The sequence below is a fragment of the Triturus cristatus genome, chromosome 1_1 (assembly GCF_964204655.1).
Source record: "Triturus cristatus chromosome 1_1, aTriCri1.1, whole genome shotgun sequence".
Classification (NCBI taxonomy): domain Eukaryota; kingdom Metazoa; phylum Chordata; class Amphibia; order Caudata; family Salamandridae; genus Triturus; species Triturus cristatus.
The window spans coordinates 21,973,463-22,115,618 of record NC_140579.1 but is presented as its reverse complement, the minus strand read 5'-3'; the positions used below and the strand labels follow the sequence as shown (position 1 = coordinate 22,115,618).

General features: G+C 48.0%; 1 protein-coding gene across 1 annotated transcript; it reads right to left on the bottom strand.

Moving 5' to 3' along the window:
* Window positions 1-20,945: 20,945 nt before the first annotated feature.
* On the bottom strand, window positions 20,946-105,916 carry LOC146869185 (E3 ubiquitin-protein ligase TRIM39-like). Its single transcript, XM_085643044.1, has 6 exons — window positions 105,468-105,916; window positions 94,866-94,961; window positions 78,785-79,015; window positions 48,102-48,124; window positions 37,787-37,839; window positions 20,946-21,705 (listed from the first exon to the last, which is right to left on the bottom strand). The coding sequence occupies exons 1-6, from the start codon at window positions 105,879-105,881 to the stop codon at window positions 21,194-21,196; spliced, it is 1,329 nt and encodes a 442-aa protein (XP_085499170.1). The 5' UTR covers window positions 105,882-105,916; the 3' UTR covers window positions 20,946-21,193.
* Between the last annotated feature and the right edge of the window lie 36,240 nt (window positions 105,917-142,156).

Here is a 142,156-nt window from a genome sequence, read left to right as displayed (position 1 = left end):
CCTATTGCATTGCAAATGCTTGTTTCTTTTCTCATCTGTGTCTTCTGCATTGCTTTCCATTTAATTTTCAAGCCATCAGTGCCCTAAACCGCGACATGTTGACCTGCCAGTGCTTGTATTTGCTCGTGCTTACCTGCCCGAACCCCAAGACAGACGCACTCTGTGATAAGCTTCCTCCACTGTACAAAATATCAACCCCTGTATCTTTATTTGTGTCTCAAATTCAGGTACTTAGCAACTGAGGGTGGATTATATAATTATACTTTACATTTCAGCATCAATGTACCGCATACTATGTGACAAACTCACTCTATCAATTCTAATATTGCCGGGTTTCACCATCAGAACTGATAATAGCTCGAGACTCCGAATATGTAAATTAAGCTATGACGTTCAGCCTATCACTTGTGCCTAACCTCAGACCCAATTATGGGCCACGGTGTGGAATGGCCATCGGCATGGTGGTACAGTTCATTCCTTCACATCTGTGTTCGTTTGCTGCACTCCGGTGCCAGTTTGGAAGATTGGTGATGTCTTGTTTGGTCTGGTTCATGAACATTGAACTACTCTGCTCTCTCGCCGACTCAGCAGAGAAGCTTGCACCCCCCCGTGATGCAATGGAGTCCATATGACCTGAAATACAGTTTCAAAGTAGGCAGGCATTTGGACACCTTATTTTCTACCAATATCAATTGAGCATTTGGCTGCAACATACGCTTCATGGCTCTGGATTGGATATGTGAGCTTGAGTTGTGGACAGCTACAATCGTGATCATCAGGTGAGTGGAGATGTGTACCCTTTCCAGAGTGTTGCTTTCAAGTTGGAAGTCCTTTATTCATTTATTCTGATTTTTAGGTTTCACTTGCACAGCGATTGCGCTGTGCTTATTAGGTTTCTTCTGCACATCGCTTGCGGAGTGCTTGTGAAATCTCATGTATTTAAAATTAGTTACCAGTGGCCAGTTTCCATGTCACTCACGTTTCCTTGCTTCCTATTGGTTAGGGCCTCCTCCTTGTCTTCATCTTCCTACTGGGCTTTGAGTCTTCATCCTGCTGCGGAGCATGGACCAAGTACTACGTCCGATGTCAGTGTCCTTCCACTGCAGGCTCCTTCACACTTTTAAAAAAACAAAAAACAAAAAACTTTTCAGCCTCTTTACCCCTGCCCACCTCCCTCTGTGCATGATCTCAATACTCCCCTCTCCTCCCTGTCATGTTAGCCTCACTCCCTATGATTTTTTTTACCTCGCAATCCTTCTGCCGCTTTTTGCTACTTCTTGTCTTAAATTACTGATGTATTTTAATCTAATTTGTATGACAATATTTAAATAAATACACCTATAAATTGAAATACATTTTTATATTACGATTATTTGTCAAACGAAGAGTTACTAAATTGATTCTAGAGTAAAGATTTTCATTAAATGCTCTGAAAATGATGATAGAACAAGATGCCCACTGTCTCGGCTTTCTTCCATTCAGATGTAGCCCTGCTGAAGCAACGCCTCTTTCTATGGCAATTGTGGGCCATCCTGTGTTGGGTGTGAAGGGTCAGCGGTGGTTATGGGGTAATCTTGTGGCTGAGAAAATAGAGTTCTTGTCAGTGCCAGTGGGATGAATGTTCGTCGGAGAGGCGACAGTGGCAGCCATGGAGGGCCCGAGGTACAGAATGGGGTCATAATGCTTGTAGGAGGGATACAACGCCCATCGGTGCAGCAGTCTTCCTGAGACACTGAACGCCTCCCGCATGCACAGCAGTAAAGTAGGTTTGCAGTTGAAGGACAGTTATATCTTATGTTGTACAGTCTTCACAGAAGAGCAACATATTCCTCTGCAGCACCGTCATACTCACCCACCCACCCTTCCAAGCAACGCACTATCGCCCTCACCAAGTCCTCTCTAGAACACACCAGAAAGCTGTTTTCAAAGCAATTCAAGGTGTTGTTGGTGGTGGTAGTATTGGTGGAGGTGGTATTGGTGGTGGTGGTATTGGCAGTGGTAGTGGTATTGGTGGTGGTATTGGTGGTGGTGGTATTGGTGGAGGTGGTGGTATTGGTGGTGGTGGTATTGGTGGTGGTGGTATTGGCAGTGGTAGTGGTATTGGTGGTGGTATTGGTGGAGGTGGTGGTATTGGTGGTGGTGGTATTGGTGGAGGTGGTGGTATTGGTGGTAGTGGTATTGGTGGTAGTATTGGTGGTAGTGGTGGTATTGGTGGTGGTAGTATTGGTGGTAGTGGTGGTATTGGTGGTGGTGGTATTGGTGGTGGTGGTGGTATTGGTGGTGGTGGTATTGGCAGTGGTAGTAGTATTGGTGGTGGTGGTGGTAGTGGTGGTGGTGGTGGTATTGGCAGTGGTAGTAGTATTGGTGGTGGTGGTGGTAGTGGTGGTGGTGGTATTGGTGGAGGTGGTGGTGGTGGTGGTATTGGTGGTGGTGGTGGTGGTGTTAATAAAACAGGCTTTTGAAAACAACCCGTCAGGTGGCTTTAGTACAGATGACATGTAACACACATGTGCTGTTGTCAGCTTCAGCCCATTAGCACAGGATTATGTGCTGCCTGGAATTCACATGACTTAATTCACTAATCATTTCTTAATCCATTTTACTTGGGGTGGGGGTTGAAACAGACACGAGATAATGCCGGGTTAAAGTGATTGGAAGCAGGGGCCCGTGTTACATATAGTGAGGTATCCCTGCCTCCCTAGCTAAGGCTAGTCTGGGATGGAGGGAGTGGACTGGACCTGGTAGACATATAGTGTGGTATCCCTGCCTCCCTAGCTAAGGCCAGTCTGGGATGGAGGGAGTGGACTGGACCTGGTAGACATATAGTGAGGTATCCCTGCCTCCCTAGCTAAGGCCAGTCTGGAATTGAGGGAGTGGACAGGACCTGGTAGACACATAGTGAGGTATCCCTGCCTCCCTAGCTAAGGCCAGTCTGGGATGGAGGGAGTGGACTGGACCTGGTAGACACATAGTGAGGTATCCCTGCCTCCCTAGCTGAGGCCAGTCTGGGATGGAGGGAGTGGACTGGACCTGGTAGACACATAGTGAGGTATCCCTGCCTCCCTAGCTGAGGCCAGTCTGGGATGGAGGGAGTGGACTGGACCTGGTAGACATATAGTGAGGTATCCCTTCCTCCCTGGCTAAGGCTAGTCTGGGATGGAGGGAGTGGACTGGACCTGGTAGACATATAGTGAGGTATCCCTGCCACCCTAGCTGAGGCCAGTCTGGGATGGAGGGAGTGGACTGGACCTGGTAGACATATAGTGAGGTATCCCTGCCTCCCTAGCTAAGGCCAGTCTGGGATGGAGGGAGTGGACTGGACCTCAGGCAGACATATAGTGAGGCCTCCCTGTCTCCCTAGCTAAGGCCAGTCTGGGATGGAGGGAGTGGACTGGACCTCAGGCAGATAAAGCCTCAGGGTTTGGTTATTGATCAGTACTTTGCTTAGTGTATCTGGACAGGTTCGTGATTCTCAGGATCCTATATGAATGTAAGATTGCCGCATTAGCAAGGGATCAGACAATTGGTAAATAAGCAAGTCACAGATCAGGGCTTCCAGCATCCCTTTAGGGAGAGCTTCACCCATCCACGTTGTGCCTCTTGGTGCTCAAGAGGGATGTTTCATACCTGCAGCAATTGACTCCAATCCTATCTCTACCACCATCAGCAAACCCCACAAAACACAAAGACAGATTTCTCTTATAGTGACAAACTTTATTGGCATTCACATCATTTGGAGGAGGCCATGAAAGTGCTGTCGCCAAATTGGGCTGTGATGGCAGTCATGACAGTGAAATTTAGAAAAATAATTTCATAATATTATGGTGCATTATTTTCGGGCAGATGTGGTCTTGAAGAATACTTGAAGTATTTCATCTACTGTTCTGTTTCCTATAAAGTGGGAGGTGTGTCAGCAAATAATCCCTGCGGTGCAAGTAAAGTGCTGACACCTGATCAGTAAGCTTCTTCCTCATCATAGTCCAAACACCTTGAGTCTGTACCTGTGAGGTAGGCAACAACTTGTGTCCTCTAGCCCAAACCTGTGGATAAGCTTCCTTCATTTACTCTACATTCTAAGCAAATTGGGCAGGCCCTTCCCTCAAACAGCATCCTTTGAATATTCCAATAGGATGACACTAGGGTACAGCAGCCGAATAGCAAGATCCAGTGAGGGCTTTAGCAGATCACAATGAATATGTATAAAGTACAATTGAATGGAATTCATTTCCTTGGAGATTTTTTTCATGTTTGTTGGTCATTATAAACCCCCTCTGGATTTTAATGTTTAACGGTGCAATGATCCCAGCTGTACAACAGAATGGATGAAAGGCAAGAAGGGAGGTGAGGAAAATGTGGAATTGTGGAATTATGATTAGCGGTAAATACACCGCATGTTACCACCTCCTCCCTTTTCCTCATCACAGGCTTTAAACATTGAGGAAAAGGCAAACCGCCGCCTGTTTCCCAAACACATCCTATGAAAGAAGAAGCCATAACCAAGTATTCTGCGATCCCCAAGTTTAATTAACATCAAAGTTCCTTCCATTTCTAAGTAAGACACCAACCATCAATCCGAATGTGACCCTCCAATGTGCCGCATGTGCAGCTTGGGGGCTACTCTTTTAGCAGCATTGCGCGTGAGCTCCCAATAGCAAAGCCTTTGCAGCGGCCTTCCTTTTCATTCAACGATCCAGGTTCAGACCAGAATCTTGATTCTGATTCGTCGTCAGAAGTGTACATTAATACAGCACCTCAGGGCGTAGTCGAGAGCGATAGGGAGGTGATAGAGGGTACCTCAGATTTCAGACCATCAAAGCTGGTACGGTAAAGGACCCCCAGCTCAGGAGGCCACCAGGCAGAAACCGAACTTAGCAACATCTGGCGCACTGTACAGTAGCCGAGACATTGAGTTGAGGGCCATCATTAGACTCCTTCATTGAAAGTCCAAAGCATCTGGATAAGGAGATCAAAGGTGGGAGGTAGAGGAGTGCGGGGCTTAAGGAAAAGGCTTGCAGAACCCTACATCTGGAAGGCTTGAAAGCTGACAGAGGAACAAAGATACTGCCGGCTCAGGATCATCTAGAAATGATTTGCACCGAGGAAGCACAAGGTCTCTACAGCCCAGTATGCGCAGGCGTCGACTCAGCCAATGATTTGAATCAGCATCAAAGGCTGCACTCAAGTGCTCTAGAATAAAAACAGCTCTGGTACCCTGATCCCAGATAGATGGAAGATCTTCTGAAACAGCCAACAGGCAGCTTCTGTGCTGCGGGAAGACGTTTGGAGATAAAACAAAGGAATGAGAAGATATATATTTGCTTAGTACCTGGGTATCTGCTTTGAGATGTTTTTAGCAAGAGAAAAACAAAGGGGGATATGTACAAGAAAGTGGTCTCCTTGGCTAAACGCCGCGCTCCGCCACTTCTGAAACTCAAGGCAGCACCATATTTAAAAGAGTGTGGTGCAGCCTTGTGTTTCCCCCTGCGATGGCGCTAAGTTTAGCAACTTAGCGCCAACGCAGGCACCCTTGCAGCATAGTGCAAGGGTGTCTGTGTGCAGGGTAGGTTTGTTTATGTGTAGGAAGGTGTTGTGAGAAAGTGGCTCTGTATATACTGTTCCCAAATAGGTACAGTGTGCACAGAGTCCACAGTCCCCTGAGGCTTGGCAGAGGCTAAAGTTAGATATAACCTTACTCTCTAAAGTGGTAGCTTGGTCGAGCAGAGGACAGTGTAAAGCATTTGTTGCACACACTCAGTCAGCAAATGGTCTCACACACTCAATAACTGAACTCTAGGCCAATGGTTTATATAAAAAATATATGGCTGTTTTATTTTAGAACCAGCAATAGGTATCAAAATATACTTTCTCAGAATGAGATGCTTTAGTTAAATACTTTTGCAATATGCAATTGACTTTTGTAGGTAATAGTTACAGGTTGTTGCAATAGGCAACACAATTTCAACCACAATAATACATTGAGCTCAATGGGAACTTTAAGTTATATGCAATTGATTACTTTCAGGATTTCTTTTCTAACTCCAGGACTGGATCCTAGATTCAGTCTTGGGACAGTTCTTGGAAACAAGTGAGTAAATTCGTTTTAGTTACTGTTGTGATTTTTAAACAACATTTTGCTATTTTAAAAGATGACAGAAACTTTTTCTGATCAAATTACCAATGTTATCCTACGGAAGGAAATTCACTTAGCAGGTAAGTGAGGTTATGGTTTCTAGGTCAGTGTGGGATCCTGGATCCAGCACTAGGGTACCACCTGTAAGCAGTTGAGAAACTGCGTTTTAAGTTATACAGGCAACTTTTAAGGAATATTTATAAGTTTGTAAAATCGACACGACATAGAAAAACAGTCAATGGTTCCCTATGGAAGAAAATTCAAGTTACGGGTAAAGTATGCTCTTGTTACTTTTGTAATCCAGGGCTGGGCTCCTATGCTCAGTACTGGGACCTCTATCTAAAACAGGTAAGTAATTACGTTTTCACAGTTGGTACGATTTTTAAAGAATATTTGTAGTTTGCAAAAATCGACACGGAAGAAATTTCACAGAAAAACAGTCAATGATTTCCTATGGAAGAAAATTGGGTTAGTGGTAAGTACTGTTGTGAGTACTTTTCAGGGTCAGTGCTGGGCACCAAGATCCAGCACTGCCATCTCTCCTAATAGCATGTGAGTATTTCCATTTTCGTTACTCGGTTGATTTTAGGTGAATATTGTAAGTTTTATAAACTCCACACATAGAAGAAATTTCAGAAGAAACCAGTCAATGTTACCCTATGGAAGAAAAAAGAGTTATCGGCTTTTGTTTAAGTACTCGACTGGCAGAGTTAAGGTTCTGGGCATAGACTCAGGGGTCTCCCAGGGTCAGGTTGGTACAGTTGTTACACCCTCAGCGGCATTGGGGCGTCCGGGTGCAGAGTGAGTTAGGCCCAATGTTATCCTATGGAGGCAGCGGGGCCTTGGTTGGTGGCTGCTGACTAGCAGGCCACGCGGCTGTGGGAGCTGGGCTCCTGGTCACTTGCTCAGGGCAAATGGGGAAGTAGGTAGGAGTAGAAGTTGCACTGCCAGGGCCACTCGGGCGGCTGGGTGCAGGGTGCTTTTGAGCCTTCGGGCGCTCAATGGATTTCAATGGGAAAGCTCAAGGACGAACAAAGGCTGCAAGCTCGGGGACGAAGATTCTTCGGGTGCCACCACCACTTCGAGAGGTAAGTTGGGTAGTTGGAGGATAGGTAGGTACCCAGGAGTCTGGCACAGGGGGCTGCAGGGCGCCGGGTACAGGGGTGCCTTTTGATGTCCGGAGATCTTACCCTCTGTGATCGCGGTGGGGGGTCCCTGGTTCGGCGGCTGCAGGCGTCATCAGGAGCGTCGCGGTGGGTCCTTGGGTGCCGGATTCGGGGTCACAGTCGCCGGGGGGACGTCCTCGGGGTCGTTGTCCACTCCGGCACAGGCCAGGCTTGGCAGGTGCAGAGTGTGCAGGGTTCGCGGTTCCGGGCTGATGCCAGGGGTCAGTTACTTGCTTTGAGCAGAGCCACTGCTCATGGGAGTCCCAGATGCTCAGAGTCACAAGGTAGCCAGGTCCTCCGGGGTTTGTGAGGTTGCTGGCCACAGGAGGTGCCGGGATTTAGCAGGAGCAGGTTCGAGGGTCGACAGGGCGGTTGGTGTCTTCCTCTTCTTAGCAGCTGCACGGCAGGTCTTCCTTCTTCTTGTTCTTCTTTGCTTTTTTGGAATCTGGAGAGGGAAGGATCAGGGTGCCCCTAAATACTACATTTAGGGGCTTTACAGGTAGGTAAAGGGCAGGGACTGGGGTGGGTACACCCCCTATCCTGCCACTCTCCTGTGGGAGGGGGGCAGTAGCCTAGTCCTGTTTGGGCAGGGCTTCCCATCTACAAGATGGCGATAGTGGAGATGTGCTTCACCTCGCCTCCCCCACCTGAGGGGTGGGGTTGGCAGAGGCTGGCACATACCCTGTTCTTACTTGGGGTTTCCGGCCAGTCTTCCCGCCAGAGTGGGGTGTCAGAACCGGTGGGGGCCAGTTGCTGGGTACAGCAAATGGCCTGGAGAAGCTCACAAAGGCGGCATGCCTTTGAAGCTTCCCCCTGCCCATCCTGGGGGAGGAGACCTAGCACCTCGCCCAGGATGTGCATTGTTGCAGGCCCAGGAGAGCAGGGGCTCTCCACCCAGGGGTCCAGCAAAAAATCTGCTGTGTGGCAGCCTAGGCAGCCCCTCAGGCAGAACGTGGATTGTAGGTTAGGTTTCAGGAGGCATCTCTAAGATGCCCTCGGTAGTGCTTTGTACATTAAATCCCACACTGGCATCAGTGCGGGTTTATGTCCTTGTGTGTTCAGAGGTTTTTAGGCAACAATAAAAATGTAAAGGTAGCCTCGGCAATTAATGTTTTAGTGGGAGAGAGATCAGAAGTTTTATCTAGTGGCTGTTTCCACTCATGCTAAAGTAGCGCAGAGGATTAAGATGCCTGCTGCAAAGAACATGTCCTTGTGTGTTCAGAGGTTTTCAGGCAAAAGTAAAAATGTAAAGGTAGTTATGGCGATTAATGTTCCTGCGGGAAAGAGATGGAAATTTTATCTAGCGGCTGTTTCCACTCATGCTGAAGTAGTGCAGAGGATTAAGATGCTTGCTGCAAAGAACATGTCCTTGAGTGTTCATAAGTTTTCAGGCGACAATAAAAATGTAAAGGTAACTTTGGCGATTAAAGTTGCTGTTGGAGAGAGATGGGAGTTTTATCTAGAGCCTGTTTCTTCCTGCTGCAAAGAACATGCTCTTGTGTGTTCAGAGGTTTTCAAGCAACAATAAAAATGTAAAGGTAACTTTGGCGATTAAAGTTCCTGCGCGAAAGAGATGGAAGTTTTATCTAGTGGCTGTTTCCACTCATTCTGAAGTAGCGCAGAGGATTAAGATACCTGCTGCAAAAAACATGCTCTTGTGTGTTCCGAGGTTAACAGGCAACAATAAAAATGTAAAGGTATCTTTAGCGATTAAGGTGCCTGCAGGACGGAAAAGGAAGATTTATCTCGTGGCTGTATCCACTGATGCTAAAGGATCACAGAGGATTAAGACGCCTGCTGCAAAGAACATGTCCTTGTGTATCAAAAGGTTTTCAGGCGCCAATAAAAATGTAAAGGTAACCTCGGCAATTAATGTTTCTGTGGGAGATAGATCGGAAGTTTATCTAGTGGCTGATTCCACTCATGCTAAAGTAGCGCAGAGGATTAAGATGCCTGCTGCAAAGAACATGTCCTTGTGTGTTCAGAGGTTTTCAGGCAATAATAAAAATGTAAAGGTAACTTTGGCGAATAAAGTTCCTGCGGGAACGAGATGGGAGTTTTATCTAGTGGCTGTTTCCACTGATGCTAAAGGATCACAGAGGATTAAGATGCCTGCTGCAAAGAACATGTCCTTGTGTATCAAGAAGTTTTCAGGCGACAATAAAAATGTAATGGTAGTTTTGGCGATTAATGGTCCTGCTCTTGAGTGATGGCAGGTTTATCTAGTGGCTGTTTCCACTCATGTTAAAGTACCGCAGAGGATTAAGGTGCCTGCTGCAAAGAACATGCTCTTGTGTGTTCATAAGTTTTCAGGCAATAATAAAAATGTAAAGGTAACTTTGGCGAATAAAGTTCCTGTGGGAAAGAGATGGAAGTTTTATCTAGTGGCTGTTTCCACTCATGCTGAAGTAGTTTAGAGGAATAAGATGCTTGCTGCAAAGCACATGTCCTTGAGTGTTCATACGTTTTCAGGCGACAATAAAAATGCAAAGGTAACTTGGGCGATTAATGTTCCTGCTGTAGAGAGATGGAAGTTTTATCTAGTGGCTGTTTCCACTCATGCTGAAGTAGCGCAGAGGATTAAAATGCCTGCTGCAAACAACATGCTCTTGTGTGTTCAGAGGTTTTCAGGCAATAGTAAAAATGTAAAGATAACATTGGCGATTAAGGTTCCTACAAGGACGGAAAAATTGAAGTTTTATCTCGTGGCTGTTTCCACTGATGCTAAAGGATCACGGAGGATTAAGATACCTACTGCAAAGAACATGCTCTTGTGTGCTCAGAGGTTTTCAGGCGACAATAAAAATGTAAAGGTAACTTCGGCAATTGATGATTCTGTGGGAGAGTGATCGGAAGTTTTATCTAGTGGCTGTTCCACTCATGCTAAAGTAACACAGAGGATTAAGATGCCTGCTGCAAAGAACATGTCCTTATGTGTTCAGAGGTTTTCAGGCAACAGTAAAAATGTAAAGGTAACTTTGGCGATGAAAGTTCCTGTTGGAGAGAGATGGGAGTTTTATCTGGAGCCTGTTTCCACTCATGCTGAAGTAGCGCAGGGGATTTAAATGCCTGCTGCAAAGAACATGTCCTTGTGTGTTCAGAGGTTTTCAGGCAACAATAAAAATGTAAAGGTAACTTTGGCGATTAAAGTTCCTGTTGGAGAGAGATGGGACTTTTATCTAAAGCCTGTTTCTACTCATGCTGAAGTAGCGCAGAGGATTAAGACACCTGCTGCAAAGAACATGCTCCTGTGTGCTCATACATTTTCAGGTGACAATAAAAATGTAAAGGGAACTTTGGCGATTAATGTTGCTGCTGGAGAGAGATGGGAGTTTAATTTAGTGTCTGTTTCCAGTGATGCTAAAGTAGCGCAGAGGATTAAGATGCATGTCTGCTGCAAAGAACATGTCCTTGTCTGTTCAGAGGTTTTCAGGCAACAATAAAAATGTAAAGGTAACTTTGGCAATTAAGGTTCCTGCAGGACGAAAATGGAAATTTTATCTAGTGGCATTTTCCACTCATGCTGATGTAGCGCAGAGGATTAAGATGCCTGCTGCAAAGAACATGCTCTTGTGTGTTCAGAGGTTTTCAGGCAACAGTAAAAACTGTAAAGGTAACTTTGGCGAATAAAGTTCCTGCAGGAAAGAGATGGAAGTTTTATCTAGTGGCTGTTTCCACTCATGCTGAAGTAGTGCAGAGGATTAAGATGCCTGCTGCAAAGAACATGTCCTTGTGTGTTCAGAGGTTTTCAGGCAACAGTAAAAATGTAATGATAACATTGGCGATTAAGGTTCCTGCAGGACGGAAATTAAAGTTTTATCTCGTGGCTGTTTGCACTGATGCTAAAGGATAACGGAGGATTAACATGCCTGCTGCAAAGAACATGCTCTTGTGTGTTCAGAGGTTTGCAGGCGACAATAAAAATGTAAAGGTAACCTCGGCAATTAATGTTTTTGTGGGAGAGAGATCAGAAGTTTTATCTAGTGGCTGTTTCCACTCATGCTAAAGTAGCGCAGACGATTAAAATGCCTGCTGCAAAGGACATGTCCTTGTGTGTTCAGAGGTTTTCACACAACAATAAAAATGTAAAGGTAACGTTTTCGATTAATGTTCCTGCTGGAGAAAGATGGGAGTTTTATCTAGTGGCTGTTTCCACTCACGTTAAAGTAGCGCAGAGGATTAAGGTGCCTGCTGCAAAGAAGCTTGTGTGTCTGCAAGTTTTTAGGCAACAATAAAAATGTAAAGGTAACTTTGGCGATTAATGTTCCTGCTGGAGAGAGATGGGAGTTTTATCCAGTGGTGGTTTCCACTCACGTTAAAGTAGCGCAGAGGATTAAGGTGCCTGCTGCAAAGAACATGCTCTTGTGTTTTCAGAGGTTTTCAGGCAACAATAAAAATATAAAGGTAACTTTGACGATTAAAGTTCCTGTTGGAGAGAGATGGAAGTTTTATCTAGTGGCTGTTTCCACTCATGCTGAGGTAGCACAGAGGATTAAGATGCCTGCTTCAAAGAACATGCTCTTGTGTGTTCAGAGGTTTTCAGGCAACAGTAAAAACTGTAAAGGTAACTTTGGCGAATAAAGTTCCTGCGGGAAAGAGATGGAAGTTTTATCTAGTGGCTGTTTCCACTCATACTGAAGTAGTGCAGAGGATTAAGATGCCTGCTGCAAAGAACATGCTCTTGTGTGTTCCGAGGTTAACAGGCAACAATAAAAATGTAAAGGTATCTTTAGCGATTAAGGTGCCTGCAGGACGGAAAAGGAAGATTTATCTCGTGGCTGTATCCACTGATGCTAAGGGATCACAGAGGATTAAGACGCCTGCTGCAAAGAACATGTCCTTGTGTATCAAGAGGTTTGCAGGCGACAATAAAAATGTAAAGGTAACCTCGGCAATTAATGTTTTTGTGGGAGAGAGATCAGAAGTTTTATCTAGTGGCTGTTTCCACTCATGCTAAAGTAGCGCAGACGATTAAAATGCCTGCTGCAAAGGACATGTCCTTGTGTGTTCAGAGGTTTTCACGCAACAATAAAAATGTAAAGGTAACGTTTTCGATTAATGTTCCTGCTGGAGAAAGATGGGAGTTTTATCTAGTGGCTGTTTCCACTCACGTTAAAGTAGCGCAGAGGATTAAGGTGCCTGCTGCAAAGAAGCTTGTGTGTCTGCAAGTTTTTAGGCAACAATAAAAATGTAAAGGTAACTTTGGCGATTAATGTTCCTGCTGGAGAGAGATGGGAGTTTTATCCAGTGGCTGTTTCCACTCACGTTAAAGTAGCGCAGAGGATTAAGGTGCCTGCTGCAAAGAACATGCTCTTGTGTTTTCAGAGGTTTTCAGGCAACAATAAAAATATAAAGGTAACTTTGGCGAATAAAGTTCCTGCGGGAAAGAGATGGAAGTTTTATCTAGTGGCTGTTTCCACTCATACTGAAGTAGTGCAGAGGATTAAGATGCCTGCTGCAAAGAACATGTCCTTGTGTATCAAGAGGTTTTCAGGCGACAATAAGAATGTCAAGGTAGTTTTGGCGATTAATGGTCCTGCTCTTGAGTGATTGCAGGTTTATCTAGTGGCTGTTTCCACTCATGTTAAAGTAGCGCAGAGGATTAAGGTGCCTGCTGCAAAGAACATGACCTTGTGTGTTCAGAGCTTTTCAGGCAACAGTAAAAATGTAAAGGTAACTTTGGCGATTAAAGTTCCTGTTGGAGAGAGATGGGAGTTTTATCTGGAGCCTGTTTCCACTCATGCTGAAGTAGCGCAGGGGATTTAAATGCCTGCTGCAAAGAACATGTCCTTGTGTGTTCAGAGGTTTTCAGGCAACAATAAAAATGTAAAGGTAACTTTGGCGATTAAAGTTCCTGTTGGAGAGATGGGAGTTTTATCTAAAGCCTGTTTCCACTCATGCTGATGTAGCGCAGAGGATTAAGATGCGTGCTGCAAAGAACATGCTCTTGTGTGTTCAGAGGTTTTCAGGTAATAATAAAAATGTAAAGGTAACTTTGACGATTAAAGTTCCTGTTGGAGAGAGATGGAAGTTTTATCTAGTGGCTGTTTCCACTCATGCTGAGGTAGCACAGAGGATTAAGATGCCTGCTTCAAAGAACATGCTCTTGTGTGTTCAGAGGTTTTCAGGCAACAGTAAAAACTGTAAAGGTAACTTTGGTGATTAAAGTTCCTGTTGGAGAGAGATGGGAGTTTTATCTAGTGGCTGTTTCCACTCACGTTAAAGTAGCGCAGAGGATTACGGTGCCTGCTGCAAAGAACCTTGTGTGTCTGTAAGTTTTTAGGCAACAATAAAGATGTAAAGGTAACTTTGGCGATTTATGTTCCTGTTGGAGAGAGATGGAAATTTTATCTAGTGGCTGTTTCCACTCATGCTGAAGTAGCGCAGAGGATTAAGATGCCTGCTGCAAAGAACATGCTCTTGTGTGTTCAGAGGTTTTCAGGCAACAGTAAAAATGTAAAGGTAACTTTGGCGATTAAGGTTCCGGCAGGACGGAAATGGAGGTTTTATCTTGTGGCTGTTTCCACTGATGCTAAAGGATCACAGAGGATTAAGATGCCTGCGGCAAAAAACATGTCCTTGTGTATAGAGAGGTTTTCAGACGACAAAGAAAATGTAAAGGTATCCTCTGCAATTAATGTTTTTGTGGGAGAGAGATCGTAAGTTTTATCTAGTGGCTGTTTCCACTCATGCTAAAGTAGCGCAGAGGATTAAGATGCCTGCTGCAAAGAACATGTCCTTGTGTGTTCAGAGGTTTTCAGGCAACAATAAAAATGTAAAGGTAACGTTTGCGATTAATGTTCCAGCTGGAGAAAGATGGGAGTTTTATCTAGTGGCTGTTTCCACTCATGCTGAAGTAGCGCAGAGGATTAAGATGCCTGCTGCAAAGAACATGTCCTTGTGTGTTCAGAGGTTTTCAGGCAACAATAAAAATGTAAAGGTAACGTTTGCGATTAATGTTCCTGCTGGAGAAAGATGGGAGTTTTATCTAGTGGCTGTTTCCACTCACGTTAAAGTAGCGCAGAGGATTAAGGTGCCTGCTGCAAAGAAGCTTGTGTGTCTTCAAGTTTTTAGGCAACAATAAAAATGTAAAGGTAACTTTGGCGATTAATGTTCCTGCTGGAGAGAGATGGCAGTTTTATCTAGTGGCTTTTACCACTCATGCTAAAGTAGTGCAGAGGATTAAGATGCCTGCTGCAAAGAACATGTCCTTCTGTGTTCATACGTTTTCAGGTGACAATAAAAATGTAAGAGGAACTTTGGCGATTAATGTTCCTGTTGGAGAGAGATAGAAGTTTTATCTAGTGGCTGTTTCCACTCATGCTGAAGTAGCGCAGAGGATTAAGGTGCCTGCTGCATAGAACATGAATTTGTGTGTTCAGAGTGTTTCAGGCAACAATAAAAATGTAAAGGTAACTGTGGCGATTAACGTTCCTGTTGGAGAGAGATAGAAGTTTTATCTAGTGGCTGTTTCCACTCATGCTGAAGTAGCGCAGAGGATTAAGAAGCCTGCTGTGAAGAACATGTCCTTGTGTGTCTCTAGGTTTTCAGGCAAAAATAAAAATGTAAAGGTAACTTTGGCAATTAAAGTTCCTGTCGGAGAGAGATGGGAGTTTTATCTAGAGCCTGTTTCCACTCATGCTGAAGTAGCGCAGAGGATTAAGATACCTGCTGCAAAGAACATGCGCTTGTGTGTTCAGAGGTTTTCAGGCAACAATAAAAATGTAGAGGTAACTTTGGCGATTAAAGTTCCTGCGCGAAAGAGATGGAAGTTTTATCAAGTGGCTGTTTCCACTCATGCTGATGTAGCGCAGAGGATTAAGATGCGTGCTGCAAAGAACATTTCTTAGTGTGTTCAGAGGTTTTCAGGCGACAAAAAAAATGTAAAGATATCTTAGGCGATTAATGTTCCTGCTGGAGAGAGATGGGAGTTTTATCTAGTGGCTGTTTCCACTCACGTTAAAGTAGCACAGAGGATTAAAATGCCTGCTGCAAAGAACATGCTCTTGTGTGTTCAGAGGTTTTCAGGCAACAATAAAAATGTAAAGGTAACTTTGGCGATAAAAGTTCCTGTTGGAGAGAGATGGAAGTTTTATCTAGTGACTAATTCCACTCATGCTGATGTAGAGCAGAGGATTAAAATGCCTGCTGCAATGAACATGCTCTTGTGTGTTCAGAGGTTTTCAGGTAATAATAAAAATGTAAAGGTAACTTTGGCGATTACAGTTCCAGCTGGAGAAAGATGGGAGTTTTATCTAGTGGCTGTTTCCACTCATGCTGAAGTAGCGCAGAGGATTAAGATGCCTGCTGCAAAGAACATGTCCTTGTGTGTTCAGAGGTTTTCAGGCAACAATAAAAATATAAAGGTAACGTTTGCGATTAATGTTCCTGCTGGAGAAAGATGGGAGTTTTATCTAGTGGCTGTTTCCACTCACGTTAAAGTAGCGCAGAGGATTAAGGTGCCTGCTGCAAAGAAGCTTGTGTGTCTTCAAGTTTTTAGGCAACAATAAAAATGTAAAGGTAACTTTGGCGATTAATGTTCCTGCTGGAGAGAGATGGCAGTTTTATCTAGTGGCTTTTACCACTCATGCTAAAGTAGTGCAGAGGATTAAGATGCCTGCTGCAAAGAACATGTCCTTCTGTGTTCATACGTTTTCAGGCAAAAATAAAAATGTAAAGGTAACTTTGGCAATTAAAGTTCCTGTCGGAGAGAGATGGAAGTTTTATCTAGTGGCTGTTTCCACTCATGCTGAGGTAGCACAGAGGATTAAGATGCCTGCTTCAAAGAACATGCTCTTGTGTGTTCAGAGGTTTTCAGGCAACAGTAAAAACTGTAAAGGTAACTTTGGCGAATAAAGTTCCTGCGGGAAAGAGATGGAAGTTTTATATAGTGGCTGTTTCCACTCATGCTGAAGTAGTGCAGAGGATTAAGATGCCTGCTACAAAGAACATGTCCTTTTGTGTTCAGAGGTTTTCAAGCAACAATAAAAATGTATAGGTAACTTTGGCGATTAAAGTTCCTGTTGGAGAGAGATGGGAGTTTTATCTAGAGCTTGTTTCCACTCATGCTGAAGTAGTGCAGAGGATTAAGATGCCTGCTGCAAAGAACATGTCCTTGTGTGTTCAGAGGTTTTCAGGCAAAAATAAAAATGTAAAGGTAACTTTGGCGATTAAAGTTCCTGGGGGAAAGAGATGGAAGTTTTGTCTAGTGGCTGTTTCCACTCATGCTGAAGTAGCGCAGAGGATTAAGATGCCTGCTGCAAAGAACATGCTCTTGTGTATAGAGAGGTTTTCAGGCCACAAAGAAAATGTAAAGGAACCTCGGCTATTAATGTTTCTGGGGGGAGAGATCGGAAGTTTTATCTAGTGGCTGTTTCCACTCATGCTAAAGTAGCGCAGAGGATTAAGGTGCCTGCTGCAAAGAACCTTGTGTGTCTGTAAGTTTTTAGGCAACAATAAAAATGTCAAGGTAACTTTGGCGATTAATGTTCCTGCTGGAGAGTAATGGGAGTTTTATCTATTGGCAGTTTCCTCTCACGTTAAAGTAGCGCAGAGGATTAAAATGCCTCCTGCAAAGAACATGCTCTTTTGTGTTCAGAGGTTTTCAGGCAACAGTAAAAATGTAAAGATAATATTGGCGATTAAGGTTCCTGCAGGACGGAAATTGAAGTGTTATCTCTTGACTGTTTCCACTGATGCTAAAGGATCACGAAGGATTAACATGCCTGCTGCAAAGAACATGCTCTGTGTGTTCAGAGGTTTTCAGGCGACAATAAAAATGTAAAGGTAACCTCGGCAATTAATGTTTTTGTGGGAGAGAGATCAGAAGTTTTATCTAGTGGCTGTTTCCACTCATGCTAAAGTAGCGCAGACGATTAAGATGCCTGCTGCAAAGAACATGTCCTTGTGTGTTCAGAGGTTTTCAGGCAACAGTAAAAATGTAAAGGTAACTTTGGCGATTAATGTTCCTGCTGGAGAGAGATGGGAGTTTAACTAGTGGCTGTTTCCACTCACGTTAAAGTAGCGCAGAGGATTAAGGTGCCTGCTGCAAAGAACATGCTCTTGTGTGTTCAGAGGTTTTCAGGCAACAATAAAAATATAAAGTTAGCTTTGGCGATTAAAGTTCCTGTTGGAGAGAGATAGAAGTTTTATGTAGTGGCTGTTTCTACTCATGCTGATGTAGCACAGAGGATTGAGATGCCTGCTGCAAAGAACATGTCCTTGTGTGTTCAGAGGTTTTCAGGCAACAATAAAAATATAAAGGTAACTTTGGCGATTAAAGTTCCTGTTGGAGAGAGATGGAAGTTTTATCTAGTGGCTGTTTCCACTCATGCTGATGTAGCGCAGAGGATTAAGATGCCTGCTGCAAAGAACATGCTCTTGTGTGTTCAGAGGTTTTCAGGTAATAATAAAAATGTAAAGGTAACTTTGGCGATTAAAGTTCCTGTTGGAGAGAGATGGAAGTTTTATCTAGTCTCTGTTTCCACTCATGCTGAGGTAGCACAGAGGATTAAGATGCCTGCTTCAAAGAACATGCTCTTGTGTGTTCAGAGGTTTTCAGGCAACAGTAAAAATGTAAAGGTAACTTTGGCAAATAAAGTTCCTGCGGGAAAGAGATGGAAGTTTAATCTAGTGGCTGTTTCCACTCATGCTGAAGTAGTGCAGAGGATCAAGATGCCTGCTGCAAAGAACATGCTCTTGTGTGTTCAGAGGTTTTCAGGCAACAGTAAAAATGTAAAGGTAACTTTGGCGATTAAAGTTCCTGGGAGAAAGAGATGGAAGTTTTGTCTAGTGGCTGTTTCCACTCATGCTGAAGTAGCGCAGAGGATTAAGATGCCTGCTGCAAAGAACATGTCCTTGTGAATAGAGAGGTTTTCAGGCGACAAAGAAAATGTAAAGGTAACCTCGGCTATTAATGTTTCTGTGGGGGAGAGATCGGAAGTTTTATCTAGTGGCTGTTTCCACTCATGCTAAAGTAGCGCAGAGGATTAAGATGCCTGCTGCAAAGAAGATAGTCTTGTGTGTTCAGAGGTTTTCAGGCAACAATAAAAATATAAAGGTAACTTTGGCGATTAAAGTTCCTGTTGGAGAGAGATGGAAGTTTTATCTAGTGGCTGTTTCCACTCATGCTGATGTAGCGCAGAGGATTAAGATGCCTGCTGCAAAGAACATGTCCTTGTGTGTTCAGAGGTTTTCAGGCAACAATAAAAATGTAAAGGTAACTTTGGCGATTAAAGTTCCTGTTGGAGACAGATGGGAGTTCTATCTAGTGGCTGCTTCCACTCATGCTAAAGTAGCGCAGAGGATTAAGGTGCCTGCTGCAAAGAACCTTGTGTGTCTGTAAGTTTTTAGGCAACAATAAAAATGCAAAGGTAGCTTTGGCGATTTATGTTCCATGCTGGAGAGAGATGGAAATGTTATCTAGTGGCTGTTTCCACTCATGCTGAAGTAGCGCAGAGGATTAAGATGCCTGCTGCAAAAAAACATGCTCTTGTGTGTTCAGAGGTTTTCAGGCAACAGTAAAAATGTAAAGGTAACTATGGCGATTAAGGTTCCTGCAGGACGAAAATGAAGGTTTTATCTTGTGGCTGTTTCCACTGATGCTAAAGGATCACAGAGGATTAAGATGCCTGCTGCAAAGAACATGTCCTTGTGTATAGAGAGGTTTTCAGGCGACAAAGAAAATGTTAAGGTAACCTCGGCTATTAATGTTTCTGTGGGAGAGAGATCGAAAGTTTTATCTAGTGGCTGTTTCCACTCATGATAAAGTAGCGTAGAGGATTAAGATGCCTGCTGCAAAGAAGATAGTCTTGTGTGTTCAGAGGTTTTCAGGCAACAATAAAAATGTAAAGGTAACTTTTGCGATTAATGTTCCTGCTGGAGAAAGATGGGAGTTTTATCTATTGGCTGTTTCCACTCATGCTGAAGTAGCGCAGAGGATTAAGGTGCCTGCTGCAAAGAAGCTTGTGTGTCTGCAAGTTTTTAGGCAACAATAAAAATGTAAAGGTAACTTTGGCGATTAATGTTCCTGCTGCAGAGAGATGGAAGTTTTATCTAGTGGCTGTTTCTACTCATGCTAAAGTAGTGCAGAGGATTAAGATGACTGCTGCAAAGAACATGTCCTTCTGTGTTCATACGTTTAGAGGTGACAATAAAAATGTAAGAGGAACTTTGGGGATTAATGTTCCTGTTAGAGAGAGATAGAAGTTTTATCTAGTGGCTGTTTCCACTCCTGCTGAAGCAGCGCAGAGGATTAAGATGCCTGCTGCATAGAACATGAATTTGTGTGTTCAGAGTTTTTCAGGCAACAATAAAAATGTAAAGGTAACTTTGGCGATTAAAGTTCCTGTTGGAGAGAGATAGAAGTTTTATCTAGTGGTTGTTTCCACTCATGCTGAAGCAGCGCAGAGGATTAAGATGCCTGCTGCGAAGAACATGTCCTTGTGTGTCTCTAGGTTTTCAGGCAAAAATAAAAATGTAAAGGTAACTTTGTAAATTAATGTTCCTGCAGGAGACAGATGGGAGTTTTATCTATTGGCTGTTTCCACTCATGTTAAAGTAGCGCAGAGAATTAAGATGTCTGCTGCAAAGAACATTTCTTAGTGTGTTCAGAGGTTTTCAGGCGACAATAAAAATGTAAAGATATCTTCGGCGATTAATGTTCCTGCTGGAGAGAGATGGGAGTTTTATCTAGTGGCTGTTTCCAGTCTTGTTAAAGTAGTGCAGAGGATTACGGTGCCTGCAGCAAAGAACATGTCCTTGTGTATCTGTAAGTTTTTAGGCAACAATAAAAATGTCAAGGTAACTTTGGCGATTAATGTTCCTGCAGGAGACAGATAAGAGTTTTATTCAGTGGCTGTTTCCACTTATGCTAAAGTTTCGCTGAGGATTAAGATGCCTGTTGCAAAGACCATTTCCTTGTGAGTTCAGAGGTTTTCAGGCGACAATAAAAATGTAAATGTAACTTTGGAGATTAAGGTTCCTGCGGGAGTGAGAAGGAAGTAGTGGCTTCATCCTTGAAGGAGTATGTGGGGATGTGTGGGGATGTGTGGGGTCTACAGCGGAACTAGATTTCACTTTACTAAAAAGTGTTGGAAGAGTTTATCTGGTAATGGGGAGGGGGCGTTTGTGATGCAGATGGTTGGTGAGTCCAGATTTTTTTGGGGGGGGGTAGAATTTGGTGCATTTATTGTACTTTATAGGGAACAGTAAATTTCGGAGATTTAAAGAAAAATGTTGCTAGATCATTGCAATGAGTGACTGTGTGTTCTGGGAAATTGCCGCCAATCGATGTGGTTAGGGATTTAAGAATTTGGAAACACAAACCGTAAACGTAAGAGTTAACGACAGACCGGTAGTTTCGTTGTTTTCAATCGATATTTTACTATTATAAACATGTTAGATTGGTCCATGGGGCCATGCATATTACATTTACCCTTATTGCCCTTCAATAGTTTGTAGACAAGCATTATTAATCTAATTCTAATTGGTGATTTTTGTTGTAAAGATGCATATGTCACCCACATGCATCCCACCAACACACACCTTATAACAGCACACCACACCATGCCACTGCCCCATGTCACTGCACTAGACACCAAGTTTGCAGTACGGAGCACAGTAGCCAGACTACAACATACAGGCGAGACCATAGCCAATGCTTGTTTAATTCTGCAGAGACTTTATCATATGTTACATGCGGTTTGGTGCATGACTCACACGGCAAACATTGTCTGCCCTTGTTTTAAAAATGTACAAGGAAAAGAGATACATAGTTTCACGTGAGGCTTCTGGTTATCATGGAAACAGGTGAGAGGGTCCTTGTGAAGAAGGTCCTTTGGAATGTTGGTGTTTGAACCGTGGATGGCAGTTGGGGGCAGGAGGGGGGGGGGGGGGCTCACACCAGCCTCAGCTCCGCTCCTCCCCAGAGATGGAAGATCGGGAAGAGCCTCTGCGTGAAGGGCGCCCGCGGGAAGGAGAAGAGAAGCTCCATGGAGTCCGCATTGTACAGGGACAGCCGCCCCCCCTCGTAGTCCAGATACACCCCCAGCTTCAGGGGCTTCTCACGAGGGGTCAGAGGGGTCGGAGGGGAGGTGAGAGCCCAGTACTGACCCTCACACCCCTGCACAGCCCAGACTCCCCCCTCAGGTGACCATGTGAACCCTCCCTTCCTGTTCACAGACTCTGCTGCGACCCCCACACGCCACCCTCCCCCCTCCTGCAGCAGCTGCACCTCCCAGTAATGTCTGCCGGAGGTGAACCCCTCGCTCCCCAGCACACAGGGCCAGGAGGTGAATCTCTTGGGGGTGTCCGGCAGGGTCTGAGCTGTGCACATCCATCTCACACGTCGCCCCCCCTCAGACAGGAGGAGCCGACGATGAGCCGTGTCAGGATCCAGAGTCACCATCACTGCAGAGAAGAGATTCACAATTAGAGATTTAATGACACAAAGAAAGGGTGTAATTACTGCTTCTGTTTTACATATGATTAATGTACACCACACCTGGAAGGATCACGCGGCACTAGAGAGCGCGGCACTAGACTGCTCACTACACTAAAGCGAGGGACACTAGACTGCTCACTACACTAAAGCGTGTGGCACTACACCGCTCACTACACTAAAGCGTGCAGCACTAGACTGCTCACTACACTAAAGCGTGTGGCACTAGACTGCTCACTACACTAAAGCGAGCGGCACTAGGCTGCTCACTACACTAAAGCGAGCGGCACTAGACTGCTGACTACACTAAAGTGTGCAGCACTAGACTGCTCACTACACTAAAGCGGGCTGCACTAGACTGCTCACTAAAGCGAGCAGCACTAGACTGCTGACTACACTAAAGCGTGCGGCACTAGATTACTCACTACACTAAAGCACACAGCACTATACTGCTCACTACACTAAAGCGAGCGGCACTAGACTGCTCACTACACTAAAGCGAGCGGCACTAGACTGCTGACTACACTAAAGCGTGCAGCACTAGACTGCTCACTACACTAAAGCGTGTGGCACTAGACTGCTCACTACACTAAAGCGAGCGGCACTAGGCTGCTCACTACACTAAAGCGAGCGGCACTAGACTGCTGACTACACTAAAGTGTGCAGCACTAGACTGCTCACTACACTAAAGCGGGCTGCACTAGACTGCTCACTAAAGCGAGCAGCACTAGACTGCTGACTACACTAAAGCGTGCGGCACTAGATTACTCACTACACTAAAGCACACAGCACTATACTGCTCACTACACTAAAGCGAGCGGCACTAGACTGCTCACTACACTAAAGCGAGCGGCACTAGACTGCTGACTACACTAAAGCCTGCAGCACTAGACTGCTCACTACACTAAAGCGCGCTGCACTAGACTGCTCACTAAAGCGAGCGGCACTAGACTGCTGACTACACTAAAGCGTGCAGCACTAGACTTCTCACTACACTAAAGCGCGCTGCACTATACTGCTCACTACACTAAAGCGTGCGGCACTAGACTGCTCACTACACTAAAGCGCGCTGCACTAGACTGCTCACTACACTAAAGCGAGCGGGACTAGGCTGCTGAATACACTAAAGCGTGCGGCACTAGACTGCTGACTACACTAAAGTGTGCAGCACTAGACTGCTCACTACACTAAAGCGGGCTGCACTAGACTGCTCACTAAAGCGAGCAGCACTAGACTGCTGACTACACTAAAGCGTGCGGCACTAGATTACTCACTACACTAAAGCACACAGCACTATACTGCTCACTACACTAAAGTGAGCGGCACTAGACTGCTCACTACACTAAAGCGAGCGGCACTAGACTGCTGACTACACTAAAGCCTGCAGCACTAGACTGCTCACTACACTAAAGCGCGCTGCACTAGACTGCTCACTAAAGCGAGCGGCACTAGACTGCTGACTACACTAAAGCGTGCAGCACTAGACTGCTCACTACACTAAAGCGCGCTGCACTATACTGCTCACTACACTAAAGCGTGCGGCACTAGACTGCTCACTACACTAAAGCGCGCTGCACTAGACTGCTCACTACACTAAAGCGAGCGGCACTAGGCTGCTGAATACACTAAAGCGTGCGGCACTAGACTGCTCACTACACTAAAGCGTGCGCCACTAGACTGCTCACTACACTAAAGCGCGCTGCACTAGACTGCTCACTACACTTAAGCGTGCTGCACTAGACTGCTCACTACACTAAAGCGTATGGCACTAGACTGCTCACTACACTAAAGCATGCGACACTAGACTGATCACTACACTAAAGCGAGCGGCACTAGACTGCTCACTACACTAAAGCACGCAACAGTAGACTGCTCACTGCACTAAAGCGCGCAGCACTAGACTGCTCACTACACTAAAGCGTGCAGCACTAGACTGCTCACTACACTAAAGCGCGCAGCACTAGACTGCTCACTACACTAAAGCGTGCGGCACTAGACTGCTCACTACACTAAAGCGCGCTGCACTAGACTGCTCACTACACTAAAGCGTGCTGCACTAGACTGCTCACTACACTAAAGCGTACGGCACTAGACTGCTCACTACACTAAAGCATGCGACACTAGACTGATCACTACACTAAAGCGAGCGGCACTAGACCGCTCACACACTAAAGCACGCAACAGTAGACTGCTCACTGCACTAAAGCGTGCAGCACTAGACTGCTCACTACACTAAAGCGTGCAGCACTAGACTGCTCACTACACTAAAGCGCGCAACACTAAACTGCTCACTACACTAAAGCGTGCGGCACTAGACTACTCACTACACTCGAGCGCGTATTCATCCAGAGCACACACTACACCGAACAGCACACTGCACTACATAGGACATTCTACTACACACTACACGCAGCATACTACATTGCTTTACCACACATGACGCACACTACAATAGCAGAGAGTAACAGTAACTTGATTAGATGGTACGGAGTGATAGCTACTCCAAGGTTTACTGTACTAATCAGTACTCTCTAATAGATAGTACAGAGTAACAGAGCTACTAGAAGGTATACAGTACTAGTCAGTACACTGCATTAGATGGCACAGAGTGACAGAGTTTTTACAAGATATATTGTACTAGTCAGTACTCTATATTAGATGGTACACAGTATGAGAGCTACTAGAAGGTATACAGTAGCAGTCAGCAAACTGCGTTAGATGTCAGAGAGTGAAAACGCTACTCCAAGGTATACAGTACTACTCAGTACATTGCATTAGATGGTAGAGTGACAGAAATACCAGAAGGTATACTGTATTTGTCACTGGACTTTATTGTATGTTACAGAGTGACAGAGCAACTTCAAGGCATACTGCACTAGTCCGTACACTGCATTGAATAGTACAGAATAACAGAGCAAGAGAGATACTAGAAGGTAAACAGTACTAGTCAGTACACTGCATTAGATGGTAGAGGGCGATAGAACTCCTAGGTGTACTGTACTAGTCAGTACACTGCATTAGATAGTACAGAGTAACAGAGCTACTAAAACATAAACTATACTAGTCAGTACACGGCATTAGATTGCACAGAGTGACAGAACTACACCAAGGTATATGCACTAGTTAGTACACTTCATTAGATAGGACAGAGTAACAGAGCTACTAGTCAGTAGACTGCATTAGATAGTACATTGTAAGATGGGTACTTCAAGGTATATTGTATTAGTCATAACCTCCTCGTAAGTCACCCTGGAAGTGTTGGCATTGCTTCGGGGTCGTTTCGCCCGGCTCTTTTTCCTTCTAGCCATTGGTGTGTTTCTGCCTATGGCCTTACCTCCCTGTACGCTCCTTTTCTTGGTGGCTCTCAGTTGTTCAGCTGGGTCGGGCCTGGTCAGTGGCTGGCTTGGTGGCCTCCTGAGTCCTCGCTTCGGCGGCTCGTTCACTACACGTGAACCATTACAGGGACAGGTTGCTTGGCCCCTGCGCTGGGATGTCACGCTCGTTCATCCAGCGTTCCCCATGCTGCTGGTGCTGTATGCTTCCTTGTGCATAGTGGCCCTGTGATGGGCCTTCGCTTTCCTTTCTGGTGGCTTAGCCACGGACCTGGTCCCTTCTGATTTTCGGGCTCCTTGGGCGGCCTTGCGGGCTTTCCGCTGTTGGCTGCTTTGGTGGCCGGGTTGCTTCGAGGTTGTTTCCTGTGGCTACCGGGGGCTGTTTTGCCCTGTGCCTTTGCTGATGTTGCGCTCCCTTACGGGGCGTCCTTTGAGCCAATGGGTCCATGGCCTGCCTGTTTTTCACTGTGTTGATGGTGTTTTGTTGGCATTCCGTTTTGCGGGTCGGAGGGGGTGCTGGGTTCCTTTTTGCGCTCTCCTTTGTTCTTGCGGCTCCTGCCGGTCTGCTTGGTTGCGTCTGGTTCCTCGGCTTCTGCCTTCGGTCTCCTCAGTTGACCGCCGGCCTGGTGGGTTTTGTTTCCTTCTTTCCCTTCGGTCACTGGACTTGGGGTGGTTTCTGTTCTCTCGGTGTGGTGGTCCAACGTGCTGTTTTGCTGTGTTTGCGTCAGACTGTGTCTTTTGGCTGCTGTGGCATCTTGTTGTCTCTGTGGTGGCGTTGCCCTCTTTCCTTCGATTCCAGAGCCTGGGGCTTTTGCTTCCCTCTCTCTTTTGACTGTCTGTCGGGCAGTCTTGGTGGTTTGGGCCAGCCGTCCTCTTGCTGTTGTGGTGCCGGTTTGTTTGTTGCTTTTGGCTCCGTATAGTCTGGTTCAGCTCCTTCTCTGTCCTCCTTCAGTCATTGGTTCGGGCGGATTTTCTGGCAGCCCTTCGGGTCTTAGGGGTTCTGGGTTTTCGGCCCTCCCCTCCCGGTGTCTCTCTGTCCCGGGCTGGCTCTCCCTGCTCATGGTTGCCTGTCTCTTGGGTGTTTTCTTCCACTCGTCTGTGTTTTTGGATTTGCCCTGCTTCTTTGGCATCCCCTTCTGGTCCATTAGTTTCTTGTGAGTCTCCATGAAGCCGCTTGGCTTTAGTTTGTGCTCACTTCGTTAATCAAGTGGCGAGGAAGACTTACGAGGAGATAATGCCCCGGTTACTTACCAGTAATCTTCATTACTCCGAGTATAGTCTTCCTCGCCACATGAGTTCCCATCCCTCCCTCCATGTGTTGCTATCGGCTTCATGTTTCTGCTTGGTAGTTCTCAGGCTGAGGGTTGGACCGACCCTCCTCTTATAGAAGTCAGGGGTGATAGGGGTCGGCCATGTTGGGAAGGGATGGGAGGCATGGGAGGCTAACTTTTGCTTTGGAGGGTTCTGATGTGGAGCTGAAGCTCACTTCGTTAATCATGTGGCGAGGAAGACTATACTCGGAGCAATGAAGATTACCGGTAAGTACGCTATATTATATAGTACAGAGTAAGAGAGCTACTAGAAGGTATACTGTAGTAGTCAGTATACTGCATTAGATGGCACAGAGTGACAGAGCTACTCCAAGGTATCCAGTACCAGTCAGTACACTGCATTGGACGGTGTAGAGTAGGAGAGCTACTAGAAGGTATACATTACTAGTCAGTACGCTACATTAGATGGTGCAGAGTAAGAGAGCTACTAGGAGGTACACTGTAGTAGTCCCCACACTGTATTAGATGGAACAGTGCGACAGAGCTACCAGAAGGTGTACTGTACTGGTCAGTACACTGAATTGTATGTTACAAAGAAACAGAGCAACTCCAAGGCATACTACACGAGTTAGTACACTGCAGTAGATGGAACAAAGTAACAGAGCGACTCCAAGGTATACTGCACTACTCAGTACTCTGCAATAAATAGTACACAGTAACAAAGTCAGTCTAAGGCATACTGTACAGGTCAGTACCCTACATTAGATGGTACACAGTACCAGAGCTACTAGAAGGTATAAAGTACTAGTCAATACACTACATTACAATTTTTATCCCAAAAGGGTGGACGATTGCAGCTAGAGGGGTCATATAAATGTTGAAGAGCGTTGGGCTCCATGAAGAGCCCTGCGGCACTCCACATTCTAGAGGTTTACAAGGGGAGGTGGCATTACTCTCGAAGACCTGCAAGGAGCGGTCGGACAAGAAGGAATTAAACCATTTGAGGACCTGCGTAGAGACTCCTAGATTGGAGAGTCTCTGGAGAAGGATGCTGTGGGTCACAGTGTCAAACGCAGCGCTGAGATCAAGGAGGAGAATGGCAGCGGTGCCTCCTTGATCGATGGTCCTCCTCGCCTCTTCCGTCACTGCAACCAGAGCAGTCTCGGTCCCATGCAAGGGCCGAAACCCAGTCTGGGAAGGATCGAACAGGCGGTGGGTCTCGAGAAACTCCGTCAATGACTTATTGACATGCTCCTCCAGAATCTTGCTGAGCCAAGGTAAGAGAGAGATTGGGCGATAGTTCGCCGGGTTGTTGCTATCTAGGTTAGGTTTTTAAGCAAGGCTTTTACCATAGCCTGTTTCCAAGGGAGCGGAACTATGCTGGTGGCTAAGGAGGCATTAAGTAGCTCCATGATAGTGGGGCGGATGAGTGGACTGACTGACATCAGAGATCGCGGGGGCGCGGGGTCATTGGGGGAACCGGATTTAATCTGGGACATCAAGGACTGTAAGATGGGGTGATTCAGAGGGGGGAGTGTATCAAGTGTTACAAGGAGCGACACCTCTGTCTTAACATCTTCGACAGTCATTGGGAGGATCTGGGTGATAGGGAAGGTGGTGTATATAGCCTGGATTTTTCCATGGAAAAATTCTGCCAGATCGTCGCAACGAAGTTGAGCATCATCAGGGTTGGGGATTTTTTCTGGAAGTTTAAGGAGAGTTTTTGCGATGTTGTAAATTTCTTTAGGCTTAGAGGCCGCTGCAGTGATCTTAGGTTCGAAAAAAGCAGCTCGTGCGTTTGTGATTTTGTTCTTATAAGATTTTATCGCTGCTCTGTAAGCAATTTTTCTGGAGGGTGAAAAGTCCAGACGCCATTTCCTCTCTAGTTTTTTACAAAGGCGCTTGCTTTCTCGCAGGTCTTGGGAATACCAGGGGGCAGTTTTGGTGCCACGCTTGGGTTTAATGCATTCTAAGGGGAGAGTAGCATCCAAGGAATTCAAAATCCAGTTATTAAAATTCCGATTGGCTAGGGGGGGGTCAGGATCGAGAGAAGGTCTTGATGACTCGAGGGCCAAGGCCCAGTCCGCTCGTGAAAGTTTAGACCAATTCCGTTCTTTCCGAGTGACTTTAAATGTGGGAGGAGGACTATGTATAATAGACAGACCAAAAGGGATCAGAAAGTGATCTGTCCAGGGTAGCGGGGCGGGGTTTTCCACCAGAAGGTCAGTACAGTTACTGAAGATGGAATCCAACAAATGACCCCTACAATGGGTGGGTTTTGTTACTAACTGCTGGAGTTGTAGTGCAGCGAGGTTCTCGGACAGATCTAAGGAATTATGGTCGGTAGTGTTATCAAGGTGGATGTTAAAATCTCCTAAAAGAGTATAGTTTGCTAAGCTACATACCGAGTCAGCCAATGAGGGGGATATGGCATGAAGAAATTGCCCCATAGGCCCCGGTGGGCGATAAATAAGCGTCCCTGAAAAGGTATTGGTAGCAGAGAGCTCAAGAGAGAAGGTTAAACTTTCACAATTGGGTAGAGAATTGGGCAGACTCCGACAGTTATAGCAGTCCTTAAAGATAATGGCAAGTCCACCTCCTCTGGTGGGGCGGTCTGCCCGTAGGATCAGAAAGCCCTTAGGTAATGCTTTGATAACGTCAGGGTCTGATGCGGGGTGGAGCCAGGTTTCTGTTAAAAATAAGGCATCTGGTTTAGTGTCCTCTAAAAACAGCGAGACCTCTGTGCTATGTTTGGGGAGTGACCTACAGTTCAATAGATACATGCGAACTAGAGTACTTTTATCCGTAAGGTCATGGAGGATTTGAAAGCCACAATGTGGACAGACTAATCCGCGGTCTATTGGATTGCAGGAAGGGACGCAAAGAGGAGAGTACTTCCTTCTAAGTTGAATGAGAGCCTGGGAACTGTAACTCCGTATGGTGGGGGAAAAAGGAGCAGGGGTCGTGGCCCCTGCCCCGGTCGGCCGCGGACGGGCGCAGACGGGCTTGCCTTTGGCGCGCCTACAGCGCGACGCCAGCACGCCCGCTGCGCGCGCCCGCTGCGCACTTGTACCATGAGCCTCTTTGTAGCGTGTGGGAAGCAGACACTAGACTGCTCCCTGCGCTACTTCCAAGATGGCGGGCGGGCGTGCAAAGTTGAATACTTCAAAGAGTTTGGGGAATGAGGTATTAAAGTGCCACAAGTGAATAAAATACAAGTTAAAATGACAATAATTGTTAAAACTGGTTAAAAAAGCTCCAGGTAAACGCTACCTTAAAACAGTGCTAGGATCGCTCCAGCCCCCGATACACAACGCTACAGCAACTGTCTCCCGGCTCAAGCCTCAAGAGATTTCACCGCTGCGCGCTTGTACCATGATCCTCTTTGTAGCGTGTGGGAAGCAGACACTAGACTGCTCCCCGTGCTACTTCCAAGATGGCGGGCGGGCGTGCAAAGTTGAATACTTCAAAGAGTTTGGGGAATGAGGTATTAAAGTGCCACAAGTGAATAAAATACAAGTTAAAATGACAATAATTGTTAAAACTGGTTAAAAAAGCTCCAGGTAAACGCTACCTTAAAACAGTGTCTGAGTTGAGCTTCAGGCAGCTGCTGCTCATCCAGGATGCGACATCGTTCATTCCTTCCTGGAAGTTGAGTCTGGTGGTGAAGGGGTCCTTGGTGAGGGAGAGGATGAGCTGGGTGTCGTTGGGGTAGGATACTCTGCTGAGTCCATGCTGTCGGACGATGGCGGCGAGGGGGCCATGTAGATGTTGAAGAGCGTGGGGCTAAGCGATGATCCTTGGGGTACTCCGCAGTTGATTTCCGTGGGTTCGGAGAGGAAGGGTGGTAGTCTGATTCTTTGGGTTCTGCTGGTGAGGAACGAGCGGATCCAGTCGAGGGCGGTTCCTTGTATACCAGCGTCGTGGAGTCTGGCGGTGAGTGCGCGGTGGGAGACGGTGTGGAATGCTGCCGAGAGGTCGAGTAGGATCAGGGCTGCGGTGTGTCCTTGGTCGAGGAGGGTGCAGATGTCATCTGTGGTGGCAAGTCAAGCTGTCTCGGTGCTGTGGTTGCTGCGGAATCCGGATTGGGAGGGGTCGAGGATGGAGTCTTCTCTGAGCTGCGGTCTGACTTCTGTGCATTTCCAGTCATCGGGGAAGATACCGGTCTTAAAGGTGGCGTTGATGGTGCGTCGTAGTTCTGGAGCAATGGTGGTGGTGGCTCCGTGGTAGATGTGTGGCGGGCAGGGTCCGGGGGGGCCCCTGAGTGGATGCCTTTCATGATCGAAGTGGTGTCTTCAGTGGTGACTGGGGTCCAGGAGGAGATGGTGGGCTGGCTGGCTTTGCTGGTCAGTACTCTATATTAGATACTACAGAGGAGGGTGTGGATGTCGTCTGTGGCGGTGAGTAGAGCGTTCTCGGGTCTGTGGTTGCTGTGGAATCCGGATTGGGAGGGGTCAAAGATGAAGTATTCTCCGATGAATCTCATTAGTTGTGCATTGACGGTCTTCTTGGTTTATACTAGAAGGTATAAAGTAAGGGCTGCTTCCTGCGAAGATGACGCAACGCGGCATCGGACCGCCGACGTTTTTTGGAACGAAGGAGGCAAGATGACGTCTGAGTGAGGTCACCACTCTCCTCTCTCCTCTCTCGCTGGATATTTCTCTGTGCTGTGAAACCGGAGTATGTGCTGGGGCGATAGTCTGACAGGAGATCTCTATGGGCCCACTTCAGCAGAACAACGAGGCGGGTGCTGGACACGCTTGTGCTGGGGAAGACCGGGCTCCTGCTTCGGCCGCTGGGAGGTTCTAACACGGATGCTGCTGACAGGCTGGATACAGCGACTCTCCACAGGCTGGAACGCAGACCGCAGAGTCAGTGGTGATGGCTGCTCGCGGAAACGGGAAACCACGGATGGCGGCCCCTGCTTCCACCTCCATACAATCACCCAGTAAAGGGACGGATGCCAAATTGGGGGGCAGGAAGGGAGACCCTTGTACTGGTAAAGGGGACGAACAGGAAAAGCAGGAAAAGGAAAAAATAGAGCCTCACATAACGATAATTCCCCGGTGCTTACAGGCATCCGGAGAGGTTGCAACCTTCCATCTCGAGCATGTTTCCACCCCTAGACATGAGCGAAAAGGAAAAGGCTGGGCAGGAAAGACAGCAAAATCAAGGAAATGGTGATGGTAATGGGGAAGTGTGTAACTTTGTGAACCGCCCTACACATACTGCAATACCCGGTATACAAGAGGAGGAAAATGAGAATCTCCTAGCTAAAAGGGCGACCCCTTGGCTGGCAAACTGTGATAATACTATTCTGGAAGCATCTTGACATACCTGCCTGGCAGATGAGACTGGAAGTAATGATAACTGCCCCCCGATATACCTACCGATAAATCAAATGATGAGAAGGGTGCTAGTACACCAGATATGACAAGCAAAAGTAAGCATGGTGCATTAGAGGGAGCGAATCCCAAAGAAAAACTATCGAGACTGGTTGTTTATCCTCGGATTCTTTGGAAAAGGTTTTTACTCTACTGAGGAATCAGAGGGATCGGACACCAGCCTATTTGCTATTAGCGATGGCGGAGGCTCTTCCTCAAGTAATAGTAGCCGACAAGAGAACGGCGCCATCTCTAAGAAACCCAAACGGACATCTGGGAAGAAAGTTCAAGAAAACCCAGGTGATAATGAGGTTGAGGAGGAATTGGGTTGGGATTATTCAGCTGCACAACTGCTACCCCCTGAAGATGTAAGTGGAAAAGAGAAACTATCAATTGGGAATCCAGGGGGTGAAATGGAGCAATCGAACAATAGAAAGGTGGAGGAACTCTCCCAAGCTTTAATCTTACCTTCCCTGCGACTATTCCAGGATGATGTCAAGTCTAATAACCATCAAGCACGGCTGGCCTCTAAAAAACTCCAAGGGTCCGTTCGCAAGACTGGGAAAATCTGTACTGATATCTCTGAGAGATTAAATATGGTAGAGACACGTACTGAGGCATTAGAAAATACAGTTGACACGCTGAAGGTTCAGGGTACATCGCAGGAGAGCACCCTGAAAGATGTTATGTGGAAACTTGAGGATAATGAGAATCGCCAGCGCCACAACAATCTAAGGATGCTAGGAATCCCCTAAAAGTACGAGGGCAATGACATAAGGAAATTTATAATTAATATGAGAGAGAGAGAGAAAAGTCTTTATTTATTTTCGGTCAGTATGACCATAAAAGCACAGATAAAAATACAATACATTTCATTCAACTCTCATTGCTCTAAATAAGGGTTAGAGTTACTCATAAATTGCATGTGTATTACATTGGTATTTCATAAAATACCAATAAAAATGGGTGTGCAATACAAGAGCAATATTAGGCCATAACAAATTTTCCAAGAAACCAAAGTTTGTGTTGCTAACATCACAGCCGTCACATGATCACAAATTTAAAAGAATATACAGATAAAAAAGGTACAAGATGCACATTTTGCACATTTTAAGCTTAAAAAAATGATATTAAAAGTACCAAACCCAGTTGATATGATAAAATAATCAGGCAGAACCTATGGGCTCATCTTTAGGATAGCTCGACGTGCACACCACATGGAGAATAAAAAACGTCATATTGAATGCACAATGGGCATGTGCGTGTCATATTTCAAAATCCTAAAAACCTCAGCACAGTGCTTAGGTCACAGATTTCTGAATAGCTGTAATAGCCATCGGTGTCTCGCCTTCTTATACCCTTGACAGAAAAATATTACATGATATTCCGTCTCCGCTGCATTGCTACATGCCGAACATCCCAAATTGGATGAACCCGTTCATTTATTTGTGAAAACACGCAACGGGAGCACCCCATGCCTAAACTGCAGGTATAACTTCTTGGCAAGAGCCAGCTGGATATCGTCCAGGCAGGATCTAATCTGTACTGTTTTTTTATCTCTAAAAACACTGCAATTAATGAGCCAGTCGCAGAACTCCCCTGTATCCGGGTAAGTTTGTGCTCCCTGTAGCTCTCTAACAGGTCCTTCCTAGATATTATCAGGCAGACAGGCAGATTTCTGCATTGTTCCACAAATTACCCCTTCCTATGGCCGCAAAAGTATTCTTGATGAAGGCCTGCCGTGGTAGTTTGCTTGCACCCTGTAAGCTCAACACTTCGCTCAGCTCTTCCCTGTATACAGCCAGTTCTGGGGTACTCCACAGACATCGCCAGAATACAAGTGGTCTAAGAGTGGCATCGTCTGCAATTGGACTAATCCCAAGGTCCATACGAAGCGGTGTAAGCGGGGAGCTTGGGGGAAGACCCAACAATTGCATGGCAAAGGAATTCTCAATTTTCCCTATAGAGCCAGATGGACGGTGACCCCATATAGCAGTCCCATACAGGGCAGGACCCCTAGCTTGTGCTTTGTAGGTTTCCACCACCGGCCCAACAGATTTATGGATACACCTTCTGCATACCTTTGTCAGTTCCCCCATTGTCTGGGCCAGCTTTAAGCTTGCTTTTTTGATTTGGGCACCCCAGTCCATTTTTTCGGTGAGCGTGATTCCAAGGTTATTCAAAGACAGTCACCCTCTCGAGGGGTTTCCCATCTAGGCAAGGATTTGACCGAACACTATTACCTGCATTAAATACCATGCATTTGGTTTTCTGCGAATTGAACTCCAAGCCCCTATTTTTGCAAAAAACATAAAGCTGTCTAAGGCCCTCTGACTTCCATAGGTGACTTTGAGAGCAGAAGGGTGTCGTCGGCGAACATCATGGCAGGTTCTTCACGGTTCGCCAGCTTAGGGGGCATCAATATCCTTCCCAGCAAACAAAGCCTCAACTAGGCCATTAATAAAAAGGCAAAAAAAAGGTCGGGCCAAGACGCAGCCTTTGCGTACACCTCCGTCTACAGGTATGGGGGCTGTAAGTTCACCATTTTTGCCGTACCTAATTTGGGCAAAATTGCCTTCATGCAGTCATTTCAGTTGGTGGCAACGTTAAGGTGGAGCCACAAGTCCAATAAAGCAGCCCACAGTTTGTCCCTCGGCACCAAGTCAGATGCAGATAGGTCCACAAAAATGAGTTAGAGGCTGCCACCCTCTATACACACTGTCTTCCAATGTAATAGTTGTAACCTAAAAACGTGATCTATTGTGGACATCTTCGCTCTGAACCCGGCTGAAAGGTTCCCTCCCCGATCTTTCTCACTGGGATTGGGACAAGGAAGTACAATGCGTCCATCGATTTCCCTTATCACCTGCAAGGCACTCGTCCAGTGAGCGGGCGCTGCCCCGTGCTTTATTGGTCTATTCTGGAAAGGTTTTGTTACGCCAGGCTGTGTATGACCTCGCCAGACCTAATGCTGAAAGAAGTTTTGAAGGTTTCTCCTTTTTTGCCAAACCAGATTTCGCTCACGCTACTGATGGCGGCTTAGACAGCTTATAACCCCTCTCCAGACAGCAGGGGCTGCAGTATTTTTGCAAAATCCAGCTAGGCTGAAAGTTGTCTTTCAGGGTCAGAATTTAAGCTTAAATTCTGAAATCCAAGCCCAGAAGCTACTGGACGATATCTTAGCAGGGGCCATCGGTGGTAAAAAATAACTGTAACATGCGAGGGAAAGCGCTGCATAGAGGCTGGAGATTCCTCTTTATGGGAGCGCTGTATTTCTATTATTGTATATTTGATCACTGGTGGGGAAGAGAGGTGGAGGGAGAAGAGGAGTGGTCCAGACGTCCTCGCGCAGGCTCACGGTTGAGCCTGATTGCCTAGGTTGTGGCGGTGGGTGGGGGGCGGGGAAAGGAGGGGGAATGGGATCCTCAGAGGGGTGATAAAAGGGGGCTGGTTCAATAGTGTTTTTGTCACATTTATCACATTTGTCACATTAGATGCAAAGAGTGCGGGATCGGTGTGGTGCGATTGCTGTACAGCGATGTGGTGCCAGAATCTGGTTAATGTTATAAGCCGACATGGGCAGACTTAGAATCGCAACTATCAACATCTGTGGTCTCAATGACATCAAGAAAAGGCCGAGGGTAGCGGTTGGGTTACAAGCGTTTGTGGCAAATATTATTTGCCTCCAAGAGACACATATCGAAGGATCACAATTGCATGTATTAAAAACACTGGGGTATAGGGTGGTTAGTGCAACAACGCGGGGGCCAGGGTTCAGGGCGTTGCTATACTGGCTCAAGGAGGCGGGATCCAATGCACACAATCATGCTCTGATAAGTTTGGCCGGGGGGCGATTACTGAATGTCAATATAGTATGGGTACGAAACTGACACTGTGTACAGTATATGGATGTAATAGCGACGATCCTAGTGTACTTGATACTATCTCCAGTGAACTCGCTCATTGGCCTCTTCCACTTATTCTGTGCGGGGGCTATAATATTAACTTACCCAGTGATTGGTCTCCAGAGGCCTGATGGAGATACACTGCAGTAGATGATACGGAGTAACAGAGCTCTTCCAAGGTATACAGTGCTACTCAGTACATTTTATTAGATGGTACAGACTGACAGGCCTACCCAAAGGTGTAATGTACTAGTCAGTACACTGAATCAGATGGCACAGAGTGACAGAGCTATTAGAAGGTATACTGTACTAATCAGCGCACTGCATTAGATGGTGCAGAGTGACACATCTACTCCAAGGTATACAGTGCTAGTCGGTACACTGCAGTGGATGGTACAGCGTGACAGAGCTACTAGAAGGTATACTGTACTCATGAGTATTAGAAGGTACTGAGTGACAGAGCTATTAGAAGGTCTACTGTACTACTCATTACACTGCATTATAAGGTACAGCGACAGAGCTACTCCAAGTTATACTGTACTAGCGAGTCATTGTAGGTGCATGCACTAGGTCAGTGTAGGTGCATGAGCTGGGTCAGTGTAGATACATGTGTTAGGTCAGTGTAGGTGCATGCACTAGGTCAGTGTAGATGCATGCTCTAGGTCAGTGTAGGTGCATTCTCTAGGTCAGTGTAGCTGCATGCACTAGGTCAGTGTAGGTGCATGCGCTAGGTCAGTGTAGGTGCATTCTCTAGGTCAGTGTAGCTGCATGCACTAGGTCAGTGTAGATGCATGCTCTAGGTCAGTGTAGGTGCATTCTCTAGGTCAGTGTAGGTGCATGCACTAGGTCAGTGTAGATGCATGCTCTAGGTCAGTGTAGGTGCATTCTCTAGGTCAGTGTAGGTGCATGCGCTAGGTCAGTGTAGGTGCATGCTCTAGGTCACTGTAGATGCATGCGCTAGGTCAGTGTAGGCGCATGTGCTAGGTCAGTGTAGGTGCATGCTCTAGGTCAGTGTAGGTGCATGTGCTAGGTCAGTGTAGGTGCATGCTCTAGGTCAGTGTAGGTGCATGCGCTAGGTCAGTGTAGGTGCATGCGCTAGGTCAGTGTAGGTGCATGCTCTAGGTCACTGTAGATGCATGCTCTAGGTCACTGTAGGTGCATGCTCTAGGTCAGTGTAGGTGCATGCTCTAGGTCAGTGTAGGTGCATGCTCTAGGTCAGTGTAGGTTTATGCACCAGGTCAGTGTAGGTGCATGCGCTAGGTCAGTGTAGGTGCATGCGCTAGGTCAGTGTAGGTGCATGCTCTAGGTCACTGTAGGTGCATGCGCTAGGTCAGTGTAGGTTTATGCACTAGGTCAGTGTAGGTGCATGCGCTAGGTCAGTGTAGGTGCATGAGCTGGGTCTGTGTAGATGCATGCACTAGGTCCCTGTTGGTGCTAAAACTCTGGAAAATAGAATGTGTTATGTGATAAATACCAAATTCTGAGGTAATTCCCCTTTCAAAAGTCCCAGAATACTGCAGGAACTGAGTTGCTCGCAGTAGTCAAGCCCAGCAGTATCATTAATGTGAGGTGTGAAATAACTGCATCTGAATTTCCGATAAACTTAGTATGAATGTCCAAGGGGAAGAATGATTTAAACAAAGGAAATGTGGCAGCACGTATACAGAATGGAGATGAGTAGAAATCTAGAAAAATCTGGAAAAGACCAAGTTTAGAGACACAAATCAAGTAACTGTACCCTGACGTGAGTGAATGTTACCAATAAATGCCACACAATACCATACCATACCACACCAAACCATACCATACCATACCACACCATACCATAGCACACCACACCACACCATACCATTCCGCCATCCCATTCCATCCATTACCACCATACCAAACCATCCCATACCATTATACCATATGATATCATGATCTCACCCTATAGTACACCACACGATCATAACATTCCATACCATACCATCCCAGAATATTCTATACATACCATACTATTCCGTATCACACCACACCATACCATAGCATACCACACCACACCATACCATAGCCCACCATACCACACCACACCATACCATAGCACACCACACCATAGCACACCATATCATTTTCATGACCAGTAATATTCAGAGCTAATCATCGCAATGGTATTTACCTTTATAACTCTTCACCACCTCCTCTGGCCTCTGAATCTTCACATTATTACACCTGTAATAACACACACATCATCTTTGTATTAAAGAGCAATGACAGCTACAGGAACAGCTGATGAACATCACATAGGACCTGTATTTGAAATAAGATTCAGTATTTGGAGCAGCGCCTACGGACTAGAGCTCAGTGCGAGTTACTGTTCATAAACTACAGTCAAAGCTCTAACGATATCCAAAAGTACCTTTAACATCTTACGACAGGATGTGGGTGTTCTATGGCAGATGGCTCAGTGAGACCAGTGTGCTTTATATGATGCTATGGAGTGCCTCAGCATGGGTCTTCTAGGAGCGGCCGTTGGCTGAGTGAGGGGGGGCAGAGACAGGTTACATCTGCTCCTGGTGGGGTCTCGTGTACATACTTAATAAATACCTTCCTCCCTGAGGTCCACGTGAATTCCTGACAGCGCCCACAACACAACATTGTCACATCCAATCCCTGCCAGTGTAAACTGTGTTACCATCCCTCTACAACCAAGATGTAGGGTAGCTTAAGTGGGATATACAAGAAAGATTTGAACCCAGATGTTAGTAATGAAAAACTGGCTGCAAAACAAAAACTCCCATGTCTTACGGAACAGCAGATTATAGGCCGTAGGGGAAGGATCACAGAGGGAGAGTAAGGGAACAGGTTCGGGGGCTCAGTAAAGGGAAAGCAGCAGGCCCAGAGTGGATCACAGAGGGAGAGATAAGGGAACAGGTTCGGAGGCTCAGTAAAGGGAAAGCAGCAGGCCCAGAGGGGATCACAGAGGGAGAGATAAGGGAACAGATTAGGAGGCTCAGTAAAGGGAAAGCAGCAGGCCCAGACGGGATCACAGAGGGAGAGATAAGGGAACAGATTAGGAGGCTCAGTAAAGGGAAAGCAGCAGGCCCAGAGGGGATCCCATCTCAATCCTCTTTCTGTTTCTGGGTATCTTATTTTAATGAGATCTCTCCGGAAGGCTGTTAAATTCCACCTTCCTAATATGAGGCATCTGTAGTTATGATCCTTAAGCAGGGTAAAGACGCTAGGTTAGCAGATTCCTACAGACCTATATCTTAATTGAACTGTGATTACAAAATGATTCCAGGAATTTTGGCTAAGAGATTGTCAGATGTCCTTCAAAAGTTGATCCATTTCGATCAAAAGTGGTTTGTGCCTGGAAGGAAGCTGTATGAATTAATGCATTGACTTGTCGATGCGTATGAAATGGCCGAGGCCTCTAATCTCCTGTTGACAATGGCAAGAAGAAAAACGTATCCCACTGTTAATTAGGAAAAAAAATCGATGCTGATATGACAAATGATACATTCATTTATGTGACCAAGATCTTGTCCTTATTAACAGATTCACCCGTTGTGAACGCCACATCAACCCCGACACGCAAATACGTAGTCCGGCAAGCACTGAGACCGAGGCCCAAGGTTACTGATTGACAGGCCACAGGTGGGGTGGCACGTAGCCGGCAGACAAATGCATGGACGGGAAACCCGAGATCAATCTTACGGATTAGTGAACCAACACTACAATGGTTAAGGGAGATTGGCCCCAATAAAGCACGCATGGCTGGAGGGGGAACGCGTGCTCCAAAAACAGCATAAAGTCAATTGCCACATGAATTAGGAACATAGAGCCAATCAGATCGCAGCACACGCAGTGATCACGTGCTCCCCGTGCCAGACATCTGGACACTTTAACCACTGGCCGCATTTTGTCCATGGAAGGTCGAGGCCCAACTGGATTATCCATGAAAATGTATTTATGACTCTAGAGGCAGCAACTTATATTCCTCTCCCTACAAGGATCACCAGAAACATTTTATAGCCTATAATGAATTGTAAATAAGAATGATACAGATCGATTGTAAATTGAGACAGTACTCAGACCCTGTGCCTGTAACTGTTCTCCCGGCCGCTATGTTTAATTAAACAAACTGTTCCTGTTTTGCCAAAGGTTTTTCAAAGGTATTTCATGTTCAAGCAACACCGTGATATAGATGCTCTCCTTACAAGATGGAGGGAAGATCTGCCCCTCGGTATCTATGGAGGGTGAACACCATTAAGAAGCTGGTTCTTCCGAAGGTGATCGTCTTGTTTAACACTAAACCACTTCCTTTTACCAAAAAACTTTTGCAGAAATTGCAAGGGAGGGTCAGCAGGTTTATATGGGCATCCAGGGGAACCAGGATCTCATGAAAGAAGCTCCGGAGGAGACTGAAGCAACGGAGGGTCGGCAGCTTCATATGGGTATCCAGGGGAACCAGGATCTCATGAAAGAAGCGCCGGAGGAGACTGAAGCAAGGGAGGGTCGGCAGCTTTATATGGGCACCCAGGGGAGCCAGGAGATTATGAAAGAAGCTCCAGAGGAGACTGAAGCAAGGAAGGGTCGGCAGCTTTATATAGGCATCCAGGGGAGCCAGGATCTCATGAAAGAAGCCCCGGAGGAGACTGAAGCAACGGAGGGTCGGCAGCTTCATATGGGCATCCAGGGGAACCAGGATCTCATGAAAGAAGCGCCGGAGGAGACTGAAGCAAGGGAGGGTCGGCAGCTTTATATGGGCACCCAGGGGAGCCAGGAGATTATGAAAGAAGCTCCAGAGGAGACTGAAGCAAGGAAGGGTCGGCAGCTTTATATGGGCATCGAGGGGAGCCAGGATCTCATGAGAGAAGCTCCGGAGGAGACTGAAGCAAGGGAGGGTCGGCAGCTTCATATGGGCATCCAGGGGAGACAGGATATCATGAAAGGAGCTCCGGAGGAGACTGAAGCAAGGGAGGGTCGGCAGCTTTATATGGGCATCCAGGGGAGACAGGATATCATGAAAGGAGCTCCGGAGGAGACTGAAGCAAGGGAGGGTCGGCAGCTTCATATGGGCATCCAGGGGAGACAGGATATCATGAAAGGAGGAGACTGAAGCAAGGGAGGGTCAAGCAGCTTTATATGGGCATCCACTGGAGCCAGGATCTCATGAGAGAAGGAGGAGACTGAAGCAAGGGATGGTCGGCAGCTTTATATGGGCATCCAGGGGAGCCAGGATATCATGAAAGAAGCTCTGAAAGAGACTGAAGCAAGGGAGGGTCGGCAGCTTCATATGGGCATCGAGGGGAGCCAGGATCTCATGAAAGAAGCTCCGGAGGAGACTGAAGCAAGGGAGGGTCGGCAGCTTCATATGGGCATCCAGGGGAGACAGGATATCATGAAAGGAGCTCCGGAGGAGACTGAAGCAAGGGAGGGTCGGCAGCTTTATATGGGCATCCAGGGGAGCCAGGATCTTATGAAAGAAGCTCCGGAGGAGGCCGAAGTAAGGGAGGGTCAGCAGCTTTATATGGGCGTCCAGGGGAGCCAGGATCTCATGAGAGAAGCTCTGGAGGAGACTGAAGCAAGGGAGGGTCGGCAGCTCTATATGGGCATCGAGGGGAGCCAGGATCTCATGAAAGAAGCTCCGGAGGAGACTGAAGCAAGGGAGGGTCAGCAGCTTTATATGGGCAGCGAGGGGAGCCAGGATCTCATGAAAGAAGTACCGGAGGAGACTGAAGCAAGGGAGGGTCGGCAGCTTTATATGGGCATCCAGGGGAGCCAGGATCTCATGAAAGAAGCCCCGGAGGAGACTGAAGCAAGGGAGGGTCGGCAGCTTATATGGGCATCCAGGGGAGCCAGGATCTCATGAAAGAAGCCCCGGAGGAGACTGAAGCAAGGGAGGGTCGGCAGCTTATATGGGCGTCCAGGGGAGCCAGGATCTCATGAAAGGAGGAGGAGACTGAAGCAACGGAGGGTCGGCAGCTTTATATGGGCATCCACAGGAGCCAGGATCTCATGAAAGAAGCCCCGGAGGAGACTGAAGCAAGGGAGGGTCGGCAGCTTTATATGGGCATCCAGGGGAGCCAGGAGATTATGAAAGAAGCTCCGGAGGTGACTGAAGCAAGGGAGGGTCGGCAGCTTCATATGGGCATCGAGGGGAGCCAGGATCTCATGAGAGAAGGAGGAGACTGAAGCAAGGGAGGGTCAGCAGCTTTATATGGGCGTCCAGGAGAGCCAGGATCTCATGAAAGAAGCTCCGGAGGAGACTGAAGCAAGGGAGGGTCGGCAGCTTCATATGGGCATCCAGGGGAGACAGGATATCATGAAAGGAGCTCCGGAGGAGACTGAAGCAAGGGAGGGTCGGCAGCTTTATATGGGCATCCAGGGGAGCCAGGATCTCATGAAAGAAGCTAAGGAGGAGACTGAAGCAAGGGAGGGTCGGCAGCTTTATATGGGCGTCCAGGGGAGCCAGGATCTCATGAAAGAAGCTAAGGAGGAGACTGAAGCAAGGGAGGGTCGGCAGCTTTATATGGGCGTCCAGGGGAGCCAGGATCTCACGAAAGAAGGAGGAGACAGAAGCCAGGGAGGGTCGGCAGCTTTTTACGGGCGTCCAGGGGAGCCAGGAGATTATGAAAGAAGCTCCAGAGGAGACTGAAGCAAGGAAGGGTCGGCAGCTTTATTTGGGCTTCCAGGGGAACCAGGATCTCATGAAAGAAGTTCCGGAGGAGACTGAAGCAAGGGAGGGTCGGCAGCTTTATATGGGCGTCCAGGGGAGCCAGGATCTCATGAAAGGAGGAGGAGACTGAAGCAAGGGAGGGTCGGCAGCTTTATACGGGCATCCAGGGGAGCCAGGAGATTATGAAAGAAGCTCCGGAGGTGACTGAAGCAAGGGAGGGTCGGCAGCTTCATATGGGCATTCAGGGGAGCCAGGATCTTACAAAAGAAGCTCAGGAGGAGACTGAAGCAAGGGAGGGTCGGCAGCTTTATATGGGCGTCCAGGGGAGCCAGGATCTTACAAAAGAAGCTCCGGAGGAGACTGAAGCAAGGGAGGGTCAAGCAGCTTTATATGGGCGTCCAGGGGAGCCAGGATCTTACAAAAGAAGCTCAGGAGGAGACTGAAGCAAGGGAGGGTCGGCAGATTTATATGGGCATCCAGGGGAGCCAGGATCTCATGAAAGAAGCTCCGGAGGAGACTGAAGCAAGGGAGGGTCGGCAGCTTCATATGGGCATCCAGGGGAGCCAGGATCTTACAAAAGAAGCTCAGGAGGAGACTGAAGCAAGGGAGGGTCGGCAGCTTTATATGGGCGTCCAGGGGAGCCAGGATCTTACAAAAGAAGCTTCGGAGGAGACCGAAGCAAGGGAGGGTTCGCAGCTTTATATGGGCATCGAGGGGAGCCAGGAGCGCACGAAAGAAGCCCCGGAGGAGACTGAAGCAAGGGAGGGTCGGCAGCTTTATATGGGCGTCCAGGGGAGCCAGGATCTTACAAAAGAAGCTCCGGAGGTGACTGAAGCAAGGGAGGGTCGGCAGCTTCATATGGGCATCCAGGGGAGCCAGGATCTTACAAAAGAAGCTCAGGAGGAGACTGAAGCAAGGGAGGGTCGGCAGCTTTATATGGGCGTCCAGGGGAGCCAGGATCTTACAAAAGAAGCTCCGGAGGAGACTGAAGCAAGGGAGGGTCAAGCAGCTTTATATGGGCGTCCAGGGGAGCCAGGATCTTACAAAAGAAGCTCAGGAGGAGACTGAAGCAAGGGAGGGTCGGCAGATTTATATGGGCATCCAGGGGAGCCAGGATCTCATGAAAGAAGCTCCGGAGGAGACTGAAGCAAGGGAGGGTCGGCAGCTTCATATGGGCATCCAGGGGAGCCAGGATCTTACAAAAGAAGCTCAGGAGGAGACTGAAGCAAGGGAGGGTCGGCAGCTTTATATGGGCGTCCAGGGGAGCCAGGATCTTACAAAAGAAGCTTCGGAGGAGACCGAAGCAAGGGAGGGTTGGCAGCTTTATATGGGCATCGAGGGGAGCCAGGAGCGCACGAAAGAAGCCCCGGAGGAGACTGAAGCAAGGGAGGGTCGGCAGCTTTATATGGGCGTCCAGGGGAGCCAGGATCTTACAAAAGAAGCTCAGGAGGAGACTGAAGCAAGGGAGGGTCGGCAGCTTTATATGGGCATCCAGGGGAACCAGGATCTCATGAAAGAAGCGCCGGAGGAGACTGAAGCAAGGGAGGGTCGGCAGCTTTATATGGGCATCCAGGGGAGCCAGGAGATTATGAAAGAAGCTCCGGAGGAGACTGAAGCAAGGGAGGGTCGGCAGCTTTATATGGGCATCCAGGGGAGCCAGGAGATTATGAAAGAAGCTCCAGAGGAGACTGAAGCAAGGGGGGGTCGGCAGCTTTATATGGGCGTCCAGGGGAGCCAGGATCTCATGAAAGAAGTTCCGGAGGAGACTGAAGCAAGGCAGGGTCAGCAGCTTTATATCAGTAGATCAAAGATGGCGTCCCTTTGTGATATGGCAAAGAAAATTATAACATCCTATTACTACACCTCTATTTTGCTAATAAATGGGCAGTTCTCCTTCCTACAAAAGGGCAAAACTATAAGAAATATTCAGCAAACACATACGTTAGACACTCCAGGTAGAGGCGTCTTGCTCACAGCTTACTTAGCTGGAAGGTGATATGAGTAACTTTTTCTCCATATAAAGTATCCATATCAAATTTGTGTCCTTTTCTTACAACATCCTGAGGATTCTAAAGGTACCCAAGGTTTGTGTATTCCCCTGGAGGGGACGCAGAAATTAGCCAAAATACAGTTAAATTTTGAGGGAAAAATAGGAAAAACGTACTGGAAGATGAAAGCGTCAGTTTTTTCCCTGCAAATGGTATCAACAAATGGTGTATGGTGCTGATATCACCATCTTCCCAGCTTTCAGGGACTGACAGACTTTTGTCAGAAAACCAAATTTATTTACAAAGTTTTGGCATTTTACTGGGACATAGCCCATTTTTGCTATTTTTTGTGCTTTCAACCTCCTTTCAGTTATTGGTACAAATGGGTATGAAAGCAATAATGATCCTGGAGAGCTATACATTTCTGAAAAGTAGACAAAACTCTGAGTTCAGTAAGGGGTCATTTGTGTAGATTCCTCAAGGTTTTCTTATAGAACCTAACAGTTAAAAATAGGGAAAACTGAAAATGAATTGAAAATTCAGCCATTTGTGCCAACGTTGTCACCGGTAACTTCTTTTAAGTATGACAGATTTTGTAAAGCAATATACAGTTACATCCACAGGACCCTTCTGGTTGTGGGGATATATAGGACTTGTAGGATCACCAAGAACCCAGAGCCAGTAACTGAGCTGCGCCTTAAGATGGTTTTTCATTGTGCACCGGGTGTACAGCAAATATAAAGAGTGAAAAATAGGTATCGAGGAAAACTATGTATTTCCGAAATGGGAACAACAAAAGGGTATTTTGAAGCAGTGGTTATTTGCACAAGTCCATATATCTGGGTACCTATACCAGCAAGTGAATTAGAGGGCTGAAAATTATACTTTTTTACACACTGTCCTACATTTGGAAGGGATAAATGCATAGAAAGTCAATTGGCAAAAACACTTCTTTTACTATTCTATGTTTCCCGAAGTCTCCCAGCAAAAATGGTGCCTCACTTGTGTGGGTAGGCCTAGTGCCAGCGACAGGAAACGTCCCGAAACACAACATGGACACACCATATTTTTACAGTGAAAACTGACCCTTTCTTTGTGAAGTGCATAGCTGTAGATTCTGAACCCAAGCTCTGCCGGCACCTAGGGAAACCTAGCCAACCTATACATTTTTGAAAACTAGACACCCAGTGGAATCCAGGATGGGGTGACTAGTGTCGCTTTTACCAGGTTCTCTTACCCAGAATTCCTTGCCAACCTCAAACTTTATAAAACAAACACATTTTCTTCACGTTTCTGTGATGGAAAGTTCTGGAATTTGCGTGGATCCACAAAATTCCACACACCCTGCATTCCCCAAAGTCTTCAGATAAAAAAGATACCTCACTTGTATGGGTAGGCCTGGTGCCCGTGACAGGAAACGGCGCAAAACACCACATTTTTACAGTGAAAACCTACCCTTTTTTTGCAAAGTGCCTAGCTGTAGACTTTGAACTCCTAGCTCTACTGGCACCCATGTAAACCTAGCAAACCTATAACATTTTGAAAATTAGACATCCAGGGGAATCCAGGATGGGGTGACTTGTGTGGCTTCCACCAGGTTCTCTTCCCAGAATCCCTTGCAAACCTAGGTGAGGTATCATTATTTGCTCGGGAGAACAAGGAGAATGTTGGGTGGTAGGACATTTGTGCCGGCATGGTGATCCCACGCAAAAAATTACAGAGAAAGTGATCATTTTTACTTACATTTGAGGTTTGCAGGGGATTCTGGGTAAGAAAACATTGAGGGATCTACGCATGCCATATCTCATTGGACTCCCCGAGTTGTCTAGTTTTCAGAAATGTGTGGGTTTGGTAGGTTCCCCTAGATGGCCTCGATCCCAGGGGCAAAAAATCCCCGGTGCCCCCTCCCTGCAAAACCAGGTCTTTTTATGATGGGTAATTTTGAAGTCTCCACAATATGTTTTTGGCCCATGGGTACTTGACCCACCCACACGAGTGAGGTATCATTTTTATCGGGAGACCTGGGGGAGCGCTGAGTGTCAGGAAACTTGTGTCAGTCCTGTGATCCTAGAACTTTCTTACACAGACATTTGAGAACATTTTGATTTTTTTCAGCAAAATTTGAGGTTTGCAGGGGATTCTGGCTAGGGAAACATTGGGGGATCCACGCAAGCCATACCTCCCTGGACTCTCCCGGGTCTCTATTTTTCAGAAATGTGTGGGTTTGGTAGGTTACCCTAGATGGCCTCTTTTGGTATTATACTGACCGATCACCACCAGTCAGTCATAAAATGCTTCTTGCTTATTTTCCACTCCACTAGGAAATTCACAAGACAAATATTCATACATTGGCCCTTTTAATTGTATTGCACTACACATGTAATCACTTCCCTCGTTTCACCTGGGTGATCAGTTTCCATTCTGAACTGGTCTACTTTTATATGTTGTTATTTGCACTTCCCTTTCTACTACTCAGGAGACTCCGCTCTCCTTGCGGTGTACTAATGTTTACTTTTCCGCACACTACTATTTTTCCCTCAGCATGGTCGAATATACATACAATTTTATATATATTTTAAATAGATTCTGACAAGATCTGCTCTGCATCTCTCGGACTACTTTTGGACATTGTCCTTACTACAGGGCGCTCAGGTATTCTATTTTCTTATTAAATCTCACTACTAAAGTTTCTTCTATCCTTGCATGCAAAATGGAACACTAAACATGCATATTTCTTCGTATCTTATAGAGAACAATGCATGCAAAATCTAGTTTGTCGCTTGTATTATAATATTTACTGGGATTCTCAATGGCCCCCTTCCTTGGGTTCTCATCTTTCATTCAACATCGCCGATCATGGGTAACACTTTTTATGGCTTTGGGTGAGCCGACGCTACAATGCATTTTTACACAATATCCTCATTGCGTTGTGACCCGCATATATAATCTCATGTCACTATTTTCCTTTGCCTCATCACTGCTATTTGAAGTTTTGACACGTAAGAATTTTACGTAAAAGATTTCATGAGAGATGATGTTCCATTCCAATGTATGTATTTTTTCTGCAGCCTTGACAAAGCCCAATGGACGAAACACGTGTCAGCTGCTTGTGCTCGTATAGACCAGATATTGGCCGTTCCTGCTTATATATAAATCGAACATTGTGGAAACCACAAATGGAATAAAATAACTTCACAAAAAAGAACAAAAAATTTGATGGACTTCATATTACGACTACTTTATTTATTAAATGGACTTTCTACGTGTGCTCTAGTACTTTTTATTTTGTATAATTGTTGCCAAGGACATTGTCCTAAGCAGGGGAACACCCTAGGTGGCAGGGTGTCTGCCGTCCCATGGTAGCACCTCTACCCCACATGAAGATATATGTGTATGATCTAACATCCCTAACAATTATGTCTTAGTTTATGCACAACTCTGAATTGAGGAAAGCCTGGGGGGACTTTTCCAGAATGGGCTTGCTTTTTCTGTATGTTCAGGGTACTTTTCGTACGACTTCAGTTAAGCTTTAAAGATACAAATATGTTTTGTGAGGACAGCAGCTCATTTCTGTAGCAATTATTTCAGGACTCAAAAGAGTTTGCTGAAAACTTGCAGGGATTTATGAAAATTTATGAGAGTTTCCTGATGACGCAGGGGAGGTTTCTGAGGACTTCAGATGTTTTTTGAGAATGTAAAGTGATTTTATGAGGATCCGAAAGTTTCCTAACACTTTGTGTGAGCTCATTAGTGCATTTACACACAGCAGCATTGAGACCTGCTCCTTACACACTGACAGGAGGATAATAAACCAACCTTACCTGCTTAGGGTGCTTCTGACATCCTGCAAAAGAGAGAAACAAACACAGTGAAATCAGCTTCCAGAGGAGATGTTAAAGTTATGGCAGTATTTTTAGGAGTGAAACACTGAACTATCTATGGTTAGAAAACAGTGACTGGGGTCACATGACACAGCACCTTCTGGGGTATCGCATAACTAAGCACAGAATGAGGGATTCTGAATGAGGTCACAAGATATAACAGAAACTGATATTCTGAATGGTAATGACATAGCACAGAGTCATTCTGAATGGAGTCACAAAACACAGCACATTCTGATATTCTGAATGAGGTCACTTGGCACATTGTATGAGGTTCTCAACAGGGTCACAAGCATGGGCATCATTTAGGGATTACCAGGGGTCGCAGCTGTGACTCCAGGCTTGCCCCTTGTGACCCCTGGCACTGCTTGCGTGACCTCTGGCTTCAGAGGTACCAAATGAGTACCAAGAACACACAGGCAGGTTATCCTGAAGGGAGTCGTGCTCCGCCTTTGTTTTCAGCCAATTTTATATTACACTAATAGTGAACAATAGATCACTATTCACTGTTAGTGTAATAAAAAATGGGGCACGAGGATCTAGAATGAGAACTTCTGTAGCAGATGTCTTAAATAAAAAAAATGCTTTTAAATGTATGTAGGGTACGTGCTTGGGGATCGGAGTGTGGTTGTCTGTGAGTGTGTTTGTACGTGTGAGCATGTGTGTGTGTAAGTAACAGTGAGTGTCAGTGACAGGTAGTGTGTGAGAGCCACTAAAAGGGACTGAGTGAGAATAAGTGAGGATGAGTGTCAGTGAGTATGAGGGAGTCAGAATGTGCAACAATAAGAGTGCACTAGTGAAAATGTATGAGTGAGTAAGAGTTGGAGTGAGTGTGAGTGTGAATGAAGGAGAGAGAATGAGTGATACAGAGTGTGTGAGAATGACACGAGTAAGAGCAAGTGAGTATGAGTAAGTATGTTGGAGTCAGAGTAAGAATGAGTGAGAGTGAGGTAGACTGAGTGAGAATGAATGAATGAGTGTGGTTGAGTAAATGTGAGTGAGAATATGATGTAATGCTTGCTAGTCTGCCATTGGCCCTTACATACTGAAGGTCATTTGTGGCTTATAGAGGGACCCATAGAAAACTTCTACTGCTGGAATACTGGAGGCAACTGGAGGCATGAACAGGCACCAGTGAAAACTACTGCTACTGGCACACTGGAGGCAACTGGAGGCATGAACAGGCAACTGTGAAAACCACTGCTACTGGCACACTGGAGGCAGTTGTTGGCATGGACAGGGACCTGTGAAAACCACTGCTACTGGCACACTGGAGGCAATTGTAGGCATGGACAGGCACCTGTCAAAACCACTGCTACTGGCACACTGGAGGCAATTGTCGGCATGGGCAGGCACCTGTGAAAACTACTGCCACTGGCACACTGGAGGCAATTGTTGGCATGGACCGGCACCTGTGAAAACTACTGCTACTGCCACACTGGAGGCAACTGGAGGCATGAACAGGCAACTGTGAAAACCACTGCTACTGGCAGACTGGAGGCAATGTTTGGCATAGGGGTAACTGTGGCAAGATACTGGCACTAGCTCATTGGAGATGCTTCTTGGCATAAGGGAGGAAAACCATGAAATACGGGGGCAACAATCACAAAATTCTAGTCCTGATGTACTAGATGTAATTCCACCCAGGTGCGATTTCACCATGGGGGCATTGCCCCCCTGTATTTGCTGCCCTCCTGGACCCTAGTATGCATTTAGACAGTTTATATTCCCGGTGCTTAAATTACAGGGGTGGGCAGGCTGCACATTGCAAGCAGCAGACTTTCAATTTATGAGTGGGCGGGGGCGTGGAATTGAAGGGTGTCGAGAGCTAAACAACAGATGAGTGAAAAATAAAATCACAACGGGAAGTCAGACGAGTGAGGCACAAAAATATACATTTTCTGATTGGTAAAATGTAGACTACATCACTTAAGTGAACCATGCAACCCCGGAGACGATCGAAGAAGGCCAAGCGGAACTAAAACGGTAATACAGTACGACTTCAGGATGATAAAATTTCAGGATAATAAGCAAGCGTCCCATAGCCGTATGTTGGTTCGTTACAGTAACACTTCAGGATGATAACATTTCAGAATAATAAGCAAGCGTCCCGTGGGCGTATGTTGGTTCATTACAGTAGGACTTCAGGATGATAAATATTTAATAATAAGCAAGCGTCCTGTGGTCGTACATTGGCTAATTTTCAATGAAATTACTGTCTAAAATTATGGGGAGAAAATCCAGAAACATTTGAAGCAGGGGTCTGCAACAAGGTAGCTCACTGACAACCTATCAGTAGCTCGTAGCCTGAACCCACTTTTGTAGCCTGTCATAGCAGTTTTGTTTATTTTCTGGCCTTTTGGTCTCTTATCCATTCCGGCCCGCTTTCGCACACACCAACTGCTCCCATTGGCTACTAAGCTTCGCTGGGGAGTGGTGGGGCAAAGCGAGTGACGTCAGTCCTGCATGAGCAGTGTTAGACTGCCCACCGTCAGTAACTGGTGCGCTTCCAGTCCAGACTGGACAACAACGCACACGACAGCAAAGAGCTCTTCAGCATCGTGAAGGAACTCTCCAACCCCAACGCCAGCGCCAGCGCCAACGATGTCCCGCCCTCACAAGAACTGTGCAACGCTCTGGCAACCTTCTTCCACCAGAAGATAGCAGACATCAACATCCCGATCAACCCGACCGTGCCAGACTCCTCCCCCGCGAACACCACCTGGACCAACCACCTGACCTCCTGGACCAACGTCAACGACGAAGAAACACACAAGGTCATGAACTCCATCCACTCTGGATCTCCGTCAGACCCTTGCCCTCACCACGTGTTCAACAAAGCCGACGCAACCATTGCACCCCAACTACGGAAGGTCATCAACGCCTCCTTCGAGACAGCCACATTCCCGGGTAGCTGGAAGCACGCCGAAATCAACGCCCTCCTCAAGAATCCCAAGGCGGACCCAAAGACCTCAAGAACTTCCGACCCATCTCCCTCCTCCCGTTCCCGATGAAGGTCATCGAGAAAATCATCAACGTACAACTAACCCGCCACCTCGAAGACAACAACATCCTGGACCCGTCCCAGTCCGGGTTCAGACAAAACCACAGCATGGAAACAGCTCTCATCGCCGCCACAGATGACATCAGGCGACAACTCGACAACGGCGAAACTTCAGCCCTCATCCTCCTGGACCTTTCGGCCGCCTTCGACACGGTCTGCCATCACACCCTAAAAACACACCTTCAAGAAGCCGGGATCCATGAGAAAGCCCTCAACTAGACCACATCCTTCCTCTCCGACAGAACCCAGAGAGTCCGACTCCCACCCTTCCTATCCGAAGCCACCAACATCATCTGCAGTGTACCCCAGGGATCATCACTCAGCCTGACGCTGTTCAACATCTACATGGCCCCCCTTGCACAAGTAACCCGCCAGCACAACCCACCCAGCTCATCCCCTCCCTCACCAAGGACCCGCACACCGCCAAAACGAACCTCCACGAGGGAATGAAGGCCGTCGCCAAATGGATGCAGAGCAGCCACCTGAAACTGAACTCGGACAAGACGGAGGTCCTCATCCTCGGTTCCACCCCCTCGGCCGGGGACGACTCGTGGTGGCCTACAACGCTGGGAACGGCACCCACACCTAGCGACCACGCACGCAACCTCGGATTCATCCTCGACTCCTCCATCTCCATGTCGAAGCAGATCAACGCCGTCTCCTCCTCCTGCTACAACACCCTCCACATGCTCCGCAGGATCTACAAGTGGATCCCGTCCGAAACAAGGAGAACTGTTACACAGGCCCTCGTCAGCAGCAGGCTGGACTACGGCAACGCACTCTACGCAGGAATCCCAGCCAAACTCCTGCATCGACTACAACGCATCCGAAACGCCTCTGCACATCTGATCCTCGACGTACCCCGACGCAGCCACATCACCCCCCACCTGAAAGACCTGCACTGGCTCCCCGTCGACAAGAGGATCACCTTCGAACTCCTCACCCATGCACACAAAGCACTCCACAACACCGGACCAGCCTACCTGAACGACAGACTCAACTTCTACACCTCCACCCGCCAGCTCCTCTCAGCAAACCTCGCCCTCGCTGCTGTCACCGCATCCAACGAAAGACCACCGGCAGCAGATCATTCTCCTACCTCGCCGCCAAGACATGGAACACCCTCCCCACCCACCTACGGCAGACCCAGGACCTGCTCACCTTCAGAAGACATCTCAAGACCAGGCTCTTCGAGCAGTAGCGGTTCCCCCCTCCCTTCAGCGCCTTGAGACCCTCACTGGTCAGTAGTGCGCTATACAAATTCCATTGATTGATTGATTGATTGATGTTGTCCGCTATCCATTGGCTGATATACAAGGCGGGATATGCGTACACTGCCTCTGCCAGCCCATGCGTGCAGCGACTCTGTCTTCAGCACTTGAATATTGTTGGTTTCGTAGTGAGGTGCCTGTGGATGTGAAGCTTTCTCTAGAAGCAGAAGTGCATCAGCTGCTTTGCTAGCGCGGCACCTGTGGATGTGAAGCTTTCTCTAGAAACAGAAGTGCATCAGCTACTTTGCTAGTGCAGCTCCTGTGGGTGTGAAGCTTTCTCTAGAAACAGAAGTGCATCATCTGCTCTGCTAATGCGGCGCCTGTGGATGAGAAGCTTTCTCTAGAAACAGAAGTGCATCAGCTGCTTTGCTAATGCGGCGCCTGTGGATGTGAAGCTTTCTCTAGAAACAGAAGTGCATCAGCTGCTTTACTAGTGCGGCGCCTGTGGATGTGAAGCTTTCTCTAGAAACAGATGTACATCAGCTGCTTTGCTATTGCGGCGCCTGTGGATGTGAAGCTTTCTCTAGAAACAGAAGTGCATCAGTTGCTTTGCTAGTGCGGTGCCTGTGGATGTGAAGCTTTCTCTTGAAACAGAAGTGCTTAGGCTGCTTTGCTAATGCGGTGCCTGTGGGTGTGAAGCTTTCTCAAGAAACAGAAGTGCATCAGCTGCTTTGCTAGTGCAGCGCCAGTGGATGTGAAGCTTTCTCTAGAAACAGAAGTGCATCAGCTACTTTGCTAGTGCAGCTCCTGTGGGTGTGAAGCTTTCTCTAGAAACAGAAGTGCATCATCTGCTCTGCTAATGCGGCGCCTGTGGATGAGAAGCTTTCTCTAGAAACAGAAGTGCATCAGCTGCTTTGCTAATGCGGCGCCTGTGGATGTGAAGCTTTCTCTAGAAACAGAAGTGCATCAGCTGCTTTACTAGTGCGGCGCCTGTGGATGTGAAGCTTTCTCTAGAAACAGATGTACATCAGCTGCTTTGCTATTGCGGCGCCTGTGGATGTGAAGCTTTCTCTAGAAACAGAAGTGCATCAGTTGCTTTGCTAGTGCGGTGCCTGTGGATGTGAAGCTTTCTCTTGAAACAGAAGTGCTTAGGCTGCTTTGCTAATGCGGTGCCTGTGGGTGTGAAGCTTTCTCTAGAAACAGAAGTGCATCAGCTGCTTTGCTAGTGCAGCGCCAGTGGATGTGAAGCTTTCTCTAGAAACAGAAGTGCATCAGCTGCTTTGCTAGTGCGGCGCGTGTGGATGTGAAGCTTTCTCTAGAAACAGAAGTGCATCAGCTGCTTTGCTAGTGCGGTGCCTGTGGATGTAAAGCTTTCTCTAGAAACAGAAGTGCATCAGCTGCTTTGCTAGTGCGGCGCCTGTGGATGTGAAGTTTTCTCTTGAAACAGAAGTGCATCAGCTGCATTGCTAGTGCGGCGCCTGTGGATGTGAAGCTTTCTCTTGAAACAGAAGTGCATCAGCTGCTTTGCTAGTGCGGCGCCTGTGGATTTGAAGCTTTCTCTGGAAACAGAAGTGCATCAGCTGCTTTGCTAGTGCGGCGCCTGTGGATGTGAAGCTTTCTCTGGAAACAGAAGTGCATCAGCTGCTTTGCTAGTGCGGCGCCTGTGGATGTGAAGCTTTCTCTGGAAACAGAAGTGCATCAGCTGCTTTGCTAGTGCGGCGCCTGTGGATGTGAAGCTTTCTCTAGAAACAGAAGTGCATCAGCTGCTTTGCTAGTGCGGCGCCTGTGGATGTGAAGCTTTCTCTAGAAACAGAAGTGCATCAGCTGCTTTGCTAGTGCGGTGCCTGTGGATGAGAAGCTTTCACTAGAAACAGAGGTGCATGAGCTGCATTGCTAGTGCGGCGCCTGAGGATGTGAAGCTTTCTCTTGAACCAGAAGTGCATCGGCTGCTTTGCTAGTGCGGCGCCTGTGGATGTGAAGCTTTCTCTAGAAACAGAAGTGCTTAGGCTGCTTTGCTAATGCGGTGCCTGTGGGTGTGAAGCTTTCTCTAGAAACAGAAGTGCATCAGCTGCTTTGCTAGTGCAGCGCCAGTGGATGTGAAGCTTTCTCTAGAAACAGAAGTGCATCAGCTGCTTTGCTAGTGCGGCGCGTGTGGATGTGAAGCTTTCTCTAGAAACAGAAGTGCATCAGCTGCTTTGCTAGTGCGGTGCCTGTGGATGTAAAGCTTTCTCTAGAAACAGAAGTGCATCAGCTGCTTTGCTAGTGCGGCGCCTGTGGATGTGAAGCTTTCTCTTGAAACAGAAGTGCATCAGCTGCATTGCTAGTGCGGCGCCTGTGGATGTGAAGCTTTCTCTTGAAACAGAAGTGCATCAGCTGCTTTGCTAGTGCGGCACCTGTGGATGTAAAGCTTTCTCTAGAAACAGAAGTGCTTAGGCTGCTTTGCTAATGCGGTGCCTGTGGGTGTGAAGCTTTCTCTAGAAACAGAAGTGCATCAGCTGCTTTGCTAGTGCAGCACCTGTGGATGTGAAGCTTTCTCTTGAAACAGAAGTGCATCGGCTGCTTTACTAGTGCGGCGCCTGTGGATGTGAAGCTTTCTCTAGAAACAGAAGTGCATCAGTTGCTTTGCTAGTGCGACGCCTGTGGATGTGAAGCTTTCTCTAGAAACAGAAGTGCTTCAGCTGCTTTGCTAATGCGGCGCCTGTGGGTGTGAAGCTTTCTCTAGAAACAGAAGTGCATCAGTTGCTTTGCTAGTGCGGCGCTAGTGGATGTGAAGCTTTCTCTAGAAACAGAAGTGCTTCAGCTGCTTTGCTAGCGCGGTGCTTGTGGATGTGAAGCTTTCTCTAGAAGCAGAAGTGCATCAGCTGTTTTGCTAGTGCGACGCCTGTGGATGTGAAGCTTTCTCTAGAAACAGAAGTGCTTCAGCTGCTCTGCTAGCGCGGTGCTTGTGGATGTGAAGCTTTCTCTAGAAACAGAAGTGCATCAGCTGTTTTGCTAGTGCGGCACCTGTGGATGTGAAGCTTTCTCTAGAAACAGAAGTGCATCAGCTGCTTTGCTAGTGCGGCGCCTGTGAATGTGAAGCTTTCTCTGGAAACAGAGGTGCATCATCTGCTCTGCTAGTGCGGCGCCTGTGGCTGTGAAGCTTTCTCTAGAAACAGAAGTGCATCATCTGCTTTGCTAGTGCGGCACCTGTGGATGTGAAGCTTTCTCTAGAAACAGAAGTGCATCAGCTGCATTGCTAGTGCGACGCCTGTGGATGTGAAGCTTTCTCTAGAAACAGAAGTGCATCAGCTGCTTTGCTAGTGCGGCGCCTGTGGATGTGAAGCTTTCTCTAGAAACAGAAGTGCATCAGCTGCTTTGCTAGTGCGGCGCCAGTGGATGTGAAGCTTTCTCTAGAAACAGAAGTGCATCAGCTGCTTTGCTAATGCGGTGCCTGTGGATGTGAAGCTTTCTCTGGAAACAGAAGTGCATCAGCTGCTTTGCTAGTGCGGCGCCTGTGGATGTGAAGCTTTCTCTAGAAACAGAAGTGCATCAGCTGCATTGCTAGTGCGGTGCCTGTGGATGGGAAGCTTTCTCTAGAAACAGAAGTGCATCAGCTGCTTTGCTAGCGCGGCGCCTGTGAATGTGAAGCTTTCTCTAGAAACAGAAGTGCATCAGCTGCATTGCTAGTGCGGCGCCTGTGGATGTGAAGCTTTCTCTGGAAACAGAAGTGCATCAGCTGTTTTGCTAGTGCGGCGCCTGTGGATGTGAAGCTTTCTCTAGAAACAGAAGCGCATCAGCTGCTTTGCTAGTGCGGCGCCTGTGGAGGTGAAGCTTTCTCTAGAAACAGAAGCGCATCAGCTGCTTTGCTAGTGCGGCGCCTGTGGATGTGAAGCTTTCTCTAGAAACAGAAGCGCATCAGCTGCTTTGCTAGTGCGGCGCCTGTGGATGTGAAGCTTTCTCTAGAAACAGAAGTGCATCAGCTGCTTTGCTAGTGCAGCACCTGTGGATGTGAAGCTTTCTCTTGAAACAGAAGTGCATCAGCTGCTTTTCTAGTGCGGCGCCTGTGGATGTGAAGCTTTCTCTAGAAACAGAAGTGCATCAGCTGCTTTGCTAGTGCGGCGCCTGTGGATGAGAAGCTTTCTCTAGAAACAGAAGTGCAACAGCTGCTTTGATAGTGCGGCGCCTGTGAATGTGAAGCTTTCTCTGGAACCAGAAGTGCATCAGCTGCTTTGCTAGTGCAGCGTCTGTGGATAAGAAGCTTTCTCTAGAAACAGAAGTGCATCAGCTGCATTGCTAGTGCGGCACCTGTGGATGTGAAGCTTTCTCTGGAAACAGAAGCGCATCAGCTGCTTTGCTAGTGCAGTGCCTGTGGATGAGAAGCTTTCTCTAGAAACAGAAGTGCATCAGCCGCTTTGCTAGTGCGACGCCTGTGGATGAGAAGCTTTCTCTAGAAACAGAAGTGCATCAGCTGCTTTGCTAGTGCAGCACCTGTGGATGTGAAGCTTTCTCTTGAAACAGAAGTGCATCAGCTGCTTTGCTAGTGCGGCACCTGTGGATGTGAAGCTTTCTCTTGAAACAGAAGTGCATCAGCTGCTTTTCTAGTGCGGCGCCTGTGGATGTGAAGCTTTCTCTAGAAACAGAAGTGCATCAGCTGCTTTGCTAGTGCGGCGCCTGTGGATGAGAAGCTTTCTCTAGAAACAGAAGTGCAACAGCTGCTTTGATAGTGCGGCGCCTGTGAATGTGAAGCTTTCTCTGGAACCAGAAGTGCATCAGCTGCTTTGCTAGTGCGGCGCCTGTGGATAAGAAGCTTTCTCTAGAAACAGAAGTGCATCAGCTGCTTTGCTAGTCCGGCGCCAGTGGATGTGAAGCTTTCTCTAGAAACAGAAGTGCATGAGCTGCTTTGCTAGTGCGGCGCCTGTGGATGTGAAGCTTTCTCTGGAAACAGAAGCGCATCAGCTGCTTTGCTAGTGCAGCGCCAGTGGATGTGAAGCTTTCTCTGGAAACAGAAGTGCATCAGCTGCTTTGCTAGTGCAGCGCCTGTGGATGAGAAGCTTTCTCTAGAAACAGAAGTGCATCAGCTGCTTTGCTAGTGCAGCGCCTGTGGATGAGAAGCTTTCTCTAGAAACAGAAGTGCATCAGTTGCTTTGCTAGTGCGACGCCTGTGGATGTGAAGCTTTCTCTAGAAACAGAAGTGCATCAGCTGCTTTGCTAGTGCGGCGCCTGTGGATGTGAAGCTTTCTCTAGAAACAGAAGTGCATCAGTTGCTTTGCTAGTGCGACGCCTGTGGATGTGAAGCTTTCTCTAGAAACAGATGTACATCAGCTGCTTTGCTAGTGTGGCGCCTGTGGATGTGAAGCTTTCTCTAGAAACAGAAGTGCATCAGCTGCTTTGCTAGTGCGGCGCCTGTGGGTGTGAAGCTTTCTCTAGAAACAGAAGTGCATCAGCTGCTTTGCTAGTGCGGCGCCTGTGGATGTGAAGCTTTCTCTAGAAACAGAAGTGCAACAGCTGCTTTGCTAGTGCGGCGCCTGTGGATGTGAAGCTTTCTCTAGAAACAGAAGTGCAACAGCTGATTTGCTAGTGCGGCGCCTGTGGATGTGAAGCTTTCTCTAGAAACAGAAGTGCATCAGCTGCTTTGTTAGTGCGGCGCCTGTGGATGTGAAGCTTTCTCTAGAAACAGAAGTGCATCAGCCGCTTTGATAGTGCAGCGCCTGTGGATGAGAAGCTTTCTCTAGAAACAGAAGTGCAACAGCTGATTTGCTAGTGCGGCGCCTGTGGATGTGAAGCTTTCTCTAGAAACAAAAGTGCATCAGCTGCTTTGCTAGTGCGGCGCCTGTGGATGTGAAGCCTTCTCTGGAAACTGAAGTGCATCAGCTGCTTTGTTAGTGCGGCGCCTGTGGATGAGAAGCTTTCTCTAGAAACAGAAGTGCATCAGCCGCTTTGATAGTGCAGCGCAAGTGGATGTGAAGCTTTCTCTAGAAACAGAAGTGCATCAGCTGCTTTGCTAGTGCAGCGCCTGTGAATGTGAAGCTTTCTCTGGAAACTGAAGTGCATCAGCTGCTTTGTTAGTGCGGCGCCTGTGGATGAGAAGCTTTCTCTAGAAACAGAAGTGCAACAGCTGATTTGCTAGTGCGGCGCCTGTGGATGTGAAGCTTTCTCTAGAAACAAAAGTGCATCAGCTGCTTTGCTAGTGCGGCGCCTGTGGATGTGAAGCTTTCTCTGGAAACAGAAGTGCATCAGCTGCTTTGCTAGTGCAGCGCCTGTGGATGAGAAGCTTTCTCTAGAAACAGAAGTGCACCAGCTGCTTTACTAGTGTGGCACCTGTGGATGTGAAGCTTTCTCTAGAAACAGAAGTGCATCAGCTGCTTTGCTAGTGCGGCACCTGTGGAGGTGTAGCTTTCTCTAGAAACAGAAGTGCATCAGCTGCTTTGCTAGTGCAACGCCTGTGGATGTGAAGCTTTCTCTAGAAACAGAAGTGCATCAGCTGCTTTGCTAGTGCAGCGCCTGTGAATGTGAAGCTTTCTCTGGAAACAGAAGTGCAACAGCTGCTTTGCTAGTGCGGCGCCTGTGGAGGTGAAGCTTTCTGTGGAAACAGAAGTGCATCAGCTGTTTTGCTAGTGCGGTGCCTGTGAAGCTTTCTCTAGAAACAGAAGTGCATCAGTTGCTTTGCTAGTGCGACGCCTGTGGATGTGAAGCTTTCTCTAGAAACAGAAGTGCATCAGCTGCTTTGCTAGTGCAACGCCTGTGGATGTGAAGCTTTCTCTAGAAACAGAAGTGCATCAGCTGCTTTGCTAGTGCAGCGCCTGTGAATGTGAAGCTTTCTCTGGAAACAGAAGTGCAACAGCTGCTTTGCTAGTGCGGCGCCTGTGGAGGTGAAGCTTTCTGTGGAAACAGAAGTGCATCAGCTGTTTTGCTAGTGCGGTGCCTGTGAAGCTTTCTCTAGAAACAGAAGTGCATCATCCGCTCTGCTAGTGCGGCGCCTGTGGATGAGAAGCTTTCTCTAGAAACAGAAGTGCATCAGCTGCTTTGCTAGTGCAGCGCCTGTGAATGTGAAGCTTTCTCTAGAAACAGAAGTGCATCAGCTGCTTTGCTAGTGCAGTGCCTGTGGATGTGAAGCTTTCTCTGGAAACAGAAGTGCAGCAGCTGCTTTGCTAGTGCGGCGCCTGTGGATGTGAAGCTTCTCTGGAAACAGAAGTGCATCAGCTGCTTTGCTAGTGTGGCGCCTGTGGATGTGAAGCTTTCTCTGGAAACAGAAGTGCACCAGCTGCTTTGCTAGTGCGGTGCCTGTGGATGTGAAGCTTTCTCTAGAAACAGAAGTGCATCATCCGCTCTGCTAGTGCGGCGCCTGTGGATGTGAAGCTTTCTCTGGTGTGGAAATATGGATTTTTCTGGTCAGTTATGTCCCCTATCTTGGACCCCAACGGTTCTATGTGCATGTTACAAGTACATGTATGTTCCCTCCAGTTCCAGTTATGAAGACGCAAATACATGTGCGTCCACCGTTAACATGTCCTCTGTTGATCCGCCATGAATGGGCCGGATATTCCATTCCTAAGTACGAAAGGCCACCGCCTTTATATGGTTCACTTATGCCATTTTACAGTCCAGGCAAGTAGGCCCTGATTCTGTCATCAAGCTTTTCTTGCTTTCTGTCTCTGAAGCTCCAGTCCGAGCCTGCATCTGTGACCATGAACTTTGTCTCATCCTCTGCGCGGCTCACGATGCCCGACATCAGCTTGCTGCCTGCCAAGAACTGTATTTCACCTTCGGAAATTATCTGCTCCGCTCCCTGCCCAATGCATTCCTGTCTAGTAGTTTAAGTAAACATTCTTCCAGCTACCGAGCAAAAGGCCCGGCTTCTCTGTCCTCATGCAAGTAATTCATAGCCCTGTTACCATGGAATATTCCTACCCCCTCGCATTTAGTGTAGACACTTAGACGCTTGTACACGCACTCACAGTCAGTATAGAATAGATTTTGTTCGAGAGACCTTTCTTTTTGGATAACACAGTTCTTTAAACATAGGATATTAGATATGATTTGGGATTAGGTTGACATAACCCCAGACTTTTGTCTCCACATGTAGAGCTAAATGTCAAGTCCCTTTCTCCCTCTAGTTGCACGTCTATCACACGTCATGCGACTGCGCACGCATCTCTGCCAAATATTTCTGCTGACATTGCAGGATTCTCCAGGTATCCACCCACACATGACAAATTACCCATTATCATCAAGTGGACGCCCACATGGACGCCCACCTTCACGCCTACTTACACGCCCACATGCTCTTATCTCATTCTCTCTTGCTCTTTTGCTTACGTACAATTGAGAAATGTATATATACTGTACTCTGTGAATAATGTTTTGAGAATATTGAGAATACTTTTCAGTCCCTTCCAGATCCTTTTTTGGTGATGGAAATATTCTCCCTTTGACTCGAGTTATTGGAATAAAGCCCTTTTAGAACCTGATACCACAGACTCAGCCTCTTGCTTTATGCATGATCTTATTGATATTATGAAATTATGAGAGCGTGATATTTTATTTACCACAGAATGGCGCCCGAACAGTTTAATCTCTTTCCCCACACGCCGGAGATGAAGGTCCAGTTTTGCCCCCTTCCACAGCCGTGATGGACTTCAAGCGCGCACGTCGCGGGTCTTCCCGCCAACTCCCTCAGGCCAACGAAGGGGACAGACTGCGACCAGGCATCCATACGAGGCGGTGAGGAACGCAGATTGTCCTACCCAGAGCCCACCTGCGAGAGAGCTGTGTCCGAGGTATACAGAGGCCCACCAGATTCCGAAGTTTCCGAAGTTTTCGAGTCGAGTCCAGTCCAGTTCAGTTCAGTTCCGTTCCGAGGCCTTCCGTTCCGAGCTACCCGGTGAGTACCATTACTGGGGAGGCGTTCTGGCGTGCACATAAGTTGTGCCGATCCAGACGGGTTTGGGTACACAAATCCGGTCTGCACTGTTTCAGCAGTGTATCTGTACTGTTTAGCAGTATATCTAGTATATCAAGTATATAAATTCAGAATAATTCCGTTAATGTCGAGGATTATGTCTTGTGATTAAGTTTTCTTAGATCGTCATTATCATTGTTGCTCATTTAAAAACGTTAAATGTTAAATGTGTTAATACGTCCTGCATATTGTGGTATGAATGACTGTTCATTATTGTGTTTTATTGTATTAAGTTTGTTCAAAACCAAGTATCAGATCAGTTCTCAATATGCCGCTCTTTTCGAAACTAAGACAGATCACAACTAGAAAAGGGGTACTCGAAGAAGCTGTTCCCATTCCTCCTAGGGACACTCCAGGGTACTTCATGTATCATAAACATGGCCTAGACGCCATATTATTTCTTGATCTAGGGGTAGACTACACTAAGGAATTACCAGAAAGTCAGAGGTGGCCCGCAGCTGGGACCTGGGATGCAGATTGCATCGTGAAAGTAGAGGAAGAATTTTGGAAAAGGAAAGCTAGACAATTAACAGAAAGACGCCATTGAATTATGGCGAAAAGAATCGTATAGACGTACGGAAAAAGCACGTAGACAGGAAGAGAAGAGTAAGGAGAATTCAAATAAAGCCCGAGAAAACGTGTTAGTTGAGGAAGGTATACGAGTAAAAGCAGAACAAGTAGATGGACAACGAAACACTCTTATGAAAGAGAAAATGTAGACCAGCTTGGAAGGATGCCATTGAGTTTTGGCGCAAGGAGTCACATAGTAGGTCAGAGTAAGTGTTTCACGAAGCAGAGAGGAGTAGACTGGAGTCTGGAAAAGCCAAGGAACAGATGTTACAGGAGTAATTGGAGTAGGTAAAATGAGCGCAGGCTGACAGAGAAAGAAATACTGACGTTGCTGGTATTTATCCCGTCCTTTCAGAGGACCTAGCAAGAGTGGCCCCAGTAGAAAGACCAGTTAGAGTGCCACCGCAAGTACCGCGATACATATAATAATGATATAGTAGCCCGAAGGTTCTTGAGCCACCCACCAAATGAACAGCGCATGGCTGGTGTTTACATGGTCCAACATTTGACTACGTTGTCAATAGGAAATTGAGAGGGGTGTAGCTAGAGAAGGAGCAACACCTGTGATTTGATGACACCCCTAATGTACAAAGTGCTAACGAAAAAGTAATTGTTGAAAAGGTTAGCTTGAAAAAAAAAAAAAAAAAAAAAAAGAATTGTGGGTATTTCGAATTTGCAAATTGTTCAAGAATACAGGTTTGTGTTCTTGGTGGTCCAGTGAGCCAATGTGCTGGGTCAAGTCGGTGAGATTATGACCCCCTGAGTGCAAATTGTATGTAAAAATAATTTTTCAATTGGGCGAATTATTGCAGTTTTTATGGAATTGAGTAGTCTTTTTGTCTTTGACAGCTTCAGAGTGAGGAGAAGGTGGGGGCTGTGTAGAGCAGTATGTGATACAGAAATCGGAGACAGATTCTGACCTTGTAGCCAGCGTAGGTGGGGGCCGGTGAGAGGAGCAGAACAGAGGCACTGCTTAGAAAGCTTCTCTGACATCGCATCTGTGTAATGCCTGCAGCCGGAACAACAAAAAAAAAGTTGGCTGGCAGCCCAGGCTCAGGCCGCGCTGAGGGGCTATTTTTAGCTTCTCTGATAAGACAGGGCAGCTGAGAAATGTAAGTCGAGAAAGATTCCCTTGGTCTATTCTGTGCTAAACCAGTGCCCCGAGGAAATGTCTATGGAGAAGATTTGTTTTATTTTTTAGCAATTGTTATATTGCTTCTGGCCAGAAAGTAAAATGTTGCTCTTGCTTGGAATTTTAAGGGCTATGTGCCTATATAAAAACGATTTTCAAATTCAGACATTTTTGAATTGTGGCCACAAGCTGCCACCAGTTGCATTGGATAAATGATCCAGTGGTTAAAAGTCTGTGAGGAGAGATGAGAGGTGCGTCTTCGTCTGGGACATTAGGGTACATTGTGTTGACGAAGATGCATAGCTCATTTTTATAAAAGAAAACAAACAGGTTCGTGTGTTCTTCGTTTTTGATTATTATTGCTGATTCTGTTTTTATAAAAGAAAACAAACAGGTTCGTGTGTTCTTCGTTTTTGATTATTATTGCTGATTCTGTGTGTCAGACTTGACACGGTGATTTCAGATGGGGGTGTATAGGGCAGGTAAATGAATTATTGATTATAAGCCTGACAAATTAAGCAGGCCAGAATGTTCGCCTCTGAGCTGTAGGTACTGTAATTGCGCATCGCTGCTCATTTATATATGTTAGTGCAATTGTCTATGCTTTCTGTGCTTGGTATACTGATGGCTTGGCATATGTATTTTATATATGTTTTGTTTTTGTGTTGTATTGACCAGTCTGTTTAGCGTTTAATACCAAGTTCTCCTGTGCAAGTACAGAGATAGTCGTGACGACGGCGATCTTTGCACAGCGCTTGGCTGGAACTTGTTCACAATTACTAAATTTCACAGACGTGATATTACCTTTATCATGCTGTCAAAATAGCAGACAACACGTTATCAGTGTATGTCTAATTGGTGTTGGAGATGAATGAAATAAAAGGAAAAATTATGCAAGACTAAAATATTTTTCACATGACTGCCTTTCTATTATAGACAGGCAGCCTCGGTCATATGTTTCCAGATTGGACATTAAGGAACAATTATGATCTGTGCACTCGCATCTTAACTCTTGAAAGGCCTGTTTTAAATAAGGACTGCCACCACAGAGTGACAAATAAGGCTCGGTATTTAGGGTAATGAGAAAATATCTGACAGGATTTCCTTTTTAAAGTTTGCTTTAGTAAGCTCATTCTTGTAAGTGGTGGCCCCAAAAGTTGACTTGTTTTTAAATTAGGCTATTTATTGTATAGGTGGAAATTATTGCAAAATGACTGATTTCTTTAGCAGATAAATTATTAATTATCAACATTAACAACTGTTCTTAAACTTGGTTTTCCGAATATTTAGGTAATTTAGCATTCCTATTAGGGCCTACTAGCATTAATATTGACTTCAGGTTGGTGTAGGTTCATGTAATAGGGACATTTGCATATGAGATGTCATTTGGCTAGCTTATGAGCTAACACAATGAGGTTTGTACATTAATTTGAAGGATTTCTCGCCGTTTCAAATACGCTGTGTATCTCCTATAATTTTGCTTACGCCCAGTAGCTACACACAGGGATTAATAGTGTTGACAAGACACAGGGTTTGATAGTGTTTGACAGCAGTGAAATCTGTTTCAGATTTCCTCCTGTCAAAAAGGGGGGGAAGGAGGAGAATATTGGCTTTCTGCTGGCCCCTGAGGAGGTTCGCTTCCCGCTAGCCCCTTAAGAAATTAGGCCCCTTAGAAATTAGCCCCCTTAGAAATTAAGCCGAGGAAATAGGTATGGTGCTTTCCCCTTTTTCTCATGTTTTATTGTGATCTTTCAGGGGAATTAGTTGTGGGCACCGGAACGTATTCAATTGATTTCTGGTTTTTTCCCAGCCCAAGACACAAAAAGACTAAAGTCCTCAAGAACACACTGTGGCATTTGAAGAATTAAAGAGAGCTTTATGTCAAGCACCAGTTTTAGCAAACCCTGATTACAACAAATCGTTTATGTTTTTGTGACAGAGCGGGATGGAACAGCACTATCTGTCCTAACACAAGATCATGCAGGAAAACACGAGCCCTGTGCTTATTTTTCTAGTACATTAGACCCAGTAGCACAGGCTTTGCCTGCGTGCCAAAAATCAGTTGCAGCAACGGCCTTAGCCATAAGACAAAGTGACTTGATAGTGCTGGGCCACCCTCTGACAGTACAAGTACCACACGCAGTAGAGGTTCTCTTGAACCGGACACAAACACAACACCTGACTGTAGCTAGACTGACAGGCTATGAGCCAACGTTATTTCAACCACACATAGAGATCAGACGATGCAACATACTGAATCCTGCTACCCTTTTGCCCTCCAGTACAGAAAGCGTTTCACCACACGACTGTGTTGAAGTAATACATACCGTGACTAAACCAAGACAAGACTTGACAGACGTTGCACTCCCAGACCCCGACCTAACACTATAAGTTGACGGCTCATGCATGAGGACAGGGGCGGGAGAATTAGTGGCAGCATATGCAGTGACTACTGATACTGTAATAATAGAGACTAAAAGAATAGACATATTGTCAGCACAAGCAGCAGAGCTCATCGCCCTGACACAAGCGTGCATAAGAGCTAAGCACCTGAGAGTAAACATTTACACCGATTCTGTGGAGAGAAAGAGGTTTCTTGACCTCTCATGGGGTCAAGATACAGCATGGCCCCATATTCAAGCCCTACTGGAAGCAATACATTTACCAACAGCCATAGCTATCCTAAAATGTAAAGCACATACTAGAGCCACAGATACCATTTCCCAAGGCAATGATCTGGCAGACCGAACAGCTAAACGGACAGCTCAGACCCCACTAGACATGACAAAGTTACAGGTTCAATAAGTGTCCAAAGCCATGACAGTTAGGGATCCTTCCAAGGATGTACAAGACATACAGACACATGCTACGATGGACGAATTAAAGAAATGGTCGGAACAAGGAGGGGTACTGACTGATCAGGGTTTCTTCCTGATTCTATGGTACAAGTGATTATAAATACCGCACATAGTCCTGCACACTTAGGAGAGAAAGCAATGATAGATAGCTTACAGAATATATGGTTCAACAAGCACCTGCGTGCAGCAGCGAAACAAAAGGTCAGAACATGTATGATCTGTTGCCAATTCAATGCAGGTAAAGGCATTCCGATGGAACAAGGTGGATTCCATCCACCTGACCACCCTTTTGAAGTGCTCCAAATGGATTATATCCAAATGAACAGATGTAGAGGTTACAAATATGTCCTGGTACTAATGAAGCAGGTGTCCCTTCTGTTAGGGTATACCTGGAAATTCCATTGTGTGCGACATCCTGAAGCAGCAGGCCTTGTAGAAAGACATAAACAGACATTAAAAATTTGCGCAGACAAAGGTGTAGATTGGATGGTAGCCCTGCCGGTTGCCCTCTTTTTCATGCGAATGGTAGCTCATTCTAGAACAGGCTTATCTCCCTATGAAGTGGTCTTTGGTAGACCACCAAATATGTGGGGCACTCCAATGCCTAAAAGATAATAACATGCTGACAGATTACCTGGCTTCCTTGATGTCTGCACTACTCTCTTGTTGTTCGCAGGTTGCTGCCGCCTTCCCTGACAACACCCAGGTCAAAGAATACTCCATCGCTCCTGGATGGAAGGCGCCAAAGTCAGTGCTCTGGACCACGGGGACGGCCGTTAAAGTCAAAGTGCACCTTCACCACTCTTTTACAAAGGAAAAAGACTTTAAACTTGGATTTTGGATTTTGAACACCATTTTCTAGAGGAGACTCCCCAGAAGTCTCCACAAAGCTAAACTGTGATCTAAGAAGTCAGAACCCGTTTGATCAATTAAGTCCACTAGGTGGTGAAGCGGTTGAACATGTATTCTGGCTTGCATAAGATCTTGGACAATAATATTGATAAGAAAAAGCAAGATGTGCATCACGATAATATGTATCAGCTTAATACTACATGCTATTTTTCCTCCTATTGCCTCACTCTTATACTCCTCCACTAATGATACCATAAAGCACACATTTAGTGATCTGCCATCCTATGAGCTATCATATCGACTTGCCTTACGCAACAATACCTTTATTCAGATGCTGCACCATTCACATCAGACTAGCAATGCTACAGACTGCTGGGTCTGTGGCCGACTCCCCCCCTATCAGAACTATAAGGGAGTTTTGCCCCTCTTTCTCTATCCGTTCACACACAATGGCTCCTGTGGAGCATGGTTTAGTTTGATTAATTCCCTAGATTCGAATTCCGCAGTTTATCAAGACAACTGGGTATGGGGAAACCTGAACTTAGTTTTTGCTTAAAGTCTGCTACCCTAACAAGGAGGGACTTCCCAAAAGAACAGGAACTGATCTAAGAAATGAAGTATATGGATTAGGTAATTTTACACTTAACCTCATGATCCTGAACGTTGAATCTGAAGCTACACCAATCTTGCCCGCCATGTCCGTATTCCCAGTAAAAGGGGAATTATGTATAAGAAAGAATGGCTCCATACACATGGGCCATAGTAAATGCACCACTGTAATAAAATTCAGTGATCAAGGCAAGTCTACATTTAGAGCTTCTCGTCATTCCTACTTTATATGTGGCCAGACCGCATATATACGCCTACCTCTAGATTGGGATGGTACCTGTTACATAGCATTCCTCCTACCACCTGTTTTCCTAGCTCCTCCTGATTATCATAGAAATACTCATTTAGTACACAATAGACAGCAGAGAGATCTCCCAATTGTCGATTACACTGAAACAGCATGGGAAAAATACACAGATTTCAATAAAGGTCTCTTTCCCTATATAGGTACAGTTACCAATAGTAAGCTGATACGTAGATTAACCAGAACCCTTGAAGCAGTAGTGAACGAAACTATTTCCGCCTTAGGCAATTTAACAGAAGAGCAGTCTGCTATGCGGATTGTTGTGCTTCAAAATAGTCTTGTCCTTGACGTTATCCTGGCCGATAGGGGCGGAGCTTGTAGGGTCATCGGATCAAGCTATTGCATTTTTCATACCAGAAAATTCGCCATCTGTATATAAAGCCATAACTCGCCTTCATAAGATTGTAAGCCAGATACACCAGAATCCAGGCACCTGGACTTGGTCCGGTTGGTTTTGGAGTGTATTATCTACCTTTGGATGGAGGGTCCTATCCTTCCTAGGTATTGGCCTTCTCATACTATTCAGTTGCTGCTTATGTCTACAATGTGGACCAGCGATCTGTGGTCTGTGTGCCACATCGTGCATTCCACATCAAGATTTTCATTCAAGATCCCGGAAGAAGAAAGAAGAACAAATGATGCTATATGAACAGATCAATGGATTAATGAAGATTGATATCTCTTGACGGGCAAGTAGGGGACAAGGAGGGAATGTGGAAATATGGATTTTTCTGGTCAGTTATGTCCCCTATCTTGGACCCCAACGGTTCTATGTGCATGTTACAAGTACATGTATGTTCCCTCCAGTTCCAGTTATGAAGACGCAAATACATGTGCGTCCACCGTTAACATGTCCTCTGTTGATCCGCCATGAATGGGCCGGATATTCCATTCCTAAGTACGAAAGGCCACCGCCTTTATATGGTTCACTTATGCCATTTTACAGTCCAGGCAAGTAGGCCCTGATTCTGTCATCAAGCTTTTCTTGCTTTCTGTCTCTGAAGCTCCAGTCCGAGCCTGCATCTGTGACCATGAACTTTGTCTCATCCTCTGCGCGGCTCACGATGCCCGACATCAGCTTGCTGCCTGCCAAGAACTGTATTTCACCTTCGGAAATTATCTGCTCCGCTCCCTGCCCAATGCATTCCTGTCTAGTAGTTTAAGTAAACATTCTTCCAGCTACCGAGCAAAAGGCCCGGCTTCTCTGTCCTCATGCAAGTAATTCATAGCCCTGTTACCATGGAATATTCCTACCCCCTCGCATTTAGTGTAGACACTTAGACGCTTGTACACGCACTCACAGTCAGTATAGAATAGATTTTGTTCGAGAGACCTTTCTTTTTGGATAACACAGTTCTTTAAACATAGGATATTAGATATGATTTGGGATTAGGTTGACATAACCCCAGACTTTTGTCTCCACATGTAGAGCTAAATGTCAAGTCCCTTTCTCCCTCTAGTTGCACGTCTATCACACGTCATGCGACTGCGCACGCATCTCTGCCAAATATTTCTGCTGACATTGCAGGATTCTCCAGGTATCCACCCACACATGACAAATTACCCATTATCATCAAGTGGACGCCCACATGGACGCCCACCTTCACGCCTACTTACACGCCCACATGCTCTTATCTCATTCTCTCTTGCTCTTTTGCTTACGTACAATTGAGAAATGTATATATACTGTACTCTGTGAATAATGTTTTGAGAATATTGAGAATACTTTTCAGTCCCTTCCAGATCCTTTTTTGGTGATGGAAATATTCTCCCTTTGACTCGAGTTATTGGAATAAAGCCCTTTTAGAACCTGATACCACAGACTCAGCCTCTTGCTTTATGCATGATCTTATTGATATTATGAAATTATGAGAGCGTGATATTTTATTTACCACACTGGAAACAGAAGTGCACCAGCTGCTTTGCTAGTGCGGTGCCTGTGGATGAGAAGCTTTCTCTAGAAACAGAAGTGCATCTGTTGCTTTGCTAGTGCGGTGCCTGTGGATGTGAAGCTTTCTCTAGAAACAGAAGTGCATCTGTTGCTTTGCTAGTGCGGTGCCTGTGGATGTGAAGCTTTCTCTAGAAACAGAAGTGCATCAGCTGTTTTGCTAGTGCGGTGCCTGTGAAGCTTTCTCTAGAAACAGAAGTGCATCAGCTGCTTTGCTAGTGCGGTGCCTGTGGATGTGAAGCTTTCTCTAGAAACAGAAGTGCATCAGCTGCTTTGCTAGTGCGGCACCTGTGGATGTGAAGCTTTCTCTTGAAACAGAAGTGCATCAGCTGCTTTTCTAGTGCGGCGCCTGTGGATGTGAAGCTTTCTCTAGAAACAGAAGTGCATCAGCTGCTTTGCTAGTGCGGCGCCTGTGGATGAGAAGCTTTCTCTAGAAACAGAAGTGCAACAGCTGCTTTGATAGTGCGGCGCCTGTGAATGTGAAGCTTTCTCTGGAACCAGAAGTGCATCAGCTGCTTTGCTAGTGCGGCGCCTGTGGATAAGAAGCTTTCTCTAGAAACAGAAGTGCATCAGCTGCTTTGCTAGTCCGGCGCCAGTGGATGTGAAGCTTTCTCTAGAAACAGAAGTGCATGAGCTGCTTTGCTAGTGCGGCGCCTGTGGATGTGAAGCTTTCTCTGGAAACAGAAGCGCATCAGCTGCTTTGCTAGTGCAGCGCCAGTGGATGTGAAGCTTTCTCTGGAAACAGAAGTGCATCAGCTGCTTTGCTAGTGCAGCGCCTGTGGATGAGAAGCTTTCTCTAGAAACAGAAGTGCATCAGCTGCTTTGCTAGTGCAGCGCCTGTGGATGAGAAGCTTTCTCTAGAAACAGAAGTGCATCAGTTGCTTTGCTAGTGCGACGCCTGTGGATGTGAAGCTTTCTCTAGAAACAGAAGTGCATCAGCTGCTTTGCTAGTGCGGCGCCTGTGGATGTGAAGCTTTCTCTAGAAACAGAAGTGCATCAGTTGCTTTGCTAGTGCGACGCCTGTGGATGTGAAGCTTTCTCTAGAAACAGATGTACATCAGCTGCTTTGCTAGTGTGGCGCCTGTGGATGTGAAGCTTTCTCTAGAAACAGAAGTGCATCAGCTGCTTTGCTAGTGCGGCGCCTGTGGGTGTGAAGCTTTCTCTAGAAACAGAAGTGCATCAGCTGCTTTGCTAGTGCGGCGCCTGTGGATGTGAAGCTTTCTCTAGAAACAGAAGTGCAACAGCTGCTTTGCTAGTGCGGCGCCTGTGGATGTGAAGCTTTCTCTAGAAACAGAAGTGCATCAGCCGCTTTGATAGTGCAGCGCCTGTGGATGAGAAGCTTTCTCTAGAAACAGAAGTGCAACAGCTGATTTGCTAGTGCGGCGCCTGTGGATGTGAAGCTTTCTCTAGAAACAAAAGTGCATCAGCTGCTTTGCTAGTGCGGCGCCTGTGGATGTGAAGCCTTCTCTGGAAACTGAAGTGCATCAGCTGCTTTGTTAGTGCGGCACCTGTGGATGAGAAGCTTTCTCTAGAAACAGAAGTGCATCAGCCGCTTTGATAGTGCAGCGCAAGTGGATGTGAAGCTTTCTCTAGAAACAGAAGTGCATCAGCTGCTTTGCTAGTGCAGCGCCTGTGAATGTGAAGCTTTCTCTGGAAACTGAAGTGCATCAGCTGCTTTGTTAGTGCGGCGCCTGTGGATGAGAAGCTTTCTCTAGAAACAGAAGTGCATCAGCTGCTTTGCTAGTGCAGCGCCTGTGAATGTGAAGCTTTCTCTAGAAACAGAAGTGCATCAGCTGCTTTGCTAGTGCGGTGCCTGTGGATGTGAAGCTTTCTCTGGAAACAGAAGTGCATCAGCTGCTTTGCTAGTGCGGCGCCTGTGGATGTGAAGCTTTATCTGGAAACAGAAGTGCATCAGCTGCTTTGCTAGTGTGGCGCCTGTGGATGTGAAGCTTTCTCTGGAAACAGAAGTGCACCAGCTGCTTTGCTAGTGCGGTGCCTGTGGATGTGAAGCTTTCTCTAGAAACAGAAGTGCATCATCTGCTCTGCTAGTGCGGCGCCTGTGGATGTGAAGCTTTCTCTGGAAACAGAAGTGCACCAGCTGCTTTGCTAGTGCGGTGCCTGTGGATGAGAAGCTTTCTCTAGAAACAGAAGTGCATCTGTTGCTTTGCTAGTGCGGTGCCTGTGGATGTGAAGCTTTCTCTAGAAACAGAAGTGCATCTGTTGCTTTGCTAGTGCGGTGCCTGTGGATGTGAAGCTTTCTCTAGAAACAGAAGTGCATCAGCTGTTTTGCTAGTGCGGTGCCTGTGAAGCTTTCTCTAGAAACAGAAGTGCATCAGCTGCTTTGCTAGTGCGGTGCCTGTGGATGTGAAGCTTTCTCTAGAAACAGAAGTGCATCAGCTGCTTTGCTAGTGCGGCGCCTGTGGATGTGGAGCTTTCTCTAGAAACAGAAGTGTATCAGCTGCTTTGCTAGTGCGGCGCCTGTGGATGTGAAGCTTTCTCTAGAAACAGAAGTGCATCAGTTGCTTTGCTAGTGCGGCGCCTGTGAATGTGAAGCTTTCTCTAGAAACAGAAATGCATCAGCTGCTTTGCTAGTGCGGCACCTGTAGATGTGAAGCTTTCTCTAGAAACTGAAGTGCATCGGCTGCTTTGCTAGTGCGGCGCCTGCGGATGTGAAGCTTTCTCTGGAAACAGAAGTGCATCAGCTGTTTTGCTAGTGCGGTGCCTGTGAAGCTTTCTCTAGAAACAGAAGTGCATCAGCTGCTTTGCTAGTGCGGTGCCTGTGGATGTGAAGCTTTCTCTAGAAACAGAAGTGCATCAGCTGCTTTGCTAGTGCGGCGCCTGTGGATGTGAAGCTTTCTCTAGAAACAGAAGTGCATCAGCTGTTTTGCTAGTGCGGTGCCTGTGAAGCTTTCTCTAGAAACAGAAGTGCATCAGCTGCTTTGCTAGTGCGGTGCCTGTGGATGTGAAGCTTTCTCTAGAAACAGAAGTGCATCAGCTGCTTTGCTAGTGCGGCGCCAGTGGATGTGAAGCTTTCTCTAGAAACAGAAGTGCATCAGCTGCTTTGCTAGGGCGGCGCCTGTGGATGTGAAGCTTTCTCTAGAAACAGAATTGCATCCGCTGCATTGCTAGTGCGGCGCCTGTGGATGTGAAGCTTTCTCTAGAAACAGAAGTGCACCAGCTGCTTTGCTAGTGCGGCGCCTGCGGATGTGAAGCTTTCTCTAGAAACAGAAGTGCATCAGCTGCTTTGCTAGTGCGGCGCCTGCGGATGTGAAGCTTTCTCTAGAAACAGAAGTGCATCAGCTGCTTTGCTAGTGCGGCGCCTGTGGGTGTGAAGCTTTCTCTGGAAACAGAAGTGCATCAGCTGCTTTGCTAGTGCGGCGCCTGTGGGTGTGAAGCTTTCTCTGGAAACAGAAGTGCATCAGCTGCTTTGCTAGTGCGGCGCCTGTGGGTGTGAAGCTTTCTCTGGAAACAGAAGTGCATCAGCTGCTTTGCTAGTGCGGCGCCTGTGGATGTGAAGCTTTCTCTAGAAACAGAAGTGCACCAGCTGCTTTGCTAGTGCGGCGCCTGCGGATGTGAAGCTTTCTCTAGAAACAGAAGTGCATCAGCTGCTTTGCTAGTGCGGCGCCTGCGGATGTGAAGCTTTCTCTAGAAACAGAAGTGCATCAGCTGCTTTGCTAGTGCGGCGCCTGCGGATGTGAAGCTTTCTCTAGAAACAGAAGTGCATCAGCTGCTTTGCTAGTGCGGCGCCTGTGGATGTGAAGCTTTCTCTAGAAACAGAAGTGCATCAGCTGCTTCAGAAGCTGGCTGAGCCCCCGCTCCACCAAGCCATTCTCTGGAAATGGTATAGCTTGACATGCATGCTGCCCCACCGCGTGTTGCTCATCGTTAAATTCAGGTAACTAAAAGTATAAAGTAAACATTAATACACTTAAAAAAGCCCTTTTGTCTGCATGTTTGTGCTGGTGAGTTTCCGTCAGTGCAGTGTGCCGTTCTCTTCAGAGTCAAGTGACATGATGTGGGGGTTTCTTTTCAGCACCCTGCAGCATGACCTTCTGGGTGCCGTCCAAAATGAATAACCAACAACAGCCCCCGTTAGCTAATAGCTTTTATATGAGATGGCACTTGCACGACCCTGGAATCCGCTCCAGATCCCACACCTTAAACAATAGTGGCAGGTTCACAATTCCGGAATGTGATATCATTAGGGGACGGGATGTGGCCTAACAGCTAGAGTGGTCAACCTCGAAGCTGGGGAACCAGGTTTGTGTCTCAACAGGGATGCTCAACATACTGTGAATCTGGGCAAGCCAGTTAATCTCTCCGTGCCTAACAAAATGAATGTGTCCGTCTGTAACGCACCTTGTGCTCATGTAAAGAGCTCTGATACCTTCGGGTTGAGTTTGCTCTATATAAAACTAAAAGAAAAATTATACTGTTATCTCAGTAAAGGTCACTTAAATACTTGCTCTTTTAGCAGTGCGGGCTGACTGGTGGGAAGCGGTGGTGCATGTTCACAACTCCGTGTCCAGAGATAACTGGAAACGTGAGCATACAGTGTTGTTTCGGGGGTTCGTTTCCCACCCCTCTCGCAAGATCCCATCTCGGAAACCCCCACGCGCCAGCTGCGGCGTGTGTGTGTTGTTGAATTATTAGCTGCACTCTAGATTCTCAGTAGAGTATTCAAGAAACTAGACTTGCATTTTTACAAATTTTCGAGGCCTGATCATGTAAATTAAATCAGCGTTTCACAGGGATCTTTTATTTTTAAATACATACAAGTATATTCAGAGCCATTCCTGGCCACAAACCGGAGCCAGGAACATTATTTTACATTTATTTTCAGTGAATTTAAATGACTGAGAGGGTATGGCGTAAAGGCCAGAGCTGCTGACGTCGAACCTGGGGATCCAGGTTTGCGTCTCGGCGTAGGCTCGACATCCTCCGATTCTGGGCAAATGACTTAATCTCCTATCGACTACGGTCTATGGGCAGCGCCTAAAGACTCTCATTGAAAGCATTATAAATTGTAATAAAATAATGAGAGAAATGTAAAATAGGTTCCTGGCTCCGGTTTGCGGTACTTTATTAGTGGGTACTAGGGGGGACTGCGGGAACAATCACCAGTTGCTCGGCCTTTAGTAGCTCCCAATGATTTTACTGATCAGAAGTAGCTCTCGCCACAGAAAAGGTTGGAGACCCCTGGTGTACACGGATTACTGGTAGCACCAACGGTTTCATGCAGTAAAAAGTAACCACTGTAGAACGAGCAGGATTTGCAAGAGGGACAGTCGTGCACCTATTCCGCACACGCCCGCTGCCTGTGTCACCCTCCTATAGAGAATTCCAATGCTCTGATGTTATTGTCCAACTTACGACATGCTGTGTAAACTGCGCATATTATTTACCAGCAGATAATAACAACAAATACGACGTATCCAATGTGAGCAAGTAGCGGCCTATAGGTGCATTGCATCAGGAGGAAGCGGGGACCACTTACCTATTTATTAGGAGAAGGTGAACCTGTCTCGGGCCAACAGCTATGGCACTCTGTAACAACTCTGTAACCTCAGCAACAGCAACAGCAAATCCTGCCGTACTTCCGCACCGTCTTCAGTGTTACTGGTGGAAGCAGAAGTTTTATATTGTGAATTCAGCTTTGTCGCCAGAATGAAAGGGGACGTTGAAGGACGTTAAAGGGTGTTGAAGGGCATAGTTTTCGGACTCTAACTGGAAAGTGTGGACACGGATGTGTGCAGGTATCTTACAGCTTTCGGGCGTTTCAGAGATGCACAAAGCCCACAATGCCCATGTAAGCAGCTAGTTTTCCCACTCGCATATTTGGGAGCAGATTGATGTCTGGGCAGTGTTGGTAGAGTGGGCACCAAACTGTGCTCTGCCGGCAGCAGGCAGAGTTTTTGCCAAACTCCGTGCTCCAAGCAGAGCACAGAATGTGGCAAAACTGTACCAAAGAAGCAGAGTTTGCCGCCCACTCCTAGAATCAACTTCCCTGGTCACATGACACAGCAGTGGGTGATATGAATGAGTTTACATGACACAGTCTGCTGGTCCAAAACAAGTCACATGACACAATCTGTGAAATTCTGAATGTTATCACATGAAGCAGTGCAGTGTAGGATTTACTGAATGAGGCCACATGACATACTCTATGATATTTTGAATGGGGTCACATGGCACTGCATTGTCTGTTATATTCTAATCTGTGTCACATGACTCAGCACATGGAGAACTTCACATAATAATATAAATCCTGAATGATTTCCACCCGTCAAGGAGACATTTTACAAGACCTACAGGTGATATCACACACACTGAGAGCACAGCTAGAGCGGCCAATGGAGACTGGTTCCTTCTCATGAACACTCTGTATGCCACGCTCTGAATACAGGTATTTGGACCTCTGCAGTGATGTGTGTCGTCCTAATGGGGTCTCACACACTATAATCTTTGTTACAGTTTAGCTACAGGCTGTAATCTATAGCGCCTAGACATCAACGGAGAGAGTGGATGTTACATTTGTGCTACATATGGGAGTTGGGTGAGGACAGAATGTGTCTATTGTGATTTAATGTATGGGGACAGGAGTCCATTTTGGATTCCCCTATGTGTGAATAGTACATATGATGGAGGATGGAGGGACCTGCCAGATAGGGAGGTAGATTGTGGAAACCTTCTGCAGGTCTTTGAAGTGGACCAGACATCTGTGAAAGGAAAGGAATGAGGGAGACAAACGATGCTCTGAAGGACATTCAGTGCCCACTTCCTGCATCCTTCATCCCCAGAAGAGTTAATGCAGTTCTGTGCAGCAGCCGGGAGGGAAGGCCTCTCTTCTGAGCCTGTGTTTCAGATTCCTCTGTCACGGCACACCCAGCTCCGCTCTCTCTTCCTGCCAATACAGTGACAAAGACTTTAGCCTGACCAGTCTGTGCTGAAAAATAAAATGTTAGAACTGCCTGAAACCAGCTCCAGAGATGGAGCTCTCGAATTTTCATCTACATCTAAAAAAACTAGGACAAATATTAGTGATAAACCCAGGTAACTGTGCCAGGAGTCTCTTTCACCAGTGTCAAGACCCACAACGCGCTGATGGAGATAAATATATCAGTTTCAGAGCCAGGATCCTTGATTGCCGCTTCCTTACAGGTGAGGGGAACCTGGAAAGGACCCCTGCAAGGAGAGCTGTGGCTGCCTATAGAATAGAGAAACTGTCGGCTGCCTATAGAATAGAGGAGCTGTCGGCTGCCTATAGAATAGAGGAGCTGTCGGCTGCCTATAGAATAGAGGAGCTGTGGCTGCCTATAGAATAGAGGAGCTGTGGCTGGCTTTGGAATAGAGGAGCTGTAGGCTGCCTATAGAATAGAGGAGCTGTCAGCTGCCTATAGAATAGAGGACCTGTCGGCTGGCCATAGAATAGAGGAGCCGTAGGCTGCCTATAGAATAGAGGAGCTGTCGACTGCCTATAGAATAGAGGAGCTGTCGACTGCCTATAGAATAGAGGAGCTGTAGGCTGCCTATAGAATAGAGGAGCTGTGGCTGCCAATAGAATAGAGGAGCTGTCAGCTGCCTACATAATAGAGGAGCTGTCGGCTGCCTATAGAATAGAGGAGCTGTGGCTGCCAATAGAATAGAGGAGCTGTCAGCTGCCTATTGAATAGAGGAGCTGTCGGCTGCCTATAGAATAGAGGAGCTGTTGACTGCCTATAGAATAGAGGAGCTGTCGGCTGGCTATAGAATAGAGGAGCTGTAGGCTGCCTATAGAATAGAGGAGCTGTCGGCTGCCTATAGAACAGAGGAGCTGTAGGCTGCCTATAGAATAGAGGAGCTGTGACTGCCAATAGAATAGAGGATCTGTAGGCTTCCTATAGAATAGAGGAGCTGTTGACTGCCTATATAATAGAGGAGCTGTCGGCTGCCTATAGAATAGAGGAGCTGTCGACTGCCTATAGAATAGAGGAGCTGTAGGCTGCCTATAGAATAGAGGAGCTGTAGGCTGCCTATAGAATAGAGGAGCTGTGGCTGTCAATAGAATAGAAGAGCTGTCGGCTGCCTATAGAATAGAGGAGCTGTGGCTGGCTATAGAATAGAGGAGCTGTCGACTGCCTATAGAATAGAGGAGCTGTGGCTGCCAATAGAACAGAGGAGCTGTCGGCTGCCTATCGAATAGAGGAGCTGTAGGCTGCCTATAGAATAGAGGAGCTGTTGACTGCCTATAGAATAGAGGAGCCGTCTGCTGTTGCCCTCATCCAATGTGCTTTACATGGAGCTACTTCTCTGGAAATTTCTTGGCTGTAAACTAATCAACATACTTGAGCCGAGCATCACTGTTAAAGTGACAGGGTACGACCACGATAAGGAGGTTTACACCTCTAGCCCCACCCTAAGCCATATTAGAGAGGAATTTGGTTGCTGTATATGGTGTCAAGAAAATCTAGTTTTAAATTAAATTTCTATGCTGCCGGGCAGCAATTTGCAGAGATTAATTTTGCACACTCTGTAATATGATCAAGGGTTACTCGTAATATAAAATTGTCATTATTCTACAAACTAAAGAGTTTCCTGTGGAAATCTCTACCTTTATCTGGGGCAACACGCCATCACCCAATCCAAATGCCTAGTTACATAGCTGGTCACCCTAACAAGAGGTCAGTGCACGTGAAAGTAGGTGACCACTTGCATCAGGAGAAAAGAAATCAATTTAAAACAGAAATGTTTTCAAACGTCTTAGAAAAGGAGAATTCGGTTTCTTTCCAAATTTCTAAGATGTTTTCTCACATTATGCTTTACATTTTTATCCAGCTTTTTTCACATTTTGCTCCTTCATATCCCTGTTAATTACTGTCATTAGAATTACTCGGTGCGTTGTATTAACTTGTATATGATAATGTAAGAGGTCACTGTACATTACACTGCTTGTATATTGAATCTGGCTCTCAGCCTCAAGTAGGACACTGTAAATAATCCATGACTGTATATTGTGTGCGGCTGTCAGAGTGCGTGGGGTCACTGTGCATTGACCCTGCCAGGAGATCATGTGTGTTCCACTCATACATTTATTAATGCACACAAAATATGAATATTTCACTTCCTTCTTTTGTTGTATTTGCCAAACAGTATCTCACCTTTAGGAGTTCCCATGCGGGCACCTCACACTTCTTTTCTATCTCTGTTATCAGGGCGTTGAGAGAGGTGATTTGATTGGACAGTTTGGTGATATTTGCATTTTCTACCATGGTAATTTTCTTCTCCATCTCCTCCAGTCTCCCGTGCAGTGTTTGCTCATTTTCTTTCAGGAGTTGCTGCAGTTTTTTAATCTCAGATTCAAGTTTCTTCTTCTCAGTTCTTAGCTTGTTCTGTCAGAAGCAAAGAAATGCTGGTTAGATCTTATAAAGCTTCCTATAGGCCGTCCTGAGAGTGGGGGGTCCAGGAGGAGGCTGGAGGGGCGGCCTATTGTGATTGTCATCACCTTGCACAAAGGGTTTGTCTGAGTGACATCCAAAAAATGACATTTGAAAGAGAATTTAGATTTTTCACAGCCTGGTGGGCCGAAAATCTGTATTTTATTAAAGACCCGAGGTCTAAGATTATGCAAATCTCCTCAATTGCCAGCTCACAGCAGCAACAATCGAAGAATATAGAACTTCAATAACATTCTAATAGGCTATAAAGTTAGATAGTTTCTAAGATCCATAACTTCCTAATGAAAAACTTCATCAGTGAAAACTGGCTACTCTGAAAAAAAACAACAATACAAAATTAAGGACTTTTCTCCATTAGGGAGGGTTCCAATGTGGAGGAATAATCTTAGCCTCCGTGTCTCTAATAAAATCCAGATTTTCTGCCCACCAGGCTGTGAAAAATCTAAATTTTATGGCATGACACAGAGGCCCATAAACACAAGAGAGCCCCACGTGATGCATGGTGAGGAGAACTAGAGGCGCAGGGTTCTAGGAGCTAGCAGCCTCCAACAACAAATGTTAACCACAACAATAGCTGCTCCTAGTGTAGAGACCACTATGAATTTATGGTTGAATTGGGGGCAGAGCTTGCTCGCGACCAAGATGGCCGCTTGAGCCGAGAGCTCCGTGAATACCGTCCTAAAATCCTCAAATTATCCTGCAGTTGGCACGTGTAGCAAATAAATATTAGTTCCCCCTGAGCTCTGGAACAACGCGGGAGCGGTAAATGACACTCCTGGCAGCTGAGTGACCAACTGCGCCGAAGATAGAGCGACGGCAGTGGTGTGCTGAGCTGGGCCTCAATCCCCGAGCTTGCCTGAGTGCGAAACGCAGAGAGCATCCGGACCTCCCCTACGAGCCACAGACGGGTGACGCGAGTGGAGATCAGCCGCGATCGGGAGCGGCGGAGATACCGGAGAGGCGGACCTGAGAGGTGAGCGCTCGGCGCGAGGCGACCCCTGTGTGAGGCCTGGGGCTGCCTCTGAGACGCACCTCGATCCCTGTGCGTGTGAGGAGGACACAGCGAATTCAATATCGCTGCGTGGCTGCCGCGTAATACAGACGGCAGCACTGAGACCCGTGACGAAAGATGCAGGCATAAAGTAAGGAAATACGGCGGGACAGCAGACCTTCCCCACGCTTGCTGGGGAAGCAGACACACCCTGTGGTTGAGCCCACTGCGAAGTTATACGGCATACTACATGCTGCAGCGCCACCATTTTGTGACAGGGTTGAGTGGAGCTAGGACACTACTGCTGAGACCCACAGGGAGCAAAACCAAGTAAAGGCCCCAGGGGGGCTCTTTGAGGAGGCTGCCCTACTCATTTGGAGCCAGGTGGAACACGAGAGACCGGTGGCTGCAGTACAAATTTTGGAGGCGCCAGGGAAGGTGACGCGATTTATTGCGGGCAGTTGGGTGCTGAGTCGCGACGGCAGACCATCGGAGGGGTTCATCTCCCAGACCCCCACGGAGATCGCGCAGCCAGGCCCGAGTTGCAGTGGACGAGTGGTTCCCAGGCAAGCCTGATGAGGTCATAGTGCGGCTGCATATGACATTGGAGTAGGAAGACTGTGGCGGACCTCGGCGCTTGATACTCCGAATACTCAGCGGTGCACTGAGGCCCTGGGCATAGAGGCAGGCGGCGGCTCTGAAGCCTGAGTACCGCGCACGAAGAACACTCACTGCAGGGGTTGCACCGGGTACAGTGGTAATAGGAAGCTGGCGCACCAGTTAGCGTGGAACAATCCTCCAGCAGGTTGTATTAACTGCGAGGGACAAAGATGGGTCGAGTGGATAGAGCGCAGCCAAAGCTGTCATTTTAGCAGAAGCGGTCCAAATCCAGCGACGTTTATGCTGAAACGGCCTCCAGAGAGCATGGCCAGCCCATAGAGGAACAAAGTCCGGATATCCGAGGCATGCTAGTTGCCATGGAAAAAAGTTTGCAGAGCGGCATTTCATCTCTCGGCACGAAAATGGATGCATTATCTTACCGCATGGACTGGATGGTGGAAAGATTAGACAAACATGCCGAGCGGCTGGACATGTCGCAGCGCAGACTGACTGAGGTGGAGGAAGCGCATACCACGCTTGAAACTGAGCACAAGAAACTGGGCAGGGTGCGGAGGGTCTTACAGGATAAGACCGAGGATTTAGAAGCTCGCTTGCGAATTACGGGACTTCCGGAGGCCACACCCATGGGCAATATGGAACAATTCATTGAAAACCTTCTGAAAGCCCTGCTGGGGGAGGATGCATTCTCCAATATGATCTGGATGAGAGAGCGCACCGCTCTCTGGGGCCCCGACCTTCCCCGGGGCGCCGCCTCGCCTAATCATAGCAAAGTTACTCAACTACCGAGACCGGGACGTCGCATTGAAGTTGGCCAGGGAAAAGCAGCCCTTGGGATATGAGGGGTCCGTGATATCGCTGTTTCCGGACTTCACGGCAAGAGTACAGGAGGCGTGCCGACAGTTCATCCCGATGAAAAAGCAGCTACGAGAACTGGGAGTGGATGATGCTATGCTGTATCCAGCCAAGTTGCGTGTTAACAGACAAGGCCGATCTCACATATTCACTGATTCGAAGGCACTGCAGAAGGCGCTGAAGGACTGGTCGAGAGATAAATGTCCAAGCCCGGAGCGGCTACTGCTCGACGAGGCGGCCGGTGGACAGCTGCATGAACAGGACTGAAATAAGTCTCGGGACTGAGAGCGATAAGTACGACAAATGCCCTGGGGTGATGGCGGATGTGATGGGAGAATATCAGAGCGGGGAGAGGGGTTCTAAACAAGCTAGGTGCCTCGGGCTGTTTAAACAACTTTGCGCAAGAATGCTGGCTACTAGGGGAAACGCAGATTGTAATGCAATACTGTGGATGCTAACTGTGTGGCAGGGTGGTGATACCATGGGCCACAGAACTCTAAGTTGGGAATGGACTGCCCGGCGGACAATTTACATCGCAGAGTAAATATAAGGTGCATAGGACTTGAATTTTGCGCTATTGCTGGGGAGCGGGAGGGGGGAACAAGGTATGATGGGTTTTTGCAAGAGCTGTTGATGACGGTATCTGGAGAGAGGCTCCGTGGGGGCCGGATAGCACGCTATATTAGATGAGCAACCCCTGCCCACGCGTGCAACACACCTGGGACTGTTCTTTGTTATTGAAGGTTGGGACGGGAGAGAGGAGGGTTGTGGGGGGTAATGGGGAATGATAGCGGCCATGCTGGGGGAGGTCTGCTGTGGGAGGGGGGCGAGGGGGGGATTTCGAAGCAAGTGTACGTTCTTCTCGAGAGAGAGAGCCTATTCGCGTGCACATCCAAACTGCAGACGAGCACGACAGAAAGCACGGATTGAAAGGTGATTTGAGACCACAGGAGTATGATGGGGTCACATAGCAATGACAATACTACTCCCCAGCCAGGAGCAACACTTAGGGCACTTACGTGGAATGTCAGGGGTCCGATTGATTATAGGAAATTACGCAAGGTCTTACACTATCTGCACAATCATGCCATTGACGTAGCCTTACTACAGGAGACGCATCTCCCAACGAGCAGCCCCCTTCTACGGAGTAGAGGTCTGAGAGGCAACATACACGCTTCCGGCTTCACCACGCACGCCAGGGGGGTGATTACATGACCCTAATTCAGCATATATTTTGACTCTCCTGGACACGGATAGAGACGGCAGGTACGCCATAACAAGATGGCGGGGGAGGGGACTTGACCTGATAATGGCCTCTTCCACCATGTTCTTGATTTTGTTCATAAGTGATCGTTCCGATGTATAGCATAGCTGACCGTATCTGACATTAATCTTTTGCATTCCCCGTCATATACAAGCCTTTGAGAAAGCTGTACTTAAGGAGGTTGAGGGAATCAACTTTCAAACCACCAAAGGGTTCCAGAATCTCACCAAGAAGGAACGAACAGCACTCCAGGGCTTGAAAAATAACCCTGATCTTGTCATCAAGCCTCCAGACACAGGGGGAGCCGTTGTCCTTATGGACCAGGACATGTACCAAGAGGAATGCAAAAGACTGCTCTCAGATACGGTCAGCTATGCTATACATCGGAACGATCATACAGGTCCAGGAACAAAATCAAGAACATGGCGGAAGAGGCCACAAATAACAAACGGATCACTGAACAGGAGGCGGAATTCCTAGTGAGGGAAAATCCCAGGATGCCCAGGTTCTACACACACACATAAATCCACAAAAATCTGATGCCTCCCCCTGGAAGACCCATTGTGTCGGGCATTGCATCAGCCCAGGAACCTCTTTCGCAGTTTTGCGACTCGTTCCTTAGATCAATTGTACAGAAATCAAACTCATACCTCAGGGATACAAAGGACGTCCTCTGCCTGCTACGAGACCTGGATGTGGACACAACTAGGTATTTGTTCATAACAATGGACATAGAGGCACTATACACGAGCATACCACAAAGACGGACACTGGAGGTCGTGGAACACATCATCCTGAACATGGACTGGGAATTCATCACTCCCCAACAATTTATGATGGAATGTGCCAAACTAGCCCTCACGGAGAACTTTTTTGAATTTGAAGATGTGATCTATCATCAAATTGCAGGAACATCCATGGGCAGCAATTTTGCCCCCAGCATGGCATGCCTCTATGTCCAACAATTTGAGGACGACCACATCCTCAACCAGACCAACCCATTCTTCAAACGTCTGAAAGTATGGAAGCGCTACATAGACAACGTGCTCATTGTGTGGAACGGGACAGAGGAAGAGGCAACAAGGTTTTGCAAATGGGTAAACACCAAGGACGAGCACCTCAGGTTCACACACGCCATTAGCAAGGATCACGCAGTATTTCTAGATCTGGATATCTCCCTCACCAGTGACGGTATCACACCTAAGGTACATAACAAAGTCACTGATACAAACCGTTTACTCCTCTATGAGAGCTACCACCTGAAGGCCTTGAGGCAAAATCTCCCGGTGGGTCAGTTTCTTCGAGTTCGAAGGAATTGGACGAATACTGAAACGTTTCAGGCACAAGCAGAACGACTGGAGGAAAAGTTCATGGAACGCCATTATCCAAAGAGGATGGTGAGAAAAGCAAGAAAAAGAGCAAGAAACAACAATGGGGAGTCATTACTAGAGGATGTCACAAAAGAGGACACAAAAAGACTGGTATGTGTTACCACATACACCCCTGTCTCCAACACAGTCCAGAAGATCATCAGAAAGAACTGGCACGTCCTAAACAGCGTAGGGAAACAACGGGAAGCACCTCTGTTTGCCTTCAAACGAAACAAAAGCTTACGCGACGAATTGGTACAGGCCAAGGCGACGGCCCCGGAGGGAGAAGAACAACAGACACTATGGAACCAACCACGACCAGTGGGCCACTACTCCTGTGGGGGATGCACGTCTTGCAACCTCACAACCAATACAAAGGAGGTAGACATAGGCACCAACAATCCCTGGCAATTACGCGATTTCAGTAACTGCAACACGGAGAATGGCGTGTACCTCTTAACGTACCCGTGTGGCCTTAAGTATGTAGGCATGACAACCAGGAAAATAAAGGTCCGCATCGATGAACACCGGCGCACCATTAGGTGCAAAAAGACCAATACCAAGCTGACACGTCACTTTGTTGAGACAAATCACAGAGACACAGACCTCAAGTGGGTTGTCCTGGAGGTCATGAAGAAACGCAAATCTGACCTGATAAAAGCCCTACACATCAGGGAGTAAAGATGGGTCTATCGCCTGCGATCCTGGGAGAACGAGCTCAACGATGAGATCCCATGGCCGCAAATGGGCCGTTAATCAACAACGGATGATACCTGGGTTTGACTACAGGGGTTTTCCTCTGCCCTCCTCCCATGGGGCAAGTAGTTTTGTTGTTTAGGGCTTGAATTTAGAAGCCATTTCCTTTAGTGGAGAGTGACACAGGTCCAACCCACATAGTGGTATCTTCCTATCATAAGTTGGTAAGAACGGAGCCCGATTTCTGTACTAAGGTCCTGATGAATGCCCTGGACACACTTGGGCGATTTTGGCAGAAACATGTCGACCGCTTACACTACGGTTAGGGGACAATCACTTCCCCATATACCGTGCACTGATTTTAATATCATATAGTTACCAGCCATATTAAAATTCATAATTTGATAACTAGAATGATTTTTACCCTCACTCATGTTCTCACGGGCCCCCACTTAGTTTAGAAGTGCATCCCTGTCGTCAGGTGTATGCCCGCCCTCTATCAAACCAAGGTTTTAGAGGGCAAGGACTGGTCAATGATGAAGCATGACACCTGGTGGTGTGTGAGACCAGTCCGTCACATTTTGTGAGATGCCTACACTCACAATTCAACCATAAATTCATAGTGGTCACTACAGTAGGAGCAGCTCTTGTTGTGGTTAACATGACACAGAGGCTATCATTACGCAAGTTTAATGTGCATTTAATACATTGTCAATAGCGCTTGTAACAGGTCTAAAGTAGCAACTTTTACACATACTTTCATTGGACCAATCCGCAGCACCGAGGATATCTCCCGGGAAGAGAGGTTTAGAGGCTGATGCACCCCTAAGGGAGTGTACACCAAGCATAGTAATGTCTACACCTGCTTCTTTCATTACTTAATACACCGATCTTGCTATGGTTGGGGAGGAAACTGCTCTATGAGGCGATTTATAGGATATTGGCAATTGTTCTGTACTTCCTCTCATACTCACAGTCCTTCTCTCATATTGCATCAAGCATTTCACTACACAAAGCCTTTCATTCTCTGTAAAGAAGGGGTAGAAAACAGAAGTTGACATGGTCTCTCTTCGTCTTTTAAATAAAAGCCAACCCTTCTGATTGGTAGGCCCTGCTGGTGATGTCTAAGGCTTTTAAATCTGAAGTTCATCTAAAAGATACCAGGCATAGCAAGACAGTGAGTTTATAAGAGATAAGTTTTGGGGATAACCCAAAATTCTCTCCTCAATTTATTAAGACCTGTAGGACATCTCTAATGTCCCATAATGCAGCATATTATACAGAAAGTGGGTTTAGTACCCACATATTTCGCAGGAATTTTGTAGTCAGTAAGTTTTGTCCCACAGAGACTCCGTCTACAAGGCAGTGACATGCTGAAAAAGCTGATGTGCAGACATTAACTGTTCTATAAGAGAGTCATGATGTGAATAAATCAGATAAGTAATTAACTACATGTACTAAATCAGTTGAAACAGGATTTTAGTTCCTTCAAAGGAACAAATCCATTTCTCCCAAGTGAGTCTATATGCTTTCCTTGTGCCAGGCACCCATGACTCCGATATGAGTCTACAAGCTTCTGCCAAAAGGCCTGGATCTGCCATTGTCTCCTGAAATCCTCCAGGGCATCAGCGTCAGATGTCCCTGCTCTAGAAGAGGATGTGACTCTCCGTCTGTCTGGGCCTCTAATTACTTCCCTGAAAGTTTGAATTAAGATTGGTAAGCCTATGCTCATTTCTAGTAGAATTGAGAACCATGCCTGTGACCTCCAGAGCGGTGTTATCACTACTGAGACCTCCTTGCTCCTGCGAACGTGCAACAATAGCTTAGGTAGTAGTAGTAGGTCTTGATAACATGACAAAAGGAGGGAAAGCATAAGGTGTTAGGCCCTGCCAATTCGGAAGGAAGGCATCCACCCCGAGGGTCTGGTATACAGCAGAAAAACGTCGACAGTTGAGTGTTCAATCTGTCCGCAAAGAGGTCCACCCGAAGGGTCCCCATATCGACTGGCAACTGAGGAAAATTTCCATGTTCAACTTCCTATTGATAGAGTCTCTGAAATTCTGGGAGAACCAATCCGCAACACTGTTTCTCTATCCTGGGATATGCTCCGCTGCTACTGACATGCCTGCCCCTGCTCAGACAGTAACCCCAGAAGACCTTGGCTAAATCTGCAAGACCCTTGGAGCGAGGGCCCCCCATTTTGTTGACGTATCTGACCGCAGATACGTTGTCCATGCACAACATTACTGAACACTTCATTAAGTCTTTGGTGAAGCAGCGAATTGTAAATGAGCCTGCCAGTAATTCCAAGCAGTTGATGAGTAACTCCCTCTCCTGATCGGTCCAGCGTCCCCCTGCTGATGAGTCGCCACATCTTGCACCCCATCCCTCTAAACTCACCTCTGATTCTATCACTATCTCCGGGTGTTCCCCAAAAATGGCTCTGCCATTCCAAGCTTCTTCATTCCTCAGCCACCAACGTAGTTCCTTCTTTCAATCCAGGTACAGAGACAGCATTTGAGAATAAGATTGACATGTTCTTGATGCTTTGGCTTTGAGTCTTTGGAGCACACAGTAGATTGCTCATCTTGTTGAGGACAGAAGGCCTAGGATCCTTGCTAGAGCCCACAAGGGGAGTTTCTTCCTCCCTAAGAGATTCCTCAATTCTTGTGAAGTTTCCTTAACTTTTTCCCTGGCAATTTCAATTCTGCCCTTATTATGTTCATGACAAAACCCAAGAACTGCATTTCCTGGTTTGGTACAATGCAAGATTTTTTCCTGTTTATGACAAAACCCAGGTGTTCTAGTAGGCTCATTGTAAGTTCTATGTGGCGTGAGACCACTTATGTGGACTGTGCCATTATCAGGATATTGTCTAAGTTAACTATTAGTCTCACCCCTCTCGCCCTTAGCCATCCCGCTATGGGACGAAGAGCCTTGGTGAAACACCAAGGGAATGAAGAAAGTCCGAAAGGGAGACTGCACAATTGCCATAGTCCACCCATTCAGGTGAATTGGAAAAACCTTTGGTGTGGAGTCCAAATTGGTATGGTCAGGTATGTATCCTTTAGATTAACCGAGTTAGCCAATCCCCTTTCCTTAGCACATCTCTGAGGAGGTGCATCCCTCCCATTTTGAAATTGTGGTAGACCACCCATTCGTTCAACTCTTTTAGATTTATCACTGGTCTCATCCCTTTGTCCTTCTTCTCCACTAGAAAGATATTGCGGATAAAACCTGACTCCGTAACCTCTTTGGTCAATAAATCCTCTATTTCTTGTGTTACTAAAATAGAATTTTCTTGTGAGAATATCAGTTTTGGGGGAATTTTCCTTTGTAATGGTGTATCTGTAAATTCGATCATGTATCCCTTCAGTGAATCTAGGACCAAAGGGTCCTGATTCACCAAATTCAAGTTTCCACAAAATTGGGCTGGTCTGCCTCCCACCTTTATGGGGTATCCGAAAGGTCTTTCATAGTTCACTTCTGAAGCCTCTCCCGTGAAGTATTTGTTTCTGGGGGTATAAATGACGAATGTGGAGCAAAGTGTGGGTGCGTAAATCTTGCGCCATGTCCCAGGTAGGGTCTTGAAGAGCTTTGGCCACGACTAAGGAACCGACCCCCTGTTCTCTCGGCCCTGCCAAAAACCCTTTCCTGGAAAACGTTCTTGATGGCTTTCTAGGACTTCTGATTTGAGCTAAATGCTCCGATGTACTTAGCTACGTCCCTAATAAAATTGTCCCCCAAAAAGTAGATCCTGGGAGGCAGCTACCCCTCCGCTAGTGGCCAGTTTGACCAATTTGAGATCCATTTTTTGCAATATGCTTTTTCTTCTCTCATTTGAGAGTGCAGTATTTGCGTTCCCCAGGAGGCAGATGGCTCTTTGTGCCCATTAGCGCAATTCCTTGGGGTCAATGAGGGTGTCTTTAAGATGAGCCACTTCAGCCATCTCAAACGTCTTTGTGAGTGGGTCAGTAATATCAAGTAGACAGTCTTGGCAGGACTTGAGGCCTTTATCGATACCTTTCCTAGGGCCTTTTCCTCCCTTGACGCTTAGAGCCACCACCTTTGCGTCTAACTCTGAGGTAGACCCAACTTTATACGTGAGGGTGGGGCGTGGGCATTCGGATCTAAGACGGGACCTGACCTCTTTGGTATTTCCTTCCTAAGCCAAAAGGAGAGGTACTCGGCAAAATGCCGCGATGGAGCCAACTCTGGAGACAAGGGTTGTTTGAGCGGGTCAAACATACTCTCTCCGAATGGGTCAACAATGCCCATTTTTGACCAGGAGGCCTTTGATGACTCGTCAGCTGTACCCATATTCCTCACCTCTATCTCCTCAATATCCATATCAAAAATGAAGGAACAGGATAGGTTAATTTCATCCTCCAATGTTTCATCGCAATGGATGGGAACAGGTACTTCTGGGCCTTTTTCTTGCCCATCTGCAGTGCGCGAGGCACCATCCTTGTCACCGCCAAAGTGTGAAGTCATTTGTTTTGAGGGTTTGGGCTTTTTTACACCCTTTGGCAGGATTTCCCCTGCAGCCCCTTTCCTCTGGACCTTAATCGCCCCATCTCCCCCTTCAGGGTGCCCTGGGACAGCAACTGGCCAACCCCTCTTGGAGAGAACCTAAACTTTTTTATTAATTGTGTCATCCAGTGTCCCATTACCTTATCCAGCGCCTTATTCAGAAGTTCTTCCAGTCTATGCTCCATAGTATTCTCCGAAGGTTCAAGGGACATGGCAGAAGGTAAATATTATTTAAGATTACTGGGCTCAGTGTAAGGAAACAGCTGCTCTGGCAGTTCATTGGACTGCGACTGCCAGAATTCAAGCAGTTGGCCCAATCAGTTGAAATGGCCCCTGTAGTGTCTTTGCTCAGGGGTCCCAATCTCCTAAAATGGCACAGGCGTGTACAGAGTGTGGCTGACCATCTCTTAAGGGTCTTTCCTCTAATTGTGTGGTTCTTTCTTTATTGTTGTGCCCCAGACTATCTCTTTTTTTCTGTTGTTATTTATTAAACTGTGCGATGATTGTGCATCGCACCGCTGCCTTTATTTACATGGGCCAGAAGTCGCTGAGGGGAAAGGAGGGCTGCCGGCATCTTTGTTAAGTAGACGGACTCTCTTCCGTGGCCTCGTCCGTGAGATGACTCCACTGGACTGCTGCTGATGGGTGAGTCACCGCGTGCGCAGTGCGACGGCCTCAGTGGGAGGTGTCCTTCGCAACCCCTTTTTTTTTTTTCTTTCAAGAAGCTCCCGCTATTATGGCAGCGGGATGCGGGCTCACACTTTTCAAAGAAAGCTGGCCTGCAGCAACAAGTGGCATGGAGTCGGACTTTTAAAGAAAAGACCAGTCCACAGCAAGGGCATATTTCTTGGCCTTAAGGAGCCGAGGGAAACGTCGAAAAGTTGTCGGGTACGGAGGTAGTAGGACCTCCGACCCGACGCTGTAAGAGAGGGGAAGTTAAATATAAAAAAACAACCACCCTCCTTCCTAGGGTTAGGAAAAGACATTGGGAGACATGGGAAGTTACACAATAGCCTGGTTGAGCGTGTTAGTGCCAGAGTAGGAGATGGATATTATTCTTATTTTCTATAGAGGAGGGTGGTATATTTCAAGGTAAAATAACTCAATAAGGCACCGATTATGATATGCCCTGTAAAGGCTCCGACCAAAGGGCCGCATCGTAATGGGCCATTCGGTTTACTTTCCTAATTAAGATGAAATATAAGATATAGGCAGTCGGAAAGTAAACTGGACGGTCATTCCGGCTTGCTTCCGACGGGCTCTGAGAGCCCGTCTGCCATTCAGCAGCGGGCCTGTAATCTCAAGGGCCGGTCTGCCCGACATGGAAACCATGTCAAAAACATCTTTGGGGCCCCCAGCAGGGCCCCCTTTGGTGCACAGCCTCCAGTTGGAGTCCAAGGGGTGCCTATGGTGCCCCCCTGATGATCCCTGCACCTTGTGGCTGGCACATTGAGGTGCCTGCCATTGGGTGCAGGGATGAACCGCATCTCCAATTTTACTATGGGAGCATGCATTACGGCCGGTTTACAGCTGGAATGCATGCTCCTATAGTGGAATATAGGTACACAAAAAACTGTCACAGTGGAAACACATTTAGAAATGTAAAAAAGCCATACATCTGTTAGCAATGCAAACAAATTTTACGACAGCACCTGTTACTTGCATGTATGCACATTATTTAATATCCAGTTTCTAAGTCCAACAAAGGATCAGTAATTCAACACAGCGCCAAAAAACATCACAATATCAACATATTCAAAAGTATCTTGGTGTAAGGTACGTGATAAGTGCAGGATTTTTGGGATTAGTGCAGGGCGTAGTGAGGGAGGGAGGTTGTGAAAGATTTACGAACATCCACAATTCAATTGAAGAACCTGACCTGCCAGTTAAATGGCCACAAAACTTAAATTAAATAACACAGACTAAGACAGCAGTTGTGCATTCACTGACAATCTCCTGTGTTGATTGAAGAAATGAAAAAGTCGACGTTTCGACCCCTGTTAGAGCCAGCAAATTGGTTTGCTTGGGGTTGGGGTCTTCATCAGGACCGGGGGAAGGGCTTACACCTGGGGGCAGAAGGTCAAAAATAAAGAGCCGTGAGGTGTGTCTATGGAGGACCATTACAGTTAAGAGAGAACAATTGTAAAAGATTATTTACCAGCAGCAGCGGCAATTGTCACGCTGGAAAAATTGGGAAGGGGCCAGTCAGTGCTCCTAGGAGGAAGGAAAAGAGACGAGGAATACTAAAACCATACTAAAAAGACGGGTGTCAGTAAAACCTAAGTAACCAAAAATACTCACCCAAGGTGTAGTATTCCAATGCTCGAAAAATGAGGCAAGGGAGGGCTGAATGTATCAGCATAAACACTCATCCAATGGTGTTAGAAGCTGGAAAGAAAGGGGGGAGATGGCGTTAATGGTCTCCCACACTCCAATCCCGTTGTAAAAACAAAGCGCATATAAGGTTGCTAACCCTAAATATATTGCGCGGGAAACTTGTGAAACAAAATTAAGTATCAGCGCATTCATGGTACGTCTGCAAATTATGGCAGGGCGTACAGAGGTGTAGGGAATCCCAAATACACTGAGAAAGTGGCAAGACTCACTTGTAAATTAGCATTGGGGAAAAGGACCACTGAGTACTTGGGCTGCAACATACCTCGAGGGCCGCGCCGCGGAAACTGACAGCTAACCCTGGGTGTCGTCACAGGACTAAACAAATACGGGCCAATCGCGCGCACAACCAAATGGTCGCGCCTTGATTGGTAGGCTTGGGGGTGTGTCAAGTCACGTGTTCATGTGCGAACCCATTCGGTTTACTTTCCTAAATAAGATTAAATAAGATGTAGGCAGTCGGAAAGTTAACTGGACGGTCATTCCGGCTTGCTTCCGACGGGCTCAGAGAGCCCGTCTGCCATTCAGCAGTCGGCCTGTAATCTCAAGGGCCGGTCTGCCCGACATGGAAACCATGTCAAAAACATGTTTGGGGCCCCCAGCAGGGCCCCCTTTGGTGCACAGCCTCGAGTTGGAGTCCTAGGGGTGCCTATGGTGCCCCCCTGATGATCCCTGCACCTTGTGGCTGGCACATTGAGGTGCCTGCCACTGGGTGCAGGGATGAACCGTACCTCCAATTTTACTATGGGAGCATGCATTACGGCCGGTTTACAGCTGGAATGCATGCTTCCATAGTGGAATATAGGCATGCGACAGAACAGTCTTCCGTCGCATCCTAATGAGGCGGTCGGGACCGGCGACATCGAAATCAGCCCTCAGTATTAGTATTATAAAGGCTGTACTTACCGTGTGAGCAGAAGCAACAACGAAAGGGAGAACACTGCATGCGGCGGGACTTTATAGTCTATTAAAATGTTATTGAAGTTTTATATTCTTCAATTGTTGCTGCCGTGAGCTGGCAATAAAGGAGATTTGCATGATGTTAGCCTCTGTGTCACGCCATAAAACTCAACTAAAGCAGTTTCAAAGCTTTAGAGGGTGGATCTGGTTCCTCTGTCTGCAAAATGAGTACAATAAAGTAGGACCCGATGCACCTTAGGAGAAACACTTCATAAAAACTGTGGGAGAGTTTATCAGATACCATGAAAGGTTTATGGCAGTGACGCCCTTGTTAAATGCATCTCTACAGACACCCCCTGTTGAATACTTAAATATCACGACTAATGGCAGTGTCAGAGTGGTGATAAATGTGCACCACTGCTGAAGGGGCTTCCACGTTACAGGCCCGCCCCTTCTCCCATCCTGAGGCAGGGCTAGGTGCACCAGTTATCCTGGGACATTCCCGTCAGCTGCGGCCTATCCCTGTAAGAAAGGTCTAATGAAGGCATAAAAACTGACGCGTCAAACTAAGGCCGATTAATAAGACTGTTGCAGGAAAATCTTGCAATGGGGATTTAGCAGAACAGAGAATGTCCAAGGTCAGAGGCTGAAGCTGAGCTCTGCCCATTTCATTCCTAGAATTAGAAATGCTTATGTCCTGAAGAAGGGAATCTAAATGTCCCGAAACGTGCTAAGATTAGAAGGCATTTGGTTTAGATGAACTATTCGTGGGTGAAAACTCATGTACACAATGTTAGAGCTTCCATTACTTCGGCGAACTCTGTTGGATGTTCTCTGATTTGACGTTGTATATACAATACCATAGCATGATTACATTGATAAAACCTTTGTTTAGGAAGGGGCTTACTCCAGGCTTGCTTTGTCTGTTGGATGTATAGATCACTACCGATCCACGCATACACAACCCACAGAGGTACACACTCATATAGATGCACACATTAATTTGAAACTCAAAGGTGGATATCTTTGGCCAATGCATGCAGACTCACAGAGGCACACATCCATGCATATATATACTCACACACAGATGCATATACAGTCCCACAGATGTATAACTCCAGATCCATGCATACACACACCCTGAGGTACACACCCATGCATATATATACTCACACACAGATGTATATGTAGTCCCACAGATGTATAACTCCAGATCCATGCATACACACACCCTGAGGTACACACCCATGCATATATATACTCACACACAGATGCATATACAGTCCCACGGATGTATAACTCCAGATCCATGCATACACACACCCAGAGGTACACACTCATGCAGATGCACACATTAATGTGCACACTCACACACAAACCTTGTAAAGACTCACATATGGATACCTTCAGGCCATGCATGCACAGACTCACACATCCATACATACATATACTCACACACAGATGCATATAAAATCTCACGGTTGTGTAACTCACCACTCATGCATATATCAGACCTTGCGATACACAAACCCATAGAGAGGCATCCACATACGTAAGTACAAACCCACAGCCAATAAATACAGACTAAAGCATACACAACCCTCAACCACGCATGTACATAGACACGCACATGTATTTGCATACTCTGTATCTTAAAACCTATATATGCACTAATTCAAGCTCAAAACACAGACGGATATGGAGATGCTCACACATGCATGCACTCCCACAGATAACTCCAGGGCCATCCATATTTGAACAAATACTTAGACATATACACCCAAGTGTGAACATGCATGCACACACTTATGCACGCGCACACACACGCACACACACACACACTGCTACGTGCTCGCAGCCAGATAATGCCACAACTTTGCACACATACTCTAACACACACCGTGTGAGTATGTAAGTACTACCTTAGGATCAGAAGAGTAATTCTTGATTTTATGATTTTTTTAGGATGAGCCCGTGGCCGGTTTCAGCCGCAATATCCAAGTGCAGTGACTCTCGTCAGTATATTTATTTGGTGGGGACCATGACCCAGTTTGTAGGGTGACTCATCAGCTTCTGTGTTCTTGAACTCTAAGAGGTCACAAAAAGACATGGGCATGGACACATACAGACAACAGAGACACAGCACTCACTGCGGCCACTCACCCTCATGGTTTTGAATTGTTCCTCTTCCTTGAATGTAGAATCCTGAATATTTTTTTCCTCTTTCTTCAGAAGACGCAGCCACTCTTGGAGTTTTACCTGCAGAGATGAGAGTGCAAGAAATAAGTGTAGATATATGGAGTGCAGTCTTTTTTTATTATTAACACATTTTATTGACTTTGACGGTACATAGCGGGCGGTGCTCGAAGCATATATTTCGGATACAGCTTATATGAGATGGTGCCAATTATATTCAAACAACAACATTGCCTGTGAACATACAGGCCCAATAACTAAACTTGGCACAGGTTACTGCATCTTTCACTATAAGTAAAATGTCCAGGTGTACATGTTTAGATGACAGAGCGACTCATCTTACCTAAATATGGTCAAGTGTGATTTGATTGCCTGGTTTAGGGAGGGTCTAATGGTAGCAGGGGAGGCAGGTCTATGCCGCGGTCTGTTGCCCAGCAAGACCATATTTTCCTATGTTTTTGTGGACAACCATGCGCCTGGTACACCACGATTTCAGCCTCCATGCATCTGTCCATGGCCTTTCTCCACCCACCCATTGATGGCGGGGAGGTACCCTTACACGTTTGGGCACTGCCCCTCTTGGCAAATGTGAGGCCCAAAAATAGAAGATGTTGTTTATAGTGATTTTCCCCTATCCCCTCGGTGCTGTGAAGTAAGAAAAGCTTGGGATCGAATGGAAGACACCAGGACAGGACCAGACCCAGACAAGAAGATATTTAATGCCAAAATGGTTGCAGTGCCCCACAGCTCCAGACCGTGTGTTGAAACGTCCCCGCTGATTCTCTGCATCTCACACATGTGGGGGACTGGATAACGCCTATCCTCCAGAGGCGGGAGCGGGTGTAGTATGCTCGGTGGAGGTATTTAAATGGAATTAGGCGGTATCGTGTGGCTATAGTGGCACCTCGGGACTAGCTAGAGCCTCAGTCCAGTCATCGTCTGTAAGGTCAGGAATGTCTGCTTCCCACGCATCCCGGGGTTTGTGTAGTGTGGTTTGGGTATCGGTAGTCAGTGTCTGGTAGATTTGCCGGATCTTATGCGTGCCAAGATCCCCCATTGGTAAACATCTCTCTAGTGGGGTGAAATACTGGTAGACCTCCCAGCGAGCAGATTAGGGGAGTCAGGGCGTGTCTCAGCTGCAGATATTTGTAAAACTGTGTCCGGTGCAAGTGGTATTCTATTTGCAGTAGCTGAAAAGATTTGAGGGTGGGTCCCAGCAGAATGTCGCTCAGGGTAGCGATTCCAATGAGGTCCCATGCTCGGAAGCCTGGAAGCTCGGCGACAGCCACAGTACGTCGACTGCATGCAGGTTCGTAGTGCAACACAGGCGTCACCCCCTCCCCATAGGCAATTATTAAGGAGTGCATTAACCTGGGCGAATCACATGCGTGGATTGATATTATGTGCCCAAGATATCGTGGGACAAGGCAAGATGAAGACCCACAGATATTTGAAGCTCTCGGTTGCGTGGGATAACTGCGAAACCCAGGAGCCGCGCCCATGGGCTCCGCATACTAGAAATAACACTGGCTTTGCTGGATTAGCTCCAAGGCCGGAGGTCTCCCCAAACACCCAAAGTATCTGGAGAATCCGGGGGCGGGAAAATCCAGGATCGCTTAAAAAGAATAATACGTCGTCTGCATATAGCGCAATTCTGTCAGACCGGTCATGTGACCATTCATACCCACGAATTAATGTGTCCCGCCGCACCCATGTAGCTAAGGGCTCTGTGGCGAGCGCAAATAGCAATGGATACAGGGGGCAACCCTGCCTCGTACCCCGACGAATTGGGAAGGGTGCTGACCAGAAACCTGCTACCCACACAGAGGCCGGGAGCTCTGTGAGTAATTATTATATGTGGGACAAAAAGCGGGGACCAAAGTTGAGAGATCAGAGGAGCTGAAATAAATAAGTCCAACTTAGGGACTCGAACGCCTTATCTATGTCAGCCAAAAGAATGGCCCGCAGGGCAGCCCAGCTCCGGGGCTTCGCAAGGGCATTGTGAACCCGTCTAATATTGTGCTGGGCAGACCGGTGCAGCATGAAGTAAGCCTGGTCTGGGTGGATCAGTTCTTGGACATATGTGCGGAGGCGGTCAGCAAGGACCTTACCCAACAGTTTGGGTTCAAAATTTAGGAGGAAGATGGGGCGGTAAGAAGATGGTTCTTTTAGGGGTGGCCTGGTTTAAGGAACTCCACTATCTCAGTACGGCGCCAATCAGGAAGTAAGATGTGCTGCTCCAGAGCCTCATGGAGTGCACCCAACAGCTGTGGCCGAGCTGCGCCTTGTGTGGTCGTAGAAAGTCACTAAGGAAGCCGTTGGGGCCAGGCGCGCGGCCGGCGTGCATGTTGGATAAAGCCGCATCGAGTTCCTCTGTGGTTATGGGGGCATCTAGCTGGTCGCGCAGGTGGTCTGGGAGCTTTTTGGGAGATATGCCTGTTAGAAAAACCCCTATCGTCACGCTCGATATGTGTTCCTTCTGCTCGTATAAGGAGGCACAGTAGGCCGCGAACGCTTGTACGACTAAAGGTCTCCACCTACGTGATGCGATCCACAGCCTTTCTAAGATCTTGACACAAAAAGGAGACCTCCAAACCCACAGCACTAATCTTTGTTTCTAGGGTAACGCGGACCTGAGTGCTCGCGGCCAGCAAAGTGGTATTGTTGGTGACAGAGCTCCCGGTGTCTGTGTTGCTCGTGCCACCAGGGGCTGAGGCAAACTGGTCCAGGGTGCTTTGCTTGGAGGTGGGGACCACTGGTTTATCCTTGGCCATGATGGAAAAGGGAGGTGGTGAGGGGGAGCCATAGCGCAGTGTCTACCCCGCTTCTGATTGTATTTCCTTCTGCTAAAGATTCTGGCACGTATCTCCGATAGGCAACCTGCCACCTAGGTGCCCCGTTGGGGACACTCGGGTATACTACAGCGGGCCATGCCTCACGGAATCTGGCCGCCCTGGGCCACAAGCCGCACTAAGCCTAGCTCAGCTGCCTCCGCAGCCCAGGGTCAGCCAGCCAAGTAGACCGCCTACCGGGATCAGACTCACCGGAACCCTAGCCCACAGGTCTTCTCGCACCAGCTCAGTCCCACGGGGCCCCAGGCTGCAGTCCCTCCAGGATGTTGCAAAACGGCTGGAGCTGGACCCACAACCTTCAAGTGTGGGTGGTCCACTCCACCAGCCCTCGATGGGGCGGCTTCAGTATCTACTCTGGGGCGGGGGAATAGTGGCATGTCTCCTCACAGGCCCTTTATGTGAAGAGCCACCTCTGCTGTATCCCCAGCCGAGCCGTGACACCCTCAGCACGGGTCCCAAGGTCGTCGATCAGCTGCAGCGTCGACTTCCGGCCGTCGCGGACCCCAGCCAGCGGGGCCCAGTGCCTGCCTCCACTGCTGTGTCTTGGTACTTTTGGGCCCCACGAGTGCCCCTAGTAGGATGGGAGGCGCAGGCGGGCCGGAGTACCCCCGTGGGCGCAGCCCTGGCCACAAGCAGGTCTCCTCTCTGGGCCCTCAGGCCCATCCAGCCACGAAGGTTGGTCAACAGGATCGACCCGGGCACAGTCAGTGTCTGCCCCGGTGCTCCTGGGTCGAAGGGAATCCCTGGGGTGGCACCCGGTCCTGCGGGGCACACCCGTGGCTCAAGGCGCCTGCCGGACCCCTTCGAGCTGCACAGGGTCGACCTTGAGGATGCCGCACTACCTCTCGCGCCTGAGCCGTCCGATGTGGGTGAGTCTTCTGTGTGGGGGCCGATGGCTATGCCCCAGCTGCCAGGGGCCACGACTGCCCAAGGCGCTGCTACACAACACACACGAGGGCCTCCACGAGCCCCGCGTGGCTTCCAGGATCTCCTGGGCACCCGCAACCAGGTCCCAGATCTGGCACCGGCCGCGCAGGCCCCGGCGCGTGACAGCGTGTGCCACACCCTGCATTACTGCACCTCTTCGTCTGCACCTGTTCTGCTGTGTACCATGACCATGTGACAGCGCGTGCCACACCCTGCATTACTGCACCTCTTCGTCTGCACCTGTTCTGCTGTGTACCATTACCATGTGACAGCGCGTGCCACACCCTGCATTACTGCACCTCTTCGTCTGCACCTGTTCTGCTGTGTACCATGACCATGTGACAGCGTGTGCCACACCCTGCATTACTGCACCTCTTCGTCTGCACCTGTTCTGCTGTGTACCATGACCATGTGACAGCGTGTGCCACACCCTGCATTAATGCACCTCTTCGTCTGCGCCTGTTCTGCTGTGTACCATGACCATGTGATAGCGTGTACCACACCCTGCATTACTGCACCTCTTCGTCTGCACCTGTTCTGCTGTGTACCATGACCATGTGACAGCGTGTGCCACACCCTGCATTACTGCACCTCTTTGTCTGCACCTGTTCTGCTGTGTACAATGACCATGAGACTGTTTGTGCCACATCCTGCGTTACTGCACCTCTTCTGCCATGTTCCATAACCATGTGCGACACCCTGCATTACTGGACCGCTTCTTCTGTGTACCATAACCACATGAGCTCCTAATATAACCCTTGCCACATCATGGGGCATATTTACAAGAAATGTTCAGAGCTAGATCTAACGCCACGCTCCAACAGTTTCAAAACACAGGGATGTGCCGTATTTGCAAGAATGCGGCGCACTCCTGCATTTTCCCTAGTGATGGCACTAAATTTAGCTGCCTAGCGCCGCAAGGGTGCCTGCGTTGCAGGGAATGATTGTTCATTTGCGCATAAACAAGCACTAATGGCGATTTGTAATCTCTATGTGTGCTTAAGAATGCAGCACATATAGAAGTTGGAAAACGTCATTTTTTGAATGATTGTTTATGTGCCGGAAGGGACCCCTTTCTGCACATGAGCAATCGCTTATGGCGAATTGCGCACACATAGAAACAGCAAAAACAGAGAGAAATTAATCATTTCTCCTCGTTGCACCTGTTTAAGACCAGGTTTTCCTGGTCTTATTTTTGGTGCTGCCCCATATTTACACCACCCTTGTAAATAAGGGGCAGCCTAGAAAAGCACTGGGATTTGTGGTGAAACGCACACAGCAACACCCATAGCCCCTCCCTTTACTGCAGCGGACTGCTGCCATAAGGGTCATATTTACAAGGTGACGCTACTATCTTCATATGAAAGAGGGGGTGTGAGAACAAAGGGGCAAATTTACAAGGTCTGGCGCATCTCTGCAAATCGGCAGGGATGCGCCAGAACACTTGCGACCCGCATAACCACACGTGCGCCGCCACGGCGCGCCACATTGTTAATGCGGCGCATCACTGCCTAACATGCTGCATCAATCCTTACGCCTGCTTCAAGCAGGCGCAGGGTTTTAAAGCAGCATGGCCGTAAAAGTGACTCAGTGAATTCTTGTAGATTTCACTGCGTCACTTTTACGAGGCGTACCTGTGAGGGAACGCCCACTCTGCGCTGGAACGCCCACATGAAACCTGACGCAGGTTTCATGTGGCGCAGGGGTTTATAACGTGACGCATCTCCCTAGATGCGTCACGTTGTAAATACGGCGCAACATGGCGCATGATTTACATGGGTGCTGCGTCACAGAAGTGACGCAACGGCGGCGTAAATGTGTTGCAAGGGGCTTGTAAATCTGCCCCAAAGTGAGCCAGGCAAAGTGTGTGTTTTCGTAGCACTAAAACAAGGCACTGTGAAAGGTCAGAGCAGGGTCGCGCTGGAGTTGGCTGCCTGGGGTGTTCTGCAGAGGCGCAACTAGAGCCAAATTTCGGGGGAGGCTAATTCTTCCAGCAATAGGCAGAGTGGGGATGCAGGGGCTGTAAAAAGGGGTGAAAAACAACAGAGCCTCATTTACAAGCAAATGGTCTTTTAAAGACCTGTGAAGTACTGGGTGCGTGTGGAAGCTGTCTCAGCGCGGGGCAATGGGCGTTGCACGCTCTTCTCTCTCCTAATCATCCCACGATGATGTTGCTCCTGCACTGTGTAGGAGAGTAGGATCTGCTTCCTATGGTTACCCCGACTTTTTGCTGATGTTTCACTGTTTTTCGACTTTAGTCTGGCGGGGGCCCTGTAATCCAGGACCCCAGCCTAGCTGCTTCCTCTCTAAAATTATTTCATATACTTTAGATACACTCCAGATTGGATTCTGGGGTACCCTTATGAGTCCCTAGTATATGGTATACTATGTACCAAGGGCATAGGTACCCCAGAGGCCTACCAGGGGCTGAAGCATGTATTGTGCCACCCCTGGAAAGCCATCCAAAATGACACCCTAGGACTGCTACTGCAGCCTGGGTAAGGTGGTGCATGCACCCCATACAGAGATGTAGGTTCACTATATCTCACCTATCACTGCACATAGAAACCTATCAGTCACCCCTATGGCAGGCCTTATCAATCCTGAAGGCAGGGTGCTTGGTTATATGTGAGAGGGTGCCCATGCATGATCAGAGCACCCCTGCAGCCTTCGGAATCTATCCTCCGGGGTTGTCAGTGGTGCAGCCTGACCATATACTCTTAAGTACATTATAACCAAACGGTAAATGCTAACTTTGGACTGGCTGCACGGACACATGTCGTATTTGGTGTCAAACATCTTGGAATCATACCTCCACACCAGAAACTGGTGTGGGAGTATGATCCCACCCTTCTAGAGCGAGAGACATGGCAGTACTGGTATACCCAGTAGAAACTTAATACAGCCTTAGCATCACAAAATGGATGCTGCAGCCACAGACACAAGTCTGGCCTCCTACTGCTGACCGAAACTCCAGCAGGGGAGGCCTGGACAATAGATTTCCTGTCAAAGGGAGGTGTAACCACCTCCCAGACAGGCTGATGTGTATTGGGGCTGGGTGGGAGCACCCCAAGAGTGCTTTGAAGTCCTGCACACGGGGCACATTTGGTGTCCCTGTGCATAGCCCAGTTCAAACCGGTTGCAGGGGCTACCAGCCCCTGCTCTGGTGCGAAACTGGACAAAGGAAATGGGTGTAGCCACCCCTCTTTCCAAACACCCCCATAGGTGGGTCCCCAGAGTAAGTCCAACCCCTTCCTTGGGTATAAAGAAGGAACCCCTGTAACCAGAACTTTAGATATTCCTGGACGAAACTCTGCAACTGAATCCTGGACCTTCGACGATCTGTTCAACGCCAGATGACTGAAGAATCTCCCTTGGAGTAAAGGAGTTACTCCCCTGATTGGCAGGCACCAAAGAAGCATCTGTCCGGTCTGCATCTCCCCAGTTCCCACCAGACGCCGAAGACTTTGCAATGCCAGAGGTGGATTTCCAGACTTCCCAGAGGCTGACCCGAGTCCCCAGCAAGGCTGAGACCCGTAGACCTCGTGGGTACCGTGGAACCTGAATCCCTGGACATTGATCACATTTGCTAGTGCATCAGCTTCTCGATGCTCCTTGAGGCTGTGCATTGGGTTACTCGTAGCCCATAAACTGAGCAGTAACCTCACCGAAGATTGTCGGCCTAACCACTCCGAGTGACCCACCATTGATTCTTCTCGACGCATCCTTGAGATCAATTGTCTGTCGACTTGTGGGTCCCTGAGAAAGTAACTCTGGCTTTCCTTGGGCTTTCCTGGTTGCTCCAGACGTGCCCTCACTCCTCCTTGCTGGGGGAGTCCCCAGGACCTTACTGGTCCGCACTGAAGCATTTCTTCTATTTCTGCGTGGGTTGCTGTTGCCAAGGCTTATTGGGTCCAATCCGGATACCGACACCGCAGCACTCGACAACCTTCGTGGGCAGCTCGAATCCAGCTCCTGGTCATCGTCGACACCTCCTGGTCCTCGTGGCTGAAGAGTCAAACTTCACCTTCTTCAACAGAAACCCCCGACATCGGTGTTCATTCGACTTCCATGCTCCTGGTCACCGGCAAGTGACCCAGACTCTGTCCCCTCTGCTTTCAGGTCTTCTACATCTTCGATCCAGGCTTGGATCGCTTCGGACACTTCTCCTCGTCCCGGCAGCAGCACTTTGCAGCAGTTAGCCATTGAAAACGACGACGCGACCCGACACCATTTGACACCTATGCACCCGGCTTCCCTGGGGGAGGTAACACGAGTACTCCGATGCTTCCGTGGGTGTGGGCCCTAGAACCCCTTAAGTCTAAAAGGGTTAGCTCCAAGTCCTCTCCTAAGTGTCCTTTATCTTTAAAAATCTAACCGCGACTTTCTCCATAGAAGCTAACGGGAGGTCGCGGCTGTGTTCTCACACTGCACACGGCCCCGTGGGTCCCCTGTGTCACTACCTTGGGTGGTTCCTTGGGGTCGCAGCAATTCTAGAGGCTCTAGGCCTGCGTCTAGTTCAGTCGTGGTTCTTATACCACTATTTTAGTATATGGTTCGGTCGCCCCTAGGGCTAACTGTATATTGTGCTTATTCACTGTTGATATTTGCCTTGTAACTCATAAAGAGACTAGGGGGGTGTGTTTTAGAATAAATACATATATTTTATATATACACCTGGTGTGGATCTCTTTTCATTTGGTCATTTCAGAGATTATAGACTGGTAAAACAAGCTGCTTTACAATCCTTCAAGACTTAGCCTGAAGGCTGCTCTCCATAGCTACCACTAGGATAGCTTTCAATAAAGGTTGTCTTTAACTTATCATCAATAAGGGTTGTTTGGACTGGTACAAGGTGCCCACTAGAACTAGTGGACAGCATATATCAGGCCAACTTCTCACACACTGCAAAAAGAGAAGGGAAATCCTGAGAGAAAATGGCTCTCTTTAAAGGATTTCCCTTCCCCTATAACGTGGCTCACCTGGCATGATGTCTCCACTTCTCAGTAATGAGCGATGTGCTTGCTCTCACTGCAGTCCAATTAAAAAAAAAGAAAACAGACTACCTTTGTGAGGCCCGAAAATACAGCCCGATAGAGATCAGTTTCGAGGCCCCCTAAAAATAACTGCTGGTGCTCAGACCCGGCCCACTTAAAGCCCTGCTTGGTATCACAAAACACCCACATGCATATGACTTCTGATTATCTGCAGCTGCTTATGTGGTGCGAGGTGAAAACCTCGGGGCTCTGACAGACGCCCAGTGCGATCTTCTGCAGTTTCTTACATGGGTCACACACTGAAACGCACTTACAACTAACAAACTTACCTAATGGGTATGGGTAGCCTTCTCTAGTGACCTGCGGAGACTCGCAGAGTGAACGGTGATCCCTGAATGATCACAGCTATCCCTTCTCCAGGGACCCATGGAGACCCACAGAGTGAACTGTGATCCCTGAATGATCACAGATGTCCCTTCTCCAGGGACCCATGGAGACCCACAGGGTGAATGGTGATCCCTGAATGACCACAGATGTCCCTTCTCCAGGGACCCGCGGAGACCCACAGAGTGAACTGTGCTCCCTGAATGATCACAGATGTCCCTTCTCCAGGGACCCATGGAGGCCCACAGAGTGAACTGTGATCCCTGAATGATCACAAAGGTCCCTTCTCCAGGGACCTGCAGAGACCCACAGAGTGAACTGTGATCCCTGAATGATCACAGATTTCCCTTCTCCAGGGACCCATGGAGGCCCACAGAGTGAACTGTGATCCCTGAATGATCACAGATGTCCCTTCTCCAGGGACCCATGGAGGCCCACAGAGTGAACTGTGATCCCTGAATGACTGCAGATGTCCCTCCTCCAGGGACCCGTGGAGACCCACATAGTGAACGGTGATCCCTGAATGATCACAGATGTCTAGGAGGCGCAACTAACCTGTGAGCCCTAAAATCTGATTTAAATGCCGTGTATTCCTTTGTTGGAATCATTGTGGAGTGGTGTGGCTCACTGGTTAGAGGCAGCAGACCCGGAAGCAGAGGACGGCCCAGGACCAGGGTTCAATTCCCGACGCGGCAGGGTCGTGGACCAGGGCCAGCGGACTCGATAATTCTCGCCTTGGTGCCTACTCTAACCAGGGATCACACTCGGCAACTCTGGGCATTAGCTTGCCTCATCTCCACAACGGCCCCTCACATTCGCTGGGGATGCCTGGTTTCACCTTGGAGATACCCAGGAGGGACCATCTCACAGGGATAGCCAGGATGGGTTCCCCAGCGGTCTACAGCGTCAGGACGCCTCAGGGCAGCAGTGTGCTTTACAAGACTTACACATTTACATTTACACATTTATTGTGTGTCTTCGTTAGTGAACTCTGAACATCCACTCACATACCTTGTGCTCTTGGACAACCATTTATGTGGGACCCGCAGGGTGCCTTTGATCCCTCCACACCCAATGACACTGCATCTTCTATTAGACTCCAGTAGTGTATACACTTGTGAATCCTGAACACCCACACACATACCTTGTGCTCTTCTGCAGCTTCCTGTATGGGGTACACTGAATGACATGTCACCTCTGAACACTTGCACACATAGCTCTGCTCTCAGGCTGCCTCCCTGATGGGGCTCACAGAGGGACTTTGTGATCCCTGAATTTCCAGACATACCCTGTGACCTTCACTTGTCGTTCCAGAACACCCACACACACACACACCTTGTGCTCCTTAGCAGGTTCCTCAATGGGGCTCACACTGAGTCTATGCAATCCATGAATATCCACAGACGTACCTTGTACTCCTCTGCAGCCTCCTCTACAGGACTTGCTGAGTGAGTTTTATGGTCCTTGGACTCCCGGCACACCAAACATATCATCCTCTGATCCTCTGCACAGAACAGCAGCAGTGCCTGGTTATGCTTCTCACACAGATTCTCCTCCGGGGGCTTCACTGGGGGCAGATGAAGCTGTTTTGCAATTTCCACCATGTTCTTCAGTTGCCTGTTGGGTCGGAGGCTTTTCCCAGAAGATATTTCCCTGCACTGTGGACAGGGGAAGTTTCCATCTCTTCCCTCCCAGCTCTGAGTGATGCAGGAGCGGCAGAAGTTGTGTCCACAATCGATAGTCACCGGATCAGTAAAATACTCCAAACAGATGGAACAAGTGGCCTCTTCCTGGAGCTTCCCGAGCTGAGCTGCTGCCGCCATGATGCAGAAATGCAGGAAGTAAAGTTAAGTTTCATTTCTCTCTGTGTGAAGTGGGTGTGTCTGTGCGTCTGCCCCTCTCTGGCTGCGCTGGGACTTCCGGGTTCATGTTACAGTCACAGAGCAGAGAACTGACTCTTCTGCTGCTAGTGATTAACTCTGGGGTGACACCATTTACGCGTCATGTGGTTTTATTTCGAGGATCTGTAAGTGCAGAACTGGAGCTTGTAGATGGGTTTCTGTAAAATCCTCTGTGTTATTTTTTACAGGCCAATTCTGCAAGTTCGTTTTTTTAAATCTTTTAGGAATCTCATAAACATTTCTAAAATACTTTCTAAAGTGATTTCTTCCTGTATTTGTATTTTAATTTTTGTTTGAAAGGCTGAAAAAGACCAACTTTTGCTCGTTTATCAATGTTTTTACTGGCCTTACCATAACATTGCTGGTCAGGCCGGTAAAATAGTAGTTTTGTGTGTAAGGGAAGAATATATTGCTGCCTCTTATTGTCTGTTCTGTATGTAAAGGATGCTTACACTGCTGATGCCCTGATCTACCTATTCTGTGAGTGAGGGAAGTTTGCACTGCTGATGCCATGATCTACCTATTCTGTGAGTGAGGGAAGCTTGCACTGCTAATGCCATGATCTACCTATTCTGTTAGTGAGGGAAGCTTGCACTGCTGATGTACTCATGTACCTATTCTGTGAGTGAGGGAAGTTTGCCTGCTGATGCCCTGATCTACCTATTCTGTGAGTGAGGGAAGCTTGCACTGCTAATGCACTGATCTACCCAATCTGTGAGTGAGGGAAGCTTGCAATGCTGCTACCATGATATGCCTGTTCGCTTCTACCATGATATGCCTGTTCTGTTAGAGGGATGCTTGACCTGCTGTTTTTATGATATACCTGCTCTGTGACAAGGAAGCTTGCACTGCTCCCGCCCTGCTGTACCTATTCTGTGAGTGAGGAAAGCTTGCACTGCTCCCGCCCCGCTATACCTATTCTGTGAGTGAGGGAAGTTTGCACTGCTGATGCACTGATGTACCTATTCTGTGAGTGAGGGAAGTTTGCACTGCTGCTACCATGATATACCTGTTCGCTGTTACCATGATATACCTGTTCTGTTAGAGGGATGCTTGCACTGCTGTTCTCATGATATACCTGTTCTGTGAGAAGGAAGCGTGCACTGCTCCTGCCTGCTGTACCTGTTCATTGAGTTAGGGAAGCTTGCACTGCTGACACCCCGAAGTACCTATTCTGTGAGTGGAGGAAGCTTGCACTGCTGATGCCCTGCTGTACCTGTTCTGAGAGAGGAAACTTGTACTACTGCTACCATGATGCAACTTGTCTGTGAGAGAGAAGCTTGTACAGTAGATGCCCTGATGTACCTGTTCTGTGTTTGAGGGACGCTTGCACTGTTGACGCCCTTATGTACCTGTTCTGAGAGAGGAAAGCTTCTACTGCTGCCAATTGTGATTTACCTGCTCCGTAAGAGGCAAGCTTAGACTGCTAATGCCCTGATGTACCTATTCTGTGAGTGAGGGAAGCTCGCACTGTTGATGCCCTGATGTACCTGCTCTGCATATGAAGAAAGGTTGCAGTGCGGATACCCTGATGTACCTATTCTCTGAGTAAGGGAAGCCTGCCCTGTTGATGCCCAAATGTACCTCCTCTGTAAGAGGCATGTATCTGTTCTGTGAGTGAGGAAAGCTTGCACTGCTGATACCTTGATGCCCCTGTTCTTTGTTTGAGGAAAGCTTGCGCTGCTGATGCCCTGATGTAACTATTCTGTGAGTGAGGAAAGCTTGCACTGCTGATGACATGCTATACCTGTACTGAGAGAGGGAAGCTTCTACTGCTGCTAACTTGATTTACTTGTTCTGTGAGAGGGAAGCTTGCAATGCTGATGCCCTGATGTACCTGTTCTGTAAGTGAGGTAAGCTTCCGCTGATGATGACATGATGTATCTGTTCTATGAGAAACAAGCTTAGATGATGATCACCAGATGTACCTACTTTGTGAGTGAGTGAAGCCTGCACTGCTGATGTCCTAATGTGCGTGCTCTGTGAGAGGCAAGGTCAGACTGCTGACAGCCTGATGTATCTATTCTGTGAGTGAGGGGAGCTTGCAATGCTGATGGCTTGATGCCCTGATGTAACTGTTCTGAGAGAGGGAAGCTTTTACTACTGCTACGATGATATACCTGTTCTGTTAGAGGGAAGCCTGCACTGTTTATGCCCTGGTGTACCTGTTCAGTGAGTGAGGGAAGCTTGCCTTGCTGATGTCCTGATGTACTTGCTCTGTGAGTGGGAGAAGCTAGCACTGATGATGCCCTGATCTACCTGTTCAGTGAGTGACGGAAGCTTGCACTGCTGATGACCTGGTGTACCTGTTCTCTCAGTGAGGGAAGCTTGAACTGCTGATGCCTTGATTCCCTGATGTAATTGTTCTGAGAGAGGGAAGCTTGAACTGCTGTTACCATGATATAACTCTTCTGTGAGAGGGAAGCTTGCACTGTTTATGCCATGATATGCCTGTTCATTGAGTGAGGGAAGCTTGCATAGCTGATGTACTGATGTGCCTGTTCTGTGACAGGGAAGCTTTCACTGCTGCTCACGTGATATACATGTTCTGTGAGAGGCAAGCTTAGACTGCTGATGCCTGATGTACCTGTTCTGTGACTGAGGGAAGCTTGCATTGCTGATGACTTGACCTCCCTATTCTGTCAGGAAGAAAGCTTGCACTGCTGATACCCTGATGTACCTACACTATGAGTGAGGGAAGCTGTACTATTCATGCCGTGAGGTACCTGTTCTTTGAGAGGTAAGCTTAGACTGCTGATGCCCTGATGTATACATTTTTTTTGTGCGGGAAGCCTGCACTGCTGATGTCCTGGTGTACCTGCTCTGTGCGAGGGAAGCTTATACAGCATCTACCATGATGTACCTGTTCTCCGAAAGGGAAGCTTGCACTACTGATGCCCTGATGCACCTGTTTTGTGAGTGAGGGAAGCTTGCACTGCTGATGTACCTGTTCTATGTGTGAGGAAAGATTGCGCTGCTAATGTCGTGATGTACCTACTCTATGAGGTACGCTTGCACTGATGATGCTCTGATCCACCTGTTATGTGAATGAGGGAAGCTTGTACTGCTGATGCCCTGATTTAACTATTCTGAGAGAGGAAAGCTTGCACTACTGATGCCTTGGGGTACCTGTTCTGTACATGAAGGAAGCCTGCAATGCTGATGCCCTGCTGTACCTATTCTTAGTGAGGGAAGCTTGCACTGCTGATGCCCCAATGCACCTGTTCTGCGTATGAGGAGAGCTTGCAGTGTTTGATGCCCTGATGTACCTGTTCTGTGTATGAGGGAACCCTGCACTGCTGATGCCCTGATATACCTGCTCTATAATAAGCAAATTCAGACTGCTGACACCCTGATGTACCTATTTTGTTAGTAAGAGAAGCATGCACTTCTGATGCCCTGCTGTACCTGTTCCGAAAGAGGAAAGCATGTACTGCTGCTACCATGATAGACTTGTTCTGTGAGAGGGAAGCTTGCACTGCTGATCCCCTGATGTACCTGTTCTGTAAGTGAGGGAAGTTTGCACTGCTGATGCCATGAATTCCCTGTCCTGTGTTTGAGGGGAAGCTTGCTCTGCTGATGCCCTGATGTCCCTGTTCTGTGTTTGAGGGAAGCTTGCACTGCTGACGTCCTGATGTACCTGTACTAAGAGAAGGAAGCTTCTACTGGTGCAACTGTGATTTATCTGTCCTCTGAGAGGGAAGCTTACTCTGCTGGTGCCCTGATGTACCTGGTCTTTGAGTGAGGAAAGCTTGCATTGATGATGATATTATGTACCTGTTCCATAAGTGAGAAAAACTTGGTCTGCTGATGACTGGATGCACCTCTTCTGTGAGTGAGGGAAGCTTGCACTGCTGATGCCCTGATGTACCTGTTCTGCTTGTGATGGAACTCTGCACTGCTGATAACCCAATGAACCTCTTCCATGAGGGAGGGAAGCCTGCACTGTTAATGCCCTAAGTTACCTGTTTTTGAAAGACAAGCTAAGATGCTGATCCCCAGATGTACCTGTTCTGTGAGTGAGAGAGGCTTGCACTGCTGATGCCCTGATGTAACTGCTGTGTGAGGGACAAGTTTAGACTGCTGATGTCTTGATGTACATGTTCTGTGAGTGAGTGATGCTTGCACTGCTGATGCCCTGATGTACCTGTTCTATGTGTGAGAGAAGCCTGCAATGCTGAAGCCCTGATGTACCTGCTCTTTGAGTCATAAAAGCCTGAACTGCTGATGCCCTGATGTACCTGTTCTGTCTGTGATGGAAGCCTGCACTGCTTAAGCCCTGATGTACCTGCTCTGTGAGTGAGGACAGCTTGCACTGTTGATGCCCTGATGTACCTATTCTGCGCATGAGTGAAGCTTGCACTGCTGGTACCTTGATGTACCAATTCTATGAGTGAGGGAAGCTTGCATTGTTGATGCTCTGATTTACCTGTTCTGTGTATGAAGGAAGTGTGCACTTCTGATGCCCTGATGTACTTGCTCTATGAGAAGCAAACTCAGACTGCTGACGCTCTGATGTACCTATTTTGTGAGTAAGGGAAGTGTGCACTTCTGATGCCCTGCTGCACCTGTTCCGAAAGAGAGAAGCTTGTACTGCTGCTACCATGATGGACCTGTTCTGTGAGAGGGAAGCATGCACTGCTGATGCCCTCATGTACCGCTTCTATGAGTGAGGGAAGCTCGCATTGCTGATGCCCTGAAGGCCCTGTCCTTTTTTTGAGGGAAGCTTGCACTGCTGAAGCCCTTATGTCCCTATGCTGTGTTTGAGGGAAGCTTGCATTGCTGATGCCCTTATGTGCTTGTTCTGTGAGAGGGAAGCTTGCACTGCTGGGGCCCTGATGTACCTGGTCTTTGAGTGAGTACAGCTTTCCCTGATGATGGTGATATGTACCTGTTCTGTGAGTGAGGGAAGTTTGCTCTGCTGATGACCGGACGTACCTGTTCTGTGAGTGAGGGAAGCTTGCACGGCTGATGCCCTGATGTACCTGTTTTGCGTGTGAGGGAACCTTGCACTGCTAATATCCTGATGTACCTATTCTGTAAGTGAGAGAAACCTGCACTGTAGATGCCCTAATGTACCTGCTCTGTGAGGGGCAATATTAGATTGCTGATGTCGTGATTTACCTGTTCTTTGATTAGTGAAGCTTGCACTGCTGATGCTCTGATATACCTGCTCTGTGAGTCATGAAAGCTTGCACTGCTGGTGCCCTGATGTACCTGTTCTGTGTATGGGAGAAGCTTGCACCGCTGACACCCTGATGTATGTATTGTATGAGTGAGGGAATCCTGCATTATTGATGCCCAGTTGTACCTGTTCTGTGAGAGGGAAGTTTGCACTGCTGATGCCCTAATGTAACTGTTCTGTGGGTGAGGGACGCTTGCACTTCTGATGCCCTGAGGTACTGGTCTGTGAGTTAAGGAAGCTTGCACTGATGATGCCCTGGTGTACCTGTTCTGTGTGTGAGGTAAGCTTACACTGCTGATGCCCTGATATACCTGTTCTGTGAGTGAAGGACCCTTGCACTGCTGATGCCCTTATGTACCTGCTCTGTCCGTGAGGGAAGCTAGCATTAAAGATGCCCTGATGTACCTGTTCTGTGAGTGAAGGAAGCTTGCACTGCTGATGACCTGATGTACCCGTTCCGTCACTGATGGAAGCTTGCACTGCTGATGCCCAGATGTGCCTGTTCTGCATATGAGGAAGCTTGCACTACTGATTGTGCATGCAATTTCAAGGGTGCAAGGGTGTCAAAAGGACACCCTGTTGCACCCCTGAAATTGAACTGTGCACAAATGTTGCGCACACACATGCACCAAGGGCATGTGTATGTGTAACCTACAACTTTGAATAATGCACTTTAGTGCATTTTCCAACATTTTTGCAAATTACCATCAAAAATGGTTGATGCACGTGCCTGCAAGTGTATTATCCAGTCACCATAGTATGAATAAGCTGATATGACCTTGTTGCGGAGAAGAGTCACAAGGGATGCCGGCATTTTGGTGGAGACTTGAGACCAAATGCCAGAACTTGGTGTTGAAAATTTGTATTCCCTACAATAAATCTAAGTTACTGATAGTGGTCATGGTGGACAGATGCATGGAAATAAAGCCTTCCACATCCAATGAAATCATGTATTCTCCCAGAAGTCCTAGGGGTATGATGCATCGCAGCGCGTCCACCTTGGAGTGGATTATGGACACTCATAGGTTGACGACAGATCGATGATCACCCTGAATCCCTCGGTCTTCTTTTCTACAAAAAAGACACAAGAACAGAATCCCTGTCCTTGTCATGACTCAGGTGTTTGGAGGAACATCTTCTTGGTGTGAATCTCTTGTAGGTTGTCCCAAGGAGCAGCTCGATGGACAGAGTTCACCAGAAGTGTGAAGGATCACTGCAAACTCCAGCCTGTAGCCTTGTGTGATCCCCTTGAACAGCCAGTGACCTCATAGGGAATGCTGCCGGGCTTCCGAAGACACTAAAGGCGACCGCAGACCAGCATGTGGCTAGCAGTGCTGAGGAAACTGAGGAGGGAAACAGAGCATTGTTTATCTCAACCATTCGAACATGAACATTGATCGGAGTTGTATCAGTTCCAGCCTGATTGTGTTCATTGAAAGTGTTCGTGTCCAAGAAACGGAACACTTGAAGGATTAATATCTGAAGACCTATCCTTGCCTAAGAAACAAACCCATTTTGTGCAAATTGAATGCTGTAGAAAGGTGCCCCTTTTTGCATGGTTACTCACCACCTCACCCCGACCCCCCAACACACACTTTTTGGCTGACTTCTGATGTACTTTTTAGGTCTCGCCTGATTCAGCGCTTGCGCTGATCTGGCCGAGACATTTTGTAAACAGGCTTTTTCAAAGTGCTGCCGTGGCCTAAAGCTACAGTGCACGTGAACGTGCACGCGCGCCACCCGTTGCACGCGATCGCAATCGCGATCACTTTCACTTTCGCGGCCGCGGCCGTGTGGCGAAAGCTTGTTATCATCATGACATTATATACAATGACAGACATAATGCACCCGGTGAGGTTGTTTATGTGTAAATGCATGTATAACCTTATTCAATACCAGGGTATGTTATATAAGATTTTGCTCACATGAATGTTAGTAATCTCACTCACATTCTTGCAAGGTAGCGGTTTCACTAATGCAGGCAAACTGATTATGACACCATGACATCGGAACTACTGTTTTCCGTTCCGTTAATTTTTACCTATTAACAGCATACACACGAGATTGTGGCTATTATTTATATCTTTTCTGAGTGCTCAGATACGCTCATTACATATTTTGGTTTCAACCATTTGTGTGTGTTAAACTCAGATACTTCTTTGGTATAGTTTTAAATACGATATAACTTTATTGAGAGGTCACACATTCCTGAATCTCCCTGTCAGCCCATCCAGACACGTCATTATGTTTTTAAACATCACAATGGAGCATCTCGCTGCGCTGTGTTTAATTATTCCATGGAGCCTTTGGGAACACGTGGTTTGTTTAGACTCGTCTCCTTTACATCTAGACTCTCACGGAGGTATTTAGATACACGTCAGCAGGCTTTGTGCACACCAGGAAGTGTTAGCGCGTGCAGCGCTTTAGAACCACGGATACAGGTCCCTTCAGGAACTTTGGCTGAACAAGTAAGTTCATACGACTTACGTAACACTGCTGAAGCCAATGCATACAGGCTAAATGACAACACCGATGTGCTGGTGTTGTCCAGAACCACGGGTTCACTTTTACCACCTGCTAAGGGAATGCTGCTAGAAAGGCCAGTACTAGCAGAACATCTTTAACATACTATTTAAAGTGACACGGAGGCCAAAAGTCATTTCCCTTGGAGTGGCACTCTTAGGAGCCACAGAATGGATTAGTGACAATTGGAGACAAAACGCTGGTGGGGATTGCTACCGTACTTGCCTCGCAAGACACTAATGTCTGGAGGGTGGCATCTCCCCCGCCTTTGGTTTCCACGAAACAAGCAATGGACTGGTGTGTCAAACAGGAATTAAGAGTTTCTCGCTCTCACAGGGTTGCCCCAGGGAATACAAAAAGATATGGGGGTAAATGGTTGGCATTACATGGGACGCTCTAAATTGTAATCATCCTGCATTGTACCATATTCTTTCTCTCCATGATCCTTACTAGACTATTATGCATGGGTATGTAACACTGTGGCTATTGACTCAAAACAATGCAATTCAGTCTGTATATAAATTATTTTAAAAATACAAATAAAAATAAAACTTTACCTAGAAGCTGGCACCAACCCAAACTCTACGGCCCTTCTAGAAAACCTCAGAAACCTTGGCCTAACTCAGCACACCACCAGACATCTACTGAACCCGATTTACTCATCCATCAGCAGAATCACAGTCGACAAGCCAGCAACCATGACCTGGACAGACCACGCCCTCATCAGTTTCAGAATACTCATCCCACACCATCTGACCTTCCACCATGGAGCTGCCCTCGACAACTGAAAAGCAGCTCAGAAGAGGAGTGGGCTTCCACTCTTTCCAAACTTTGGCCTGAGCACACAAGTGAATTGCTGAAAGCCATCAAAAACCTCAACAGCTGGATCACAGCATGCACCAACACTTTGGCTCCTCCCTAGAGCAACCCAATGGCAAGAGCCTGACCTCAGGCCAGCTGGTACACAGAGGAACTCAATCTAACAAAACACCACTGCAAGCAACTGGAGTGCAAATGGAGAAAAATTCAAGATACCAGAGATAAAGATATCTTCAAATCAGCCTTAAGACACTACCACCAACAGATCGGGAACACCAATCGCACAGCGTTAGCAGATCGCATCAACACCAGCACTAACAGCAGCAAGTAAATTTCAACTCACCTCCTGTCACCTCCAGCACCATCATCACCTCACAAGACCTCTACACCAAGCTCTCAGTGCTCTTCTGTAAGAAAATCTACTCCATATACAGCAAATTCAACACTCAAACTGACCCTGTCACCGTCAAAACTCAACTCACTATCACAAGTGATGAACAAACCAATGCCTCTCCAATCACCTCAGCAACCATCAGCTCTATGGTTGCCATGTAGTCCCTCTCCTCTGCACGAGAGATTACTTTTTGGAGGCATATCTTGAATTGATGCCATTTTTTTTCGACTTGTTCAGTGTTCTTAGATCCAGTATTGGTCTAAACATCTTGTCCGCTTTTGATACCAGAAAGTAATTCAAGTAGACCCCTTTGTCTCTCTCTCCATGGTACAACTTATATGGCTCGTTTTCTTACCTTTACTTTTTGTCGTAGGCAATGTTGTACTCCTTTTACTCACATCTTTTTCAGTGGTATAGTCAGAGGTGTCTCTGTTAACTCTATGCAATACCTATATTTTATAATATTTAGTATTCATTTGTTGGAGGTGATCTGCAGCCAACTGGTAACCTGTGTACAAGGGTGTCCTGTGTAAGTCACTTACATGTATGCATTCTTCCTTTGGAGGTTCTTCCTCATCCACAAAGGAGCGGTTTGTTATGTACGCAGCACTGTCATTGTGGCGGTGTCGTTATCTCGCTCCAGTGCTGCCTGAAGACTGCGTGTGTGATGTGTGGCTGCAAGTCTCCCCTTCTGGGTGCTCTTTTTCTTTGAGCCATTCCTTCTCTGAATGGTCCCTTGTACTGTAGGGCTCCAACGGCCTTGGAAGTTCAATTATCCTTCTTCATGCGTTGCTGTGTTTTGTCCACTGACTCTTAAAACAAGCATTTGCAATGCAATAGGTCTCGCATTTGCGAGACTTTGAGCTACAGGCATTGTAAATGACGAACCTTTTATGTATGTGCTGGTTTTGAAAACATCTAAATAAAAGGCATTGACATTTACAATACCAATAGCTTAAAATTTTGCAAATGCGAGACCTATTGCATTGCAAATGCTTGTTTTTGTTGTTGTTAATTTTTGCTTTATTAGGGTGAATAAGCAATACAGGTCATGCATTTGGGTTCTCAATAATTACAAAGCATCATAGTCATGGATGAGAAAGCATCGCATGTTAGCGATGTCACGCGTGTCAATATGTACAAATACTGAGCGCTGATTGATCGATCAGAATTCACTGTTTCACACCGGCATAAAGGCTCGTATCTTCGTTATCCACATTAGCGGGATTGGTCGCAAATGAGTGTGTTTTAGGGGTGTCCGGGGTTCGGCTATCTTCGTCAGCCGCTGTAGATATATTACAAGGGGAGTCAATATGTCATGTGGCCTGCTCGCGGGGGGCATTAGGTTCCAGGATTCACTTAAGTGAGTCTGACAGGGTGCTGCGTCCACCAGCCAGGCTTTAGAAGATGGTGCTGGCTTCCGGCCCCAGTGGATCGCGACCCTGCGTCGGGCCAGTATCAGCAGCATCGCGACTAGTCGTCGGCTAGAATCGGGAATCCCCTGGACATACCCCAAGAGACACATCATGGGATCTAATGCCAGCGTGTCTGTGGCGATGTCGCTTGTGATGCGGCATAGATCACACAAGAAAGATGCGATTCTGGGACCCATCCAGGCTAGGTGTATAAATGATGCATTTGGAGCAGAGAAGCTTGCGTAGTGACCGTCTGCAGTCAGTCCCATTCTGTAGAGAGCTGTAGGCGTGCAGTACAGTCTGTGTAGATATTTGGAATCTATAAGGCATAAGCGATAGTCGGGAGAGAGTTTTTGAGACGGATTGCAGCAATATCGCCACTGTGCAGGCGTGGGTCCGTCTCCCAGATCGGATGTCCAGGCGAGACGCGCCCATTCAGTGTCAACTGGGGAGGCTGCGAGAGTCAATGTGTATAGCCTGGTAACCAGTTTGCGCGCAGAAGTAGAGAAAGCTGCCCTGAGCCGAGTATGCGGGAGAAGGGTAATATTAGTGTATTGTAGGCTCTACGTGTTTGGTGGCCCGCCCAGAAAAGCGCGATCATATTAGAACGCAGTCGCTGAAAAAAGTGAGATGTGAGCGGCATCGGAATGTCTAAAAACAGGTTCAGGAATTTGGGTAGGATAACCATTTTGGCGATTGCAATTCTGCCCGCAAGGGAGAGTGGGAGGGTTTTCCAGGTAGAAATTTTGGACTCAAGCCAGTTTATTGCTTTACTGTAGCTAGCACAACACAGCCCTCTTTATTCCTCGTGAGCCCGATGCCCAGATATCTGGTCGTGCCAGCTGCCCACTGTATCGTGTATTCCATGGGGAAGGGGTGGGTTGCGCCCGTTAAGGGAAACAGGATTGACTTTGCCCAATTGATCTGTACCCATAACCTCTCTGGTCATGGGGGCTAAGTTTTCTGGAAGTTCACACATAAAAAGTGCCGCATCCTCCGCATACATAGATGTTACCAGACCGCGGGTTGAGAACCCAATACCCCTCTGCGTGTGATGTTGCCGCAGCCGCGCCGCGCATGGTTCCATGGCAATGGCGAAAAGCATAGGAGACAGAGGACAACCTTGTCTGGTGCCCCGGTGATGCATATAGGTTCAGTGAGTTGACCATTTATACGGATTTGTGCCGCTGGCAACGTGTATAACAGCTGCATTTTTCTAATGAAAGACAAACTAAGCCCCATTTGGTCAAGCATGGCACAGAGCAAAGGCCATTCTAAAGAGTTGAATGACTTAGTGGCATCTAACAAGGCGGCAACTAATGGCACGCTGTGATTAATCAGGTGTATAATAGAAAAAATGGTCCGCAGATTGTGCATAGTGACACGACCAGGGATAAAACCGTTATTGATCTGGGAAGCAATAAGAGACATGAGGGGGAGAAGGCCGTTGGCGAGCAGTTGTGCCTGAATCTTATTATCCGTATTGATTAATGAGAGTGGGCGGTACAAGTCGCAAGATTCAGGAGGTTTATCAGGCAGAAGCAAGAGGGTGATTAATGCCTCGCGGAGAGTAGTCAGGGAAGTGTCCCACCTCAACGTATTCGTTATACATTGCGGTGTGGGATGAGGATAGACCCGTATTCTTTATAAAAGGCTGCCGTCAGTCCGTATGCACCAGGCACCTTGTCGCCGGGGAGGCCAGCGATCACCCGTGCATCCTCCTTGGTAGTGAAGGGTTCGTCCAGGTATTCCCGATGCACGTTACAGAGCCATAACAGCTCAATAGTGTTGAAATATTGTGTGAGGGCATCAGGAGGAGTCTCGGCACCGGCGGTGTATAAATTAGAATAAAAGGAAGAGATTTTGTCAAGTATGCCTTGAGGGTTGAGGATTCTGCCCCCGCTGTCGTCATGTAGTTCTGTGATATAGGAGGAAGCATGGGGCAAATGTGCGAGGGTCCTTCCTGGGCGGTCTCCCTCACCATACCTGCGCACTTGCGTTTCGCGGCCACGGCGTGTAACCTCGCGTTCGGCTTCCGACTGGTATTCAGTCATTTTTAGGCGTATGTCAGCTAATAGAGGAGGGGGTTGCTGCTATAATTTAAATCAAGTTGTTTGAGTTCCGCCTCTAGCTTCTCCAGAGTACCCCTAAGGGATCTGAGGACCCCCGATTGCCTCGCTATACACGAACCTCTGATCACGACTTTAAATGTTTCCCAGTGGGTAGAAGGGGAATCCACAGAGCTGACAATAATTAAAAAAATTCAACTATAGGCCCACGGAGCTCCTCTCTGAACGCTGTATTGCGAAGCGCGTGTGGGGAAGGCACCATGCAATTATTCGTTTTGGCGCGTCCGGGATTTGGATAGTCAGGAGCATGGGTGAGTGATCTGATAATATTCGCGCAAGGTGTGAAGTGAAAGTGAACCAGCCCAGCACATCGCGGGTGAGGAGCCACAGATAAATGCGAGACCAGGAATTGTGAGTGGTGGAAATGTAAGTACCTTTGCGCCTCTCAGGGTGGTGGCGTCTTCAGCCGTCAGTCAGGCAGTTGTCCTGTATTATGGAGCGCAGACCGGCCGCAGCTTGTGGGTGGAGTGTGGGTGGGCCAAATTGGTGAAGAATGTTGTGTGGGGCAATGTTGAAGTCTCCACCTCATAGTAATGGGGGCTGATGAGCTTCCAAACATGGGTTTGGAATTAAGGACTGTCTGTGTTTGGGCCATAGACAACTGCAAGGATCACAGGTTGGGCATATAGAGGGCCAGTAATATCACATAGCGACCTTCAGTATATGTAATGGTGTGAACAGGACCCCATGGTAGACCCTTCCTGATCAAATTTGCAGCGCCCCTGGGGTAGTTGGAATAAAAGGAAGGATCGGTGTCACCCCAGTGTCTCGACTTGAGCCTAGCAGCATTTTGGACTGTTAGGTGGGTCTCCTGGAGAAAGCAAATATTGTTTTTATGTCTGGTAAGATAAGCATGTATGAGACGGGCTTTTCGAAAGTTGTTCATACCTCTGATATTCAACGTCATGAGTGTTAGCTCAGTCATTAGGTCGGTGCAAGGCTGTCATGTGCAAATTACCATAAACATTCGTACATGGAAAGGTATGCATTTATAAAACATATCATTAAACAATAGTGCGATTGTGGCATACATTTCCGCAAAAAGCCTCCTGCCCCCCCACACATTCCAACCCCCCAACATGGTTGAGTCATCACCCTCCCACCGCCCAGGGAACCCCAACTTGGTGAACACACAATTGTGACGGGAGTCATCCCAAAGGGGTACGTGGACTCAGCCAGGCAGGCATCCCCAAACCGGCTGGGTGGCCGAGCGTGGCTAAGTCGAGCAAGGGGAGAAGATAAGGGTAACTTGAGCATAGAGAAGGGAGCGGGCTATGCCACAGCAATTAATTTCTCCCTGGTCGTTTGCCCTTTTTGGCTCCTTTTCTCCGTTGGTTTTGGCCCCTCTGGTTGCTCCATTGGGGGCTTGGCTCTGTGTGCCCGCTTCGATGGGGGCGTGCTTGGTTGGGTGCCCCTTCCTGCGTTCCTCTCCTTCTTGTGGGCTCCTTTTGCTCCTGTGGGGTGCCGTTTTTCGGTCTGGTGCCCTTGGCGTTGGTGGAGTTCCGAAAGACCGGGTTCTCTGCTTTGGTATTCTCCAATTAGTGAGGAATGGGACGAGGGCAGGAGGGACCTGGGGGTAAGGTCCTATTACTTACCGGTAATCTTCATTACTCCGGGTCCCGTAGTCCTCGACCCATTCCTTACGCCCCTCCCTCCCTCCCTGGCGGCCGGCCGGCCTTCAGGTTGTTGGCTTGGTGTTTTCAGGCTGCGTGCTGGGCTAGTACCGCTTACGTACTCCCGGCGGGAGGGCGTGGGTAGGGTATCCCAGCACGCTCCTTTTCTTTTTTTCTGTTGTGGAGATGATCATCTCCAATTAGTGAGGAATGGGACGAGGACGACGGGACCAGGAGTAATGAAGATTACCGGTAAGTAATAGGACATTCTCTCCTTTCTCATGATCATTTTCTTCTCTTTTTCACGCTCTCTAGCAGTGCTACTGCCCGTGAACTCCACGTCTATGTTCAGTAATAGAGTGATGAGTCTGGCACTATCATTCTTGGTAGGGGGTTAGAATTGTGAAATCTGCCTCCTATGTCGGCTGTCAATAAATGAACTTTGGTTTAACCAGAACGAAAATTGGTAACTTTGTTACCCCACAACGCTGTGCGCATAGAGGGACACCACCCTGGATGGGATAGTGCAACTCTTGTTATTTCTTCGACCTTGGTTTAGGGGTCGCTCCTCTAGCAGCACGCCACTACTTGTTAAAATTCAACATACTCAGAGATTAAACGGGAGTGCGCGATATTGCAACACTTGGCTGTCAAATTCTGCCTGGAGTTTATATGTTTGCTCATTTTTTTTTCATCTTTAATTCTGTCCAGCTATTTGAGAAAGTTTGCCCAATACTCCAATGTGTTACACAATTTAAAGAAGATAAGCCGGCTAAATAGAATATTGAAACTGTGCTGGAGGAGTGTGAATTGTTATTTTTGTAGACTACGATTGTTGACTATTATGGTTGGAACACTTTTGAGCTTAGTGATGCTCAACTATATAGTGCATCTGAAGTGTGAGGGATGTGTGCTCAGCGGTGTGTCAAATGTATTGTGTGTTCACCAAGTTGGGGTTCCCTGGGCGGTGGGAGGGAGAAACCCCCATGGAGGAAGCCCCCGGACCCAGGCACCACCAGGCAGCCACCCACCCAGGGACCAAACAGGCCAACCCAGCCCAACGGCCAAGAGCGGAGAAGAACAGACCGCACAGGGCAGCAGGGCCGAAGGCCCAGGAAGAAAGAAAGCAGAAGCAAAACACGACCAACCACTGGACCACCCCAATGCACCGGGGGAAGCCACCAGCAGAGCCGCAAAGAGGGCAGAACCGGATAAGCAAACAGGCACACACCCAGAGGAACAGCCAGAAAGAGAAGGGTCCGGGAACCCAAGCAAGGCCCCCCCCCCCCCACAGACAACAGCAGCAACAGGGAAACCGGAGGCCAGAAGCCCACAGAAATACCAGGCCAAAGGCCAAGACCGACCAACGGCCAATCCCAGCCGAGACACCGAAGAGCTGCAGCAACCAAAAGGCCGCCCCACCGGGAGAAGAACCCGGGGAACAAGAAACGGCCAGGCCCGAGGCACACCCCCAAAGCAGGACACAACGCGACAAGACGTCCAGCAACCCGCCCAACAGAAGCCAGGGAGTGCAAAGAAGCGCAACCCAAAACAGACCCGGCAAAAACCAGGGCTCAAAGAGGCCCCACACGGAACCGGGGAAACCAAAACCCCAGAACCGGAAAGGAGGAAACCACACCAACCAAGAGCCGAACAACCGCCAGGAGGAGAAAGGAGGACACCAAGAACCACTGAAGGTGAACCCCAAAAGGCAGAAGGACAAAACAGGAAAGACCAACAAGGAGGCCAACAGCCCCACCCCAAGAAGCCAGCCGGAGAACCGGCAGGCAAGCCAGCCAGGAGGCACACAACACAGCACCACCAGGACCCGGAAGGAGAGACTAAAAGAAGCCCCAACTATAAAGGGGCACAGGGAAAGGCACAGCAGGCAACCATAGCCAGGCCACCCAGAGAGCGGAGAAGCAGAGGAAGGGAGCACAGAGCCCACTCAACGGACCCAGCGCCACAGCCAGCCGAAGGGAGCGGCACCGGAAACGACAGAAGACCATACCAGGACCGTGACCAGGCACACGAGAACGAGCAGCCAGGAAAGGACCCAAGCAGGGACCGAAAGAGGACCCCAAGCAAACCAGGGCCCCACAGCACAAAGCCCAACACAACCAAGCCAAGAGGCGCACGAGCAACCCAAACGCACAAGCGAACAGGAGACCAAACACAGGGACCGCAAGGGCAAAACCAACAGAGGCAAAGTCCAGGCCCCCAGAGCACACCGGAACAACCCAGGCACCAAAAGCAAAGGAGAGGAGCCCGAAGAAGCCAAAGGCGCACCACCCAACAGGGGAGCGGGAGCAGACCCAAACAAGGGGAGAAGGAACACCCCAGAGTAAACAAAAGAGCAAGGGTCACAGACACCACATGCCGTAAACAGCCCACGCGGGAGCACAGGACCAACGACAGGCCCCCAAAAGGAAAAAGACCAGAGCCCCAGACCTGAGGCAAAGCCAACCGCAACCCAAAGGGTAGCAAGAGGGGCGGGAAGCAGGAAAGCGGCCCACACAAAAGGGGAAGCCGCCACCCAACACCCCCAAGCAGGGAAAGGGCACAGCAAACAGGGCAGGGCACAAGAGTCGGGCACCCGAAGAACAAGAGGCCACCCAAGGCAGAGGTCCAGGAAGACCAATGAACCCCAGCCACCAGAGGAGGGAAACGGAGTGACAGGCGAGAAGGCAAGCCCAAACCTCAACAAGCCAGCAAGGAAAACACAAGAGGGGGGAAGGAAACCACAAGCAGAAACCAAACCCCAGCAACCCCGGCAGCAGGCGAGAATTTGCAAACCCAACACCGGGCAGAACCCACCAGGGCCACCACCAGCACTCCACCGGAGCCAACAGCCCAACAAGGCCAAGGCCCACCGGGACAGAGGAAGGCCCCAACAGCCCCTCCATGCAAAACAAGGGGGAGAACCCAGCGGAAGGCAGACACCCCGAGCACGGGCAAACAAAAGCACCCGGACGAAGCAAGAAGCGCCCGACAGAGAAAACCGCAGGCAGGCAGGCACCCAGACACGCACGCACCCAGCCCGAACCCACAGAAGGGTTGGAACCAAGGGGCTGAAGAGCGCAGGCAGCCAAAGGAAGCCCAAGAACCGCAAGGCAACAGGGACAAGCATCCATGGCCGACCAGAACAGGGAAGAGCAACCAGCAAACCCAGGCGCACCCCAAACCAGGAACCAGCAGGGCCAACCAGGGACAGCAGAAGCCAGCAGGGCAGGATGACCAGAGGCCCAGAGGACAGAGAAAAGAGGCCACAAGAAGAAGCCAAAAAACCCCAGGAGAGATCGCTCAGAGCGAGCCACGGCCCATCAGTCCAAACCACAGGGCGGGCAGCAGGCGCAACAGAAGCCAAGGCCGCAGGCCAGCAGACGGAAGGAAGAAAGCTCCATTTAAGCAAGCACCAAAGGTACAGGCCAACAGCAGACCCACAGGAACCGACCCACAGCCCAGACGCCAACCAACAACAAGCGCCGAGCAAGCGGGAAGCCAGAAGGCCAGGGGATACACATACCACGGAGGAAGGCCCGAAGGAACCCCCCCAGGCAGAACCCCCCCAACAAAAGGGCAGCGACCCAGGGGAAACCAGGGCCCAAAAGAGGACAGCGAAGGTAGGGGAGCCAACGGTGCAGCCGGCAGAGGACCCGAAGGACGGCCAGGAGCCCGGGATCGGAGACACCAAGGACTACGGACCGAGGCTGCAAACGGACCAAACGCAACCACCCAAGCACAGAGGGCCCGTACGCAGGAACAGGAGCCAGCAAAGAAGCCGCAAGAAGGAGGCCCCGGAATCAAACCCCAACCATCCCAGGGGACCAGGCGCAGAGGGTGGCAGCAACCAGAAGCAAAGGGTAAGACCCACCAGCCAGGGCCGCAAGCGAACTCCCAACCAGGAAAAAACCAGTCAGGAACACAGCCCATCAGCGAAAGCAGACAAGACCAGGGGCACACAGGGAGGCCAGGCAGGAGCCAAGACAGCCCGACAACCATGGAAGCACCCAGACAACCACAGCACCAGGTACCCCAAAGCAGACCCCCAGCCAGGCACCACCCAGGCCCGACGCTCCACAACCACGGAGACCAGACGAGAGCAAGTGCGCAGTGGCCAGGAATTCGAACCACGGAACCTGCAGAGGAAGAGGCAGAAACAGCAACCAGCAGGCCACAACAGAATGGACAAGCGAGCAAGCGCTGGGGCAGAGGGCCGTGGGAAGCCAGGCAGCCCCCAGAACACGCAAATCACCGCCGGCGGAACACCCAGCAACACAGGAGCACAACCCAGAAGTAACATGAGCCCCCATCAACTGGTAGCAGCACGCCGGCTCCCATCCAGGCAGAAACCAGGGCTGATGCACCACAACATGAGAGAGCAGACGAGAGCAGGCGCCGAAGGTCGGCATGGCCGCAGGCCAAAAGAACAGCCCATGAGAAAAGGGGGAAGCCGCACCCAACCCCAACAGGATGCCGGCAATGCAAGAGCCGTAAATGGGCCCATGTGAGTCCTCAGGGCCAGAACATGTGGTGCCTTATCGGCAATCCTTGAAAAAACTGTGCAATTCTTGTGCACATGCGCATATCTTGCGAGAAATGCGCGCAAGAAATGCGCAGTTTCTTCAAGGATTACCGATACGGCGAGGAAGAGGAGGAGAGCAACTCGGGGGTGCCGCGGTACAGGTAAGTGGTATTAAATTTACTTTTCATTAATGTTTAATTACTTGTTAATAGGGGGGTGGAGACGGGTGTGCGTAGCAAAGTGGAACGGAGTTTGTTTGTAACTCCGTGTACCTCCGCGTAGCCCCACTACGCACACTACGCCCAGGGTTACAGACAGAATGTCTTGTATAAGTGTCTAGTCAATGTATTGAAAATGTTACTTGAGACCAAGGCCACTGGAATTGACCAGCTGCTGCAATTTTCGCATTATTATAGATTTACTGCATTTGCCACATAATCCATCCTCTGCCGCATATTCTGGAGGTTTTAGCTCAAATGATTCAAAAGTTACTCAAAACTAAGCAACATGTTTCTGCGTAAGGAAGGCCCTTTGCAAAGGGTGACTGGTCACCTTTCTGTTGCTTATTTCAATATTTGGGTGTTAAACTGGTACTAATGAGGTGTAATCTATGACAAGACAGTGTTAACAAGTTTGACAAGCATTTGCAATGCAAATAGGTCTCGCATTTGTGAGTTAGAGCTATTGACATTGTAAATGGTTTTTTACCTATACATTTTATTTTTGGAGTGAATGTATGTAATGTGCAAAATCCCTTGGAAAGGTCCTGCACTTAGTAATAAATATATTGAAAAAGACGCGAAGTGTGGATTGTATCAACACTTGCTTGGCACGTACCTCATGGGTGAAGTGTCGCCACACATGCACACCGTGGTGCTTTACTAATGCAAAACTCATTAATAAAAATAGTGCTGACAGACTAACCAGCGCAATCGGGATCGGAGCACGTGAATCCAAATCCCGGCTTCTCTTTCATTTTCTACACTATGTGACTCACTCTCCTGCGTCTTGGTTATCCCCCAAACACTGGGAGGCAATGAAGTCTGCCAAGGGGGCAGGGGGGCTTCGGGGGTACATGAAAATGTATTCATTGCCTAGTTGTCAAAGGTCGCCCGGTGCTATTAGTTAAAAGTGTGCAGATTTCAATAAGATATTAAGAGTACTTTACTCGCATCTATGAGGTTAGGTGCCCGCCCGGAGAGGCAGTGGATACACAAAAATTGTTTTGGCATCCTGTTCTCTCCCTTTCATTTGTGTCTGAGGGTTACATGTGGCTCAACAGACCTGTCAAGCAGGAGTTGACAATGTAGTGTCACAGGATGCCCACAGACCCCACTCTGAATATTCTGTGGAGTTTAGAGGAGGCATCTGTGCCAACTCAGCTCAGTCTATTGTTTGCTCCTGGGATGAATTTTGCACTGTGTTCATACCTATTAAAGGCTGAGCACAGGCAAAGGCTTATGCTAATTTGCCTTCTGACAGTTCAGGCAGATAAAGGATAACTTCCTAAAAGTTACTTTTTCTTAATATTTATTAAACATCAGGGACTTCACCATTGAATTGTATTTTTGTTAACTATTAAAATAGTGGTTACATTATTTTTCTAGCTGCCGCCTTTCCCGAGATATAGTATTACTATTTTAATGTATACTCTGGTTTTCTACATAGGAATGCATACTACCTTGTGGGCTACACAGCTTACATAGAGGTGACTTACTAACATTTAGAAGGGAGGTTTTTATCTGTCAAAAGGGTTGTCCTAGCACTTCACACTGTAGCAGTCAGGCTGCAAAGGGTAGGCCTGAAGCTTTACAAAGGTTGCTGGAGTCCACTAATGGCATTTTAACATCCAGGACCTGGGTTCACTTTCTACGCCATATAATAGGGCCTTGTAGGCAAGTTAAATGTGCCACTTAGTTATAAGTCAGTTTAACCATGTTTTAGTTGTCGGAGCACATACACTGAGCACTGGACAGCAGTGCCCCAGTGTGCAAAGACTAAAAAACAGCAATAAATTAGAGTTCAGCAAAAGGCAAACAATTGGGGGTGTCAATAAAGAAAAGGCTGATTTTGTAAAACTATCATTTAGTTTTCATCTCTCTTTCTCTCCTTTTTGCAAAAATCCAAGAAAAAGGTGCAGTGTCAAAACATAATACAAGTCCAGCTTGATTCTTATACACAAAATTAAAACCAAACCCAAAAAGGCCACATGGCAGACTCACACTGCGAAGGCTTAATTTGTAATTGCATTTATATAGCGCTTACTATTCCTGACGAGGCGTCAAAACGCTTTTTGGTGAATAGCACGCTACTCTGGAACCCAAAAATGGATTAGTGGTGAATTAATATAGGGAAATATGTAATTAATTTGAGTCTGTTAGTTGGATTGAAAAGGATAGTGGAGGGATAGAAGACTGAAGGGGGAGATTTGGGATGAGTAAAGGAAAGATGGAGTGGGGAAGAGTATCTAGAAGTGGATTAGGGAGAAAGATGAGGTATCGGATGAGTCTAGGAGGGATACATGAGGGGAGGGTTTAGAAAGGCTTGTTTGAGAGATCTGAATAGCAAAAGAGGTTTGAGATGATGCACGGAGCAGCCGAGAGAGGTATAGGGTGGGAAATAGGGTCGTGCATTAGAGAGAGTAGTAGAATGAGGTTCAGGAGGAGTCAGAGAGTGGAGGTAGAGGATATATTGAGAGAGGTATAGAGTGAGACATAGGGTGGTGTATTGAAGATGCTGAATCGGGAATAAAGTAATAAATATAAAGATCCATAAGTATATGTATAATGAATGCAATATATCTAGATTTAAGTTGTTTTTAATAAACTCAGACTTTCAAGTGTGCTATACTTTAAGTTAATGTATTTGTTTTTATAATTTCTTTTTTTTCTTTTAATTATTTAAAAGTGAAGCAAGTGTATATAAATATATCTGTGTTTCTTAGGGCACCCTATCATTCTTCTGCTCAGCCAGAAACACAGAGGTCACTTTATTTATCATTTGGACAGTTTCAAAATCAGGCAAAACTAAAACAAAGCAAGGTGGCAGACTGAGTGGACAGCACCATCACTGTATCGCTGCTGCCGTATAAGGGCGATCGTGCACAATACTCCGGCACCTGTCACCTTTTGGCGCCACTGGCTACAGATTCCCAAAGTACATTAAACAAAAGGAGGTGCACCGAACACAAAACATGTCCTCTGTTGTTGCTGCATTAATCTCTTCTTTTATGTCAAAAGAGTTCATAAAAACAGCCAACGTGTTTCCTTCCCCAAAGCTAGAGCCTTTTGGAACTTCATCGGGGCTTCTGCGGCATAATGCGAATTCGCAATATGGTGGTAAAATAGAATTATTCTTGTGATTGAGAGGTGCTCCCAAATATTTTGGCAATAATTGACACCTTTTATACCGAAATATGTTCAGAACATCAACAAATGGAACGGAATAGTCCTTCTGAAGAACTCGTTTTCCAAATGAGATTTTTATGTCGCCACCTTTTATATCAGGATGCAAATACGCTTTCAGGAAATGGCTCAGACAAAGTAGTCCATGCAGAGAAGTTGATCTCCAAAGAGTGAAAATTCAACCACCGTGCTAAGCGGCTGTGCCTCCTTCCAGAAACGCCATTAGGGGAACGAAACGCATTGGCTGTTTTTATGAACGAGTTTCGAAATGAGGCTCTGTGGCTAAGGTAAAGATTTCATCCCCTTGTAGGTCAAACCCTGTTTCCCCCACTTGAGCAAATTGGGTGAACCTGAGCAAAACAGTTTCCCCTTACTCAGTGCTTAATTTGAGCCGGAGCTTTCCGGTGCTGAGCACCGGCACTTAATTGGTTTCCGGTGCTCGGCACCGGCACCTAATTGTCAACACCACACTTAAGGCAATCTGCCACAAGGTGGCGCTGCTCATGTTATTTAGAGATGAGCAGTATAACAGTTGTTTAGGGAAACAATGTACATAAACAAAATTATTAATCCCTGCCTCCCCAGCCATTTCTTTAGCTTTGGGGACCTGGAATGATCTGAACTGTCGCATTTACATGCGCGAGAGATGGTTAGTAGTTGTTTTGGCAGCGGTGGCATGGGCGAGGGGTGGTGCAAGCTGCAGTGGCCTTCTGGTCAGAGCCCTGGCACTTAATATTTTACAAATTAAGCACTGCCCTTACTGGAAGCACCTGCATGCATTTTGCAGTGTGCTCTGTACCATAAAGTTAATTAGCAAGGCATTTTTAAAAGTAAGAATGATGCCGGAAAAATATTATCTTGTCCTCTTGTCACTCCAAACATAAATAAACAATGCTAAAACCAGTAGGTCTGATCTTGGAAAGATGCTGTGAGGGTCATTATTTGTATTTATTTTTTTGCCACTATATGCTACAAAAAAGATAGACGGAATACCTCCCAAATAAGGCAGCCACATGCTTGCTAGTAAAATGCTGCATTAGAAAATAATTATTTAAATATAATAATATGGGCGATTCCTAGCAGGCAGGTATATTTAGAACAAGCATAGAAACCCATTTTAATTTAAATGTACATCACAGGAATATATGATCCATATTGTAACAAACAAAATGTGCCACTGACTTTGAATTACTGTAACATGAAGATATCGTTTAAACATAGACGGATGACTAAAAATAAAACATGCTAAAGAAAGGAAAGGAAAAAGTGCTGGCCCAGGAGTAATGGCCCTTTAGTGCACTTGTGTTTAGGTTGATGTGTGCATGTCATCAGGTGCAGTGCCATCGCTGTAAGCGCAAGAGACATGGAGCATTACAAGGTCTGGCCTGCGAACCCACATTTTATGCTGTGGTAGGCACAAGCAAAAACTGTCTTGAGGTCTGACTTAAAATGATGAAAAAAGTGTCCAAAACGTGTGGCAACTCTATATAGAATTGCCCTGCAATAACCCCAAAGTATAAACAAGAACTGGCAAAGCCAACAGGCCCTGAACAGGCAGCCAGCCATTTGGTTTTGTCCATGTTTATTTTGTTTTGTAAACCTTTCTTTTTGAGGAGATGGTGCACTCCTGCTAAATCAAATAATTAACATTGGCCGAAAGCATAAACATTTATTTTCCTCACGAAGTACGCTTTGCCAAAGCAGTCCCTGGCGGTGAAGAGCTCTATTTTGATGACTCTGTGTGGACGAGCTCTTTGCGACAGAGTTGAATGCCATTGCTCATGGTGAAGTTAGACAGCGGCTGAAGTGGGCCGACCCGCCTGCATGCGTTATGCGGCAGTGGGTGGAAAACCTATGTCAATGACACAACAATGGACCAATGGATGAAGAGGACGAGCTGAAAACCCTGATAGGCTACTAACCTCTTGGAAGCTGGCACCCCACACTGGACATGTCAATACTTGGAGGAGTAAGAAACATAAAACCGAGTTGGAACCCTCTGCTTCCTGAAAATATACTCACATACACCATTAAGGAGGGTTCCCCTTGGTCTGCGAATTGAGTTAATGTCCGCCAGATTGTTGCATGGCCCAGTGTACAGCGCTACTGCACATAAGATCTACACCCAGGTACACCGGTGGGATCTGTACCTCTTGTAGGATATTTGGTTGGATCCTCACCCACAGGTACCATCTGTGGCTTCCTTCATCATCGGACCCACGTCCCAAACTCCTAGTGTGAATGGGCGGGCTCAACGCATTTGTAAGCAGAGCACTTACTATAGATGTTCAGGGATTGAAGTCTAAAATTGCCTGCCGGATCTTATTAAAATTCTTTAATGTGTTGGTCATTTGGCAAGGATAAAAACAGAGCGATGTTATAAGGGTATATTGACTCTCGACATCTGTGGTCGACATGTTTCAGCCGTATCAAATGCCCTGTAGGTCAGTCTGCTTTCTTCACGATCAGTGGTTGTTATTATCCCTATATCTCAAGGTAGCCGATTGCGCCTTCAATTTTCATACAGTGATAAGGCAAGAAAAACATGCACGCCCCTAAAACAGAGCATGTTTTAGGACTTTTTCCTTTGTTATTGTCTTTAATGGCCTATGTTTTGTTAAGGCTACATAGGATTATCAGGAAGGATCGTCCTTTTAGCCATGCTTTAATCAAAGGCCTGCATCCGCGTCCTCACCATGGGCCATATGTAGGTAATTTCTATTTACCGATTCCTAAATACCGAATTATACCGATTCGGTATTTAAGAATCGGTAAATAGAATGTAGGTAAAAAAATCTGTAAATTTTACCGATTCGGTAATATTCGTTATTACCGATTCGGTATTTACCGAATCGGTAATTAGTCATACCTTCCCATTCATTCCTATGGGCCTGGAGGCCCATAGGAATGAATGGAAAGCCATTCACTATTACCGATTCGGTAAATACCGAATCGGTAATAGGGGGAGCATATTCAAGGGTGGCAGGGTGTCACATTGACACCCTGTTGCACCCCTGAATCGTGCATGTGTGCACATGTGGCGCACATACATGCCCTAAGGGCATGTATGTCTGCCACATGGCACTTTTAAAAAAGCACAAAATTGCTTTTGAATAGGTATTCGGTATTTACCATCAACTTGTAGTTGGTGGTAAATAACGAACCCTTAAACCAAAAATGCACTCACTTGAGTGCTCCCTACATAGGATTTAAGGATTCGGTAATTTACCAAATCGGTATTTTACTGATTTCTTAAAACCTGCCTCCTACATTAGAAAGGGCTAAATACCGGTCGGTAACGGGAAAATTACTGATTTTCGGCCGTTACCGACCGGTATTTAGCTATCTACATATGGCCCCATATCTTCACCTAACATGTGGCCCGATACCCTGGCCCGTGGCCCGATACCCTGCTTATCACTGTATGAAAATTGAAGGAGCAATAAACCACCGTGATATATAGGGATAATAACAACCACTTGTTTTGAAGAAAACCGACTGACCTAAAGGGAATTTGATACGGCTGAAACATGTCGACCACAGATGTAGGAGGTCAATACGCCCTCATGACAACTTTCTTTTGGGTCTCAAGAGAAGAGATGTGGCTTAACCACCAGAGTTGCCCACTTTAGAACTAGGAAACCGGGCTTGACCCCCAGCCTTATCTCAACATCCTTTGATTCCGGGTAAACTACTTAATCATCCGATGCCTAAAAAAAACTAGGAACGAAATAGGGTTCTCATAGACAGCATTCTCATGGCAAGTTTGCACTATATAAAATTCATTTTAAAAATATCACAAATGCTGTTCAAGTTTGCAACAGTGGCTTTTTTTAAAATACTAATGACTTTGGGAAAATAAAGTGCAGTGCTTCAGATGGGCAGTGCTTTTTAGGTCTCGCTTACGCAGCTCGCATGCGCTGCATAGGAAAAAGACCTTTAGCCATCGGCACAGCTTTGCGAGCAAAAACGTGCACGCGATGCAATGCTTCCAATGGCAACGCATGCACGTCTGGCGATTCCCTTGCGGGAGCTAGATTTCAAACCATATGTTTGTAATTAACTCGCTCGCTCCCGTAAGGGAAACTGGTGCAGGCCCCCTCCTCTCTCCCCTCCCCCTGCTGCCTCCTTTCAGCGCGAGGCGCGCCCGCTTGTTAACAAAATGTAACTGACAAACCTATTCTGATTGTGCCCCCTTTTCTTTCTATTGGCTCACTCTGTTGCCTCCTATCGCTGTATTTGTGAATCTGTCAGACCATCCGTCCGTCTGTTCACACACATACACGCGCACGCATTCTGTTCACGTGCACCATTTATCTGTCTAAATGCGCATCCATGTCTGTACCTCAGAGTCTCTGACAATATGCTGCCCGTGTTTCCCTCTCTCTGCCTCTGTTCATTTCTTACTGTTACATGTTTCTGTGACCACGTCATCCATCGGGCTCCTTCGCTATCACTAGATCAGATCATTGTATCAAGCTAATGTATTGCGCTTTTTATATCCTACCCTCTGCCCCCACATATTTCCTTCCAGTTACGACTATCTTATGAAACTCTTTACAGTGAACTATTGCGCACATTAACACAAGCCCCCTTAATGTTAGCAGATACCTTTCTTTTCATTGGCACATGTGTGATGTTACAGCTACATTTCAAGTGTATTATCCTTCATACCTTTTCAGGTTGGGTTAAAGGCATACACACGGGACAGGCAGGCATTTACAGGCATACAAACCGTGTATGCACGCGACGCAGGCAGCCAGTGCCTCAGGCATAACCGGCAGATATTCCACGAAGGCAGGCAGGCTGGCACAGCAAGCGGAGCTCTATAGAACACAGTTGGGTTGCCAGAAATGAGAGGCGTGTGGCACACATTTGCTGCAGACGTGGCAGGCAGCTACCATGCCAGACATTGAATGGGCACAATCCCTGCTTCTACACATAGAAGGAAGGAAGCAATCGCTGGTCAGCTTTGTAGGCTGGAGTCGTCAGTATGTCTGTTGGTGGCTTTTACCTGCAGGCAGATGTTGTGGAAGACGAGTGTTGAAGGCAGGCACGCCTGGCAGGCATGGTCTGTGAGTAGGCATTGCCTGCAGGCAGACAAGCATTGTAGACAGGTAACCAGACAGGAAGAACATGTATCACAACAATGCGGGCTGCAGAGCTGGCTTCAACTTCCACCCAATCACCACCCTGGAATTGATCATAACAGATATTAAAACGACACCTTGATGAAATGATCGCATTACCTGGGGCAGGAGGAATTACAGTCAGTTCCCACACTGTGTATCTCAAGTTTAAGGGTATTCTCCAGGCAGGAATTACCGCCTCAAAGGGAACCGAAAGACGTATTCTTTTAGATGGTATATAAAAAAAATGTGCAGTTTTGCAGATAACATTTTTATACCTTCGTCTTTTGTTTACGCCATTTCATTTCCACTCCCACAACAGCTTCAGGTACCACTGGTGGTTGGGAGGCCTCGGCACTCCGCATATTATTGAGTGAAGGACATAGGTGAGCAGTTAGTAGCAAACAGTTTCCAGCGAGTCTTCCCTCTGTAAGGCTGCCCGGGGGCGGTTGCGCAGCGGCCCGCCCCTTGGAGGGCGGCCGCCTTAGTGCCACAGGAAGGCACAGGGGTGGGAGGTCGAGTCCCTGGGATAGTCCGGGGGAGACCCCAACAGATAGCTGTTTCCGGCGGGGTGGAGACAGGGGTACATATACTGTCTCCGCCCCCTCCTCGTCCTCTTGTCCGCTCGTTCGCCTTGCCCGCCCCTCCGCTTACCCGGCGTCCGGAGGGACAAAGGGGGGGGGGCAGGTTTTTCCAACAATTTTACTTTGTGTTGCAGGAGGAGTTACAGGGCGATCCAGGGTCTGCACATACCAAGGGGTACATCATGCAGCAGCACCGCGGGGTGCTAAGCCAGGATACCCAGGGATGTTTTAGCGTGTCCCCTGGAAGAACGACGGCGCCCCGTTAACCGAAAGGCGGTTGTGGGTCTGAGCAACCGGGGGCTGCCATGTATGCTCCGCCCACCCATCACGGGGGGGCGTGTGAAGCAAGTGGATTGGCGGTCCACGGATGGGAGGGGTGGACCCTCCCAATATTTGGTATACACCAGTTGGCGTTGCCATGGTGACTCTAGGCTTATCAGACGGGCAGGCGGCATAGGGCTGGCCTGCCCTGGGATCGCCCGTAAGATAACCCACCTTGTTTGCATATTGGTTATGCTAATAAACCTGCAGCAATATTTCTCCACTTACATTACAGTGTCGTGTGTTTTATTTATGTACTTATGTACTTATGTGCTTTGTGATAACTGTTGCCGATATTGGCACTATTGGAGTTACCTAGTCACCCCATCAGCGGGCCCCGAATGTGCACGTTATACCTTAGTCAACTGTGCGCGTGCGTGTGTGCGGGGAGGGTTACATCCTTTACAAGTCCGTTCCAGGCTTGTTAGTGGAGTTGAAAACTGACGAACTTGTGGCAGGCTTGTTACTAAGGTTGAATCCCAGCGAACCGGTGCCAGATGTGTGAGCAGAATTAACTGCTGACGAACCTGCCTGTTGATGAAGTTAAATCTTGGCATCACCTCTCAGCGAGACTGAAGGCTCGGGCATGTGCGCCGTGCTCGCCAGGGAAGTGGACCCCCCACGAACCCGTGGCAGGGGTATTACATTCAAAAGAAACTTTGCCATGTTTGTCAATGGGGTTATATCCTGAAAGATCTGTTTCAGACCCAGTGCTTAAATTGAGCCGGTGGGTTCTGGTGGGGGCCACCGGCCGCACTTATTATTTTTGGGCACCGGGACTTATTTTTCCTCATCAGACTTTGGGCTCCGAACAAGGAGAGAAGATCACAATAGAGGGAAAGTAGGTGGAAGAGAAAGATGAAAAATATGACAAAAGGGGAAAGCAGAGACGAAAAAGGCTTAGTTCTTTAAGAACAAAAATACGCGTGTTTTCGTCTCCCGACGCCGCTCAGAACGAATCCCGACAGAGCGCCGTCAATACATTTATTTTATATTAAAAATGAATACCACCTCTGCCTCCCTAGTACTGACAAATACCGCCTTTATTATATATTTTTGTAGGGCCACTGGCCACTACTACCGCGCACGGTCGCATTATTTTAGGTCCGAAGTATATACTCACTTCTCGGGGGTTTCATCGAGCCCGCTTCATCCATTGGTCTATTACTGTCTCATTCACATGTCTCTTCCATCAGACACAGCGCGGGGCATTGACTGTCTCTAGATGTTAGGTTACTTCCTCTCCGTTGCTAATGTGGATTTTTAGAGACCAAAAATATTTTTACTTTTCGCCAATTTGTTTGACGAGTGCCTGGCAGGTACCCCAACAATGTTAAGCGTCTTGCAAAAAAACCATGCCAATACAAAACACGCATTAGCAAACACAAAGGTGGCGGCCAGTACTAGACCTATTGCCTTTGCCAGTGCCGGTTTTCAGATGCCTCCGTGCCTGGTTCAAACGGGTGCGTGGGTTATTTTTCTAAGCGTGCCTGTACATTTGCCCTGATCCTCTCATCTACTGTTTACAGGGGCGGTGAAGGGAGGAGGCAGCACAGTATGCAAAATATAGGGCTACAGCTTAAACCTTTCCCCCAGACAAGCGCTCAAACCGTCTGCACATATCACAGCCCCGCCGCCGCCTCAGGTACCAGTGGAACTTTCTAAACACCGAGCCTCGAAGGGGTCGATTCCCTTCTATAAGGAGGCGCTACAGTATGGCGCGGGTTTAACACCTCGCCTGTTGTCACCTCGCAGGTTGCTCACCAATCAATCAATCAATCATAACATTTGTATAGCGTGCTACTCACCCGGAGGGGTCTCAAGGCGCTGGGGGAGAGGGGAACGTTACTGCTCGAAAAGCCAGGTCTTGAGTTGCTTCCTGAAGGAGAGATGGTCCTGGGTTAGCCGGAGGTGGATGGGGAGGGAGTTCCATGTCTTGGCTGCCAGGTAGGAGAAGTATCTTCCTCCGGTGGTGGCTCTGCGGATGCGTGGAACGTCGGCGAGGGCGAGGCTGGTTGATCGTAGCTGGCGGGTGGGAGTGTAGAAGTTCAGGCGGTTGTTGAGGTACTTGGGGCCCAGTTCGTGGAGGGCCTTGTGTGCGTGGGTGAGGAGTCTGAACGTGATCCTCTTGCTGACGGGGAGCCAGTGCAGGTCTCTCAGGTGGCCGGAGATTTGGCTGTGACGGGGGATGTCCAGGATGAGACGTGCGGAGGCGTTCTGGATGCGTTGGAGTCTTTCCTGAAGTTTGGCTGTGGTTCCGGCGTAGAGGGTGTTTCCGTAGTCCAGACGGCTGGTGACGAGAGCCTGGGTGACCGTCCTCCTGGTTTCGGTGGGGATCCACCGGAAGATCTTTCGGAGCATGTGCAGGGTGTTGAAGCACGATGATGAGACGGTGTTGACTTGTCTGGTCATCGAGAGGGAGGAGTCCAGGATGAAGCCCAGGTTGCGTGCGTGGTCCGTTGGTTTGGGAGTGGTGCCCAGGGCAGGGGGCCACCAGGAGTCGTCCCAGGCAGAGGGCGATGATCCCAGGATGAGGACTTCCGTCTTGTATGAGTTCAGTTTCAGGCGGCTGTTCTTCATCCACTCGGCTACGTCTTTCATCCCTTCGTGAAGGTTGGTTCTGGCGGTGGCTGGGTCGTTGGTGAGGGAGAGGATCAGCTGGGTGTCGTCAGCGTAGGAGATGATGTTGAGGTTGTGTTGGCGTGCGATGGCTGCGAGGGGGCTCATGTAGACGTTGAAGAGGGTGGGGCTGAGTAATGATCCTTGTGGTACGCCGCAGATGACTTCGGTGGCCTCGGATACGAATGGGGGGAGGCGGACCCTCTGGGTTCTTCCGGTGAGGAACGAGATGATCCACTCCAGTGCCCTGTCTTGGATTCCGATGTTGCTGAGGCGCTGCACTAGGGTGCGGTGACAGACAGTGTCGAACGCTGCGGAGAGGTCCAGGAGGATGAGGGCCGCTGTTTCCCCGTTGTCGAGCATGGATCTGATGTCGTCTGTGGCTGCGATGAGGGCGGTCTCGGTGCTGTGGTTGGCTCAGAAACCGGATTGTGAGTGGTCGAGGGATCCGTTCGTCTCGAGGAAGGCGGCAAGCTGTCTGTTGACGGTCTTCTCGATGACTTTGGCGGGAAAAGGGAGGAGCAAGATGGGGCGGAAGTTCTTGAGGTCGGTGGGGTCCGCTGTTGGTTTCTTCAGGAGGGCGCTGAGCTCGGCGGGCTTCCAGCTCTCGGGGAAGGTGGCGGTGTTGAAGGAGGTGTTGATGATGTCCCGGAGTTGGGGTGCGATGATGGAATCGGCTTTGTTGAAGACGTGGTGGGGGCAGGGGTCGGTTGGTGATCTGGAGTGGATGGTGTTCATCATGCGGGTGGTGTCTTCGGTGTTGACCGGGGTCCAGGCGCAGAGGGTGGTGATGTGGGGCGTTGGTCCGGAGGTTGGGAGCGTGGTCTGTACGCCGAAGCTGTTTTGTATGTCGGCGATCTTGCTGTGGAAGAACGAGGCGAGTGAGTCGCAGAGGTCTTGCGAGGGAGTGATGTCGTTGTTTCCGGTGCTGGGGTTGGAGAGCTCTTTGAAGATGCTGAAGAGTTCCTTGCTGTTGTGGGCGTTGTTGTCCAGTCGTTCTTTGAATGCTGTCTTCTTGGTGGTGCGGATCAGCTGGTGGTGTTTGCGGGTGGCATGCTTGAGGGCAGTCATGTTGTCTGTGGTCTGGTCGTTGCTCCAGGCTTTCTCGAGGGTGCGGCAGTTCTTCTTGGAGTTCTTAAGTTCGTCGGTGAACCAAGAGGCTGTCTTGCTGCCGGGTCTGCTGTGAGGGGTCTTCAGTGGTGCGAGGTAGTCTGCGCAGTTGATGATCCACTGTGTGAGGTTGCTGGCTGCTTCGTTGGGGTCCGTCGTGCTGGCGGGAGGGTTCTGGCTGAGAGAGGTGGTGAGCTGGTCGGCGGTGATCTTGTTCCAGCTCCTGCGAGTAACCTGTTGTAGGTGGTGGTGGGCCGTGGTCCTTCTGAAGCTGAAGTGGACGCAGCTGTGGTCAGTCCGATGAAGTCCGGTGGAGTGGCCAAAGGAGATGTATTTGCTGGAGGAGAAGACTGGGTCGAGCGTGTGGCCGGCGTAGTGGGTGGGGGTGTTCACCAGTTGCTTGAGTCCGAGGTTGGCGAGGTTGTCCAGCAGGGCGGCGGTGTTGCTGTCGTTGTTGTTCTCCAGGTGGAAGTTGAGGTCCCCTAGGAGGATGTAGTCAGCGGAGGGAAGGGCGTGCGGGCTGATGAAGTCTGCGATGTCTTCGCTGAATTGTGTGCGTGGTCCCGGGGGTCTGTAGATGAGGGTGCCTCCGAGGGTCGTCTTGGGGTCGGTGTGTATCTGGAAGTGGAGGTGTTCGGCGGCGGTGAGGGTGTCGTCGGAGTTGGTCGTGATGCGGATGGTGTTCTTGTGTACGATGGCGATGCCTCCTCCAGTCTGGTTGACGCGGTCCCTCCGGGTGATCTTGTACCCGTCCGGGATGGCGATGGCGATGTCAGGCGCTGAGGAGGCGTTCATCCAGGTTTCCGTGAGGAAGGTGACGTCTGGTGATGTTGTGTCGAGCAGGTTCCAGAGTTCTATGGCGTGTGTGTGGACGGAGCGGGTGTTGAGCAGGATGCACTTGAGGTGCTCGTTGCTGGTGCCTGGCTTGGCTGGTGCGGTGCAGGTCCGGAGGCAGGTGAATCGGCAGGCTTGGCAGGCGAAGGGTCCGTGGGTGCATTTCGGGGTGGCTTGGTAGCAGGCGGGGTTCTGGACGGCATTGAGTGCGTTGAGGGTGGCGGCGTCGTAGGTCCGTCGTGTGGCCAGGCGTCGGCGGGGGCCAGGGGTCCTGGCGCTGGGCGCGGTCCAGGCACAGATGGGCGCAGACGGGCTTGCCTTTGGCGCGCCTTCGGCGCACAATCGGCACGCCCGCTGCGCGTGTCCGCTGCGCGTCCGCGCGGTCTCCATTTAAGGCGAAGTGGGAGGGAGAAGCAGCTGGGAGGCGGGAGCGGGGAGGACACAGAAGAAAAGGGGGCGGGGCCGCGATGTCACGGCGGCGGGAAGCGGGGAGCGGGGGTCACACCAGGGGAGGCAAAGAAGCAGGAAACAGAGGTACAGAATCAAAAAACAAATACAAATACAACAGAGGCAACAGTGACAAGCAGTCAGGGCACAGGAGGGCAAAAACAGCAAAACGGCACAACGAGCAGCAGCGAGGGGGCACAGACACAGCTGGAGGGCCGTGCGGCGCGGGGGTGTCCTGAGGACAGGTCACCAATGAGGGGCTCTCCAGCTCTGCCCAACAAAACCTTCCGTCTATGGCCTCCGGCTGCTTCGGCTGTCACGACTGCCTGTCGAGTGGCTAATTCGGTTGGTCTTTTCTGTCCGTGTCTATCCCACAACTGGTGGAACAGAACTGGAATTTAAACATCTTTGGAGGTGACCTGCCGCACCCCGATGACAATTGCATAGCTGGGGGTGCCTTGAAGACGGTCAGCCTGCCTTTTCTTTGGTCTCTGGCAGACAGAATTGTGTATATTTTATGAGCTTACCACATATCATGGCCACCCCCAAGCACTGACGGTCCACATATAGTTTCATTAAAGCTGCCTGTAGCTTTCCATTACTTCAATGTCAGGTATTGTTTTTGATCTTTCAGGGAAACCTTAAACTCACGCCGGCGCCTCTGGATTTATTTAACAAGGATTCCAATGGAATGAGCAATCACCAGACATATGCAAAAGTCAAAACGAAAATGTTTCTATATAGCATTTTCCTAAATGAAAAAGCCGAAAAAGTAAATCAGTAAAGAAACATTTTTCTCAGGCAGCTGGATAAAGCGGAGCAACGAGTGAGGAGAGGAGTGACTTTAAGTGTAATCTTAAGATGCTGGTAAACAAATGCTGTCTGGTCAATGTGTTGCTCCGGAAGGACCATTGGAAATGTTCTCCTTGACATGAATGCGATTTGATGCCTGGGGACAATGTGGCGTCACGGAGTTTGTTTCTTTTACACACAGTGTCAGAGTCCCATAAGATACCAACTGCTAATTGTTTACTCCGCTTGTTACATATTATAGATGGTCCTATGTAGTTGCAATCTTTAGCCTCGACCCTTACTTGGTAAATGTAGCCTGTGTGTGCATTTTTAGGTAGACTGTTCCTCCTACTGCGGGAAGAGAACCCCCGCGAAAGCTGAGCCATAACACCCGCTCGTGAGCCGGGCCAGAACGAGGAGTGGGGAAGCAGCCCTGTGGCGCGTGTGATGCGTCACTGCTGCGTTTCCGGCACGGGGGTTGGCCAAAAACTATCCCAGGGCCATCATTGGCAGCGCTTTCGCGCTACAACATTGACGGCCCTGGGACCTGTAGAGAGCCACTCGGGCTCTCCACTACATTGTTGCGCTAACTCACGCATCCACGCACCCCTGGGGGTGGGCTCGCCCCGAGGGGATAAATAAAGGTTGGCGAGACCGCACGAGGTCTCTATGGTGTAGCCCAGTAACATATACGTGTGTGGTGTCCTTTACTATCACCCCTAAGTAACTGCGACCCCCCCTGTCCTGCACCTCTACATTGACAACGAGGCCGGTCGTGCCCGTGTGTGCGACGCTGCTGCCTGACCGCAGGGGCCTCACCCGCGCTGATTGCGCCCCCCCCTCGAGTCTCCCTCAGCCACCGTCGGCGGTGCCTACCCGCATGGTGTGAGAGGTGGCCTGCCTCCGTCCGGAGCCTGCTGTTGGCGGTGCCCACCCGCATGCCGAGGCACTCGCTGGTGCCGCTGGTGTTCTCCTGTGTCTGGCTGGGTGAGTGCCAAGCAACGCGCGCCTCTCGCGCTCGGCGATCTCCGACTCCGGTGAGGGGTCCTCGGCCGGCTGCCCGCTGTGCTGCCTGCTGGATTTTCGCCCGCTAGCGCTGCTCGTGGCTGCTGGCTGTACGGCTCGAGCCTGCCTGGGAGTGGCAGCGCGTGCATTCGGAGGTGAGGAGGCCGTGCTCGCTGCAATCAAGCCGTGGCTCCTCCACTGCCCAGCCTCCCATCAACCATTGACACCTGCAACTCCTGGCTGGAGAGAGAAAAAAAACAATAAATGAGGAACAAGCCATCCCAATGCCAAATCATCACTAACTAACAAACCACAGGATCTCACCTGCATAACCAATTCACAAGGTTGTCCTTGTACCCCACGGGACTGGCTCCAATACAAAGTGCATACCGCCATCGCTCTGCCCCACAAGCTACATAATCGGGACGCCAGGGGCGCACGCACACCTCTCCAAGAGTGCAACACAGGCTGCCCCACGCCCCAGCATGACCACGCAGCAAGCAACCAACGCGAGCACGTCGCAAGGGGGTGGCTCTGCTGCGGCTGTGGTCAACGCTCCGCCGCCGCCTTCAGTGGTTTCACACACTGCGGTAGCTCCCTTACCCCCTTTCAGTGAAGCATCGGACCCAGCTACCGCGGCCCCACGCTGGAAAGCATGGGTGGGTCGACTGAATCACTACTTCCGAGGGACCCGTGAGACGGATGGGGCGGTGAAGAGGTCGCTGCTGATCTACTATGGGGGGCAGAAATCTATGACTTGTTCGAAACCCTCCCCAACACTGGGAACGACGACGACTACGACGCCGCGGTTGCGGCGCTAAACAAGCATTTTGATCCTCAATTGAACCCGGACTTCGAAAAATTCAAGTTCAGGAGGGCGTGTCAGATGGATGCTGAATCTGTGGACATGTTCTATGCGCGGCTGCGCCGGCTGGCCAGCACGTGCCCGTTCACCGAGGGCAGAGATACGGGATCAAATCATCCTGGGATGTCGCTCGAAGCTCCTCAGGAAGCTGATTCTTCGACAGCCAGGGATCTCGCTCGATGACATCCTCATTCTAGCCCGCTCCCATGAACTCTCTGATGCCCGGGCGGAAGAAATGGAAGCCGCCCTTCACACTCCAGTCGTGGCAGGACCAGGACCCCCGAGCGTCCCTATCAAGGAGGAGAGGGTAGAGGCAATACAAAGGCGCCCACCCGCGTCTCGCGTGACACCCCAGCCCGCGACGGCGGGCCCATGTGGATACTGTGGGGAGGACCACCCGGTGACGGCCGTCTGCGGGGCAAAGGGCAAGACGTGCTCTCGTTGCGGGAGGATGAACCACTATGCCAAAGTGTGCCGCGGCGGA

Bases quoted from the DNA above. Each gene is read 5' to 3' on its own strand.
- LOC146869185 (XM_085643044.1), bottom strand. From the start codon at position 105,881: ATGGCGGCAGCAGCTCAGCTCGGGAAGCTCCAGGAAGAGGCCACTTGT. The intron at 94,962-105,467 runs GTACGTCTGTGG...TCATCTCTGCAG, and splicing joins AGGCTGCAGAGGAGTACAAG to GTAAAACTCCAAGAGTGGCT. The intron at 37,840-48,101 runs GTAAGGTTGGTT...GTGTTATTACAG, and splicing joins GTCAGAAGCACCCTAAGCAG to GTGTAATAATGTGAAGATTC.